We start from the raw sequence: 139,284 nt of genomic DNA on the forward strand, positions 1-139,284 counted from the left end.
ACGGGGCTTTACTTCCTATTCTCCATACTAATGTGGATGAGAAGCTTCTGCACACTCTAGTGCAATTCTATGATCCGGGGTATCGGTGCTTCACTTTTCCAGACTTTCAGTTGGTGCCTACTCTAGAGGCTTATTCTTCCTTGACAGGTCTATCTATTGCTAAGGGGATACCTTTCTCAGGACCTGAAAATCCTCCTCCTCCATTGGTTATTGCTAAAGATCTCTATCTCAAGACCACCGATGTCTCCAAGAATCTTGTCACTAAGGCACATATTCGAGGGTTCACTTCAGAGTATCTTCTTGGGAAAGCCAACCTCAATACCACTTGTCAGGACACTCTTGAGGCTATTCTTGCACTTCTCATCTATGGGCTTATTCTCTTTCCGAATCTTGATGGCTTCGTGGACATGAATGCTATTATGATCTTCCACTCCAAGAATCCGGTTCCTACTTTGCTAGCTGACACATACCATGCTATTCACGATCGTTCCAGCAAAGGTCGTGGATACATTCTTTGTTGTGTGCCTCTCCTCTATAGGTGGTTTATTTCGCACCTTCCGCAGTCTTTCCACGACAATCCGAGGAATTGGTCTATTTCACAGAGGATTATGGCTCTCACTCCTAATGAAGTGGTTTGGCTCACTCCCGCTTCTAGGGTCAAGGAAATCATCTTTGGTGGTGGAAAGTTTCTTAATGTACCTCTTCTCGGTACCCGGGGTGGAATCAACTATAACCCGGAGCTTGCTTTGCGACAATTCGGTTTCCCGATGAAGGATAAACCCATCAATCTTGCTACAGCTCCTTACTTCTTTCACTACTCCAATGCTCCCACCGGAATTAGAGAAGATTTCATGCAAGCTTGGACCAAGCTTCGGAAGAAAGAGGTAAAGCATATGGGTGTGAGGTCCGGTATCGCTCATGAGGTCTATACACAGTGGGTGATAAGCCGAGCTGAGGAGGCTGGTACGCCTTACCCCTCTATGAGATACGTGTCTGCAACTGTTCCTACCATGCCTTTGCCTCTACTCCCACCTACCCAGGAGATGTATCAGGAGCATCTAGCTATGGAGAGTCGGGAGAAGCATCAGTGGAGAGCTAGATACTATGAGGCTGAGAACTTGATCATGACTTTGGATGGAAAAGGTGAGCAGCAGACTCATGAAGTCTTGACACTGAAGAAAGAGTTAGCTAAGGCTAAGAGAGAGATTGAGGAGAAAGATAGGTTGCTTATGAGGGACTCCAAGAGGGCTAGGAGTGCCCGTGACTTCTACGCACGATATTGCAACTATGAGTCCGACTCTGAGGACGACGCTTCCACTTCCTATGCTTGAGGATTACCATTTCCTGTTGTTATTTCCTTTTGTTTATGTTAAAATTGTCTTGTAAAACTACATGTTGTTGTTTGTTTCCCGTTTACGTTAATTGTTGCTTGGTAATGTTTACAAGTTCATAATTTGTCTAAAACCCTTCGATAACCTAAAAAGAGTCTTTTTTGCATATACATCAACACATTTCATGCATCATATGCATTCATTGACCACAAAAAAACTTCTCTCGTGCTCACTGCCTCCTGGTTTTGTCCGCCGCAGTCTGAAAAGTGGCTCGTGTTCGCAAAGTCTACCAACCAGATAGAATTCATCAAACAAGATTTCACAAGAGAAGGATAATGGCTAACTTTGAAGAAGAAAATGCTCAGCTCCGTGCCGAATTGGCTGCTATAAAAGAAGACTTGGCTAAGGCTCATGACGCTATGTCCGCTATGATGGCTGCACAAGAACAGCCAGCCACTTCTATTCCAGTCACTACTGAGGTGGTTCCCTCTATCCCACTATCTACTGTGGCTACTGATGCTCGTTTTGTTATGCCCAACGGCCGTCCTTATGGCCTCCCACCTTTCTACTCTCCTAATACTGCTGCTGGCGTCTCTGGTTTTGCTGGTCAAGGACAGATTCCTGTGTCTACTGCTATGCCTCAAGTAACTACTGTTGTTACCGACCCTATTGTACACACTGTGCAACAGGTGATTGATGTTGACACTCCGCGTGGACAAGATCCCGCAATGGAAGCTATGAAGAGACAGTTAAGGGAGTTGGCTGGAGAACTCCGTGAGGTCAAGGCTAGCCGGGGAAACAATGGTGCTCCTGCTAAAGCTCGTGATCTATGCTTGGTATCCCGATTTGAGGTTCCTAAGAAATTCAAAGAGCCAGAATTTGACAAGTACAATGGGACTTCTTGCCCACATAACCATGTTATCCGGTATGTCAGAAAGATGGCTAACTATGCCGACAATGACGCACTGATGATCCACTGCTTTCAGAGTAGCTTGACAGATGATGCAGCAGATTGGTACACTAGTCTGAGCAAAGATAACATTCATACCTTTGAGGAACTCGCTGCTGATTTTGAAGGTCAATATGAGTTCAACACCCGTCTGAGGCCAAACAGGGACTCTCTCAAAGCCCTATCTCAGAAATCAGATGAAACATTCCGTGAATATGCTCAAAGGTGGAAAGGGGCAGCTGCCCGTGTTTCTCCTCGACTTGATGAAGAAGAGTTGACACAGACATTCCTAAAGACTCTGAAGAAGGAATATAAGGAGAGAATGATAGTCTCTGCTCCGAACAACTTCTCTGATATGGTTACAATGGGAACCCGTCTAGAAGAGGCTGTCCGAGATGGTATTATTGTCCTCGAGAAAGGTGAATCTTCAAACAGTGCACCAAAGAAGTATGGTAATGGTCACCACAAGAGGAAAGAATCTGACGTAGGGATGGTGTCTGGTAACCTGTCTGCAGCAGCCACACAATTATCCCTGCCTTATCACTACATGCAATACTCTCAGCATCCTTTTTTCCCACCATTCTACCAGCAATATCCTCTGCCACCGGGTCAACCACCAATGCCCGTCAATGCTATCCCCCAGCAAGCACAACAACAGCCTCCCGCTCAACAGCAACGGCAGCAACAACAGGGTCCCCGACCCAAACCTTCTTTTCCAACAATACCAATGCGGTATGGTGAGCTGCTCCCAACTCTATTGGCTAAGGGACACTGTGTCACTAGACCAGGCAAGCCTCCGCCTAATCCATTGCCTCCCAGGTTCCGTCAGGACCTAACATGTGAATTCCATCAGGGTGCTCAAGGCCATGATGTTGAAGGTTGTTTTGCTCTGAAATATATTGTGAAGGATCTGATAGAAAAGGGACGGTTGACTTTTGAGAACAGTGTTCCTCATGTCCTTGATAATCCGCTTCCGAACCATGCTGCTGTTAATATGATTGAGGCCTTTGAAAGGGCTCCCGTTCCTCAAGAGGATCCCATGTTGGATGTCCGCAATGTCGTTACTCCCTTGGTGCCATTACATGTCAAGCTTTGCCAGGCTTCTCTGTTCAAACATGACCATGATTCTTGTTCAGAATGTCTGCAGAATCCTATGGGCTGTTGTGTTGTGCAAAATGATATCCAGAGCCTGATGGATGACAAGTACTTGATTGCCAGTGATGTATGTGTGATTGTGCCAGTGTTTCATGACTCTCCTGTTGAAAGTGCAAAGAATGTCGAGCCTTTGGTGATCAGGTTACCTGGTCCGGTATCTTATACCTCTACCAAAGCAATTCCCTACAAGTACAATGCAACCATGATTGAGAATGGAGTAGAGGTGCCTCTCGTATCCCCAGCTACAGTTGATAATGTTGCTAGTGAAGTTACAACTCTGAGAAGTGGAAAAGTCCGTCCACCGTTGTTTCAAAAGAAGGTAGTGACACCCATTGCTACGGTAACTCCACCAGTTGTCCCTCCTGTTGACAAGAACACCGGCCCAGCAGGCCAATCTATTGAAGAGTCCAATCTGGACGAAATCCTGAGACTTATCAAGAAAAGTGACTATAAGATTGTTGACCAGCTGCTACAGACTCCTTCAAAGATATCCATCCTGTCTCTGCTCATGAGCTCTGAGGCTCATAGGAAAGTGTTAATGAAGATACTCGAGCAAGCTTATGTTGACCACGAGGTCTCTGTGGATCAGTTTGATGGGATAGTGAGTAATATTACTGCCTGCAACAACTTGGGGTTCGGTGACGATGAGCTCCCCGAAGCAGGGAAACGCCACAACTTGGCTCTACATATTTCAGTACATTGTGGATCTGACCTGATATCCAACGTATTGGTAGACACTGGATCGTCTCTGAATGTAATGCCCGAATCCACGCTAAGGCAATTGAGCCATCATGGAATTTCTCTGAGGGGTAGCAGTTATCTGGTTAAAGCTTTTGATGGATCCCACAAGGATGTTCTCGGGGAAGTGGACTTGCCAATTACCGTTGGACCCGAGACATTCCAAATAACCTTCCAAGTCATGGATATCAATGCCTCTTACAGCTGTCTCCTCGGAAGACCATGGATCCACGACGCTGGAGCAGTCACATCCACTTTGCATCAGAAGCTCAAGTTCATGAGAAACGGTAAGGTTGTCACCGTATATGGTGAGGAGGCATTTCTGGTTAGCCAAATATCATCGTTCTCTTGTGTTGAAGCAGGGTCCGCAGAAGGGACGTCATTCCAAGGCTTGACTGTTGAGGGTGCAGAGCCCCGGAGGGCTGGTGCTAGCATGGCTTCACTGAAAGATGCCCAGAAGGCTGTTCAAGCAGGGCAAGCTGCTGGCTGGGGCAAGGTGATTCAGATCTTGGAAAACAAGCGTAAAGAGGGCCTTGGATTCTCCCCGACATCTGCTGTTTCAAAGGGAACCTTCTACAGTGCTGGGTTCATCAATGCTATTACTGAAGATGCTGCTGAAGGTGGTTATGTGCCTGCCTTTGTTATACCAGGAGGCACTGTGAGGAATTGGGAAGCCATTGATGTTCCTTTAGTCATGCATGCTTCCATGTAATGTGTTTTGTTGCTCGTGTCTTTTGTTTTCAAAATAACAATCCTTTCGCTCTGCCCAAGGCAAAAGTGATATCTAAATAAGGGCATGTTTGTTTCAGCATTGCCGTTAATCAATAAAAAGTTGTCGTCTTTCCCACGACTCTTTGTTTTTTACTTTTTAGTGCCTTTTTCTTGGAAATAATGGTAATGCCAGAAAAAACCAAAACATCTGTATTTTCTTATTAATTTCAAAAATCTGCATAGAAAAACTTTTTTCTAAAATCATCCCAATCATACTATGCAGATTGAACCATAATGAACCCGTTGAACACAGTGACCCTATGGTTCCTCCAAATTTTGAATTCCCTGTATATGAAGCTGAAGATGAGGATGATGATTATGAAGAGATACCGTATGAGATCACTCGACTGCTTGAGCAAGAAAGAAGAGCCATTCAGCCTCACCAGGAAGAGATTGAGCTTATCAACCTGGGTACTGAAGAGAACAAGCGAGAGATCAAGATTGGTGCTGCACTTGAGCCAGAAGTGAAAAGGAGGATCATTCAGCTTCTCCATGACTATCCAGATGTCTTTGCATGGTCCTATGAAGATATGCCGGGTCTAGATCCCAAGATTGTGGAACATCGGATACCGACAAGACCTGAATGTCCTCCTGTCAAACAGAAATTGAGAAGGTCCCGTCCAGACATGGCTCTTAAGATCAAGGCTGAGGTGCAGAAGCAAATTGATGCGGGTTTCCTCATGACAGCTGAATATCCTGAGTGGATTGCCAACATCGTACCAGTACCAAAGAAAGATGGGAAAGTTCGAATGTGCGTGGATTACAGAGATTTGAATAAAGCTAGTCCAAAAGATAACTTCCCATTGCCTCATATTGATGTGCTTGTTGACAGTACTGCTCAATCTAAAGTGTTCTCTTTCATGGATGGTTTCTCTGGTTATAATCAGATACGAATGTCTCCTGAAGATAGAGAAAAGACGTCCTTCATCACTCCGTGGGGAACGTTCTGTTATAAAGTAATGCCGTTTGGCTTGATAAATGCTGGTGCTACCTATCAAAGAGGTATGACAACTCTGTTTCATGATATGATTCACAAAGAAATTGAAGTATATGTTGATGATATGATTGTGAAGTCAAGTGATGAAGAGCAGCATGTCGTGTATTTGAAGAAGATGTTTGAAAGATTGAGAAAGTACAAGCTGCGGTTGAATCCCAACAAGTGCACATTTGGTGTACGATCTGGAAAGTTGCTAGGCTTCATTGTCAGTCAGAGAGGCATTGAAGTTGACCTTGACAAAGTCCGAGCCATCAGAGAGATGCCGGCCCCTCAAACTGAGAAGCAAGTCAGAGGTTTCCTCGGACGTCTAAACTATATTTCAAGATTCATATCTCACATGACTACTACCTGTGGACCAATTTTCAAAGTGCTCAGAAAGAATCAGCCTGTTGTATGGAATGATGAATATCAGGAAGCTTTTGATAGCATTAAAGAATACCTGTTGGAGCCACCTATCCTTGTCCCGCCAGTGGAAGGAAGGCCTTTGATTATGTATCTGTCAGTGTTAGATGATTCAGTGGGCTGTGTTCTCGGTCAACAAGATGAGACTGGTAAGAAAGAGCATGCTATCTACTATCTGAGCAAGAAGTTCACCGACTGTGAGACTCGGTATACAATGCTTGAAAAGACCTGTTGTGCCTTAGCCTGGGCTGCCAAACGCCTGCGTCATTATATGGTGAATCATACGACTTGGTTGATATCCCGAATGGATCCAATCAAGTACATCTTTGAAAAGCCTGCTGTTACTGGAAAGATTGCACGTTGGCAAATGTTGTGGTCTGAATATGATATTGTGTATAAAGCTCGGAAAGCAATCAAGGGAAGCATCCTTGCTGAGCATCTTGCTTGTCAGCCTCTTGATGATTACCAGCCAATTAAGTTTGATTTCCCTGATGAAGAGATTATGTATCTGAAAGCAAAAGACTGTGAAGAGCCACTGATCAATGAAGGGCCAGATCCCAATAGCAAGTGGGGATTGGTGTTTGATGGTGCTGTTAATGCTTACGGTAAAGGAATTGGAGCCATCATTGTGACTCCGCAGGGGCACCACATTCCTTTCACTGCTCGAATAACTTTTGAATGCACAAACAACATAGCTGAATATGAAGCATGCATCTTGGGCATTGAAGAAGCCCTCGATCTGAGAATTAAGCACCTTGACATCTATGGAGATTCTGCACTTGTTATTAATCAGATAAAAGGTGAATGGGAGACTCATCATGAGAAGCTGATCCCTTACCGTGACTATGCAAGACGTCTGTTGACATACTTTACCAAGGTTGAGCTGCACCACATCCCTCGGGATGAAAATCAAATGGCTGACGCTCTTGCTACTCTGTCTTCCATGTTTCGTGTCAATTACTGGAATGATGTGCCCGTAATCAAAGTGCAGCGTCTTGATAGACCCGCTCATGTGTTTACCATTGAAAATATGCCAGATCAAGCTGATAGAGATGTGAATAATAAAAAGCCTTGGTATTACAACATCAAACAATTCTTGCAGAATCGTGAATATCCACCTGGTGCTTCCAACAGGGATAAAAAGACTTTGAGACGATGGGCTAGCAGATTCCTTCTGGACGGAGAAGTCCTATACAAGAGGAACTATGACATGGTCTTGTTGAGATGTGTTGATAAACAAGAAGCTGAGAAGTTGATGCATGATGTACATGACGGTACCTTTGGGACCCACGCTTCGGGTCACACCATGTCAAGAAAGCTGTTAAGAGCCGGCTATTACTGGATAACTATGGAGCGTGACTGCCACAAACATGCTAAAAGATGCCACAAATGTCAAATTTATGCTGACAAGATTCATGTGCCTCCACACGCCCTCAATGTTATATCTTCCCCATGGCCTTTCTCTATGTGGGGCATTGACATGATCGGAAGAATTGAACCAAAGGCTTCCAATGGACATCGTTTCATTCTAGTGGCAATTGACTACTTCACCAAGTGGGTTGAAGCTGCTTCCTATGCAAATGTGACCAAACAAGTGGTTGTCAAGTTTATCAAGAATAACATTATCTGTCGATATGGTGTCCCCAACAAAATTATCACTGACAATGGTTCCAATCTGAACAATAGCATGATGCAGGCTTTATGTGAAGAATTCAAAATTGAACATCACAACTCTTCTCCTTATAGACCTCAGATGAATGGTGCAGTTGAGGCCGCTAACAAGAACATCAAGAAGATTGTTCAGAAGATGGTCACTACTTACAAAGACTGGCATGAAATGCTACCTTTTGCCCTGCATGGTTACCGTACTACAGTGCGCAGTTCAACCGGGGCAACTCCTTTCTCTCTTGTATATGGTATGGAAGCAGTTCTCCCTCTGGAAGTGGAGATTCCATCTCTTCGAGTAATCATGGAAGCAAAGTTAACTGAGGCTGAATGGTGTCAAAGTCGGTATGATCAATTGAATCTGATTGAAGAGAAGCGTATGGATGCCATGACTCATGGACAGTTGTATCAAGTGCGAATGAAGAATGCTTTCGACAAGAAAGTCCGACCTCGAGAATTCAAGGAAGGCGAACTTGTATTGAAAAGAAGGATAAGTCAGCAACCCGACCCAAAGGGCAAGTGGACACCTAACTATGAAGGTCCATATGTTGTCAAGAAGGCTTTCTCTGGTGGTGCTTTGATTCTTACACACATGGATGGTGTTGAGCTTCCAAATCCTGTTAATGCCGATATAGTCAAGAAATACTTTGTCTAGAAAGAAAAGAACAGCGTGGTAGGTCGAAAACCCGAAAGGGCGGCCTAGGCAAAAATGCGCTTCCCGGTGGATCGAAAACCCGAAAGGGCGATCCAGGCAAAAGTTAGGGACAAAAAAATGAATATGAAAGAGCTCGCTGAGATTGTACGCAACTCAGGCAAGAATGAGCGCCTCGATGAGCCGAAAACCCGAAAGGGCGGTTCATGCAAAAATGAGGTTGATAAAAGACAAGTAACTATATCTGGCAAATCACCATCACCCCTTGGGGCATCTGCAACTGTCAATGATCATCTTCATCAGAGGCTTCTGTACTTGTGAATTCAAAATTTCTATGAAATGTAGCGGTCATCGTGTTCAATGTATCACCAACCAATAAAATTACCATTTTCCAAGCTTTGTAAATCCGTGGAGTCATGTCCTTGGCTGACTTTCACTCTTCTACATCAATTTGAGCCTTTCTACTGTTTGAAACTCTATTTTTCTTTCTACTTTCAAATGCTATGTACAAAATATTTTCTTTCTATTTGATAATATCAATGTCTGAAACAAACATTTTTGAAAATTGAAAAATCTTTTCCTGTCTATTTTGAAAGCAAACCTGAGCAACAGGGTACATTTCAATGAAACATGCATAAATAAACGAGTGTCAATGTCTATTTCAATACATGTTGCAAGCAGGTTACTCCCCGGGATGATCTGTGGTCAATGGCAAGAATGAAAAAACAGAATGAAAGTGAAAAAAAAATGAAAAATGAAAATAAAGAGCTCGCTAAGTTGAAAACCCGAAAGGGCGGCTTAGACAAAATGAGCACCCCGCTGATTGACAACCTATGAAGGCAATTCAGGCAAAAATGGGGCAATGAAAAGAATCTTTACTCCCCGGTGAATCGAAAACCCGAAAGGGCGGTTCAGGCAAAAGTGGGGTTTGAAAATGAAAAATGAAAGAATGGAATATTGAAAAAGCATTGACCACAGATGCGAACATCCAATATTTACCCAGCACTGACATGCCTAGCAACGGCGACCTGTATCCAAGGACTTTCCAAGGGCCCCTCCTTTACAAGTTTTATTGCCCTCAGCCATGGTTTCGATACGTCTCCCAACGACGGTCTCTCCAAAAGAGGTTTTTCCCCTGTGAATATGTTGTAGCACGAGCCACTACGTGCCCAATCTTCCAATGTTTCGTCTGCCTTTGTGAAACTTCTCTGTCAAACTGCCAATCAATCATGCATTTCAAGCATTCATACATGCATAATCATGCATTTTATGTGCTCATACATCCATACATCCAATAATCTTGCTATACCATACATACATGTTGCATATCCAACTTTCAACTGCCAAATTCAATGCAATTTTCCACTCTCCAACTTCAATTCCAATCATGTCGACTGTCAAATTCGAAGCAATTTCCAATCTCCAATGTCAATCCTAACCTCAATTTCAATGTCAAACTGTCAAATTCAACTCAATGTCAATTGTCAAATTCGATGCAATCTCAACCTTCCAATCTCAATTCCAAACCATGTCAAATGTCGAATTCGAAGCAATCTCAACTCCAATAACAATGTCAATGTTGACATCCAATGACAATGTCAATGTCAATCTCCAGTTCCAATGTTGACATCCAGTGACAATGTCAATGTCAATCTCCAATTCCAATTCCAATGCTAATCTCTAATTCCAATTCCAATGCCAATTTCCAATTCCAATGTCAATTTCAATGTCAATTTCCAATTTCAATCCAATCCCAATGTCAAAATTCCAATTTCAATCCAATTCCAATGTCAATTTCCAATTTCAAATCCAATGTCAATGTCAACGTCAATATCCAATGTCAACGTCAATTTTCAATCCAATTTCAATGTCAATTGCAATTCTCCAATCCAATGTCAATGTCTATGTCTCAATCCAATTCCAATTTCCAATCTCAACTTTCAATCTCAACTTTCAATGTCAATTTTCAACTCAAATCAATGTCAATTTACTCTCAATTTACTCTTGGGCCAACAAAAATGGTCATGTCTATTTCCAAATCAAGTCAATGACAATTTACCCTCAATTGGTATCTTGTTAAACCAGACTCTCAATTTGTATCTTGTTACTGATCAAGCGCCAGGTTCGATCCAAAAAAGAACCACTTGTACTTGCTTATATACCTATGCTTCCGGACAAACGGCGAGTTCGATTTGAAGAACAGTTTGTACCCAGCTTATGCTTTGTTATCAGTCAGACAGCAAGTTCAATCTGAAGAACAGTTTGTACCCAGCTTATGCTTTGTTATCGGTCAAACGACAAGTTCGTTCTAAGAGAACAGTCTGCACTCTCCCACATGATGTGGTGATAATCCAACAAGCAAGTTCGATCCAAAGAAACAGCTTGTATCAACCCTTTTGTCTATGTCTCCAGCCAAACAGCCAGTTCAATCCAAAAGAACAGTTTGTGTCTGCCTATCTGTTTGTACCTTCAACCAAGTGTCAAGTTCGATCCAAAAGAACCGCTTGTATCTGCCTATATGTCTATGTTTCCGGTCAAGTGCCAAGTTCAGTCCCAAGAACAGCTTGCACCTATCTCTTGTTTTGTATTTCTTGGTCAAGTGACTAGTTCGACCCAAAGAACAACTTGCACCTTATTATTCTACTCCCTGGTTTGTCTACCCTGTCAATGTCCACCTGAATCCCCGGTGACATCACAGGTTCCATAGACTCCAGTTGTCTGTCTTGCATTCATAATCTAAGTATTGCATAACATTCATGTTTTTGAAAATCTGAAAGCGTATTTTTACGTCCAAAAGCAGTGCAAATGTTAATATTTAAGTATCTTCGTCCCGTCAACTCTGAGACTTCGTCTCTCGACTCTCCGGACAAAGAAACTTAAATAGGGGCAGCTGTTATACCCTAATTTTGGACCTAAAAATACTAACTCAATTCCTCTTTTCTTGCATTATAAGTCATTTGAACTATCTCTGATCAATTGTGTCTTTCTCTGCATTTTGTTTCAATGTTATTTGCAAAAGTTACATGCAAGGGTATTTTAGTCATTTCCTATGTCAAATTTCTCCCAGTCTTTCAAAATTTTGTTTAAATCTTTTCAAATAGTGTGAATAAGCCTCTGTTTCATTCTATGTCAAAATCCATTCCAAAAGTTGCATTTGAGGTCATTTTGAGTCAGTTTTGCCCCTAGGGGGATTTTGGTCGTTTCAAGTGTCAAGTCACTGTTTAAATCCTAAAAAATGCCCCTGAGTCTTTTTAATTTCGCCTGTGAGAGTCTTTGATTCAATTTCTGTCAAAAATCCATTTTTTAATTGCATCTGAGTCGTTTTAGTCGTTTTCAGCCCCAGGGGCATTTTAGTCATTTCACACGAAATTTCGGCAGAGAGGTACTTTAAAGTACCTCATTTAGGCCATTGGTTCGTTTTAGTCCGTTTTGTCAAATTTTAATCGTCTCACTTTACGTTTTTTCCAATTTACCAATTTTATTCCAATTTTTATTGTTATTTTCATTTTAGTCCCTAAACTTTTAGAAATTGCACTTTGGTCCTTTTATGCCATCTTATTTTCTTTTTAGGTTTTTATCTTTTTTTTTTTTTTTTTTTTTTAAGTCCTTTAAGTCAATTTTCGTTTTGAGTCCCTCTTAAGTCAAATTACAGTCCAGTCCTCTAAGTTCCCTAAATTGCATATTGGTCCAGTTCTCTTATATTGCAGGAAGGTCCCCCAAGGTCTTAAAATTTGCAAGAAGGCCCTCAGGCCCAAACTGGCCCAAGGCCGAGCCATTTTTCAGTCCAGCACAGGTGTCAAATGCTCATTGGATCAGAAGTCACAAGCTGGCCTATAAAGCATTGCCAACTCAGAAATTTTCAGAAGAAGAATCAATCACTCAGTGACACATCACCAAAAAGTCTAACAGAATTTTTTCTCTCTCCCAAGTCACCACCGTAACAAACTCGGTCACCACCGCAACAAACTCAGAAACCACCGCAACAAACTCAGAAACCACCACACAAACACAAATTCGTACCAATTTTCGCAAAATTCATCATCAAACATTCAAAACCAACATGAATTTCGAGAGAATCAAAAACTGAAGTATTCAATTCAATAAAATCCTTTTGAATTGGGATTGTTCTCAGAGATTTTCCACGAAAATCATCATCATCGAACTATTTTCCTTCGTATTCTTGCAATTCAAGTCTAAAGACGATCACAAGAAGATTTGAGAGAGAGAAGAAGAGAAATTGAAGCCAGTTCAAACCAGTTCGAAGAAGAAGAAGATTGAAGACCGATTTATTTTCGGTTTTGAAGCTTACCAGAAAAGTCCAAAGCTCGCAAGGATCCATTTGTTCGAATCTCCAAGCACATTCAGGTAAAAATACGAAAAATCTCCTCATAGTCATCATTGAAGCTTCGTATTAAAAATAAATGGTGAATCCGATTGAAAAACTTGAAAGATTCGAACGAATTGAAAAAACTGAAACCCTAGGACACAAAAATCATGAAGATACACCGTTTACTTTTTAATTCAGAGCGTAAATTCATCATTAGCATAAGAAACGAATCAGATTAGGGTTTCAATTCCAAGAAAGCCTCAAAATCCAAAACGTTTTGAACTTGTGAAGGATCAGGCAAGAATCCGTTCGATTTGGTGTAGTTCGAAACATTTCGATTCGATTTTCCCCAAAAAAATATCAAGTTTAAAAGGATTCAAACAACTTTTCTTCGAAAGATCTGGATTGAAACGTTTTAAACGGTGTTCTTCAGAAAACATCAAGTTTAAAACACTTCGAATAATTTTCTTCAGAAAAACATCCAAATCGAAGCGTTTCAAACAAAAAGTATCCAGATCGAATCATTTCAAACAACTTTCGTCAAAAAGTAGTCAAATCGAAACGTTTCGACTGATTCCATGGAGAAGTGCTTAGATCGAACCATCTCAAATGGTTTCCTTCAAAAAGCCACAATATCGAAACATTTCGAACGGACTCTTTTCGAAAAAGTACCAAGATCCAAAACGTTTTGCCCAAACTGTGTTGATGTGTGGTTTATTTGTGGTATGTGGTTTGAATCCATGAGCGTGGTAAGGAGAACGAGGGAGGAGAACGGCGGAGAGGTTAAGAGATTAGGGTTAGAAATGAGCTTCTGTGCGTTGGTTTGTTTATATACCCCTCCCCAATCTAGTGCATGCGCGTCTCTGAAGCTCATCGTGTGCCCTCCTTGTGCGCCGTTAGATCTTTGATCTAACGGCTACTGCTGATCCTCACTTCAATGGGAGCGTATGCACCGTTTGATCCAAGGATCCATCGTGTGGCTCACGTGGCTCCCTGAGACCCAGATCCGTTTGGTGCTTGGGCCTGGACTTTAGGTCTGGTGGTTTCCTTTAGTTCCTTAAGGTTTTTTCGCTTTTTACTACTCTGCTTTAATTTTTACACCCCTGGCTCATTTGAAAGCTTTAATAAGCTTCCTAAAAAATTTTTGCATATACATTTCTTGACAATTTTGTGACCTTTTAGTGTTGATTTTACATGAAAAATTGGTAAACATAATGTGGTTGATTTTCCTAATATTTTGTGGTGTTTTGTGCTAAAAATGAATGAAGTTTTGTTTGATTTTAATTCCAAATTGCTTGGTGAATGATTGTGGCCTATTCTTTTGATTCCATAGAGTTTAGCCACTGTTTGAGACTGATTTTGATGCTTGTGTGTGAAATTTAGATGGTTGCTTAGCTTACAAGTTAGTTGGGTAGTTAATAATGCAAATATGCTTAAAGTTTGTTTTAAAATGCCAAGTAAATCGTGTTGCCTTAATTCCCATTCCAAGACCTGATTCTAAACCTTTAAAAAAATATTGGAATGTGAGAATTATAGGTCATATGGTTCTTGCATTCTATGAACAAATTTTAGCCATGTTTGCACTCATTTTCTATCCTTTATGTTCTAGTGTTCCTCTTGCTTTATTTCCTTTGATATTGTCATGTGCTACTAACTCCTTTCATTTTATGTTTCATCATTTCATAAGCATTTCCATTTCATCCCATATTCATCTCCATTTCTTTCTTGCAATTTAATTTGTACCAAAATTAGAATGTAAACATTTAGGAGCTTTTTGTAATATTTTACTTTCATGCTTTTAATTTCTTGGCAAAGAGGCCATAGAATGTATTTAGGGTATGATGTAAAGGACAATGGACTCTAATGATGTACACCGACACAAGCACCGACACATGCACACACATCGCTATATAGCTAGAATATGCATGTTTAGATGTATGTTTAGGATTGTATGTTTAGATGAATGCCTAGGACTTATGCTTAGAAAAAACCAATTTTCCAAACAAATGTGAACAACTTCACACAAATCTTTTCCAAATAAACCTTGGGATCCAATATCCCATTGTATTTTCTTTTCCATTTTCTTAATCAAATTTCAATGAAAATAATCAAACTTTGACCTCTTTTGCAATTCACTAATCCAACCTCACTATTTCCTAATCTCATGCCCTTGAGGCCTCTTTCTATTCTTCAAACCCCATTTTTCAAACTTAAAATCAATCAACAAAAACAAAAACATTTTTTTTGAGAGAGAACTACGGTGGATTTGATCCCTTAAGCGGGTACGTAGGCAAGGAACAAAATTCCTTCAATTCAACTAAAATAAAAATTCAAACACATTCTTCTCCCTCCAATTCTTCATTTAGCAAATTTTAGGTGTAAATAACATTTCAAAATAGCATTTAAAAATAAAGCGCGCGCGTAGAAATTAAAGACGGTTCCTATAGGTTACTATAGTCGTTATGGGTGCCTAACACCTTCCCGTAGCGAAAACAACTCCCGGACCTCGATTCTCAAGGGTTTTGCTTACTTTTTCCCTTCCCAAGAAAAAAATAAGATATCACCGGTTAAAAAGGTTCAAACGTAATCAATGTTTGACACCCGAAAAACCAAGATAAAACATATCAAGACGCTGCACCATGATCACAGGCACATCATTCCAGTGATTCACACGAAACATGGAAGACAAAGTAGCGAGAGCATCAGCCATCTGGTTTTCATCCCGAGGGATGTGGTGCAGTTCAACCTTTGTAAAGTATGTCAACAGACGTCTTGCATAGTCACGGTATTGGATCAGCTTCTCATGATGAGTCTCCCATTCACCCTTTATCTGGTTAATAACAAGTGCAGAATCTCCATAGATGTCAAGGTGCTTAATTCTCAGATCGAGGGCTTCTTCAATGCCCAAGATGCATGCTTCATATTCAGCTATGTTGTTTGTGCAGTCAAAGGTTATTCGAGCGGTGAAAGGAATGTGGTGCCCCTGCGGAGTTACAATGATGGCCCCAATTCCTTTACCATAAGCATTAACAGCACCATCAAACACCAATCCCCATTTGCTATTGGGGTCCGGCCCTTCATTGATCAGTGGCTCTTCACAGTCTTTTGCTTTCAAATACATGATCTCTTCATCAGGGAAATCAAACTTAATTGGCTGGTAATCATTAAGAGGTTGACAAGCAAGATGCTCAGCAAGGACGCTTCCTTTGATTGCTTTCTGAGCTTTGTACACAATATCATATTCAGACAACAACATTTGCCAACGCGCGATCTTTCCAGTAACAGCAGGCTTTTCGAAGATGTACTTGATTGGATCCATTCGGGATATCAACCAAGTTGTATGATTCACCATATAATGACGCAGGCGTTTGGCAGCCCAAGCTAAGGCACAACAAGTCTTTTCAAGCATTGTATACCGAGTCTCACAGTCGGTGAACTTCTTGCTCAGATAGTAGATAGCATGCTCTTTCTTACCAGTCTCGTCTTGCTGACCGAGAACACAGCCCACTGAATCATCTAACACTGACAGATACATAATCAAAGGCCTTCCTTCCACTGGTGGGACAAGGATAGGTGGCTCTAACAGGTATTCTTTAATGCTATCAAAAGCTTCCTGGCATTCATCATTCCATACAACAGGCTGATTCTTTCTGAGCAATTTGAAAATTGGACCACAAGTAGTAGTCATGTGAGATATGAATCTTGAAATGTAATTCAGACGTCCGAGGAAACCTCTGACTTGCTTCTCAGTTTGAGGGGCCGGCATCTCTCTGATGGCTCGGACTTTGTCAGGATCAACTTCAATGCCTCTTTGACTGACAATGAAGCCTAGCAACTTTCCGGATCTTACACCAAATGTGCACTTGTTAGGATTCAACCGCAGCTTGTACTTTCTTAGTCTTTCGAACATCTTTTTCAAATACACGACATGCTGCTCTTCATCACTTGACTTCACAATCATATCATCAACATATACTTCAATCTCTTTGTGAATCATATCATGAAACAGAGTGGTCATACCCCTTTGATAGGTAGCACCCGCATTTATCAAGCCAAACGGCATCACTTTATAACAGAACGTTCCCCACGGAGTGATGAAGGACGTCTTTTCTCTATCTTCAGGAGACATTCGTATCTGATTATAACCAGAGAAACCATCCATGAAGGAGAACACTTTGGATTGAGCAGTACTGTCAACGAGCACATCAATATGAGGTAATGGGAAGTTATCTTTCGGACTGGCTTTGTTCAGATCCCTGTAATCAACACACATTCGAACTTTCCCATCTTTCTTTGGTACTGGTACGATATTGGCAATCCACTCAGGGTACTCAGCTGTCATGAGGAAACCCGCATCAATTTGCTTTTGCACTTCAGCCTTGATCTTAAGAGCCATGTCTGGACGAGACCTTCTCAATTTCTGTTTGACAGGAGGACATTCAGGTCTTGTCGGTATCCGATGTTCCACAATCTGGGGATCCAGACCCGGCATATCTTCATAAGACCATGCAAAGACATCTGGATAATCATGGAGAAGCTGAGTAATCTTCCTTTTCACTTCTGGCTCAAGTGCAGCACCAATCTTGATCTCTCGCTTGTTCTCTTCAGTACCCAGGTTAATGAGTTCAATCTCTTCCTGGTGAGGCTGAATGGCTCTTCTTTCTTGCTCAAACAGTCGAGTGATCTCATATGGTATCCCTTCATCATCATCATCCTCATCTTCAGCTTCATATACAGGGAATTCAAAATTTGGAGGAACCATAGGGTCACTGTGTTCAACGGGTTTATTATGGTTCAATCTGCATAATATGATTGGGATGATTTTAGAAAAAGTTTTTCGTGCAGATTTTTGAAATTAATAAGAAAAATACAGATGTTTTGGTTTTTTCTGGCATTACCATTATTTCCAAGAAAAAGGCACTAAAAAGTAAAAAAAAACAAGGAGTCGTGAGAAAAACGACAACTTTTATTGATAACGGCAATGCCGACACAAACACGCCCTTACAATGATATCACTTTCGCCTTGGGCAGAGCGAAAGGATTGTTATTTTGAAAACAAAAAAAACATGAGCAACAAGACACATTACATGGAAGCATGCATGACTAAGGGAACATCAATGGCTTCCCAATTTCTCACGGTGCCTCCTGGTATAACAAATGTAGGCACATGGCTTCTTTCAGCAGCATCTTCAGCAATAGCATTGATGAACCCAGCACTGTAGAAAGTTCCCTTTGAAACAGCAGATGTCGAGGAGAATCCAAGGCCCTCTTTACGCTTGTTTTCCAGAATCTGAATCACTTTGCCCCAGCCAGCGGCTTGCCCTGCCTGGACAGCCTTCTGGGCGTCTTTCAGTGAAGCCATAGCAGTACCAGCCCTCCGGGGTTCTGCGCCCTCAACGGTCAAGCCTTGAAACGACGTCCCTTCAGCGGACCCTGCTTCAACACAAGAGAAAGATGATACTTGGCTAACCAGAAATGCCTCTTCACCATGTACAGTGACAATCTTACCGTTTCTCATGAACTTGAGCTTCTGATGCAAAGTAGAAGTGACTGCTCCAGCGTCATGAATCCATGGTCTTCCGAGGAGACAGCTGTAAGAAGCATTGATGTCCATGACTTGGAAAGTAATTTGGAATGTCTCAGGACCAATGGTAATTGGCAAGTCTACTTCCCCAAGAACATCCTTGCGGGATCCATCGAAAGCCTTAACCAGATAGCTGCTACCCCTCAGGGAAATTCCATGATGGCTTAATTGCCTTAGTGTGGATTTAGGCATTACATTCAACGATGATCCAGTGTCCACCAAAACGTTGGATATCATATCAGACCCACAGTGCACCGAGATATGTAGAGCCAAGTTGTGATGTTTCCCTGCTTCGGGGAGTTCATCATCACCGAATCCCAAACTGTTGCAAGCAGTGATATTACCCACTATTCCATTGAATTGCTCCACAGAGACTTCGTGATCAACGTAAGCTTGCTCCAGTATCTTCATCAACACCCTCCTATGAGCTTCTGAGCTCATGAGCAGAGACAAGATGGATATCTTTGATGGGGTTTGCAGCAGCTGGTCAACAATCTTATAGTCACTTTTCTTGATAAGCCTCAGGATTTCGTCCAGATTGGATTCTTCGATAGATTGGCCTGCTGGGCCGGTATTCTTGTCAACAGGAGGAGCAACTGGTGGTGTTATTGTGGCAATGGGTGTCACCACCTTCTTTTGAAACAAGGGTGGACGGACTTTCCCGCTTCTGAGAGCTGTAACTTCACTGGCAACATTGTCAACTGTAGCTGGGGATACCAGAGGCACTTCTACTCCATTCTCAATCATGGTTGCACTGTACTTGTAAGGAATTGCTTTGGTAGAGGTATAAGATACCGGACCAGGTAACCTGATCACCAAAGGCTCAACATTTCTCGTCTGAGATACACCTTCAACAGGAGAGTCGTGGAACACTGGCACAATCACACATACGTCGCTGGCAATCAAGTACTTGTCATCCATCAGACCCTGGATATCATCTTGCACAACACAACAGCCCATAGGATTCCGAAGACATTCTGAACAAGAAGTATGGTCATGTTTGAACAGAGAAGCCTGGCAAAGTTTGACATGTAATGGCACCAAGGGAGTAACAACATTGTGGACATCCAACATGGGATCCTCTTGAGGAGCGGGAATCCTTTCAAAAGCCTCAATCATATTGACAGCAGCATGGTTTGGAAGTGGATTGCCGAGGACATGAGGAGCATTATTCTCAAAAGTCAACCGTCCCTTTTCTATTAGGTCTTTCACAATATACTTCAGAGCAAGGCAACCCTCAACATCATGGCCTTGAGCACCCTGATGAAATTCACATGTTAGATCCTGTCGGAACCTGGGAGGCAATGGATTAGGCGGAGGCCTGCCTGGTCTAGTGACACAGTGTCCCTTGGCCAGTAGAGTTGGGAGCAGCTCACCATACCGCATTGGTATTGGTGGAAAAGAAGGTTTGGGTCGGGGACCCTGTTGTTGCTGCTGTTGCTGTTGAGCAGGAGGCTGTTGTTGCACTTGCTGGGCGATGGCATTAACGGGCACTGGTGGTTGGCCCGGTGGCAGAGGATATTGCTGGTAGAATGGCGGGAAGAAAGGATGCTGAGAGTACTGCATGTAATGATAAGGCATAGGTAATTGTGTGGCAGCTGCAGATGGGTTACCAGACACCATCCCCACATCAGATTCTTTCTTCTTATGATGACCATTACCATACTTCTTTGATGCACTGTTTGAAGATTCACCTTTCTCTAGGACAATAATACCATCTCGGACGGCCTCCTCTAGACGCGTTCCCATTGTAACCATATCAGAGAAGTTGTTTGGGGCAGAGACTATCATTCTCTCCTTATATTCCTTCTTCAGAGTCTTCAGGAACGTCTGTGTTAACTCTTCCTCATCAAGTCGAGGAGAAACACGGGCAGCTGCCCCTCTCCACCTCTGAGCATATTCTCGAAAGGTTTCATCTGATTTCTGAGACAAGGCTTTAAGAGAGTCTCTATTTGGCCTCAGACGGGTATTGAATTCATATTGACTCTCAAAAGCGGCAGCCAGATCCTCAAAAGTATGGATGTTGTCTTTGCTCAAACTAGTGTACCAATCTGCTGCATCATCTGTCAAGCTACTCTGAAAGCAGTGGATCATTAGTGCATCATTGTCGGCGTAGTTAGCCATCTTTCGGACATACCGGATAACATGGTTGTGTGGACAAGAAGTCCCATTGTATTTGTCAAATTCTGGCTCTTTGAATTTCTTAGGAACCTCAAATCGGGATACCAAGCATAGATCACGAGCTTTAGCAGGAGCACCATTGTTTCCTCGGCTAGCCTTGACCTCACGGAGTTCTCCAGCCAACTCCATCAACTGTCTTCTCATAGCTTCCATTGCGGGATCTTGTCCACGCGGAGTGTCAACATCAATCACCTGTTGTACAGTGTGTACAACAGGGTCGGTAACAACAGTAGTCACCTGAGGCATAGCAGTAGATACAGGAATCTGTCCTTGACCAGCAAAACCAGAGACACCAGCAGCAGTATTAGGAGAATAGTAAGCTGGGAGACCATAAGGACGCCCATTGGGCATAACAAAATGAGCGTCAGTAGCCACAGTAGATAGTGGGATAGACGGAATTGCTTCAGTAGAAACTGGGACAGATGTGGCTGGTTGTTCTTGTGCAGCCAGCAAAGCAGACATAGTGTCATGAGCCTTAGCCAAGTCTTCTTTCATAGCAGCCAATTCGGCACGGAGCCGAGCATTTTCTTCTTCAAAGTTAGCCATGATCCTTCTCTTGTGAAATCTTGTTTGATGCACTCTATCTGGTTGGTAAATCTTGCAACCACGAGCCACTTTTCAGACTGCGGCGGACAAAACCAGGAGGCAATGAGCACGAGAGAAGTTTTTTGTGACCAATGAATGCATATGATGCATGAAATGTGTAAATGCATATGCAAAAAGATTCTTTTTACGTGTTATCGAAGTGTTTTTAGACAAATTAGAAACTTGTAAACATTACTAAACAACGATTAACATGAACGGGAAACAAATAACCAACATATAGTTTTTACAAGACGATTCCCTTTGAAATGCTAAGCCAAGGGATAGACTTGGAAATGTAAATCAACACAAAATGGAAATAACAACAGGAAATGGAGATCCTCAAGCATAGGAAGTGGAAGCATCATCCTCAGACTCAGACTCATAGCTGCAGTATCGTGCATAGAAGTCACGGGCACCCCTAGCCCGCTTGGAGTCTCTCATAAGCAACCTATCTTTCTCTTCAATCTCCCTCTTAGCCTTAGCTAACTCTTTCTTCAGTGTCAAGACCTCATGAGTCTTCTGCTCATCCTTTCCATCCAAAGTCATGATCAAGTTCTCAGCCTCATAGTATCTAGCTCTCCACTGATGCTTCTCCCGACTCTCCATAGCTAGATGCTCCTGATACATCTCCTGGGTAGGTGGGAGTAGAGGCAAAGGCATGGTAGGAACAGTTGCAGACACATATCTCATAGAGGGGTAAGGCATACCAATCTCCTCAGCTTGATTTATCACCCATTGTGTATAGGCCTCATGAGCGATACCGGACCTTACACCCATATGCTTCACCTTTTTCTTCCGAAGTTTAGTCCAAGCTTCCTTGAAATCCTCTCTTATGCCTATGGGAGCATTGGAGTAGTGAAAGAAGTAAGGAGCTGTAGCAAGATTGATGGGCTTATCTTTCATCGGAAAACCAAATTGTCGCAAAGCAAGCTCCGGGTTATAGTTGATTCCACCCCGGGTACCAAGAAGAGGTACATTAAGAAACTTACCACCACCAAAGATAATTTCCTTAACCCTAGAAGCGGGAGTGAGCCAAACCACCTCATTAGGAGTGAGAGCCATAATCCTCTGTGAAATAGACCAATTCCTCGGATTGTCGTGGAAAGACTCCAGAAGGTGCGAAATAAACCACCTATAGAGGAGAGGCACACAACAAAGAATGTATCCGCGACCTTTGTCGGAACGATCGTGAATAGCATGGTATGTGTAAGCTAGCAAAGTAGGAACCGGATTCTTGGAGTGGAAGATCATAATAGCATTCATGTCCACGAAGCCATCAAGATTTGGAAAGAGAATAAGCCCATAGATGAGAAGTGCAAGAATAGCCTCGAGAGTGTCCTGACAAGTGGTATTGAGGTTGGCTTTCCCAAGAAGATACTCTGAAGTGAACCCTCGGATGCGTGCCTTAGTGATAAGATTCTTGGAGACATCGGTGGTCTTGAGATAGAGATCCTTAGCAATAACCAATGGAGTAGGAGGATTTTCAGGTCCTGAGAAAGGTACCCCCTTAGCAATAGACAGATCCATCAAGGAAGAATAAGCCTCTAGAGTAGGCACCAGCTGAAAGTCCGGAAAAGTGAAGCACCGATAGTCCCGATCATAGAATTGCACTAGAGTGTGCACAAGCTTCTCATCCACATTAGTCTGGAGAATAGTAAGTAAAGCCCCGTAACGATGTCGGAAACCAGTCGGATCCTCAATCTTGAGTGCCAAATCTCTCAAACTAGCCAAATCCACTTCCTTGAACTTGTAGGACTTAGTCATCTTCATCCCTACAATGTTTACAAATTCAACTTGTCTAAGCCCTTCGATAACAATGCATGGAAAAAGTTTATGCATGTATGCATGTATGCATGAATGCATGATTATGTTCAAGTTCGGAGAAAACATGGTGGGTTTGAAGTTCAAAGTCGAGGAGTCATGGGTGGACACGGTGTCCGGTGAAACTAGGGCTTTAGGAAATCGTAACCGGGTTCTAAAAAGGTTCCCAAGTTGCAACCTCTCCGACGTATATCATGGTGTCACGAGACAACACTCGCTCCATGATTATCCGCGGAAGGTCTAACTTGAGTGTAGTATCGCGTGACGACTAAAACTCGAGACAACACTCGGTTTAGCCTCCGCACTACGTCCTAGAAAATGGCCATGGATGGGTTTGGTTATCTACGGTTCATAGCGTCATAGAACAATTAGAAGTAAAGTGCCTAAACGCGACAACACGCGCCGACAACATCACCCCCAAAATGCCTCAGCTATGTGGGATTGATCGCATAATCCAAAACACGAGGCAACCCCCGGAATGAATTGTCGATTATATCCCTCCTAAATCCTAAGTTTACTCAGCCCGGGTGCAGGACTTTTGATATTCTCACCCCACACGTTTGCAAGAATTTAAACATTTATTCACATAGGAAAGCAAGTAAAAGAAGCAAGTAAACATACAAGCGCAAGCGTGGAAATAAAGACTAGGCGTAACTCTCGAATCCCCCCAGCGGAGTCGCCAGCTGTTTTATCTTGGTTTTCGGGTGTCAAACATTGATTACGTTTGAACCTTTTTAACCGGTGATATCTTATTTTTTTCTTGGGAAGGGAAAAAGTAAGCAAAACCCTTGAGAATCGAGGTCCGGGAGTTGTTTTCGCTACGGGAAGGTGTTAGGCACCCATAACGACTATAGTAACCTATAGGAACCGTCTTTAATTTCTACGCGCGCGCTTTATTTTTAAATGCTATTTTGAAAGTGTTTATTAAACCTAAGAATATTCTAAGTGAAGAATTGGAGGGAGAAGAATGTTTTTGAATTTTTATTTTATTTGAATTGAAGGAATTTTGTTCCTTGCCTACGTACCCGTTTAAGGGATCAAATCCACCGTAGTTCTCTTCCAAAAATATTTTTGTTTTTGTTGGTTGATTTTAAGTTTGAAAATGGAGTTTTGAAGAATAAGAGAGAGGCCTCAAGGGCATGAGATTTAGAAATGGTGAGGTGGAATTAGTTATTTGCAAAATATGGTCTAAGTATGATTAAAAGTTCATTGAAATTTTGATTAAGAAAATAAAGGGAAAATTCAATGGGGTTTTGGACCCCAAGGTTTATTGAGAAAATAGTTTGAGTGATATTGTTTCTATTTTTTTGGAAAATTGATTTTTCTAAGTATAAAGCCTAAACATTCATCTAAACATACAATCCTAGACATACATCTAAACATGCATATTCTAGCTATATCTAAAGTGATGTGTGTGCATGTGTCGGTGCTTGTGTCGGTGTACATCATTAGAGTCCATTGTCCTTTACATCATACCCTAGATACATTCTATGGCCTCTTTGCCAAGAAATTAAAAGCATGAAAGTAAAATTTTACAAGAATTCCTAAATCTTTACATTCTAATTTTTGTATGGAATTGAAACTTAAAATGCAAGAAATGAAAGTGGAGAAAGAGATGAGATATGGAATGCTTATGATGTATGAAACATAAAACAAAAAAGTTAGTAGCACAAGATATAAAGCAAGTCAAAGCTATCATAACAAAAGTAAGAAAATTAACATAAGAAAAACAAGCAAAAACAAATGTGAAATAGGCCTAAAAAAAATCATCACCAATGCAAGGCTTGAATATGACCTATAATCCTCATACTTCAAAGGGTTTCCAAAGAATTTCAATTCAATTTTCACAAAGAGGATTAAAGGAATATGCACTACCAAGCATTTAAGACAAAAATTAGGCAAATTTCACATTATTTATTCACAAACAAAACTTGGAATACAAAGCACTAATGAAATATTCACAAACAGCACCAATTTCATGGATTCAAAGTCACAATTTTCATAAAATTCATATAACAAAGGTTCCATATCAAATACTCAAGATCAAGGGCCAAGATTATGCAAAATTTTCACAAGAAATTATCAAAAAGTAACACAAAGCCACAAGAAATCTCCCTATGTATTTTTATCAATTTTCAACATACCAAAATATCATGAGAAACCAATTTCAAGCGTCAAAAATAATTGCAAGAGAGTTCACAATTTTTGAAAGTTTTTAACAAGATTTTTAAGAAAAATGAAAAAAGAAATGAATTAACAAAGAGCAAATTGTTTCCTCATAGCTTTGATCAATGTTTAACATGTGAACACATCAAGATTCATCAAAGATATCAAGAAAATCATTGAACAATTTTTAAGAATTTTTCTAAAAGCTTTTGGCATCACAGGGGGTATAATTATCAAGCAGCAGTGTGTGAAACAGCAAGAACAAGTAAAAAAGAACAAAAACTGCAAGCAAAACCCCAAGCCCAGGCCCAGTCCAACGAAAATGGGTAGGGTTAGAGAGTTGGAGCGGGTTGGACCCATGGGTTATGGGTATGGATCAAACCCATGGGTCACAGATGCAATATAAAAGGGTTTGGGCTTGGTTTCTTTCTCACTTTCACTCATTGTTTCTCTCTCTTAAGCCTATCTCTCTCTAACACTTCCTCTGCAAGGGCGCTGGAGAATGAAGAATGATCTTCATCTTCTCCGGCGAGGTCGCATTTTCCGGCACGGTGGCCGGTGGTGGCGCCGCCGTGTCGGAGTTCCAAAAATTCTCCGAATTCAAAAAATTTCGCATGCTTATAACAGATTTCCTCTCCTCTACTCGAATCCACTCTTAGAATTTTCGAAAACCAAACATATACAACTAGATCTAACAATGAATATTCAAACATTTTTGGAAACGAAGATGAACTAAAAAGAATGGAAACGTACCTTCTGCCTTGATTTCGTGCGTGTTCCTTTCCTTTTTCCCTCAGCTGAAATTCACGTTTTCTTGAGTTATGGACCAGAAAAAGATTGTTGTTGCTGATTCCGTTTCTTCTGCTTCGACGAGAACGCCGTAGCATCTATTTGATGATGAGATGCTCGAACTCGAATTGCTTTAGGCTGGAATAGCGTTCTGGAATTTGCAAATACGTACGAAGAATTGAGATTTCTCAGCGAGCATTCGAACTTGAACACCTTGGTCGTTCATTTCCATGGTACTTCGAAAGGATGAAGAGGCAGATTTGCGAAACTTCCTCAGAGAAGAGAGACAGATTTTCGTTTGGGTGGTGACAATGGTGGAATTGGTGGAAAATAGTGGTGAACTTTGGTAGTGAATATTGATGATGATGATGGCGGTTTGGAGCAGGTGGTGGTGATTGGAGGTAGTTTTTAGTGGTGGTTTAGGTTGGTTAGGGTGGTTTGAATGGTTGTTAGGGAGGTGGAAGGTGGTTTGTTAGGGTGGTGATGGAGGTGGTTGAAGATTGGTTATGGTGGTGGAAAACAGTTACGTGGTGGTTAGAATTTGTTGAGGAGAGAGAAAGTGGGAAAGAAAAAATGAGAAGGAAGAAAACTTTGTGATTTTTGTGGAATTTTGTGAAAAATGATTAGTTATCAAAAATTGACCAAGACTTTGACTTATATAGGTGATGAAGGGGATGCTTGGACCAACGAGGAAATGCCACATGGACTTGGACTCTAACAAACTCTTAAGAACCAATAACATTTGGACACATGGCACTTGGACTCTAACAAACTTAAAAGGGATTAAAACGTAAATAACAAAAGTGCGCGGACTAAAATGAAAATTAAAACTAAAATTGAATTGAAAAAGTAAATTGAAAATTAACGTAAAATGAGACGATTAAAAACAACAAAGCAGATTAAAACGAATCAGAAATATTATGTGAAATGACCAAAATGCCCCTAGGGGCTTAAAACGACTAAAAATGACTCAGATGAAATTTTAAAATGGATTTTTAACAGGAAATTAAAGCAAGAACTTATACAAGACTCAGAGACAATTTTAAGAGATTTAACAGGGTTTTGACACTTGAAAAGACTAAAATGCCCCTAGGGGCAAAACTGACTCAAAATGACTTCAAATGCAATTTTTGAGATAGATTTTGACATAGAATGAAACAGAGACTTATTCTAACCAAATGAAAAGACTCAAACAAAATTTTAAAAGACTGAAAGAACTTTTGACATAGGAAATGACTAAAATGCTCTTTTTCATGAATTTTGCAAATAACATTGAAATAAAATGCAGAGAAAGATGCAATTGATCAGAGACATATCAAATGACTTATAATGCAAGAAAAGAAGAATTGAATAAGTATTTTTAGGTCCAAAATTAGGGTGTAACACACGCGAGACAAACACTTACTAACCTGTCATGGGATAGAAAGTACGCATGCGGTAGAAGGGCTATATGGGGAAGAAGCTCTTGAATTGTTAAGGTTGATGGCTTTTAAAAATGGCAACGTTCCTTGCAGTTATAATGACATTTTAATTCGTGCACTTACTTATTCTTCTGGCCTTCCATTATCTATAGTAACAATAAGCTCCAACTTGTTTGGAAGGAGCGTAGAAGATTGGAAGCGTACATTGGATGAGTATGAAAAGATTCCCAATAAAGAGATCCAAAGGATACTTAGAGTAAGTTATGATGCTTTGGAGGAAAAGGATAAAAGTGTCTTTCTAGACATTGCTTGTTGCTTCAAATGGCGTAAATGGATAAAGGTCAAAGAAATACTTCATGCTCGTTATGGCCATTGCATAAAACATCATATTGGAGTGTTGGCTGAAAAATCTCTCATAGACCATTGGGAATATGAGGGTGTTGTGACATTACACGACTTGATAGAGGACATGTCTAAAGAAGTCGTCCGACAAGAATCACCCAAGAATCCTGGAGAACGCAGTAGGTTGTGGTTTCACGATGATATAGTTCAAGTTTTAAAAGAAAATATGGTGAGTAAAACAATTTGTTAGTTTAGATTTAACCATGACTTTGATCATTCTAGACTTGTATATGAGCATCTCACACTAGTTGATTTCCTTCACTTAATTACCTATTTATTATTTTTATTGTGGTTTATTATTTTTATTTTTTTGTTGAAAGGGAAGTAGGAACATTGAAATGATATATTTGAATTGTCCCTCAATGGAAAACTTAATAGAGTGGGATGGAAAGGCCTTCAAGAAAATGACAAATCTCAAAACACTTATCATTGAGAATGTTCAGTTTTCTAGAAGTCCTGACTATCTTCCACGTAGTTTGAGATTTTGGAAATGGAAAGGATGTCCTTTGAAGTCTCTATCATTTTTTTTGAACAAGGCAAGTGAAATAATTTCATTTTACATTTGTGTATATTTTTATAAATTTACAATGAGCATATTGTCTTAGTTTTATTTATTTGTTTGTTTCTTCTTTTTTGTTTATGCAGAAGTTTGAGGATATGAAAGTCTTGAAATTGGACGATTGTCAATATTTAACGGATATATATATACCCAATGTCTCAAATCTTCCAAATTTAGAAGAGTTTTCCTTTCAAAATTGTAAAAATTTAATTACAATTCACAATTCTATTGGGCACTTGAATAAACTTGAAATCATAAGAGGATACGGTTGCTGCAAGCTCGAGTGTTTTCCGCCCTTACTGCTGCCCTCTCTTAAGAAATTGGAACTCTCTTTTTGTGAAAGTCTCAAGAGTTTTCCAGAATTGTTATGCAAGATGACAAATATAAAAGATATTGTGTTATCTTATACTTCCATAGAAGAATTGCCATTTTCATTTCAAAATCTCAGTGAACTTCGAGTCTTCCAAGTAATTCTAGTTCGAAAGCTGAGGTTCCCAAAACATAATGATAAAATGTATTCTATAGTGTTTTCAAATGTGAAAGAACTGATTCTCTCCTACTGCAACCTCTCAGAAGAATGTCTCCAAACAGTTCTCAAGTGGTGTGCTAATGTGAAAAATCTAAACTTATCGGGTAGCAATTTCAAAACTATTCCTGAGTGCCTTAGTGAATGTCACCTTCTTAGGAACCTAAATGTTGACTGCTGCTTGTATCTTGAGGATATTAGAGGGATTCCACCGAATCTAAATTACTTTTCTGCATTGGGATGCAAATCATTGAGTTCCTCAAGTAGAAGAATGTTATTGAGTCAGGTTTGTTGTTTTAACTTGCACTATTATTTGATATATAATATTTCATGTAATCTATATTCTAATATATCATATGCTAAACTAACAGAAACTACATGAGGCTGGAGGCACCAATTTTCGTTTCCCAAACGGAATAGAGGGGATTCCAGATTGGTTCGAGCTCCAAATCAAGGGAGACACAATTTCTTTCTAGTTTCGTAAAAACATCCCTTCTATAACTTCGATTCTTCTTTTTCTGAGATCTATGCAGATTCCAAGAATCAATATGTTTGTCAATGGTTATAAATTGGAAATAAATGACAGATTAAATAATGGAGAAACAGATTATTTACAGTGTGGTTCTGGCATGATGGCGAGTTTGGAGTCGGAACATGCATTTTTGTTTCATCTGAAATTGGAAGAACAGATTAAATTCGAGTTGGAAATGGACAAAGCACCTCTAAAAAATGAATGGATTCATGTAAAGCTGATTGTGGATGATTTAAGTTACACGATGGTGGATGCTTTTAGAGAGGATGAGATTCAAATATTAAGGAGTGCACAAATGGGAATCCACGTGTTGAAGGAAGAATGCAACACAGAGGAGAATGTGATATTCACTAATCCTTATAGAAAATATAGCAATACTTCATTATCACAATTAGAGCCTTCTCGGAAAAAGCAAAGATTGATGGAAGTTGGAGTTTCAGAGACAGAAATTTTGCATCAGCAACATCTAGCAGCTTTATTGACAGGAATGCAGAATTTGGTGCTTACTGAAACAAAAGAAAAGTAACACCAAGGCTAAATTCCTTGTTCCAGGTACATCATTATCATAAATATATAAACTGATTAATTGTTTCTATTTGCAGAAGTTTTTCAAATGATCGAGATGTGTTTTGTCTCTGACATGTGTTTCCATCCAACACCGATACATGTGATTACATTCAAATATGTTATTTTCTCAAATTACTATCGGTATATACGAAACAGTGTCTAGTCCATTGTCCTCTATGTCAGTGCGGGAGATTTTTATCCCTCTTGACTGATAGAAATTTTAGAAATTACAAATGAAAACATTTTACACATAAAGCTTACTTTTAGTGAGTATATACGTTTCATGGACCTCTATTAATCTAATTAGTTATGATTCAGATTTAACTTTGATGTGAAGTATATAATGTGATTGCAATCTTTTCTGTTGAAGCTACAACATAAGGATGCTTCAAAGTCATTAAAAGCAATCAGTTCTTGTAAACGGATGTCAATCCCTTCTATTCCTTCAATCCGGGTGTAGTGGAAGTTGGCGACTTTCACACTACTTCAAATAAAATGCATCGAATCCTAGATGAATGTTGATACCATTTCAAAACAAGTATGGTCACACCCTATAGAGGGCGATTTCCACATCCTAGATGAATGTTGATGCAATTCATATTTACTTGTGTAGTTAATGTTTTTCTTTTTTCTAATTTATTCAGTCAATGTTTTTTCTTTTTTATATTTAACGCACTTTTAAATTTTCTTTATCACGTTATTCACAATTTTTACAGCATAACTTATGTTACTTGGGGTTAAGTTCTATATTAATTCTATTGATAGATGCCATACAAGGACTCCAATAGTATAGATTTTAAATTCAGAGGCAATTTTTTTGTAAATGGCCATGCATGTAGTTTCGTTAACAATGTCAATCATTTCTATCTCGCGATAGTACAAGATGACCTGAATTTGGTTAGAAAAAGCTGTAGGAGGAAACTCAATTCTATACTAGTCAAAATATCTATCTATCTATTTTCTAGTCTATTTCAATCTATCTATTTTCTAGTTATGAAACTTAATGTCTACCAAAAATACAATCTTACCCCTTCATAATATTTTGACACTTCATCAATATTATATATTTTTGTGTCTTTTGCTTCAATCTTCCCCTATTTTTTTCATCTTAAAAATAAATTAAAACAAACTCACTCGATAAAATACACTAACTTAATCTTTTTTTAAAAGAATAAACAAACTTAATCTTAATTCCAATAAGAACAAATTTTCTTATAATTCAACTTCTAAATTTCTATACTATATATAAAGAAAACTACCCCTTTTAACACTTTTGGGTTGGACTTTTCCTTCCAAAAATACCCTTAATTTTAAATTTTAAATTTTAAATACAAATAACATAACAAATAGATAAGAATAAATTTAATTTAAGGAGAAAACTTACACACAATTCCTTATGAACTTTTCTTACTATTAACCAATTATAAAATAACACGTGGATTACTAATTCATGTCACTAATCATCCCCGTTAACCCTCTTTTACCCCTGTGACATTGCCCATGGTGGCTGAGGAAGTTTTTAAGGTTTTTTGCTTTTAATTTTTGTATTAAGGATTTTGATTTCTATTCTACTTTACCATGGAAAGTTCTCTGTTCTTTTTGAATTTCAATTTGTATTTATTATTTTTGGATTTAAAGGATTTCAAGTTCACAGGTCACCACATCCACTATTTTTTTACTGTGGACATCGATTCTTCTTAAATATCATATTTTTCCACTGTCAAGCAATTTAAAGTGAAAAAGTTCTAACAAATACACATTTGAGGATTGAAAAGATCGGCCTCTTATCAGAGAGAGAACAAAAAAGAGGCGAGATGTACAGAGAAGAAGAAGAGAAGGAAAATGGTAGTGAAAAAGGGACATGGAAGCACGACTATCCTTGAATACGTTGTTTAATATATGATAATTTTATACGTCATTTAATATATAATAATTTTGTCCAAGACATATTAAGAAAAAGTAAACCGACATTAAACAAAAACATATTGTTTATGAGTTATATATGTTAGCGCAGTAGAAAAAGCGGACAGACGGGCCCGTCTGGACGCTAATTAAAGATTATGTTATTTCTTTCTTTCCAAATTATTCAAACGCGCGAAAACTAGATTTTGTTTTGTAATGACACTAAAACTAGATTAGCCGCAAACAACACTTTCTCCAAACTTTTTAATTATTGAATATTTATTTAAGGGTTAACATTTGGTTCTGAGATGATTTTCAATAAAGAAAAAGTTGAACAATAATTGAACAATGACCGACAGTGGAAGGCAATGGGAGGAAGAGGTGGTCAATAATTGTGTGACTGGTTCACATGGATAAGATTTCACAATTATTATTATCATACATAAGATAAGATCAGATTTCTCCTTTTATTAATAATAGTGTTCTAATAAATTTCTTAAAAAAATGTTTTAATAAAGGAAAATGTTAACGAGCGTCTCCAGAGTACTCTTTAAATATTTTTAATACTAAATTTTTATGAAAAATTGTGTAATCAATGCATTGAAATTTGTAACATTTGACTTTTTTAAAAAATATTTTTTAAATTTGGGATCCTTAAAGAGTATCTCGGAGGCATTCATTAACAACACCCTTTAATAAATGATATTAATTTGATCATTAAACCAATCAACTATTTATTTTCTTATGAATCGTGCACAACTCATAAACGACAATTAAAATGAAACGGATGAAGTATCATTTATCATCCTAACAAAGAGATTGAAGATATTCTTTTCATAGTGGGAAGCTGGTAGGCCCAGTTTCAATTGCTTACTCACTTTATTATTTTTTTTTTTATTTTTTTTTTTTTGCTTGTTTTAAGTATCTTTCTTTATTTCCTAAAGGGTTACAATTTTTGGGTCATGCTACTTGGTGTTTTCGGGGTACTTGTTAAGGATACAAAAAAAGGAAGTTATTATTAAAAAAAGAAACATTTTTAACTTTTTATAGATTAATTACACAATTTTCAATGCAAGCTTGTCACAAAAATAAATATATTATAAATTAAATGGAAGCTTCAATGGAAGGAGGATTAATAAGAAAGAGGTGGTCCACCGTTTCTGTCACCACCCAAAGTGTTAAATGGACTCTTGTTTTTGTTAAAAAATGAATAGGAGCAATCTCAATGATATTACCAAGAAGTCACATGGTCCTGTCCTACTAGCAACTAGGAAGTTTCGTGACAATTGTTAAATGGACACTTATAATCGTAAAATTCATTTATGTTCATCTCTTGCTACTCTTGCTACCACTTATTCTCATGGCTTTGCAATTACCATCTTCCTCCTCGTCCTCCACCCTCTCTAATGATTTCATCTACGACGTGTTCATTAGTTTCAGGGGTACCGACACTCGATTCGGTTTTACCGGTAATCTCTATAAAGCTCTTTTTGACAAAGGAATCCACACCTTCATTGATGACAAGGAGCTTCAGAGAGGTGATGAAATCACACCTTCGCTCCTCAAGAGCATTGAAAACTCAAGAATTGCGATTGTTGTCTTCTCTAAAGACTATGCTTCGTCTTCATTTTGCTTAGACGAACTTGTCCACATCATTCACAGCTTCAAGGCAAAAGGTGGCCTTGTTCTGCCAGTTTTCTATGATGTGGAACCTTCTCAAGTACGACATCACAATAACAGGTATGGTGAAGCACTTGCTAAATTTGAAGAAAGGTTCCAAAATAACAAGGTTAAGATGGAGCGGTTGCAGAAATGGAAGATAGCTCTTAACCAAGCTGCAAACTTATCTGGCCACCATTTCAATCAAGGGTAACCATCTTTATTTAAATCTTGTTTTACCCCACACACAATATACATAGTAAATGCTACGATACACCCACTATATTTTATGAAGGTGTATTTTAACATTCAAGTGACAGAGATTTAAATGTGAAATAGATGAAAGAATTCAATAACAGTTCTTAGATTAAAATAAAAATTATAGATCATATCTTTATTGAATTTGAGTTTATTCAATAATCATCCATTAAAAATTTGTTTGGTAGCTTCTATTAAAAATCTTGTTAATAGTTTGTAATTTTTCTAACCGACCTTACAATTTTAATCTTTATTGTTTTATTCTTATCAATAGTAAACAAAGGACCAACGTTACCAAAATCCAAAAACATGGTGTTTATGGTTCTCTTGGGTTGTTTTCCTCCAAGCAAAAAAAAAAAAAAAATTGGATCTCTTGAATATTTGATAAACTTATGAACCAAAACTGCTATAGGAGTTGTATGAGTATCCGATGAATTGTAGAGAAAGTCGAATTAAAAAACTAAAGGTACCGTCATAATTGGGAATGACCTTAACACTTTTTATAGTGAAGGATATGAAGTTATGTGTGGAATATGCAATCGATTGGTCAACTGACTCAGAAATTAAGTGTTTATTGCTTTGGTTTTGTTTATTGTTCATCGCTTTCAGAAAGATTTTTAATTAATTATTTAAATCTGAAAAGCTTTTAGAGACAAAAGGGTTAATGGAATGTCTTTGTCTGGGATTTGGAGGCAAAGGGGAATTGAGGACTTTGTGGGTGGAAAATATAGAAAAAAAGTTTTTATTTTATTTTAAATAATGATGAATTAATATTTATGATTTATATTTTAATTTTAAGAATACTATAATAATATAGATTATATTTCAAGAATTCATATAAATCCTTCCAACCTTACTTCAATAGTGTCCGTCTTGAGCTTAACTCAGTTGGTAAGGACAATGCATAGTATATGCAACTCAAAATTTGGAGTTTTGTGTTTGTGTGAAATCGTGACACGATTTTTAGGTGGAACCTAGAGGAAGTTAATTGAACGATTTGGAAAATCGTGACACAATTTTGGGATAAGGGTGCAGTGTACGAGCTTAATCGTCGCGCAATTTAGGTTAATCGTGACATGATTTTGCATGGATTTGAACACTATATAAGCATCCTTTGGCTCATTTGTTGAGTAAGCTTGATGAATCTCATGGAAACCAAAGAAGGAAACTTTTAGGGTATTTAGATACAAAGAGTTTAGGTTATTTGTGTGAGGTTCAAAGCTTTAATATGTGAATCTTGGAGAACCGAAAGAGGGGTCTCTTGGGGGAGGGTTGGTGACTTTTGGGGAGAGATTCATGGGGTTGAAAAACACATTGATACAAATTTAGCAAGTGTACTAACTTATATCGAAGTAATAAAATTTATAAGATTAGTGTCCACAAGGATTGTTTCAACTTCTACTCGATAATGTCATTATTATTAAGGATTTTTGTAAAATGGGGATGCACTAAGGCAATTGGTTTGGTTTCAATTATGAATAACAATGGAAAATTTAAGTTTGGTTTTCGAAATAATATGGAGAAATGATTAGGTCCTTCGATTCATTCGTTCTTCACTCATTAGTAACTTGTTTCTTAATTACAGTGATGCAATCTAGTTTATGATAAATTAACAAAATAGCTCAGGTCAATCCCTTGACTCAGAGCCCTCTTTTCTGAATATAATTCCCTAATTTCCTCCGGTGAACATATATTCATCAAAGGTTCTAAATACGTTAATTTTAATATCACAACTTAACAACGCTCCATCCCTAGATTGTTCGTTAAGTTGAACAGTATAAATATGTCCGAGTTACATGCTAGTGTCAATAGTCATATAGAATCTATAATCAGTTATATTTGGCTAGAATCATAAAAGCGTTAAGAATAATTCGTATTGAATAATCTAGAATGGCATTCATAAAAATTAAGAGTCACACGCGTTACATTGCAATGAGCTAGAACAGAATCATCTAGTGACCTAATCACAAAGGACTTAACTACTCATGGCTAAAACACAAATAACTAATGTAAAAGAGGGATTCATTGCATGAAATTGGTAACTGGATATGAGTTTTGATGGTCTCTCACCTTCTCTCCAGATCTCCAGCTCTAAAAGTCAGTTTCCTTCTCCAAAATTTCGAACCCTTTCCTCAAAAACAAGTCTGGCTTTTATAGGAACATATTCTGTTACGCAAAATCGAGGCTCAATTTCAATAAATTGTGGCTCGATTTCACCATTAAATTCAAATTAACTTCAGATGCTCTAGAAATCATGGCTCGATTTGCATAAATCGTGCCCCGATTTTTCTAGAATCAAATTGTCTTCAAAATTGTCTTCAAAGGAGAGTCTTTGCGAGAAATTTGGGTGAGTCTTGGGAAACCAAAAGAAAAGATCCTTAGGAAATTAAAGGCTAACGGTTGGTTCTCTTTTGGTGTGACTCTAGAGTTAGGAAACAATTGGGAAACACTTTAGGTGAGTGAAATCATCGAGTCTCTTGTTCATGGGAGAATATTGGGAAAAGGGTAGAAATTAGGTTTGTTCTTGGAGAGATTGTTGAAGCTAATTTCTTGTACCCTTTTATATATCTATGTAAAGAACCCATTTATATTGGATTGGAGAAATCAAGCTCTCCCTCAGAGCTGGTTATTGTTGGACCGAACTGGGTAAATATTTCTGTGTGTTGTTCTCTTTTCTCTACTCTCTTTACCTTGTTTATTATTTGGTTCGATCGTGGTTTTGCTATACACTTGGTTTCTAGATTGTTGTTGTTGATTGTGGTTATTTTGGTTATTGGTTACCGTTGGTACTTGCCTCATTAATTTAAATTCATTGATGTGAGATTTGTTGTTATCCAATTCACAAAAAAAATTTATTACGAAAAATGAACCGCCAAAGTCCTCCCTTCTCAAATTTTTCTTACACTTGTTTCTTTATTTAATTTTTTCCAATACCCTCCCCTTCCTTTCTCTTTAAACTCACAAACAAAGTCTAAGAGAACTCTTATCAGTAGTTTCCACTTTCCATAAAGTAGATCGTCAAAGGCGTGGTCAGAAGCGCATGAGTGAAAAATTGAATGCATATTCTTTTTAATTAGATCTATACGGTTTATTTTAATCTAAATGCTATTTTTAAATGCTTTCATCTCTTAGATTAAAAGGAACCTTTTTTTGCAAAAAGTTTTAAAATAGAGACTATTCTTACCAACTACAATATTATAGAGGACTAAAATTAACATTGAAATTTTAACAACTCGAGATTTTGTAGGGAACCTATTTATATATCAAGACATAGATGATTGTTATTCTGATGCATGTATATAAATATGTATGATCGGACAGAAATGAATATGAACGTGATTTTAAGTGAACATTCGATATTATAGAATATTCTTACCATTGTTATATATTAATATTATAGATCATATCAAGGCATCCTATTATATAACAAGACATATCGATTGTTATTCTGATGCATGTATTTAAATATTTATGATTGGACAGAAATGAATATGAACGTGATTTTATTGAAAAAATAGTTACAGACGTCTCCAACAAGATTAACCGTGTTCCTTCATATGTTGATGATTGCCTTGTTGGTCTCCAATCTCGAATATCAGAAGTGAATTCACTTCTAGACTTGGGATATAACGGAGTGTGCATAGTAGGAATCCTTGGAACTGGTGGAATGGGTAAGACAACTCTTGCTCAAGCAGTTTATAATTCTATTGTTGATCAATTTGAATGTAAGTGTTTCCTTCACAATGTGAGAGAAAATTCAGTTCAACATGGCTTAGAGTATCTTCAAGAGCAGCTTCTCTCTAAATCAGTCGGATTTGAAATTAAATTTGGACATATTAATGAAGGAATTCCAATCATAAAGCGAAGACTATGTCAAAAGAAAGTTTTGTTGATTCTCGATGACATTGACAAACTAAAGCAATTGGAGGTTTTGGTCGGAGATCCTGGTTGGCTCGGTCATGGCAGTAGAGTCATCATTACAACTCGAGACAAACAATTGTTATCATCTCATGGGATTCAAAAAATATACGAAGCATATGGTTTAAATAAGGAACAAGCTCTTGAATTGTTAAGAACAAAGGCTTTTAAAAGTAAGAAAAATGATTCAAGCTATGATTACATTTTAAACCGTGCAGTTAAATATGCTTGTGGCCTTCCATTGGCTTTGGAGGTAGTGGGTTCCAACTTGTTTGGAAAGAGTATAGAAGAATGTGAGTCTACATTAGATAAGTATGAAAGAATTCCACATGAAGATATCCAAAAAATACTTAAAGTAAGCTTTGACACTTTGGACGAAGAACAACAGAGCGTCTTTTTGGATATTGCTTGTTTCTTTAAAGGGTGTGGATTGTCATATGTCAAAGAGATACTTCAATGTCATTATGGTCATTGCATAAAAAGCCACCTCAGAGTGTTGGTTGATAAATCTCTCATAAAGATTAATCCTCCATACCATCGGAGGAGATATGATGTTGTGACATTACATGACTTGATAGAGGACATGGGTAAGGAAATTGTCCGACATGAATCAATTAAAGAGCCTGGAGAACGTAGTAGGTTGTGGTATCACGATGATATATTTGAAGTTTTACAGAACAACAAAGTAAGATTGATATTTATGAACAATTTGTTATTTTAGCTTAAGCCATTTCTTTGCTATTTTTGGACTTATATGACCAACTCAACTAGTTTTCTTTACATTTAATTATATGTACATTTTCTTTATATCTTATTTGTATTGTGGCTGATTCATGTATTTTTTTTTAAAGGGAACTAATAAAATTGAAAAGATATTTCTGAATTGTCCCTCCATGGAACTCACAAGAGACAATGGAAAGGCCTTTAAGAAGATGACCAATATCAAAACACTTATCATAAGAAACGGTAAATTCCCCATAAAGTATCTTCCAAGTACTTTGAAAGTATTGGTATGGGAAAGATATCCTTTGCAGTCTCTATCATCTAGTATATTTAGCCAGGTAAGTGAAATAAGTTCGTTTTTCAATTGTTTATATTTATAATTTCTCTATTAGGTTATAATATCTTTTTTTTTTTTTTTGGTATGCAGACATTCAACTATTTGAAAGTCTTGATATTGAACAGTTTTCAATATTTAACCCATATACCCGATGTCTCCGGTCTTTCAAATTTAGAAAAGTTCTCGTTTGAAAAGTGTAATAATTTAATTACAATTCACAATTCAATGGGGTGTCTAAGTAAACTTGAAATCATAAATGCAAGGAAATGCAACAAGCTGAAAAGTTTTCCACCCTTACGTGTACCCTCTCTTAAGGAATTGGAAATTGCTAAGTGTAAAAGTCTCAAGAGTTTTCCAGAATTATTATGCAAGATGACAAATATGAAAAAGATTTTGCTGTACAAAACTTCCATAGAAGAATTGCCATTTTCATTTCAGAATCTCAGTGAACTTTGTGACTTAGAAATAACTAGTAGTAGAAAGCTCAGGTTCCCCACTTCTTCAAAAAATTCAAAAAAAAGAATGCTTTGGTTCTCTAAAAATGATGATAACATGAATTCTGTAGTATTATCAAATGTGAAACATCTTAATCTCAACAATAACGCCCTTTCAGATGAATGTCTTCCAGTACTTCTCAAGTGGTTTGTTAATGTAAAATATCTAGACTTGTCCTGGAACTATGGTTTGAATATTCTTCCCGAGTGCCTTAGTGAATGTCACCATCTTAGGAACCTAAGTGTTGAGCACTGCCAGTATCTTGAGGAAATTAGAGGGATTCCACCAAATCTAAAAAAACTTTCTGCAAAGGAATGCAGATTATTAAGTTCCTCAAGTAGAAGAATGCTATTGAGTCAGGTTTGTTGTTCTTTCTTGATTTATTATTTTTTCTTAGGCTTAATTGCATGTTTGATCCCTTAAGTTTATTTTAGGTTTCAAGTTGGTTCATTATGTTTTAAAAGTTTCATGTTGGTCCTTTAGGTTTTAAAAGTTTCAAGTTGGTCCTACATGTTAGTCACATTGAAATAAGTTAGTCTCTTCCGTCACATGATCGTATAGAGATGTGGGTTGAGAATATCGATGTTGGAGTTTAACTTATTTACAAAGTCAGTTTTAAAACATCTTTTAATTTTTTTTATTAACGTATAGAGATTTGCCTTATTTAAGTCGTAGTGTAATATTATATCTTTCTGGTTTAAATTAACAGCAACTACATGAGGTTAGACGCCCAGAGATTTGTTTGCATAACGGAAGTAAGGGGATTCCAAATTGGTTCGAGCACCAAAGCAAGGGACCCACGATTTCTTTCTGGTTTCGTAAAAAAATCCCTTCTATTACTTCTATTATTCTTTTTCCAAATAGAAGTTGGGCTTTACTACAAGTCAATTATTTTGTGAATGGCTATGATTGTACTCTTTCTAATGAAATTGGGCTAAATAAATCCTTTAGCACTGCGTACCCAGAACATACACATATATTTGATCTGAAATTGGAAGAACAGATTAAATGGTCAAATTTCGTGTCAGATGAAATGGACAATGCACTTTTAAAAAATGAATGGATCCATGTGGAGCTTAAGTTGACGATTGAGGATAATGATATTAGTGATAACATTAATATTTTAAGGAGGTCGCAAATGGGAATCCACGTGTTAAAGGACAAAAGCAATACAGAGGAGAATGTGATATTCACCGGTCCTTATGCAGAGTACAACAATACTTCATTATCACAATTTCACATGAATCTCGTGTCTCAAATGGACAAATCTCGTGCGGATGAGACTAATTTGGGGAGTTATCCAAAAACCGGATGTAGTGAACAAATGAGCATCCACGAGGGGTAAAGGAGTAAAGCAACACAGAGTAAGGAATGACGTGGGGTACATTCCTTGGTCTATGTCCATCATAAAGTTAACCGTGATCTTCTTGTTATTCTCTCAATCTCAACATTGCAGGTTTGTTGTTTATACTTTATATAAATGTTGATTAATTTCTGAATATAGTCAATTAAATAAAAAAAATGCTAACAAGTTCCCCTAAGACATTAGTTAAGGAAACAAAATTGTGTGGTCAAAGTTTTTAAAGTGTAAAATATCTAAGCATTAAATATTCATTGTTTCTAGGTTGGAGAAGTTTTTGAAATCATGAGACATGATGTAAGATTATATGGATGAGTTAGTGCACTCTAAAATATTGTTGCAATTTAATGTGGAAGATGCTATGTGTTACAGTCACTGCTAATCATAGGTGTGTCCTTTGATCTAAGTAATTATGATTCATATTGGAACTTGTATCTCTCCTAATAGAAAGAAAATCCTTTTTACTGAAATATTGATTTACTTCTATATTATAGTCCTTATCCTTTTTCTTTCATTTCTTTTGAAATTCGGACAAAAATTGGTTCACCATTTCTCTTCAATATTTCCTTGATTTCTCATTTTATCTGCACATTCCCTGTTTTCTGTAATACATTTTCTTTTCAGAATGTCTTGTCGGTATTCATTCTCCTTTGACTGTACTTTGTCAGGAAACCATCTGTCGTTGTCTAACTTTTTGCGTTGTCATACACGATGTGTAGAGATGGCTCACACCACAGAATCTGTGGCTTGTTCAAAAGGTCATTGGGTGATGATATACTTTGCATCTCTGTTTTGTCGCGAATTGGGTATGAATTGAACATTGCGCACGATGCTTCTGCAGCATGACGTATCTTGATTCGTGTAACCCGCCTGCCCCTGGTGAGTACTTGTGTTTTAGATTACTTCTATAGTGCTAAAAATCATTCTATCTCCCCTAAAACATGGACAAAACAACATAGATATTTGGTAGAACTAGAAAGGACTATAGTGATATCTCTCCATGGTTTCTAAGCTATAAGGGAGGAACAGATATGTTATTTTGCTAAATGGGATGAGTTGTTATACACGAAATATTTTAGAATGAAATGTGCCTACTTTTTTGTCGCTTTATTGCAAGTTATTATTATTAGTTGATTTATGTATATGCGTATACCAGGTTGAAACGACTATGGTTGGACGTGTTTCTCAAACTAAACTGTTTTTATTGGAAAAGAAGTTTCTGATCTGCAAAAAGTAATGTGGGAAAAAGAACTGAACCTGAGAAGCAACACTTATCAGGTCCTTTTGCAAGAGTCGTGACTTTTGTTCTCCGGAATACAAGTGTAATGAATGTTCTTGGTATATCTCAATGCACTGCTCTGGTCTTGATATGGTGAGACCTGTTGTACGTTGTTACGGAGGATGTTTGTGCTGCAGAATTGTTTGAATTTGATGCTTTAATTACTGTACGTTTACAAAGATGCATTAGCTTGTAGAATGAATAGCATGGTAGAAATACATGTAGTTTCTGTAGACCTGAGTGCTTGTAAATATGTACTGAACTTTTCGTTTATCAGGAACTTTGCTGTTGCTAACTTTTGTTGTTCAATGACTGTTGATTTTCTGAATATATAAATGATGTTGCTACAATCTTTTAATAAATCTTTAGCTTTTGACATCTATACCAGCTTTATTGGCTGGCCTAACTGATTTTTAAAATTAAGATTTGGCTATTGCAAGGGTGCATGGAAGAATAGAGAATAGAGAGGGTAGGCAAAAATAGTGTCATATTTAAAAGCCTTATACAACTTATACCCTAATTCGTAGTGTAATATTTCTGATGCTAAACTAACAGAACCTACAGGAGGCTGTATGCACCAATATTTGTTTGCCAAACAGAACAGAGGGGATTCCAGATTGGTTCGAGCACCAAATCAAGAGACACACTATTTCTTACTGCTACAATAGTCAATTTGCTGACAATGGCTATGAAAAAGTATTTTAGATTCCAACGAATCAAATATATCTATTTGATATGACATCTGAGATTGGATGAAAGGATTAAACTCATGTCTAACCTTAATGAAGAATTTTTAAAAAATGAATGGATCCATGTTGAGCTTAAATTGTTAAAAGAGTATAGCTCAAATTTCAACTATCATGACGAACAAGCGCAAATGAGAATCCACTTGTGCAGGGGGGAAGAAACATGGAGGTCCTTTGAGTTATTTAATTGTGCAAGGAAGAAGTATTCTCGTTGGAATTCCATTTTGATGAGGTCAGTTAACACATGTACTTTGATGAACTATCCCATTTTTCATAAAAAAATTCCCAAAATTGTGTTAAAATATCCAGTTATGTAAACTTGTATAGTTGAATATAAAATTCTTGACAATTTGTGCTACCATTTTTCTTATAATAACTTCTTGACAACAAGAAGTTTTCTCTCTGCAATTCCATTTTGATGAGGTGAGTTAACACATGTACTTTGATGAACTATCCCATTTTCCATAAAAAAATTCCCGAAATAGTGTTAAAAAATATTTTTCTTTTAATAAGATTTCTTGACAATTTTAATAAGATTTCTTGACAATTTGTGCTACCTCTAATTTTTATTTAATAAATATACTCCAACCAAGTCAAGTATAACAAACCAGTTTGTAAGGTGAGGTGTGCATACTCTTAATAAACTTTTATCAAGAGTCCTAGGTAACTGATGTGGGACTAAATCCACCCCCTCAAAGCCAACAAAGGCAAGCCAACACAACACAACTCAAATGTCGCAATTTGGAGACTAGGGGCAGATCAGAATAAAGATGTAATTTCGAACACACCCTCTCACACTCAGACCCAATGGGAAGCGTGGCAATGCGGAATCCCAACGATAAATCTTGATAGACTCTGATACCGTGTAGAAATTAATTTATAACTTGATTAGTACTAATCAACTCCTAATTTTAGGAGTGACATAATGAAAAATAAACAGCTATTAAAATAGAATAATAATAATAATAATAAAAGAAAATGATATATATTTCAACATTAACTTATTTTATTTTTGTTGCCTAGTCTCTGCCTCCATTATGATGCTGCTCTCAACTCAACCTTTCGTATTCAAACATTTATATCTGTAAAATTTTCAGTGAAAAATATGACATAGTATTAGGGGAAATTATTATTCGAAATAAAAAAAAATAATTGATGTTAAATATAGTGTCATTTGGTTTTTGTGTATTTTTAAAATGCAAATATACAGTGATGTTAAAATAACACAACTACTATACTTTATTAACAGTTCATTACTATTATTCTTCATTTTAAATTTGTTATTCCTGTCTGTTTTGAGTCCACAAAAGAACTTCTTTATTTTCATTTCATATACTATTATTTTACTCTAATGAAATAACAAGGATCGCAGAAGTAAAAAGGAAAAAGTTTAAGAAGTGTAATTAATAACGTGGCACGAGGGCAACAAAAATAACAGGTTCTGCAATGATTTTTCCTAAAGAAAAAGTTGAACAATAATTTGATGATTTTAGCAAAAAAGTGACGGTGGGAGAAAAAAGGAGGTTGTACAATAATTGTGTGACTGGTCGAATGAGAAGAATGTTTCGCTACTAATTTAACTGCACACTCGTAAATAACTCAAGTGAAACTAGCTTTCCATTTTTATAGGTCTTGTGCACATAAAACTTATGGAAAAATCTAGCATTTCATGCATGGTAGTACATTTCATGCAAAAATCGGTTTTATGTATTATGCAGAGATAGTTAGGAAAACACAAACAGAATGGCATTTAGCATGGAATATTTAGCTTGCTTTTTTCCTAATATCATATCTATAATCTATCAGTGTGTGCTATTCCTTCTCTTGTTAAGAAACTAGTTTACCGGGGAATTAAAATATCACAACTTTTTGGTCCCTTTATTTAGTGTTTTTAAGCCATATGATTTTTTATGATAATGCTTCCCGCAAGCTTTTACCTTTTTTCTTTTTCTTCTTTAAGACGTTCACACTGCTTTATAAAAAATTATATGGAAAGAGGAAGTTGGAAAGTGATAATTATTTTAGTAGAAGATATATAGGAAATGTGACGGAAATTTCTCATTTCTAGCGGCAAAGTGTAGAGCCAAACTAGAGACAAAAAAATGGGAGAGAGAATTAAGGGGAGATTAATATATGCAATCTCACTCTATATTTTGTTGTATATTTTTTTATAAAAATTAAGGGGAAATTAATATTAATAATTGTGATAATAAGGACCATTTTACAATTGTCTAATATAAAATTTCAACTTCGGTTTTTTGAATTATATAGTCAATATCTTACCACTTGAGCTGACATCATATAAGATACTAATTTTTAAAAAACACGAATGATGAAGGAAGTGGCATACTACTGTTACTGTTATTCCACAGACCAACATCATTTATTTTTATTTAATCTGCTATATTATTATTTTACTCTCAAGAAGTAACAAACAAAGATTGCAGTAGTAAAAATGTAAAATTTTAAGTGTAATTAATAACGTGCCACGAGGGCAACAAAATTATTGTTCTGCAATGATTTTCACTAAAGAAAAAGTTGAACAATAATTGATCATTTTATCAAGAACCGACAGTGGAAGGATATTGGAGGAAGAGGCGGTACAATAATTGTGTGACTGTTCTTGTAATTTTTACAGATCTGATAGTAAACAATACTCCAGACCAAACTCTCATGGCTATGCAATCACCTTCTTCCTCCTCTTCTTCCTTCTCATATGGTTTCAGCTTCGATGTGTTCATTAGTTTCAGGGGTACCGACACTCGATCCGGCTTCACTGGTAGTCACTATAAAGCACTTTGTGACAAGGGAATCCGAACCTTCATGGATGACAAGGAGCTTCAGAAAGGTGACGAAATCACACCTTCGCTCCTCAAGAGCATTGAAGACTCGAGGATTGCTGTTATTGTATTCTCGAAGAACTATGCTACTTCATCATTTTGTCTGGATGAACTTGTCCACATCATTAACTACTTCAAGGAAAAGAGTCGCCTTGTTCTTCAAGTTTTCTATGATGTGGAACCTTCTGACGTACGACATCACAATAACAGGTATGGTGATGTAATATCCACACTAAACGTATCTAGAAAGTTTAGCGTGTGCATTAGTTTAGTACTGGATACATTAAAATTTACAACATAAAACTTCGAATGAATATCTTATACAACAATATGCGTTCGTACAATAATAATACAACTCAACTTTGCTAAAACATAGTAAATGCGTCCTTGCATATCCATATCATCCTGCAGCGGGTACGAACGAACACTTGCTGAAACATCCATTCGGCTACTAGCTTGCTAAACCAACCTGTTTATCTGAAACAAATAAGGATTGGGATGAGACATAATGTCTCAGTCAGTTCTACCTAATCCTAGGCTATAGGTAACCTTGGGGGAAACGTACGGTCACCACGTGTCTACAATACAACCTGCCAGTTGATTATACGTGTGTGGGGACTTGCATTCTTAGAAGGTCGTGCATGCTAGGGCCGTCATAAGATTCATAACTTGTTATAGGTCTTGCTTACTTATATAAGTGTCATGGCGGTTAAGGGGAATCTAAGACCGCTATGCCAAGATACGCTCTACGTATCGAGGCCTAAGCACAACATCATCCTGACACGATTCTAGATCGGACGATTAGGGAAACCTAAGATCGTAACCGGTATAACTTTCTTTACTTGCTTCTACTTGCATGAATATGTTGTGTCTAACAACATATCATGTCTTGCCACACTTAGAGATTCTTGCTATCATTCTAGTTCCTGACGATCTACGTCGAGGCGTTACTAGTTCTTGACGATCTACGTCAAGGCTCTATGACATAACATATAAATGTCTAATCAATTATATGCATAGTCAGATCCATTCATTAGGTTAGCGTTGAACAAACAAACATTATCTGAGTTCAATTTTACGGATTAGTCCCGGGTGGAGTAACCCCAGAAGTTAATCCCTTGCTACCGGTGAAAAACTTAGCTAAGGCACACCGGACTCCCTTAGTGACGTGCGGGTCCCTTTCGGCTTACCCCATTCCCCCTTGGAGAACCTTTTATATCCAACCTTGGAAGGAATACAAAAGACACGACACCTTTACTTTGATTACTTAGTGACATGCGGCTCCCTTGCAGCTTAACCGTTCCCCTCAAACAACCCCTTGTATCCAACCTAGTGCGGATAACAAGAGACATGACACTTTCATCTTAAAAAGTCTTGGTCTTATGCATGCATGAAAATTAAATCTATACATGCTATCTCTTTTACCTCGGATCCTTAATCGATCCTTCTAGAGGTAAACTATATGCTTTCTTAACTTCCTTTGTGAATAGATTAGCTAATCGCTTCACATCTTAGCATAAATAAATTCATGCATATCTATCTAGTTTTCGACAAGCTATGTCGAGGCTCTACATTCTTTCCCTTTCTTAGTTCATCGCTACCCCAGCGTAATACTTGTCATCTTATCCTCATGTGTCATGCCTCACCAATCTATCTTAATACTTGCTTCCTAATTCCTTATAAAATGGCTTGAAACATTGACAAGGAACCATTGGATTGGAGGGATTTATATCTATAAATAATCCTTGAAAATGAAACAGAATTCTGTCGTTGTTTACTCGGAACACTACAATTTTCACGTCTCTGTTCTGTTACTGTCGCCGTGGCGACACATTTCCCGCCGTGGCGACAGAAAGGCAGAAGAAAGTCATGCTTTCTGTTTTTCAGCTTGTCGCCGTTGTAACGCCCTCCTTTTTATTTAATTATTTTAATTCGTTTTAGAATATATTTATATATTTATATGATGTATATGAGGGATATATGATTTGTTGAGATTAGATGTCTTTTTATAATTTAGTTAATATATTTTGTTGAGTGATATTTTGTTATGTTATATGTTGGTATTTACTAGCATAATATATTTGATAATTGTTATAGATGTATATTTGTTATTTGGTGTATTATTATATATTTAGTAGAGAAATATTATTTATTAGAATATGAGGATTATTAGTGTGAGTGGATTTGGGGGTTAGAACAGAAAGAAGAATAAGTTGTTGGGCCTAAATAGATTTGGGAAGAATATTTTAGTATTATAAATAGAGAAGCTTAGGTTGGAAAGAGTTTACCTTAAACCGCTTTTTGGAAAAGAGGAGAACAAGAAAGAAGAGAAGAGAAGAGAAAAGTCAAGAGAAGAGGAGAATACTTTAGGAAAGAAGAACGCTGCTGCTGATTCAGGAATTAATCTAAGGTGAGGGTGAGACTATCTTGCATTAATATTAAGTTGTTAAATCATTAGATTACATCTAACAAGTTGGGGAGAGTTTGTGAGAATTTGAGAATTAGGGTTTTAAGAGAGATTTGATGATTGGACGATGAAAACTTGTTGAATTGATGTAGAAATTGTATACAGACCTTAGATAATCCATATGATGATTATTGGAAGTAGTTTTGAGGTTAGCACCATGAGATTAGGTGAAACTTGAAGAAAATCTGCATTCTGCCCGAATTTTGATATTAAAACAGGTATTGATCAGTGCGGAATTGGTCTTAGGTGTAAACACAAAAGTTGTAGGTATGGATGTTAGCTTTCTAATGCCGTTGGTCTCACGTCAAAATGATTTATAGAACTTGAGTTATGGTCAAATTACTGCACGAAGGTCACAGTGAATTTTTATGGACTTTCAGCACAACTTTTCCGCATTTAAAATGAAAACTGGTATTGATCAGTATAGAATTGGTCTTAGGCGTAAACATGAAAGTTTTAGATAATTTTGTTAGCTTTCCAGTGGCTTTAGTTTGACGTGAAAATGATGTTTGGTCTTTGAGTTATGATGAAAATACTACAGGGAGGTCTTAGTGAAATTGTACGTGACAGCATTCTCTGTTTCATGTTTTTGCGTTTTGTTCATATGTTTCTGTTTTGAATTGATCTTTGTTGTAAACATGAAAGTTGTTGATATTTGTGATATCTTTCCAGTAGCTTTGGTTTGACATGAAAATATGTTGTGGATAATTTATTATGTTTTTACAAAGATACATAGTGAATTATTGTTGATGTTTAAATACGATGTTATATGAAATTGTTTATGATTGATGAATATGATGTTTTAAGATGTTGTTTATTATCATTTGATATTGTTATATTATGATATGACATGAATTATTTATGTGATCCATATGTTGTCAAGATGTTAAGACGTTAAGATGATAAGAGTTGTTAAGTCGTCGAGTCGTTATGAAGTCATCAAGTTGTTAAGATGTTATGTTGTCAAGATGTCAAGATGCTAGGATGTCATAGATGTTCATGAAGTTGTCTAAGTGGTACGAAAGTTATGTCGTTGCATTAGAGTTGTGTCGTTGCATAGTCAGAGATGGGGGCTTAATGCCCGACAGGTCCTTTATGACCTTAGAGATGGGGGCTCAATGCCCGACAGGTCCTTTATGACCTTAGAGAAGAGGGCTTAATGCGCTGGTGGTTCCGCATGCATAATGAAGATGTCTAAGATGATTTAAGATGATTTGAGAAGTAGAAGTTGCATAGTCGAGTCGAAGTTGTTAAGATGTTGAGATGTCAAGTTGTCAAGTTGTTAAGATGTCAAGTTGATAAGTTATTAATGAAGTGCTATGAATGAAGACGAATGATTTATGATAAGATGTTACGTGAGTTATAATTATGTTAATATATGAAGTTGATTACGAATTTGATTATGAAGTTGTTTTCGGTAATGCTATGTTTTGATAATGATACTTATGTGAATTACATGATGATGCTTATGATTATATTTGATGTTAGATGTTGATGCTTATGATTATTATTGATGTTAGATGTCATGTGATTTATGGTAAGATGTTATGTGATTTATGATAAGGTGTTTGTGACTATTATTTGATGACATGTGATGATGTTTTATGATTAATAATTGAGGTTATTTGATGAAGTATATGACTAATATAAGAAGATTAATGACACTAGTTAAGGAAATTTAAGTTGTTAGATATGATTAATGAATTATAAGATGTTTAAGTTGTTGAATGTACTTTATATGTTTAATATTATTGTTTGAGAAATCTCACCCCTCAGCTTGGAAATGTTGCTCTTCGTATGGGTAACTTGCAGGTAATCAAGATTAGCTGCAGTTGTGGGTGGCTATCTCTCACAGTGTCTTTAGGTGCTCTAATACGTAACGGGATGAGATTGTGTCTTCTATTTCTATTCCTTACGTATTACTTATGGATTTTTATGAGTAAATGTTGAACAAGACTGATGAGATTTTTATGATGAGGCCTGCGTGCCAAAGATTATTTTTATTGTTGAACTAATTTCCGCTGCGAAGTTTTGAATTACTTATGTTAAATGATTTTGAAAAATAAATTGTTATTCATTCAGTTTATGAATTTTTAAGAAGTGTAGCATTCCGTTTAAAGTTGAATTACTCTGATTTTTAATTTTGTAATTTTTACGTTAGGAAAACGGGGTGTTACAGCCGTGGCGACACATTTCCCGCCATGGCGACAAAATGGCAGAAAGCTATGTTTTCTATTTTCAGCTTGTCACCGTGGCGACAAATGGCGTGCCCGACAGGCCATGACAGAAAAAAATGTGTAAAACAGCCATTTTCTTCAAAAACCTCCAATTTCAATGACCCAATGCATATTTCAACTCTAAAAATCACATAGACATTTAAAATAACATTAAGGAGGCAAGGATTAACAAGATTAGTGGACATGGCATGAGGAAGGGGAGAAATCATAAACTAAAATCTCATGTTTCCTTTCATCGATAAACACATAGTCCCAAGGATGGGAAAACTATCTATAGAACTCACCAAAACAAGTTTCTTGATTCCCAAGCCTTCAAGCATCAATTCCATTTCCATCAACAAACCCTAGCTTGCTTCAACAATCCTCCCAAGCTTTAGCTCGTCAATCCAACTTCAAATCATCTTTCTCTTTGGTTCTTGACCATGAAGAAACCATAACTTGTGTCATCCATCAATTTACCTAGTACCAAACCCTAACCTTGAATCTCTTCTTGAGAGGAGAAGTAGAGAAATCAAACTTAAACCAAGCTTCTAAAAGCTTAAGAGATCAAGAGGGAGCAAAATGAATTAAATTGTCATGGAAGGAAGAAGATTTGGAAGATTTGGTGGAGAGAAAGAGAGAAGGGGCGTGGGCTTTCTAGAGATAGGGAGGAGAAAATCTTTGCCAAAAACATAGAGAGAGAAGGAAGATGGGAAGTGAAATATTTTGGGGCCAAAACCATATAAATATCCTTTTGCTTGCAATTACCATTATGCCCTTACCTCAAACGTGTTTAATACGACACTGATACTTAACTCGTATTAAGCTGACATCACATAATGAACTTTCTCCATTACACTTTCCTTCCATAAACTTTTGTCCTCTGGCACGCTTGTCTAGTAATATTCCGATACTAACAAGCGGGATATTACACTCTACCCCCCCATAAAGAAATTTCGTCCTCGAAATTTAGAGATCATCTACCAATCACCGCGACTAAGACCTTCCTTCTTTAGTTTCAGTTATATAAAGTCTGATCATACCCACTCCAAAGAGTTCAAAGCATATTTTCCTTATCAAAACATGTAATTCATCTTCTTTCTTAATCTGCATAAAATCGAATGTAGTCTCTTCAGCCTTACTCTCTTTCTAAAAATCACTGAACTATCTTAGAACATCGTGTTTGAAACACACCTTTGCTACCTATGGATTGGTTGTCTTGGATCCATTCCTTCTCTGCTTAGCATGAACCATTCATACATGTAACCTTACATTAACTAGAACACTCAGGATTTTCCTTTAAATTGGGGTCCTACTGAAATTCGGGTTTGCCCTGTTGTGCTTACTTGCATCTAAAACATCTTATCTTGCATACATAATCTTTCTTACCGCACCTTGCGACTTATGCCTCTTACTTATGTTACTTATCTTGATGATTCTACAAATCTCTTATCTCTTTTTAGAGTCTTAAGAAACCTTTCCATCTCTTCACAATCTCATTGCACCCGAATTCATGGGTAACTCACATAACTTGACTTGGAGAAACGAAATCAATTACGCTGATTCACTTGACAATCTATTAACCAGTTTTGTGGATCTATGCTCTTAAAACTTTCTACTAAGTCCATTTGCACTTGCACTTGAATACTCTTACCAAAAATCCGTGCATCCCGTATGCTATTGGTATCACACGGACATTGTCGTTTTCTCATAAAACCTTATTTTCCATAGTATTTACATACTTTCAAATACCGCTTCTTGTTAGTTAATAACGATACTCGTTCAAGCATTTTGCTTGAAGAAATTTCTAAACATTGGTACATAGGTTCTTGGAACGAATAGATTCATGACTAAAAAAAAATATCATTTTAAAACTGAATCTGTAATGGTACCGCAGAACCACAGGACGAGTCTCTATATTTTGGAAAAAGTTTTACAACTCGCCCCAACTTGCCTATAACAAGTTGGTGCTGAAATATGTACGTCTTAAGTGAGCGTAATTGCTTATGACGTGACTCATCATTTTGAACAATATACAAGATCATGCTTTTGAAACAATATCGTTCCCAAGTTCCTTAATATCAATCTTAACTTTAAAAGTTATAAATCATGGCGTAACATTATTCTAGCAAGTATCGTTATAGTATGGTATAAGAGGGTATGTACTTCATCGTGCATATCTCATGAACCATATTCCCTTGTCTTAGCACATACTCTTCCTGACTAACCAACAACTTTTCTACGCATTCGACATCACCAATTAGGCAACCCGATTACTTCATTTCTGGTAACTCTAGTCTTTCTCATCTTACTTAAGTGAAGATACATCCTTTATACTTTTACCTTAATCATCACTGACTGTATGAGCATCAATACTTACTTATCATATTGAGAACTCCTCGATCGTCTCAAAATGCTTCTTACTAAAACTGTATTACTACGCCGAACATTCTTCACGAAGATTCTTACTACCAAATTCCATGTTCCATGGTTACAGTCCACAACTTTACCGATTAACTTCCTTTGCGCTACTCTGATTCCCACCGGTTGGTTTTAACCAATACTCTAATCCGTTGAGACGAGTGAAACTTCACACTCCTTTTATCATTTCATAAATATCTTCTTGAACTCTTCTCAAGACTTTCCATGTTGCAATCAACTTTGCAACCTTGCTCTACCCTTTGCTTGTAAGATTAAATCTCAAGGTAGACTTACCTCTTGACATATCAATGTCATACTTACACTATTTCCATGAATCGTTCTTACGACTTTCCATGGTAGACTCATCTTGCACCCGGACCTACTTTCCTTAAGCATCTAACATTGTATCTTTGTATTCTCGCATACTATATTTTGCTTAATCATACCAATGCTTGCTCGTTGGTTTTTCTTTTACAGAAAACTTCATAAATTAGAACACGGGTCATTGACATTGATGATTTCCACTATATATATATTTATCATAATATACTAAACCTAGGTCCCAGTCGTTACTCCAAAATCACGAAACGAGTTGACAACACATATGTGCTATCAGACCTTGTTCCAGGTGAATTTAGCTTACTCTATACGAGTTGTGACCGACCGGTGCCTACCGAATTCCATTTTAACTCCAAAAATGTCAACTTCAATCACCCATATGCGTATATCTTTCTAAACTCAGGTAAACTTTATATTTTAACATCTTAACGAGCCTTAGCAAGTCAATCAAGCAAAACATAGGTTTGAGGGATACTCATAACTCCACAAAATTCGAGTAACTTGTGACTTCATATAACTCTTCACCACTTTAACTTCTTACTTCATGCCTTCACATCCGTGACTTCCATTTTAAATACCAGAACCTCTAAACTCTTGGTCTAAGCTCCTTCTTGACTCTTGACACATTAACTTCCAAAGTTACCTTGAACCGAATCGATTTCGTTAATGGTTGCCTATGCTTTTTTCTTTGGAAACCTTAGGATGTGATATGCATTCGTTACTTGATGTTATAAAAGGTTTTCGTCTCAAAAAAAAATTGTGAAGACAACTCCCCAATAGTCTCTGCAGACCTTAGAGACGAATTGACAATTTCTTTTGAAAAACTAAAAATTTTGCCCCGGGTTCGCTATCAGCGAATACTTCTGGAGCACTTTCGCTATTAGCGAAATTTTCGATACGGGCGAGTTTCTTCAGCTCCACTATTATAGAAAACATGCATTGCATAAAAATCTCATTCCTCAAGTAACCCAATGCACATTAATTATTCCCAACATCCTAAAATATTCTATAATATATGCATGACAACATCAGCCTATTTCGATACAATTCTCGGCACGTAAAAATTAACGCCGTAGTCCTGATAACATAAAACTTTCACTTAAATCCTAAACTTCTTCCACCACGAATAGCTTACCTCATTACGTTGCCGCTTAACGCAACTTCACAAACACTAGAACCTTGTCCACTCTGAACCTATAAGTCCCTAGCTTCGACCACATAACGCTATTCCTGAGAGCCTACTGATTCCGTCAACCTACATCGACTTCTCTCTATCTTGTAGTCTTGCACTTACGTTCCATAATACAATTCCTTTCTATACAAAATACTTGTTCCAACAACGACTCTTATCGAAGATTCAGGCCATACTTAGACATCCCCAAATTCTTCACTTACGAGCATACAAAGTATCATTAACATCTTACCCAATGATGTCGGGACGTTCCTTCATAACATTGCCTTACTTTCCTGGAGGATTCGCACTTCTACTTTCTTAGTTCACCGGCCACCATCTGACACGATCCAACTCTTACTATAACTCGCTCTGAGTTCTCACTTCTCAGTTCATCTTCATCACATACTCCATTCCTCCTGGGTCCTATTCAGCTCTCAGGCATCTGTTCTAATCGTCGAATGCTAAATTGAGTTGATCAGGCTCAACTAACAACAACAACTAGAACATTTGCCCGGAACCCAATGGCCCACTACCTTAGTTGTAACTTAATGACCCAAGGCACGATCTGAATCGACCTGCTCTGATACCAAATGTAATACCCACACTAAACATATCTAGAAAGTTTAGCGTGTGCATTAGTTTAGTATTGGATACATTAAAATTTATAACATAAAACTTTGAATGAATATCTTATACAACAACATGCGTTCGTTCAATAATAATTCAACTCAACTTTGCTAATTGCATATCCATATCATCCTGCAGCGGGTACAAACGAACACTTGCTGAAACATCCATTCGGCTACTAGCTTGCTAAACCAACCTGTTTATCTGAAACAAATATGGATTGGGATGAGACATAATGTCTCAGTGAGTTCTACCTAATCCTAGGATATAGGTAACCTCGGGGAAAACCTACTGTCACCTCGTGTCTACAATACACCCTGCCGGTTGATTATACATGTGCGGGGACTTGCATTCTTAGATGGTCGTGCATGCTAGGGCCGTCATAAGATTCTTAACTTGTTATAGGTCTTGCTTACTTATATATGTGTCATGGCAGTTAAGGGGAATCTAAGACCGCTATGCCAAGATACGCTCTACGTATCGAGGCCTAAGAACAACATCATCGTGACACGATTCTAAACCGGACGATGAGGGAAACCTAAGATCGTCACCGACATAAATTTCTTTACTTGCTTCTACTTGCATGAATATGTTGTGTCTAACAACATATCATGTCTTGCCACACTTAGAGATTCTTGCTATCATTCTAGTTCTTGACGATCTACGTCGAGGCTTTACTAGTTCTTGATGATATACGTCAAGGCTCTATGACATAACATATAAATGCCTAATGAATATTCATAGTCAGATTCATTAATTAGGTTAGCATTGAACAAACAAACATTATCTGAGTTCAATTTTACGGATTAGTCCCGTGTGGAGTAACCCCGAAAGTTAATCCCTTACCACACGATGAAAAACCTAGCTAAGGCACACCAGACTCCCTTAGTGACGTGCGGGTCCCTTACAGATTACCCCATTCCCTCTTGGAGAACCTTTTATATCCAACCTTGGAAGGAATACAAAAGACACGACACCTTTACTTTGATTACTTAGTGACATGCGGCTCCCTTGCGGCTTAACCGTTCCCCTCGGAGAACCCCTTGTATCCAACCTAGTGTGGATAACAAGAGACATGACATTTTCATCTTAAAAAGTCTTGGTCTTGTGCATGCATGAAAATTAAATCTATACATGCTATCTCTTTTACCTCGGATCCTTAATCGATCCTTCTAGAGGTAAACTATATGCTTGCTTAACTTCCTTTGTGAATAGATTAGCTAATCGCTTCACATCTTAGCATAAATAAATTCATGCATATCTATCTAGTTCTCGACAAGCTATGTCGAGGCTTTACATTCTTTCCCTTTCTTAGTTCATCGCTACCCCAACGTAATACTTGTCATCTTATCCTCATGTGTCATGCCTCACCAATCTATCTTAATACTTGCTTCCTAATTCCTTATAAAATGGCTTGAAACATTGACAAGGAACCATTGGATTGGAGGGATTTATATCTATAAATAATCCTTGAAAATGAAACAGAATTCTGCCGTTGTTTACTCGGAACAATACAATTTTCACGTCTCTTTTCTGTTACTGTCGTCGTGGCGACAGAAAGGCAGAAAGTCATGCTTTCTATTTTTCAGCTTGTTGCCGTGGCGACACATTTCCCACCATGGCGACAAAATGGCAGAAAGGTATGTTTTCTATTTTCAGCTTGTCGCCGTGGCGACAAATGGTGTGCCCGGCAGGCCATGACAGAACGTGTAAAATAACCATTATCTTCAAAAACCTCCAATTTCAATGTCCCAATGCATATTTCAACTCTAAAAATCACATAGATACTTAAAATAACATTAAGGAGGCAAAGGATTAACAAGATTAGTGGACATGGCATGAGGAAGGGGAGAAATCATAAACTAAAATCTCATGTTTCCTTTTATGGATAAACACATAGTCCCAAGGATGAGAAAACTATCTATAGAACTCACCAAAACAAGTTTCTTGATTCCCAAGCCTTCAAGCATCACTTCCATTTCCATCAACAAACCCTAGCTTGCTTCAACAATCCTCCCAAGCTTTAGCTCATCAATCCAACTTCAAATCATCTTTCTCTTTGGTTCTTGACCATGAAAAAACCATAACTTGCGTCATCCATCAATTTACCTAGGACCAAACCCTAACCATGAATCTCTTCTTGAAAGGAGAAGTAGAGAAATCAAACTTAAACCAAGCTTCTAAAAGCTTAAGAGATCAAGAGGGAGCAAAATGAATTCACTTGTCATGAAAGGAAGAAGATTTGGAAGATTTGGTGGAGAGAAAGAGAGAAGGGGCGTGGGCTTTCTAGAGAGAGGGAGGAGAAAATCTTTGCCAAAAACATAGAGAGAGAGAAGGAAGATGGGAAATGAAATATTTTGGGGCCAAAACCATATAAATATCCTTTTGCTTGCAATTACCATTATGCCCTTACCTCAAACGTGTTTAATACGACACTGATACTTAACTCGTATTAAGCTGACATCACATAATGAACTTTCTCCATTACACTTTCTTTCCATAAACTTTCGTCCTCTGGCACGCTTGTCTGGTAATATTCCGATACTAACAAGCGGGATATTACAGGTGAAGCACCAATACTTGACAAAGACACTCAAAACCATTTTTATTTCTCTTTCATTTATATACTTTTCTTAATTTATGTGAAATGGTCAACTGGCTGAGTTAAATTGGGACGGAGGGAGTATCATTTAGTTTTTGCGTATTTTAAAAATATGTCGTAAATATACAAAATAAAAAGTTAATAAAGGGTGAAGATCCCGTGAGCTTAGCTCAGTTGGTAGGGATATTGCATGTTATATGCAGGGGCCGGGGTTCGAACTCCGGACACCCCACTTCTCCACATTTAATTTTGTGAGCTCTAGCCACTAGACTACTTGACAAAAAAAAAAGATGAAGATAAATATATGCAATGTCTCTGTATTTTATTTTAACGTTTATTTTTTACTAAAAATTAACTGAGAATTAACATTAATAATCATGACAATAATGATCATTTTACCACCGTCCAATATAAAATTCAAACTTTGTCCTTTAAACTTGTATAAATCAAACTCTTACCATAAACTAACATCACATGAGATTTTAATGTTTAAATAACACAAATGATGGAGAAAGTAGGATACTAAACATGGAAAATTCTATGGTGAAGTCATGAGAATGACTTTTCTGGTGAAGTTAACACTATATCATCAAAAATATAGTGAGTAACATCCCACTGTTTGTACAGTGGCATCAAAAGTTCAGTCCCCATAATATCATCAATTCATCATGATTAACAAGAGTACACTTAATCTAAGTTTATCCAACATTGTTTTAAGTGCAACACCCCACAAAGTGTAACACTTAAGACTATCACATAATATCAACTCTGTTTGCATGTTAAAGATGTCAACGATAAAATAGTACCTGTAAGTCCAAGATATTGCAAGTATTACTAGATGAATTACTATTGATCATTAATCAGTAATCAACAATTTAAAAATGAATTAAACATTAAGATCAAAATTAACTTTTACAAAAAAGTCAGTTTCCTGACTGCACCATAGAAGCTCCCAAATTTGTATTATAATATTACTATTAGTATGCTTCTTAAATTTCCTATTCTTGTCTGATTTTGAAGTCGATAGAACAACTACATTTATTTTCATTTCATATACTGTTATTTTACTCTCATGATGTAACGAAAACGAAGAAAGATTGCAGTAGTAAAAATGAAAAACGTTAAGAAGTCTAATAAATAACGTGCCACGAGGGCAAAAAAAAAAATGGTTCTTCAATGATTTTCACTAAAAGTTGAACAATAATTGATCATTTAAGCAAGAAGTAATTGTGAAAGGAATTGAGAAAAGAGGATGTACAATTATTGTGACTGGTCCACACGGCTATAGAAAAAGGATAAGGAAGTGTCATATATATAACAGTTACTCCCTTTCAAGTTTATTGATCATAAAATGCACATTCATGAAATTGTACCGTCGTATATATAAAAGTTATTAAGTTATTTAGACAAAAATTTCCGATGCTAAAAATAATGTTATAAATTTTATAATATTTCTTTAAATGATAAAGCATAATAATACGGGAAGTAATAATTATTTTAGAGTCTAAAACACTGTTATAAATATTAAAATTTTCTGTCATTTTTTTGTTTGTAATGGAAAGGGAAGTATCCTTAGCCTATTTTTTAGTGTTTTGCATGGATTTGATATGGAAATGGATTCCCAAAAAATAACAGCACCGATCTAGTCCGTCTGGTTTAAATCCACGGTTGATATGGTTGAAAACTAAATTAATTATCATTAAAACTTAGTGAAGAGGTGCGTCAAACTCCAAATATAATAGAAAAATGTTACTAATACACAAAAAATTGTGTTAAAAAGTCTGTTAAAAATGATGCTTTAGTTTTAGCATTCAACTAGATAGACTACTTATAGGTTATAGCATTCTAAGTTCTAACCAATATAAGGGGAGACATAAATTCTTACCTTTCCTCTCAAAAAAAAAAAATAATTCTTACCTTTTTTTCTTTCTTCATTTTCTTCACATTCACATTGCTTTAAAGAAATTACATGGAAGAAGGATGAGATGGTTACTTTACAGAAGATAGGAAATGGGAAGGAAGTTTCCCACTCGGTAAAAGTGTGACATAAAATTGGGGAGAGAATATTAAGCTTATTTTATGAGTTAACTAAATAGCTAGCAAATTTAACAGGGATATTAAGCTGTACATTGTTATGTTAGTACAGTTGGATAGCTAATTAAACATATAATAATTGTGTGTGCATTGTTAATTAACCATTTGGTTCTTGTGGTAATATTTTCAAGGCATGGTTGGTTGTCAATGACATGCAAATCCACATGGAAGATGAGAAGGAATTTCAGATTTGGTGGTAAAATGTAGAGCCAAAACTTGAGAAGATAATTGGAAACGAGAACATTGCATATCTATGCTAAGTAACTTAATCTTGTTGTTAACTAACTAACTAGTTAGTTTAAAGAGTAAATTACACTCCCCTCTCCTCAAAGATGTTTGAATTACACTTCCCTCCTCTCTTATGTTAAAATATACACTCCCCACCCCTCTTATTCAAAACATATTAGAAAAAATTTCACTCCCCTCCCCTAAGAGAAGTTTGAATTACATTCCCCTCCCCCCTTTTGTTAAAATCTACTCTTTACTCTAGGGAGGGGATTGTAATTCAATCATCTTATAAGGGAGGGGAGTGTATATTTTAACATAGGAGGGGTGGGGAGTGTAATTGAAGTATCTTTGAGGGGAGGGGAGTGCAATTTACTCTAGTTTAAAATGAAAATACGATCAGAACTTTCTTATGTATTCATTACCAACTTTCTTTAATTAGATGTTTGAATGGAATAGCTTGCATTTATTTTAATTTCATGTAATATAACACACTGATTAATTAAGTAACAAAGAGAAAAATTACATGCAACAGAAGAATAAAAGCAGTTGAAAACTAAAACATGTCAACAGTCTTGTACTACAACGATGTTATAAAGTTACTCATCAAAGACTTCACATCATTCATCACAAACCACAAAAACTTACTCAGTCATATTCTGCATTCTCAAACTGATCTTTTTTCATCCTATTTCTCACAGTTTTCATGGCTATGCAGTCACCTTCCTCATCCTCTTCATTTTCCTATGGATTCACTTACCAAGTGTTCCTCAGTTTTAGGGGAACTGACACTCGGTACGGTTTTACGGGCAATCTCTACATGGCTCTTATTGACAAGGGAATCCATACCTTCATTGATGACAATGATCTTCAAAGAGGAGATGAAATCACACCATCACTCATCAAGGCCATTGAAGAATCTAGGATTTCTATTCCTGTGTTTTCTATCAACTATGCCTCTTCAAAATTTTGTTTGGACGAACTTGTTCACATTATTCATTGCTACAAGACAAAGGGTCGCCTCGTCTTGCCTGTTTTCTTTGGTGTGGATCCTACTAATGTGCGCCATCATACAGGTAGCTATGGTGAAGCATTGGCTAAGCATGAAAAAAGGTTTCAAAATGATAAGGATAACATGGAGAGGTTGGAGCGATGGAAAGTGGCTCTGAGCCAGGCTGCTAACTTGTCCGGCTACCATGATAGTGCTCCTCGGTACCCAACTTTACTTAAATCCTATTTTTCCCTTTTATATTCTATTTCTTCAACTTCAATACAATAATCTCATCTTAGAGGTTAAATGGGAAATACCATTTTTATATACGTTTTTAAACAAGTATTAGTTATTTATATGTCGAAATAGTTAGAAATGTATAATGTATTATGAGTACATGGATGTGATTGTTATGTTGTTACATACTAACTTATCGTATTGGACATGAATAGATACGAATACAAGTTGATTGGAGAGATAGTCAAATACATCTCCAACAAGATCAGTCGTCAGCCCTTACATGTTGCCAATTACCCTATTGGATTGCAGTCTCGAGTACAACAAGTGAAATTGCTTCTTGATAAGGGATCTAAGGATGAGGTCCACATGGTAGGACTTTATGGTACTGGAGGCATGGGTAAATCAACACTTGCAAGAGCAATCTATAATTTTGTTGCTGATCAATTTGAAGGTTTATGTTTTCTTCATGATGTGAGAGAGAATTCAGCTCAAAATGACTTGAAACATCTCCAAGAGAAGCTTCTTCTAAAAACAACTGGATCGAAAATCAAGTTAGATCATGTTTGTGAGGGGATTCCAATCATAAAGGAAAGGCTGTGTAGAAAGAAGATTCTTTTGATTCTCGATGATGTTGACGATATGGAGCAACTACATGCTTTGGCTGGAGGACCTGATTGGTTTGGCCGTGGAAGCAGGGTTATCATTACCACTCGAGACAAACATTTACTGACCAGTCATGATATAGAAAGAACATATCTAGTAGAAGGGTTGTATGGGACAGAAGCTCTTGAATTGTTGAGGTGGATGGCTTTTAAAAATAACAAAGTACCTTCAAGTTATGAAGATGTTTTAAATCGCGCAGTTTCATATGCTTCGGGCCATCCCTTAGTTTTAGAAATAGTGGGTTCCAACTTGTTTGGAAAGAGCATAAAAGAATGGAAGGGTACATTAGATGGATATGAAAAGATTCCCAATAAAAAGATCCATGAGATACTTAAAGTAAGCTATGCTGCTTTGGAGGAAGAGCAGCAGAGTGTCTTTCTAGACATTGCTTGTTGCTTCAAAGGATGTGGATGGGAGGAGTTTGAAGATATACTTCGTGTTCACTATGGCCATTGCATAACACATCATCTAGGAGTGTTGGCTGAAAAATCTCTCGTTAAGATTAGTACTTGTTACCATTCGGGATCTATTAATGCTGTGAGATTACATGACTTGATAAAGGACATGGGTAAAGAAGTCGTCCGACAAGAATCACCTAGAGAGCCTGAAAAACGAAGTAGGTTATGGCGTCAAGAAGATATAGTTCAAGTTTTACATGAAAACACTGTGAGTAAGATTGATATTTATGTTCAATTTGTTATTTAGTTTTAATACGACTTTGCATTTTTTGGACTAAATATGACCATCTCATACTAGTATTTTTTTCACTTAATTACATTTAAATTTCTCTATATCTTATTGTTATTGTGGTTGATTCATGTTTTTTTTTTTTTTGTGTTAAAAGGGAACTAGTAAAATTGAAATGATAAATATGAATTTCCACTCCATGGAATCTGTAATAGACCAGAAAGGAAAGGCCTTCAAAAAGATGACAAAACTGAAAACACTTATCATTGAAAATGGACATTTTTCTGAAGGTCTCAAGTATCTTCCAAGCAGTTTGATAGTATTGAAATGGAAAGGATGTTTATCGGAGTCTCTATCATCTAGTATTTTAAGCAAGGCAAGTGAAATAACTTCATTTTATAAAAGTATATATTTATAAATTTACAATGATTTTGTTTCCGTCAACAACAAAAAATTACTATGAGAGTATTGTGTTTGGTTTTAAATTTATTTATTTGTTTCTTCCTTGTGTTTATGCAGAAGTTCCAGAATATGAAAGTCTTGACATTGGACGATAATGAATATTTAACACATATACCCGATGTCTCAGGCCTTTCAAATTTAGAAAAGTTCTCATTTGAAAGATGTGATAGTTTAATTACAATTCACAATTCAATTGGACATCTAAATAAACTTGAAAGGTTAAGTGCATTTGGTTGCAGCAAGCTCAAACGTTTTCCACCTTTAGGGTTGGCATCTCTTAAAGAATTGAATCTCTCTCATTGTGTGAGTCTCAAGAGTTTTCCAAAATTGTTATGCAAGATGACAAATATAGACAATATTTGGTTGAGTAATACTTCCATAGGAGAATTGCCATCGTCATTTCAAAATCTCAGTGAACTTCATGAGTTATATCTGCGGGAATGTGGAATGCTGAGGTTCCCAAAACAGAATGACAAAATGTATTCTATAGTGTTTTCAAATGTGACACATCTTATTCTCAGAGAATGCAACCTCTCAGATGAATGTCTCCAAATATTTCTTAAGTGGTGTGTTAATGTGACATATCTCAACTTATTGAATAACAATTTCAAAATTCTTCCCGAGTGCCTTAGTGAATGTCACCATCTTAAGGATCTTGATTTGTCTTACTGCACATCTCTTGAGGAAATTAGAGGGATTCCACCAAATCTTGAAGAGCTTTCTGCTTATGAATGCAACTCATTGAGTTCCTCAAGTAGAAAAATGTTAATGAGTCAGGTTTGTTGTTGTTTTTCATTGCACTATAGTATTTGACATCTTTTATAGTATTTCATATATATATATATATATATTTGATAATGTGTAATATATATTTGTATTTCATATAAACTAACAGCAACTACATGAGGCGGCTCGATGCACCTATTTTTATTTTCCAAATGGAACAGAGCCGAGGATACCAGAATGGTTTGAGCACCAAAGCAGGGGACCCACAATTTCTTTCTGGTTTCGTAAAGAAATCCCTTCTATGACTTGTATTTTTATTCTTCCGGAAGGTAATAATCGGACGTCTCACATAGGAGTCAATTATTTTGTGAATGGATGTGAAATTGAGTTAGATGGTTATTTTTATCGCTTTAGCTTTGTGTACTTGAAGCATACAAATTTGTTTCATACCCTGAAGTTGAATGAACTCAGTACAAGACAATATGAGTGTGATATAATGGACAAAGTACTTTCAAAAAATGAATGGATCCATGTGGAGCTTAAGTTGGATGATTGGAGTTATAATATAATTTTTGAGGAAGATCTGAATAAAATATTTAGAAGTGCTCAAATGGGAATCCACGTGTTAATGGATAAAAGCAACACGGAGGAGAATGTGGTATTCACCGATCCTTATATTAGAAAGACAAAATCAGATGAATATCTCAATGCTTCATTATGATTATCACAAGAGAAAATGAAACGAAAGAAATTTCCAATCCGTATAAATCTTTAGAGAAAGATTTGGGTGCTTCGTAAATTCAGGGCTAGGTTCAGAAAACAAAAAGAGCACTGGAGCTAGATTTTCTCAATGGATTGCAGGTTTGTCGTTTGCTGTTTACACTTTTCATTATTACCATTAATATAAACGTTGATTGATTTATGTATTTGTGCAGTCTATAATATTGTTTGAATTTAATGTTGAGGATGTTTTGTAGCACAAACCCTTCTCATAGAAGCATGTCTGGTGCCCAACATGTGTTTGTGTTCAACACTAACATGCACCAACACATGCGATTACATGTAAGTGTCGAGTCCGGTGTCGTGCTTCATAGGGAGGATGGTTTTTCATACTTGATTGGTGGAAATTATGAAAAAAACATTTTTACGCATAAATCTACCACCTTTTATTTCTTTTATTTTCTCTCTGTTCATATGGTTCAAAATGTCGAATTTTATTCAGAGTTTGCAAGTGCATTAGTTCAATTAGTAGACTGTCTAATTGTAAATTTTAGCCACTTTCCTATTGATTTTTTTTTTTGGAGTTATTGTAATGGTTAAGAAAGCTTAGGATTGAATTAGTAGACTGTACAATACATTCATATAGGAATTTGTTTAGTCCCTTTTCACAGGGGATTCTGCTAGGAAGGGACATCTATTGTGTCTTAATGTACTAAGTCATGCATCTCACCCAAGGTCCTGTGATTTCATTTACGGAAAAATTAATAACACATTCATTTTTAACTTTGATATGAAGTATATCATGATTACAATTGAAACATTGCTGATAAATATTTGATGATCTTGATGGTCCAAAATTGTCTCCACATATAGAACAAAATGAGTTTATACCTTTATCAGATGTTGGTACATCTCACAGAGCTGTTGACAGTGAATCTGACTCTAAAATTTCACCACCAAACTAACAATACAGTCGGATTTTATTTTCAAGTCATCTTGTTAGAAGTCATGAAGTTGACATATTGAAAAGTTTTCACTTAATTTCTTTTTTCATGTAAATATTTCAGAAGATCCTCTAATAGGTTGAAAATGGAATATATTTTTTTTAGCAGGCTCATCAAATTGGCGATTCTTCACATGTTCCTGCAATTGTTTAGCAAGAATCTGACAATGATTTGGTTATGGAGGATAATCAAGATGATACTGAATATTTGCTAAACTGCTGGGAATTGATATTAATGCTGGGGATGGTGGCAAGGTTAATGATGACTTAGTACAGATACAACCTCTTCTACTAGTGAATCACTCAAAATAGAAGAGGATGAGCAGTTCTCGAGAATCATATTGTATGAAGATGTAAATGAATACCTTTTCACCCTGAATGATGACACTCTGTCATTACACTTTTAGTAGGCATTTTTTTATGTAATTTTAGGTGATATTCATTGTAATTCATGGAGCTGCAAACCACAAAAGCACAAAAATTGAAGAATTTGGATTTCCAGCAAAGTTCAATTCGGGCGCCGAATCCAAGCATTCGGGCACCGAATTCCAGCCACCAGAAGAGCAGTTTGATTCGTAAAAAATCTGGCCCCGAACAGAAGAGTTTGGGCGCAGATTTTGACAGACTTGGGGAACGCGTTTTTGACTTCGGGCACCGAATTTCTGGGCTCGGGGGCCAATTTTCACAGGCCTATATATAGAAAAGTCCGTTTTTGACATAAGGGTTCACGATTTTAGAGAGAAAAGGCATATTTTGGAGCGGAGGCTTTGCAGATCTGGTGGGAGACCATCAAAACACATAGTCAATCATCCAATACTCGTATGAATCCTTGTTTCTATGGTAGTTATCTTGTACTTTAGCTATGAGTAACTAATCTCAACCCTTTGTTGGTCACAACCCCCTAATATATTAGATGAGTTTCTGCTCATTGAAGGTTTGATCGTACATTATAGATTTAGATTGAATAGTTAGTTTAGGTCGAGTCCCAAAAGCCCGGGTTAATAATCATTCATAGATATCAGTAGACATACGAAAAACTTTAAGAACAATTATGAACTGAATGAAAATTAAGCATTGCAATTTTATTCACAGGTGCTAAACAAATTACAATGTTCAAGGAATTACATAGAAGATCCTCTACTTGACTAAATCTAGGAAATCTAGCTACTCAAATTCACATGGAAAGAAAATTAAAAAATTAAACCAGAATAAATGATGAAGAGGTTGATGGAATCTTGTTTCCAAGTTGTTTCCATAGCATCCACCACGTGAAAAACAAGTTTCTGAATCTCTTATATGTAAAATTTGACTCATGTGTATTTTTTAAATTTACCATATATATCAACTCATGATCAACAACTTCTGCAACGAATGAGATAAAGGAAATTAAGAATGATTTTGTGCAAGGTAAAAAGGGAAAAATTGAAAATGATTCAAGATGCTTCATTTGATTATTCAATACAAGATCTTGCTCAAGGGTCACCATCCCACAGCTCTTCCAAGGATTTGTAAGGTCCATTTTCAGATAAAAACATTTATGCCTTGTAAAGTCTGCATTGTGGAATCTTATTGATTTTGTCCAATTCTTCTTGGGTAAGTTTCCAATCAAATATTTCAAGGTTTTGTTTCATCCTCTCTTTGTTGAAGCTTTTCACAATTACACTTGTCCCTTGCTCATGTATCCATCTTAGTGCTATCTGCAAGATAAACAAGTTAGACATTGACTTTAAGCATAACACTCATCACAATTAATTAGTGTGCATATGATGTTTATCCTAAAATTACTTATGTATAAGCTATTTTTATAACAAAAGTTAAAATAAAGTCAAACTTTTTTCTTATAAATTATTTGCATAAACGACAGTGAAGAGCTTACGGAAATAAGCTGAAAAGAGCTTATGACCATGTCATTAGCTGTTTCCAATCCATGAGCTCTGATAAGTCATAATCTGCCTTACAAGTATTTATGTTCGTAGATAAGCTGCACTAAGAAATCTAAAGAGGCAATTTATCTAACATTTTAAGGTTTTAGAACAGTTTGTTTAGGACAAGATTGTTCAAAGTTGTAATTGAAATTAGTTTGAAATATAAAATCAATTCCACCTGAGCTACACTCTTCTTTCTAGCCTCAGCAATTTCCTGAAGAATAGGATTCTCCATAACAGCATTAGAACCCCAAAAAACTTTGTATGCTCCCAATGGTGACCATTCACACACATGAATTCCTTTCTTCATGCAGAATTCCCTGAGTTTTCCTTGCTGCCATGATGGATTCATTTCTACCTAAATCGAAATAATCGACATGCAACCAATTGAGTGAATTTCATCTCTATGCAAGAATGGATTAACTAATACTAACTTCATAACAAGTTATATTGGTATTAATGTAATATTGATTGGTTAATGACTCGGACAAATACTCGGTTAATTCATTTGATTACTTCTTATACCTGATTAACTGCCGGTGAAATGGTTGCACTTTCCAAGAGTAGCGAAAGCTTTTTGATTCATTTGATGCCACCAATTGAGTGAATTTCATAACATGTTATATCAGTATTAACGTAATATTGATTGGTTAATGACTCGGACAAATTCTCGGTTAATTCATTTGATTACTTCTTATACCTGATTAACTGCGGGGGAAATGGTTGCATTTTCCAAGAGTAGGGAAAGCTTTTTGATACCAAAGTTGCTAACACCAATTGACTTGGCTAAGCCTAATCTGTAACAATCTTCCATAGCTTTCCATGTTCCTTTTATGTCAAAGGGAATCACATCCTTACCTGTGAAGTTAAAGCCTTCAACATCTTCTTTCAATCTCACTGGCCAGTGAATCAAATAGAGATCCACATACTCCAACCTCAGATTCCTAAAAAATTGCAACAAAAAATATAAAAAAATAAAAATTAGAGAATGAAAAAATGCAAACTGAAAAAAAGAGGGTAGAGAATGATGCTTGCTTTAGGGTGGTTTTGAGAGCATTGAGAACAAGGTCTTGGTGAGCATCCGTGCACCATAACTTGGAAGTAACGAAAACTTCATCGCGATTTTTTATAAGTCCGAGCTCTAAAGCTTTTGACACAGCTTGGCCTAGAGGTTCTTCGGTACCATAGATAGAAGCTGTATCAAAACTTCTGTAGCCAATGTCAATAGCATCAACCAAAATTGAAGTGAGATCTTCATTTGATGGAAGCGGAGATGTAGCAGTTCCGAGTCCTATTATTGGCATCTTTCCCCCTGAATTTAGTATCACCTCATGGAGTTTAGTTGCTTCCATCTTTTTTAGTGTTAGTTCAATTCACCATTGATTCTTAGATATGATGGATGTTAACTTTGAGTTTGGTTGATTGAGGTGTGGCTATATTGTGTCCACATCTTAATGTGTTGCATAAATAAAAGTTCAGAAGACACATTTCAAGCCTTAGGTTGCATAAAAGACAGTCCAATACGCAACCAAGCTTTTATTATGGTTTTATTGACTATTTGGCCCCAGATGATAAATGCATGGTCCCTGATATATGAACAATGTAAGGTAGTGAATGTTTCAAGTGTTTTGTTGTTGGTCACTTGATTTTTTATTAAGGTTGGTGGGTTTTGTTAAAAACATGACAAAATTCCACATCATGTAGAAGATTAATGCTGTTATATGATATTTATTTACCAAGTATTATACACAAATCATAGAAGGTGTTGGGCCAGTAGGAAGAGTTTGGCATTGTGACTTCACTGAATGCTGTTTAAATCTTTTTAGGTATGATTGTAAAATTACGATTAATGTCACTTTAATTAATAAGTGTTATTTTGTCAAATCACAAAGCAATCCGGCACGAGGCATTAGTCTTTGCAGTTGCGTTTAGAGGATACCCAGTTCATACCAATAAACACAAAGCAATCATCATATCATATATGGCTCGAGAATAAAAACTTTTCTTTATTTGAAGTTGGAACAAATTATGCAGAGCCACATTAACTAAGGCTACACATATGAATGTCACACTCACATTCTTGCTCAACTCAAGGTCTCAAACAAATACACTTGTGAAGTAGGAGAAGCTAATACATAATAGTTTTCAAATCATGAACTTTATTTTCCAACAACATAGTTAGGACTTTGAGAGAATTTTCAAACATCTCCATCCCAAAGTTCTTCTAAGGTCTTGCATGATCCATTTTCAGATAGCCACATGTCTCCTAAGTATTGCCGGCGCTGTGGAATCTGCTTAATCTTCTCTAAATCATCTTCACTCAACTCAAAATCAAATATTTCAAGGTTTTGTGTCATCCTCTCCTTGTTAAAGCTTTTAGCCATTGCACTTGACCCTATTTGGTACACCCATCTAAGTGCAACCTGCAAATGAAATCATAATGTGAGTATCATGACATGAATTAATATAGCAACACTATATGTTCGCTATAGCAGAAATGTCGTAACTCGTAGGGTTGAACAAAATAACAACCACTTTTATCATATACATGACCATTTATAAACATGTTTTATAATGTTAAATTACCTGAGCTGTAGTCTTCCCTTTAGCAGCTGCTATGTCTTGAAGAATTTGATTCTCCACGACAGCGCCTGAACCCCAAGTTACCTTATAAGCTCCAAGAGCTGACCAGGCACTAACATGAATTCCCTTCTCCTTGCAAAATTCCCTCAATTTCCCTTGCTGCCAAGAAGGATTCATCTCCACCTGAAAAAAAAAAAACCAAACATTATAATCATTAGTACGAGTGTTCATTTATGGTTCAGAAAATGAGAAAAACTGAACCATCATAACAGTTCGATATAATTGAACTGAACTTTAAATGGTTCGTACCAAACTGGTATAAATGTTCAGTGTACTGGTTTAGTGGTTCCGAAACGGAACCATCTTTACAAAAAAACAGAACTGTATTTTCCGAACCAAAGTTATTCTTTGTGAACCGAATTGTATCAAATTGTTATTTTCCTAGGCAATACCAAATTGCTATTATTAACTGATAATTAGGACTATTGAAAACAAAAACTATAAATTGAACCAAATCGAATATTAGAATTATTTTAAAAAACAAAAAACCGAACTGAACATCACAGTAATGAATAGTTCACGAACTGAGTTGAACCGGACTGATTCAGTTTAGTTCGTCAATTCTGTCAGTCACGGCTCAACTTTTTTCTATTTAATTCAACGGTTCATTCTATTTTTAGTTTTTTCTAACAACCCTAATCATGTACAAAAATAGGCGATCTCATTATAATACATACCTGATTCACTGCAGGGGTGATGGTAGCAGTTTCCAAGAGTTTAGTCAATTTTTTGGTACCATAATTGCATATGCCAATAGACTTTGCTAAGCCTAACTTATAACACTCTTCCATTGCTTTCCATGTCCCTTCTATATCAAAGGGAAGTAAATCTTCTTTGGTAAATATGACAGGGTTTTCAAGATCATGTCTCAGTCTTACTGGCCAATGAATCAGATAAAGATCCACATACTCCGTTCCCAGTTTTCTAAACAACATTGTACATAGAAGTTACACAAGGATTTAAGGAACAATAATGGTAAGAAAATAAATGTGTAAAACAAACCCTTCAATTTATTTTTTTTGAGTTAATCCTCCAATTGTAGGGTAAAAAACCTTGGTAATTTGGATTTCCATCAAGGGATAAGTAAATTCTAACCAAAGACTTTTCCTAAGAAGCTTGAACTCTGATTCGCCCATACAATTCGTCTGATACTCATTAACCAATTGAGTTCAATCACATAGTTACAAATCTTTTAACTTTGACGCAATATTATATGTTTCTACATTTATTTACAAAGTTATCCAATTGTTTTCAATTTTTTCCCCTTTTTAAAGATTTGTAAAAGAAAACATCGAATGAAAATAACTTTCTTATACAAAATCCACGTGAGTTGGTATGGTGGTGTTGGGTCGGACCTTAGAGTGTGCTCCTCTAACTAAAGTTTAAATATGTTTTTGACCCTCATAGATAAACCACATTTCACTCTTAGTTAATTTAAAATAAAAAAGAATTTGATTATTATGTTCTGTTACTATACAATTATTTTACACATGCATTCAATGTTGTGTTTCCACGTCAATTAATAAATATGACAACTTATGCATAAAAGATAGAGAATGAAAACAGAAAAGCTAATTAAAAGATAAAGTAAAGCTAATTACCATTAGCTTGAACAAAAAAAACTAAAGAATGAGTTTATGGATTTAATTTATAGCTTACTTTAATGTGGTCTTGAGAGCTGGAACAATAAGATCATAATCTGCATCAGTGTTCCATGGCTTGGAAGTGATGAAAAGTTCATCTCTACTCTTAATAAGACCTTGTTCTAAAGCTTTTGCCACAGCCATGCCTATAGCCTCTTCTGTTCCATAGACAGAAGCAGAATCGAAATGGCGATAACCAACTTTGATTGCATCAACAAAGATAGAAGCAAGAACATCATTTGATGGACGATTGTCTACTGAAGTTCCCATTCCTATGACTGGCATTTTGTGTCCTGAGTTTAACAACACTTCTGGAATTTTGTTTCCTGCCATGTTTTTCTTTCTTCTTGTTTTTTTTCTTCTTTTAGCTTTACAAAACATGCATGATTGGCAATTGGTGGCACTTCATCTATATAAAGTGGTTTGTGGTGATATGTGGTGGTGGGAAAAGTGAACAATATTATTTTAAAGGATAAAAGTAGTTTGGGTGTGAAAGGTAAGTCATTTTAACTATCTATGAAAAACTGACACTTTGGATTGAAGACATGTTCGACGCGGCATCGAAACATATAATTATATTCAATATTTCTATCTTTTCAAATTATTATCGTTATTAACGTGTTAATATCGTAACACTTTATAATTTACTATTCATAAGAAAATAAATGATTGGTTTTACATATTTATAACATTTTAGAATTGGGTTGGATATAATTCAACTTTTGAAAGATAATATGTAAAAAAATATTCAATCATTTATGTAAACGTCTATAGCATTTGTTGGCATCTATGGTGATAGTTTGTCCTATAATTGCTTTTTTGTTTATTATGAAGCTGCTTTAATTTAAAACAATGAAACAAAAAGTTGATAATGGCTCTTGAGGCACCTTTGAGATATTATGTTGTGTCTTAGGACATTTGGTATGTCGTTATTGGTCCACGTTCCTGGTTATATTGCTTGGGGTAACTATCAAACAAAACTCGAAATTGACATTACAAATAGACCAGTTATTGTACTTTTAAATTTGACGTTTTTTTTTTTTATTTTATTTGAAGAATTTAAATATGAGGCTCTGCATTATTTTTTGTATACCATCACGTGCATAAAAACTGATTACATATGTAATATATAATTTTAAGGCATGTAATATCTTGTCAATAAAAAAAAATTAAGGCATGTAATATTATAATTTTAAGGCATACAAAAGCGTCCATTTGCATTATGTAATTTACTAATTTTTAAATTATTAAAATAATAAAAATAAATTATATATATGCAGGATATATTATTATTTGTAACCAAAAAAAAAGTTAAAGTAACAAAAAAAAAAGGATATATTAGTATTTGTAGCCATTGTTTGCAATAATAAAAATTACAAAAAGGAAAAATGATAACGTAAAAAGGTTGTCCTCCTTTCAAAAAAAAAAACGTAAAAAGGTTGTCCTGATGGGTTCACTTAAATACCATTTTGTGTCCACTCGTTGAGATATTATTTGAGATCATTGGTTCTTGTTTAAAATCCAAGTCTATTTTGGATTAATTTCTAGTTTACATATTTTATTAAAAGAAATTTATAATTCTTTCTTCACTTGCAAAAAAAAAAATTTATCGTTTAATCAATTTATAACGAGATACTTCATCCGGTGAAAGAAATAAACGAGATACTTCAAATAGTCTAATTTTAAGAAATTAATATTTTAAAATGAATAAGTGGAGAATTTGTTGTTTGAAACCAGATACTTGCATCACAAATTCACAATATCTCGTTATTGTCAATTGAGTCATGTTCAGGAGAACAATACTATTTAATTTAATCTCTAAAAAATATAGACAAATTTTATTTGAAAGAGAATATATACGCATAGCCAAAATAAATTCTTAAAAGATTAAAAAATTTCAAAAATGATTTATAATAATAAGATCTATATATGTTGTACCTAAAAAAGAACATTACCATATGTACATATTAACTTTATGCACAATTTATGAATCTAAAACTAATAGTTATAAAAATGCTTAGCATTGACAATTCAAAAACTTATAATTAATTTTATTTAAACAGAAATACATAGAAAAATAATTTGTAAGATATTATGTATTCAAGAAAAACGTCAAAGTTGTTGGTTTGTCAAGTGTGAGTAAAAATTTTATATTAAAAGAAAAAGTGGGTATGTTGAGCATCATATAAGTGAAATGACATATGTGTTCAATGTCTTAATTAGGTTGTAGATGAAGATGTGGTATTCAAGCCGCTTATGTGGTTACTCTTAGTTATATGTGGGTATCCATCATTCTCTTCTCAAGATCCAACATATTGGTTACTCTTAGTTATGTGTGGTTACTCTGGTATCAAAAGTCTTATTGACAATATTAGTGAGAGGGCATGCTCCATTAATGTTGTGAGGCAATGGGTGTTCAAGTATATATGGATTGAAAAACTACTGCTTGAGGAAAGATTGTTTCCTAGTGTAAAGACCTCACACTAGATGAAAAGAAAAAAGATTAATGTTGAAAATCATATAAATGAAAAAATATGTATACTTCGTACCTTCCCTAAAAAAAATGTATCCTTAGTACCTTAGGGTTTGTTTGAATTTGGGGTATATGATAGGATAGAATGGAATATAACAAGCTACATAGTTTAAAAACATGATTTTATATATTTTTTTCATACAATTTCACTTTATTTTATCATAAAATCATGAATTCAAACATGTCCTAAATGTTTGGATGAGTCAGATATGGTGTCTACGCTATATAGTGTAATAACAATAGATTGATCAAAGTTTTATGTTATTTTGATTTCTTAAGCAAATGATCAAATATTTGATCAGTGGAAACTTTATACCTAAAACTTAAAAAGAAAATAAATAAATATAAATCTTGATAATTCTATAAGTTTAATTTCTCTTGCAAAATAGACTAATATGTGGGCCTGGAATAGATAAAATACAAACCACAAAAGGTTGGAATAGTGCTGACAAAAAAAGGGTCTCGGCATATCACTTGGAGTGCAATAACTTCAAAAAGCAAACAGACATTGGCACAATATAATGGAGGGGTAGAAGCACGTGAAATGTTATGATTTTACAGAGAAAATTATTGTATACACTTCTAACAAGACTGAAACATAGTAAAAAAAAGGCGTAAATGTCCATCGACAGTTAACTGTCGTCGGTTAAAATTCATCGACAATTAACGGTCGATGAGGTTATATTGATAAATTATTGATGTTACATTATTTTTTTACAGACCGGGTGGGCGAGGGTGGAGATGGGTAAAAGAGGGAAGGGTGACTTGATTTATGTTTCTTTTAAGGACAAGCAATGGAATGTTCAAACTTCAAACCTCTCAATAATGCGAGGTTAAAGGAAGTGATGACTTAATGGTCTAAAGTTCAAGAGTTTAATTTATATGTACTAGTACAAAAGTTTTACATATCTAATATGTGTTGGCATATAAATTAATGAAGCATGAGAAACCAAGTATTTTTAACTTGATAAATGAAACTTGATAAATGAAACACATTAGTAGATACATGAATAAAACTTTTGTAGGTACGGTTACAATATATATAAATTAAACTAAAAAAAACTAGGATTGAGCATTAGAACCGAACCCGCCCATAACCCGTCTAAACCGTCACATGTTTTAATTAAACGGGCGGTTCGGGTCGGTTGTCGGGTTTAGAAACTGAAGAAACTCGAGTATACACGGTTTCCCATGGTCGGCTGCGGTTCTTGAACTTGAAAACCATCGGTAGTTGTAACCGACCGAGCAGGAGGCAAACATAAACGTTTTGAGACTCTCAAAAGTCTTATGCACACAAACCAACCACACTCAGTGACACAATAATTTAATATTGTGTTTTAATCTGTGAGGCCCAGATACGAGATACGATACGGATACGATACTGCACCGATACGTCGATACGGGAAAATTTCAAAAATCAAGATACGATACGGCTGGGATACGTTAATAAAAAAATTATATAATTAAATGTACAATATAATTATAACCATTTTTTAAATATATAAATATATTAACAAACCAGTCATAGGCTCGTAGCACATCAACATAAAAATAAATAATATTGACGATTAAGAGAGTGATGATTAGTCAATTACATGCACAATATATCCCAAAAAGAGCACCATAAGTGCTATACTATATTCAAAAGGAACATTGTTAGTGTTATACTTTATCGATCCAAAAAAGAAGCACTATACTCAAGAGTTAAGTTATTTTAGTTAACATTAATTGGAAAGTATTAGGGCAGGTATCGGTGCATGATAATTATCAGATACTCTCCTGATATGTATCGGGAAGTATCGGATAATTATTTTTTAAAAAAATAAAATTTAATATTCGGATACTCTCCTGATACGTATCGGGAAGTATCGGGCAGGTATCGGTGCAGGATACGCAGGGGATATGATATGTCATCCATTTTGAAGTATCGAGGCTTCACATGTTTTAATACTCACAAAAAATGAGAGGTATGCAAAGAAGACAGTCCACGTGACTTGAAAGTAGAATGATAATAATAAATATTGCTACTATAATTTTTTATTATTGTTATTATCCAAAACTAGGTAACATGTTTGGATCTTTCAATTTCCAGTAAGAAGAACAAGTTTATCTTCTCCAAAGTAATGGCTAATAAAACCACGATGTCTCCATCACCACCTATATGGAGAGAATCACTCTACTACATGTCTTGGGTCCTCGCTCGTAATCACTCTAGCTGGCTTGGAGAAAATCACTCTAATTGAGAATCAAAGAGTTGCTTTAGATCATACCCATTCTCACTTTCTGTTTTCTTTTTCTTTGATGCAATCCGTCCACCTCTTTCGTCTGGTGCTTCTTCTCTGTTTCTCTGTATGTTTCATTGTTCAGGTTCACAACCGAACCAACCCACCCGTCGGACCCGTCCAACCGAAGAACCCGGACCCGACGAAACCGAGTACATGAACGGTCGAATTTGGGTCTGAAGATTGAGTGATCGGTTTCATCTGGCATGCCTCTTTCGGGCCCGAACCCGTCCGATGCTCTACCCTAAAAAAAAACCTAGCAAACTAGAAAAAAATGCTAACATAGCAATTAAACATTTGTCTTTAAAAAAAATGTGTTGGAAAATACTTATTCAACTTTTTTTTTAAGTACGAATCACAGTATAAAACTCAATACAAAAAGTGGAAGATCTGGGGACCAAACAATTGAGCTCAAGTGGTTAAAGAGTTCAGGAAAATTTGAGTTTGACTCTAAGATGAAACAATTTTTGGTCAGATTTTACTTACCTCTTGATGGAACTCCAAATTACCAGGGCATCTTCCCCTTGAGAACCGGAGAGTTAACACCAAAAAAACGTGGAAGATCCCGAAAGACACCACAAAAGATATTCGATCTAATAATGTTGGTATTATCGGTTGTGTTACACCTTTGCGGATAAATATTTATTCAACTTTATAGAGGTTAGAAAATTGTTTTTCCAAATTCAATAAAAAAAATTAATTTTTGTCTTTCTTACGAGTAGTGATATTTGTAAAGCAATATATGACATCTTTAATGACAACTTTCATTTGCTCTCTTCTTATTGGTCCAAAATAATAGAGAGAGAAAAAAGGAAGAGAGAGAATAAAAATATAATGTGAGTATAAGTGAGAAAGTTGTAAAAAAGTTGTCATAAAGTGGTTGTACAAATATCATTTCTCCTTTTTTATCAAGTACTCTAGTATCACATGTCAGGATTGTTTGCTTGAAATCAAACATACTCGTTTTACAATATGAATTTAGAGAATAAAGAATAGAAATCTGCTCTTTAACCAACAAAATTGCTCGCTCCCAAATGAATTGCCCATTTTGCAACTGTGTGAGTTAAGTCACGCTGCGTTCTTTTTTCGAACAAAACCCAGCAGTCCATATTCACACTCCATTTTTCTTTCCCTCCACCTCCAAAAATCCAAAAGTGTGAATTTTTAGGTCAAAATATTCATTCCAAATCATTGCAAATCGTCAGGAAGCAAGTTTCTACGCTCATCAAGCATCAAAGAACAGGTAATGTATCCTCAAAACTCATCCGATTTTACTGGTTTTATTGATTGGTTCGTCAGTTTTTTGAAGTAGATGATAGGCCTTAGTGTGAGTTAACTCACGCTAGTTGTAAGGGCTACGTGAGTTAACTCACGCAGGAAGTTAACACTAGCGTGACTTAAGTCACGCTACTGTGATGCCCAAATTTTGAATTTTTGCGCCACTTTTTCTCCTTGCTTTGCTTGCTGCACAAGTTATTTATTTACTTATTTATTCCTTGTTATTTTTTTATTCAATAGACATAGAGCGATATGGTTGAAAATGTGACGGATGATGGCGTTGAACTGAAACCAGCCAAAATTGAAGCTTCCGGCGTAGGCATAGGTTACAGTGTACCATCCGGCGATGTCAAACCAACTAAAAATGTGGCGTTTAGAGTGAAAATTCCTTTTCAAGCTCACATTGTTCACAACCAAGTAAAACCAAAATCGGTACCTGCCGGTAACTTTGAAGAAAAACCTAAACAGGTACCTACCGGTGTTCGTGTGTTATACCCTAATTTTGGACCTAAAAATACTAATCAATTTCCCCTTTTCTTGCATTTCAAGTCATTTGATATGTCTCTGATCAATTGCATCTTTCCCTGCATTTTATTTCAACATTATTTGCAAAATTCACATACAAGGGTATTTTAGTCATTTCCTGTGTCAAATTTCTCTCCGTCTTTCAAAATTTTGTTTGAGTCCTTTCAAATAGTTTGAATAAGTCTTCATTTCAATTCTATGTCAAAATCCATTTCAAAAACTACATTTGAAGTCATTTTGAGTCAGTTTTGCCCCTAGGGGCATTTTGGTCATTTCAAGTGTCAAGTCACTGTTTAAATCTCAAAAATTGTCTCTGAGTCTTTTAATTTTGCTTGTATAAGTCTTTGTCTCATTTCTCTGTTAAAAACCCATTTTAAATTTGCATCTGAGTCATTTTTAGTCGTTTTCAGCCCCAGGGGCATTTTGGTCATTTCACACGAAATTTCGGCAGAGAGGTTACTTTAAAGTACCTCATTTAAGCCATTGGTTCGTTTTAGTCCGTTTTGTGTTTTTTATTGGTCTCACTTTACGTTTATTTCAAATTACATTTTTTACTCAATTTTATTAATTTTTCTTACTTTAGTCCTAAGGTTCCAAAAATTACATGTTAGTCCTTTGAGTCATTTTATTTTAAGTCCTTTGCTTCTTTTTGGTTCGTTTTTAGTCAAAAAAATTTTAAGTCTTTTTTGGCCAAAGTACATTTCAGTCCACTTAGAGTCCAAAATTGCATATTTGTCCAATTCTCTTATATTGCAGGAAGGTCCCCAAGGTTTTAAAATTTGCAAGAAGGCCCTCAGGCCCAAACTGGCCCAAGGCCGAGCCTTTTTTCAGTCCAGCACAGGTGTCAATCGCTCATTGGATCAGAGGTCACAAGCTGGCCTATAAAGCATTGCCAACTCAGAAATGCTCAGAAGAAGAATCAATCACTCAGTGACACATCACCAAAAAAGTCTAACAGAATCTTTTCTCTCTCCCAAGTCACCACCGTAACCAATTCGGCCACCACCACAACAAACTCAGAAACCACCACAACAAACTCAGAAACCACCGCAACAAACTCAAATTCGTACCAGTTTTCGCAAATTTACCATCAAACATTCAAAATCAACAGGAATTTCGAGAGAATCAGAACTGAAAACATCCAATTCAATAAAATCTTTTTGGATTAGAATTGTTCTCAGAGATTTTCCACGAAAATCTTCATCATCGAACTATTTCCCTTTGTGTTCTTGCAATTCAAGTCTAAGGACGATCACAAGAAAGTTCGAGAGAGAGAAGAAGAGAAATCGAAGCCAGTTCAAGCCAGTTCGAAGAAGAAGAAGATTGAATACCGATTTATTTTCGGTTTTGAAGCTTACCAGAAAGGTCCAAGGCTCGCAAGGATCCATTTGTTCGAATCTCCAAGTACATTCAGGTAAACATACGAAAAATCTTCTCATAAGTCATCATTGAAGCTTCGTATTAAAAATAAATGGTGAATCCGATTGAAAAACTTGAAAATTCGAACGAATTGAAAAAACGAAACCCTAGAACACAAAAATCATGAAGATTCACCGTTTACTTTTTAATTCAGAGTGTAAACTCATCATTAGCATAAGAAACGAATCAGATTAGGGTTCACATTCAAGAAAACCTCAAAATCCAAAACGTTTTGAACTTGTGAAGGATTAGGCTAGAATCCGTTCGTTTTGGTGTGGCTTGAAACATTTCAATTCGATCTTCCTCAAAAAAATATCAAGTTTAAAGGGATTCAAACTACTTTTCTTCGAAAATCTGGATTAAAACGTTTTTAAACGGTGTTCTTCAAAAAACATCAAGTTTGAAACACTTCGAATAAATTTTCTTCAAAAAGTATCCAAATCGAAGCGTTTCAAACAAAAAGTATCCAGATCGAATCATTTCAAACAACTTTCGTCAAAAAGTAGTTAAAATTGAAACGTTTCGACTGATTCCATGGAGAAATGTTCAGATCGAATCACCTCAAACGGTTTCCTTCAAAAAGCCACAATAACAAAACATTTCGAACAGATTCTTTGCGAAAAGTACCAAGATCCAAAACGTTTTGCCCAAACTGTATTGATATGTGATTTATTTGTGATGTGTGGTTTGAATCCATGAGTGTGGTAGGAGGAAAACGAATGGAGGATGCGAGGACGAGGGAGGAGAACGGCGGAGAGATTAGAAAGCTAGGGTTAGAAATGAGTGTCTGTGTGTTAGTTTGTTTATATACCCCTCCCCAATCCAATGCGTGCGCGTCTCTGAAGCTCATCGTACGCCCTCCTTGTGAGCCGTTAGATCTTTGATCTAACGGCTACTGCTAATCCTCACTTCGCTGGGAGCGTTTGTGCCGTTTGATCCAAGGGTTTGGGTCTCTGGATCCATCGTGTGGCTCACATGGCTTCCTGAGACCCAAATCCGTTTGGTGTTTGGGCCTGGACCTTAGGTCTGGTAATCTCCTTTGGTTCCTTAGGGTTTCTTGCTATTTTACCACTTTGCTTTAATTTTTACACCCCTGGCTCATTTGAAAACTTTATTAAGCTTCCTAAAAAATTTCATGGGTATTTCTCGATAATTTTGTGACTTTTTAGTGTTAATTTTACATGATAAAAATTGGTAAAAAATGGTGTGGTGTTTCCCTTACTATTTTGAGGTATTTTGTGTTAGAAATGATTGAAAAGTTGCTTGATTTTAGTCCAAATTGCTTGATAAATGTTGGTGTTTTAGCTACTTGAGTTCATAGGATTTTTAGCTACTGTTTGTGTTTAATTTTGTTACATAATTGTGAATTTTGGTAGGTTGCTTAGCTTACAAGTCATTAAGTAGTTAAATAATGCAAATATGCTTCAAACTTGTTTTAAAATGTCAAGTAAACCATGTAGCCTTAATTCCCATTCCAATACTTGTTTCTAAACCTTTAAAATGTGATTGGAATGTGAGAATTATAGGTCACTTGGTTCTTGCATCTTATGAACAAATTTTAAGCCATGTTTGCACTTATTTTCTACCTTTTACATTCTAATATTTCCCTTACTTCACTTCTTTGATATTGCCTTATGCTACTAACCTTTTCCTTTCATATTTCATACCCACCATAAGCATCATCATTGCATCCCATTTTCATCTCTATTTTCTTTCTTGCAACTTAATTTGTACCAAAAGTTAGAATGTAAACACTTAGGAAATTTTGTAATATTCTTTCATGCTTTTAATTTCTTGGCAAAGAGGCCATAGAATGTATCTAGGGTATGATGTAAAGGACAATGGACTCTAAAAATGTACACCGACACAAGCACCGACACATGCACACACATCACTAAGTAGCTAGAATATGCATGTTTAGATGTATGTTTAGGATTGTATGTTTAGATGAATGCCTAGGACTTATACTTAGAAAAAACCAATTTTCCAAACAAATGTGAACAACTCCACTCAAATCTTTTCCAAATAAACCTTGGGATCCAACATCCCATTGAATTTTCCTTTTATTTTCTTAATCAAAAATCCAATGAAAATAATCATACTTTGACTTGTTTTTGCAAATGACTAATCCAACCTCACAATTTTCCAATCTCATGCCCTTGAGGCCTCTTTCTATTCTTCAAAATCCATTTTCAAACTTAAAATCAACCAACAAAAACAAAAACATTTTTTGAGAGAGAACTACGGTGGATTTGATCCCTTAATCGGGTACGTAGGCAAGGAACAAAATTCCTTCAATTCAAATAAAATAAAAAATCCAAAAACATTCTTCTCCCTCCAATTCTTCACTTAGAAACTCTTAGGCTTAATATTTTCTTTCAAAATAGCATTTAAAAATAAAGCGCGCGCGTAGAAATTAAAGACGGTTCCTATAGGTTACTATAGTCGTTATGGGTGCCTAACACCTTCCCGTAGCGAAAACAACTCCCGGACCTCGATTCTCAAGGGTTTTGCTTACTTTTTCCCTTCCCAAGAAAAAATAAGATATCACCGGTTTAAAAGGTTCAAACGTAATCAATGTTTGACACCCGAAAACCAAGATAAAACAGCTGGCGACTTCACTGGGGAGATTCGAGAGTTACGCCTAGTCTTTATTTCCACGCTCGCGCTTGTATTTTTACTTGCTTCCTTTACTTGTTTTCCTATGTGAATAAATGTTTAATTTCTTACGTGTGGGGTGAGAATATCAAAAGTCCTGCACCCGGGCTGAGTGAACTTAGGATTTAGGAGGGATATAATCGACAATTCATTCCGGGGGTTGCCTCGTGTTTTGGATTATGCGATCAATCCCACATAGCTGAGGCATTTTGGGGGTGATGTTGTCGGCGCGTGTACGTCGCGTTTAGGCACTTTGCTTCTAATTGTTCTATGACGCTATGAACCGTAGATAACCAAACCCATCCATGGCCATTTTCTAGGATGTAGTGCGGAGGCTAAACCGGGTGTTGTCTCGAGTTTTAGTCGTCACGCGATACTACACTCAAGTTAGACCTTCCACGTATAATCATGGAGCGAGAGTTGTCTCGTGGCACCATGAGATACGTCGGAGAGGTTGCAACTTGGGAACCTTTGTAGAACCCGGTTACTATTATCCTAAAACCCTAGTTTCACCGGACACCGTGTCCACCCATGACTCCTCGACTTTGAACTTCAAACCCACCATGTTTTCTCCGAACTTGAACATAATCATGCATTCATGCATACATGCATACATGCATAAACCTTTTGTCATGCATTGTTATCGAAGGGCTTAGACAAGTTGAATTTGTAAACATTGTAGGCATGAAGATGACTAAGTCCTACAAGTTCAAGGAAGTGGATTTGGCTAGTTTGAGGGATTTGGCACTCAAGATTGAGGATCCGACTGGTTTCCGACACCGTTACGGGGCTTTACTTCCTATTCTCCATACTAATGTGGATGAGAAACTTGTGCACACTCTAGTGCAATTCTATGATCCGGGGTGTCGGTGCTTCACTTTTCCAGACTTTCAGTTGGTGCCTACTCTAGAGGCTTATTCTTCCTTGACGGGTTTATCTATTGCTAAGGGGATACCTTTCTCAGGACCTGAAAATCCTCTTCCTCCGTTGGTTATTGCTAAGGATCTCTATCTCAAGACCACCGATGTCTCCAAGAATCTTGTCACTAAGGCACATATCCGAGGGTTCACTTCAGAGTATCTTCTTGGGAAAGCCAACCTCAATACCACTCGTCAGGACATTCTCGAGGCTATTCTTGCACTGCTCATCTACGGGCTTATTCTCTTTCCGAATCTCGATGGCTTCGTGGACATGAATGCTATTATGATCTTCCACTCCAAGAATCCGGTTCCTACTTTGCTAGCTGACACATACCATGCTATTCACGATCGTTCCAGCAAAGGTCGTGGATACATTTTTTGTTGTGTGCCTCTCCTCTATAGGTGGTTTATTTCGCACCTTCCGCAGTCTTTCCACGACAATCCGAGGAATTGGTCTATTTCACAGAGGATTATGGCTCTCACTCCTAATGAAGTGGTTTGGCTCACTCCCGCTTCTAGGGTCAAGGAAATCATCTTCGGTGGTGGAAAGTTTCTTAATGTACCTCTTCTTGGTACCCGGGGTGGAATCAACTATAACCCGGAGCTTGCTTTGCGACAGTTTGGTTTCCCGATGAAAGATAAACCCATCAATCTTGCTACGGCTCCTTATTTCTTTCACTACCCCAGTGCTCCCACCGGAATTAGAGAAGATTTCATGCATGCTTGGACCAAGCTTCGGAAGAAAGAGGTGAAGCATATGGGTGTAAGGTCCGGTATTGCTCATGAGGCCTATACACAGTGGGTGATAAGCCGAGCTGAGGAGATTGGTATGCCTTACCCTTCTATGAGATATGTGTCTGCAACTGTTCCTACCATGCCTTTGCCTCTACTCCCACCTACCCAGGAGATGTATCGGGAGCATCTAGCTATGGAGAGTCGGGAGAAGCATCAGTGGAGAGCTAGATACTATGAGGCTGAGAACTTGATCATGACTTTAGATGGAAAGGGTGAGCAGCAGACTCATGAGGTCTTGACACTGAAGAAAGAGTTAGCTAAGGCTAAGAGAGAGATTGAGGAGAAAGATAGACTGCTTATGAGGGACTCCAAGAGAGCTAGGGGTGCCCGTGACTTCTATGCACGATACTGCAGCTATGAGTCCGACTCTGAGGACGACGCTTCCACTTCCTATGCTTGAGGATCTCCATTTCCTGTTGTTATTTCCATTTGTTTATGTTGGATTTGTCTTGTAAGACTATATGTTAGTTGTTTGATTCCCGTTTACGTTAATTGTTGTTTAGTAATGTTTACGAGTTCATAATTTGTCTAAAACCCTTCGATAACGTAAAAAGAGTCTTTTTTGCATGCATTTACACATTTCATGCATCATATGCATTCATTGACCACAAAAAACTTCTCTCGTGCTCATTGCCTCCTGGTTTTGTTCGCCGCAGTCTGAAAGGTGGCTCGTGTTCGCAAAGTCTACCAACCAGATAGAATTCATCAGACAAGATTTCACAAGAGAAGGATAATGGCTAACTTTGAAGAAGAGAATGCTCAGCTCCGTGCCGAATTGGCTGCTATGAAAGAAGACTTGGCCAAGGCTCATGACGCTATGTCTGCTATGATGGCTTCACAGGAACAACCGGCCACTTCTGTTCCAGTTACTGCTGAGGTGATTCCCTCTATCCCACTATCTACTGTGGCTACTGATGCTCGGTTTGTTATGCCCAACGGCCGTCCTTATGGACTCCCGCCTTTCTATTCTCCTAATACTGCTGCTGGTATCTCTGGTTTTGCTGGTCAAGGACAGATTCCTGTGTCTACTGCTATGCCTCAAGTAACCACTGTTGTTACCGACCCTATTGTACACACTGTGCAACAGGTGATTGATGTTGATACTCCGCGTGGACAAGATCCCGCGATGGAAGCTATGAAAAGACAGTTGAAGGAGTTGGCTGGAGAACTCCGTGAAGTCAAGGCTAGCCGGGGAAGCAATGGTGCTCCTACTAAGGCTCGTGATCTATGCTTGGTATCCCGATTCGAGGTTCCTAAGAAATTCAAAGAGCCAGAATTTGACAAGTACAATGGGACTTCTTGCCCACACAACCATGTTATCCGGTATGTACGAAAGATGGCTAACTACGCCGACAATGATGCACTGATGATCCACTGTTTTCAGAGTAGCTTGACAGATGATGCAGCAGATTGGTACACTAGTCTGAGCAAAGATAACATCCATACTTTTGAGGAACTCGCTGCTGCTTTTGAAGGTCAATATGAGTTCAACACTCGTCTAAGGCCAAACAGGGACTCTCTCAAAGCCCTATCTCAGAAATCAGATGAAACATTCCGTGAATACGCTCAAAGGTGGAGAGGGGCAGCTGCCCGTGTTTCTCCTCGCTTGATGAGGAAGAGTTAACACAAACATTCCTGAAGACTCTGAAGAAGGAATATAAGGAGAGAATGATAGTCTCTGCCCCAAACAACTTCTCTAATATGGTTACAATGGGCACTCGACTAGAGGAGGCTGTCCGAGATGGCATTATTGTCCTTGAGAAGGGTGAATCTTCAAACAGTGCACCAAAGAAGTACGGTAACGGTCATCACAAAAGGAAAGAATCTAACGTAGGGATGGTGTCTGGTAACCCATCTGCGGCCATGCAACTACCTCCGCCTTATCACTACATGCAATACTCTCAGCACCCATTCTTCCCACCATTCTACCAACAATATCCTCTGCCGCCGGGTCAACCACCAATGCCCGTCAATGCCATTCCTCAGCTAGCACAACAACAGCCTCCTGCCCAACAACAACGGCAGCAACAACAGGGTCCCCGATCCAAGCCTTCTTTTCCACCAATACCAATGTCGTATGGTGAGCTGCTCCCAACTCTGCTGGCCAAGGGGCACTGTGTCACCAGACCAGGCAAGCCTCCGCCTAATCCATTGCCTCCCAGGTTCCGACAGGACCTAACATGTGAATTTCATCAGGGTGCTCAAGGCCATGATATTGAAAATTGCTTTGCTCTGAAGTATATTGTGAAAGATCTGATAGAAAAGGGACGGTTGACTTTTGAGAACAGTGTTCCTCATGTCCTTGACAATCCGCTTCCAAACCATGCTGCTGTCAATATGATTGAGGCCTTTGAAAGGGTTCCTGTCCCTCAAGAGGATCCCATGTTGGATGTCCGCAATGTCGTTACTCCCTTGGTGCCATTACATGTCAAACTTGGCCAGGCTTCTCTGTTCAATCATGACCATGGTTCTTGTTCAGAATGTCTGCAGAATCCTATGGGCTGCCGTGTTGTGCAAAATGATATTCAGAGTCTGATGGATGACAAGTACTTGATTGTCAGTGATGTATGTGTGATCGTGCCAGTGTTCCATGATTCTCCTGTTGAAAGTGCAAAGAATGTTGAGCCTTTGGTGATCAGGCTACCTGGTCCTGTATCTTATACCTCTACCAAGGCAATTCCCTACAAATACAATGCAACCATGATTGAAAACGGGGTGGAGGTGCCTCTCGTATCCCCAGCTACAGTTGATAATGTTGCTAGTGAAGTTACAACTCTGAGAAGCGGGAAAGTCCGTCCGCCCTTGTTTCAAAGGCAGGTGGTCACACCCATTGCTACGGTAACTCCACCAGTTGCTTCCCCTGTTGACAAGAACACCGGCCCAGCAGGCCAATCTATTGAAGAGTCCAATCTGGACGAAATCCTGAGGCTTATCAAGAAAAGTGACTATAAGATTGTTGACCAGCTGCTACAAACCCCATCGAAGATATCCATCTTGTCTCTGCTCATGAGCTCAGAAGCTCACAGGAAGGTGTTAATGAAGATACTGGAGCAAGCTTATGTCGACCACGAAGTCTCTGTGGATCAGTTTGATGGGATAGTGAGCAATATTACTGCCTGCAACAACTTGGGGTTTGGTGATGATGAGCTCCCCGAGGCAGGGAAACGTCACAACTTGGCTCTACATATCTCAGTACATTATGGATCTGACATGATATCCAACGTATTGGTGGACACTGGATCGTCTCTGAATGTAATGCCTGAATCCACACTAAGGCAATTGAGCCATCATGGAATTTCTCTGAGAGGTAGCAGCTATCTGGTTAAAGCTTTTGATGGATCCCGCAAAGATGTTCTCGGGGAAGTGGACTTGCCAATTACCATTGGTCCCGAGACATTCCAAATAACCTTCCAAGTCATGGATATCAATGCCTCTTACAGCTGTCTCCTCGGAAGACCATGGATCCACGACGCTGGAGCAGTCACATCCACTTTGCATCAGAAGCTCAAGTTCATGAGGAACGGGTCCGCTGAAGGGACGTCGTTTCAAGGATTGACTGTTGAGGGTGCAGAGCCCCGGAGGGCTGGTGCTAGCATGGCCTCACTGAAAGATGCCCAGAAGGCTGTCCAGGCAGGGCAAGCTGCTGGCTGGGGCAAGGTGATTCAGATCTTAGAAAACAAGCGTAAAGAGGGCCTTGGATTCTCCCCGACATCTGCTGTTTCAAAGGGAACCTTTTACAGTGCTGGGTTCATCAATGCTGTTACTGAAGATGCTGCTGAAGGTGATCACGTGCCTGCATTTGTTATACCAGGAGGCACTGTGAGAAATTGGGAAGCCATTGATGTTCCTTTAGTCATGCATGCTTCCATGTAATGTGTTTTGTTGCTCGTGTCTTTTGTTTTCAAAATAACAATCCTTTCGCTCTGCCCAAGGCGAAAGTGATATCTTTGTAAGGGCATGTTTGTTTCGGCATTGCCGTTAATCAATAAAAAGTTGTCGTCTTTCCCACGACTCTTTGTTTTTTTTACTTTTTAGTGCCTTTTTCTTGGAAATAATGGTAATGCCAGAAAAAACCAAAACATTTTGTATTTTCTTATTAATTTCAAAAATCTGCATAGAAAAACTTTTTTTCTAAAATCATCCCAATCATATTATGCAGATTGAACCATAATAAACCCGTTGAACACAGTGACCCTATGGTTCCTCCAAATTTTGAATTCCCTGTATATGAAGCTGAAGATGAGGATGATGATGAAGAGATACCGTATGAGATCACTCGACTGCTTGAGCAAGAAAGAAGAGCCATTCAGCCTCACCAGGAAGAGATTGAACTTATCAACCTGGGTACTGAAGAGAACAAGCGAGAGATCAAGATTGGTGCTACACTTGAACCAGAAGTGAAAAAGAAGATCATTCAGCTTCTCCATGATTATCCAGATGTCTTTGCATGGTCCTATGAAGATATGCCGGGTCTAGATCCCCAGATTGTGGAACATCGGATACCGACAAGGCCTGAATGTCCTCCTGTCAAACAGAAATTGAGAAGGTCTCGTCCAGACATGGCTCTTAAGATCAAGGCTGAGGTGCAAAAGCAAATTGATGCGGGCTTCCTCATGACAGCTGAATATCCTGAGTGGATTGCCAACATCGTACCAGTACCAAAGAAAGATGGGAAAGTTCGAATGTGTGTTGATTACAGAGATCTGAATAAAGCCAGTCCAAAAGATAACTTCCCATTGCCTCATATTGACGTGCTTGTTGACAGTACTGCTCAATCCAAAGTGTTCTCTTTCATGGATGGTTTCTCTGGTTATAATCAGATACGAATGTCTCCTGAAGATAGAGAAAAGACGTCCTTCATCACTCCATGGGGAACGTTCTGTTATAAAGTAATGCCGTTTGGCTTGATAAATGCTGGTGCTACCTATCAAAGAGGTATGACAACTCTGTTTCATGATATGATTCACAAGGAGATTGAAGTATATGTTGATGATATGATTGTGAAATCAAGTGATGAAGAGCAGCATGTTGTATATTTGAAAAAGATGTTCGAAAGACTGAGAAAGTACAAACTGCGGTTGAATCCTAACAAGTGTACATTTGGTGTAAGATCCGGAAAGTTGCTAGGCTTCATTGTCAGTCAAAAAGGCATTGAAGTTGATCCTGACAAAGTCCGAGCCATCAGAGAGATGCCGGCCCCTCAAACTGAGAAGCAAGTCAGAGGTTTCCTCGGACGTTTGAATTACATTTCAAGATTCATATCTCACATGACTACTACTTGTGGTCCAATTTTCAAATTGCTCAGAAAGAATCAGCCTGTTGTATGGAATGATGAATGTCAGGAAGCTTTTGATAGCATCAAAGAATACCTGTTAGAGCCGCCCATCCTTGTCCCGCCAGTGGAAGGAAGGCCTTTGATTATGTATCTGTCAGTGTTGGATGATTCAGTGGGTTGTGTTCTCGGTCAACAAGATGAGACTGGCAAGAAAGAGCATGCGATCTACTATCTGAGCAAGAAGTTCACCGACTGTGAGACTCGGTATACAATGCTTGAAAAGACTTGTTGTGCCTTAGCTTGGGCTGCCAAACGCCTGCGTCATTATATGGTGAATCATACAACTTGGTTGATATCCCGAATGGATCCAATCAAGTACATCTTTGAAAAGCCTGCTGTTACAGGAAAGATCGCACGTTGGCAAATGTTGTTGTCTGAATACGATATTGTGTACAAAGCTCAGAAAGCAATCAAAGGAAGCATCCTTGCTGAGCATCTTGCTTGTCAACCTCTCGATGATTACCAGCCAATTAAGTTTGATTTCCCTGATGAAGAAGTCATGTATCTGAAAGCAAAAGACTGTGAAGAACCACTGATCAATGAAGGGCCAGATCCCAATAGTAAATGGGGCTTAGTGTTTGATGGTGCTGTTAATGTTTATGGTAAAGGAATTGGGGCCATCATTGTAACTCCACAGGGGCACCACATTCCTTTCACCGCTCGAATAACTTTTGAATGCACAAACAACATAGCTGAATATGAAGCATGCATCTTGGGCATTGAAGAAGCCCTTGACCTGAGAATCAAACACCTTGACATCTATGGAGATTCTGCACTTGTTATCAATCAGATAAAGGGTGAATGGGAGACTCATCATGAGAAGCTGATCCCATACCGTGACTATGCAAGACGTCTATTGACATACTTTACCAAGGTTGAGCTTCACCACATCCCTCGGGATGAAAATCAAATGGCTGATGCTCTTGCTACTCTGTCTTCCATGTTTCGAGTCAATCACTGGAATGATGTGCCTGTAATCAAAGTGCAGCGTCTTGATAGACCCGCTCATGTGTTTACTATTGAAAATATGCCAGATCAAGCTGACAAAGATGTGAATGACAAAAAGCCTTGGTACTACAACATCAAACAATTCTTGCAGAATCGTGAATATCCACCTGGTGCTTCCAACAGAGATAAAAAGACCTTGAGACGATGGGCTAGCAGATTCCTTCTGGACGGAGAAATCCTATACAAGAGGAACTATGACATGGTCTTGTTGAGATGTGTTGACAAACAAGAAGCTGAGAAATTGATGCATGACGTACATGATGGTACTTTTGGGACCCATCCTTCGGGTCACACCATGTCAAGGAAATTGTTAAGAGCCGGCTATTACTGGATAACCATGGAGCGTGATTGCCACAAACATGCTAAAAGATGCCACAAATGTCAAATTTATGCTGACAAGATTCATGTGCCTCCACATGCTCTCAATGTTATCTTTTCCCCATGGCCTTTCTCTATGTGGGGCATCGACATGATAGGAAGAATTGAGCCAAAAGCTTCCAATGGACATCGTTTCATTCTAGTGGCAATTGATTACTTCACCAAGTGGGTTGAAGCTGCTTCCTATGCTAATGTAACCAAGCAAGTGGTTGTCAAGTTTATCAAGAATAACATCATCTGTCGATATGGTGTTCCCAACAAAATTATCACTGACAATGGTTCCAATCTGAACAATAGCATGATGCAAGCTTTGTGTGAAGAATTCAAAATTGAACATCACAACTCTTCTCCTTATAGACCTCAGATGAATGGTGCAGTTGAGGCCGCTAACAAGAACATCAAGAAGATTGTTCAGAAGATGGTCACTACTTACAAAGATTGGCATGAAATGCTACCTTTTGCCTTGCATGGTTACCGTACTACGGTGCGTAGTTCAACCGGGGCAACTCCTTTCTCTCTTGTATATGGTATGGAAGCAGTTCTCCCTCTGGAAGTGGAGATTCCATCTCTTCGAGTAATCATGGAAGCAAAGTTAACTGAGGCTGAATGGTGTCAAAGTCGGTATGATCAATTGAGTCTGATTGAAGAGAAACGTATGGATGCTATGGCTCATGGACAGTTGTATCAAGTGCGAATGAAGAATGCTTTTGACAAGAAAGTCCGACCTCGAGAATTCAAGGAAGGCGAACTTGTATTGAAAAGAAGAATAAGTCAGCAACCCGACCCAAGGGGCAAGTGGACACCTAACTATGAAGGTCCTTATGTCGTCAAGAAGGCTTTCTCTGGTGGTGCTTTGATTCTCACACACATGGATGGTGTTGAGCTCCCAAATCCTGTTAATGCCGATATAGTCAAGAAATACTTTGTCTAGAAAGAAAAGAACAGCGTGGTAGGTCGAAAACCCGAAAGGGCGGCCTAGGCAAAAATGCGCTTCCCGGTGGATCGAAAACCCGAAAGGGCGATCCAGGCAAAAGTTAGGGACAAAAAATGAATATGAAAGAGCTCGCTGAGATTGTACGCAACTCAGGCAAGAATGAGCGCCTCGATGAGCCGAAAACCCGAAAGGGCGGTTCATGCAAAAATGAGGTTGATAAAAGACAAGTAACTATATCTAGCAAATCACCATCACCCCTTGGGGCATCTGCAACTGTCGATGATCATCTTCATCAGAGGCTTCTGTACTTGTGAATTCAAAGTTTCTATGAAATGTAGCGGTCATCGTGTTCAATGTATCACCAACCAATAAAATTACCATTTTCCAAGCTTTGTAAATCCGTGAAGCCATGCCTTTGGCTGACTTTCACTCTTCTACATCAATTTGAGCTTTTCTATTGTTTGAAATTCTGTTTTCTTTCTACTTTCAATGCTTTATACAAATATTTTCTTTCCATTTGATAATGTCAGTGTCTGAAACAAACATCTTTTGAAAACTAAACAATCGTTTTTCCGTCTATTTTGAAAGCAAACCTGAGCAACAGGGTACATTTCAATGGAACATGCATGAATGAATGAGCATCAATGTCTATTTCAATACATGTTACAAGCAGGTTACTCCCCAGGATGGTCTGTGGTCAATGGCAAGAATGAAAAAACAGAATGAAAATGAAAAAAAGTGAAAAAATGAAAATGAAAAGCTCGCTAAGTTGAAAACCCGAAAGGGTGGCTTAGGCAAGAATGAGCACCCCGCTGATTGACAACCTATGAAGGCAATTCAGGCAAAAATGGGGCAATGAAAAGAATCTAATTCCCCGGTGAATCGAAAACCCGAAAGGGCGGTTCAGGCAAAAGTGGGGTTTGAAAATGAAAAATGAAAAGAATGAAAAAGCATTGACCACAGATGCGAACATCACCCAGCACTGACACGCCTAGCAACGGCGAACTGTGTCCAAGAACCTTCCAAGGGTCCTCCTTTACAAGTTTTATTGCCCTCAGCCATGGTTTCGATACGTCTCCCAACGACGGTCTCTCCAAAAGAGGTTTTTCCCCTGTGAATATGTTGCAGCACGAGCCACTACGTGCCCAATCTTCCAATGTTTCATCTGCCTTTGTGAAACTTCTCTGTCAAACTGCCAATCAATCATGCATTTCAAGCATCCATACATGCATAATCATGCATTTTATGTGCTCATGCATCCAATGATCTTGCTATACCATACACACATGTTGCACATCCAACTTTCAACTGCCAAATTCAATGCAAGTTTCAACTCTCCAACTTCAATTCCAATCATGTCAACTGTCAAATTCGAAGCAATTTCCAATCTCCAATGTCAATTCCAATCTCAATTTCAATGTCAAACTGTCAAATTCAACTCAATTTCAATTGTCAAATTCAATGCAATCTCAACTTTCCAATCCCAATTTCAATTTCAAATGTCAAAGTCCGAAGCAATCTCAACGTCCATGACAATTCTAATATTGACATCCAATGACAATGTCAATGTCAATCTTTCAATTCCAATGTTGACATCCAATGACAATGTCAATGTCAATCTTTCAATTCCAATGTTGACATCCAATGACAATGTCAATGTCAATCTCATATTCCAGTATTGACATCCAATGACAATGTCAATGTCAATCTCCAATTCCAATATTGACATCCAATGACAATGTCAATGTCAATCTCCAATTCCAATGTTGACATCCAATGACAATGTCAATGTCAATCTCCAATTCCAATGTTGACATCCAATGACAATGTCAATGTCAATCTCCAATTCCAATTCCTATGCCAATTTCCAACTCCAATGTCAATTTCAATGTCAAATTCCAATTTCAATCCAATTCCAATGTCAATTTCCAATTTCAATTCCAATTTCAATGTCAAATGTCAATTTTCAATTCAATTTCAATCCAATTTCAATGTCAATTGCAACTCTCCAATCCAATGTCTATGTCTATGTCTCTGCCAATGTCAATTTTCAATTCAAATCAATGTCAATTTACTCTTGGGCCAACAAAAATGGTCATGTCAATTTTTCAACTCAAATCAATGTCAATTTACTCTCAATTTACTCTTGGGCCAACAAAAATGGTCATGTCTATTTTCAAATCAAGTCAATAACAATTTACCCTCAATTGGTATCTTGTTAAGCCAGACTTTCAATTGGTATCTCATTGCTGGTCAAGTGCCAGGTTCAATCCAAAAAAGAACCACTTGTACCTGCTTATATACCTATGCTTCCGGACAAACGGCAAGTTCGATAGAACAGTTTGTACCCAGCTTATGCTTTGTTATCGGTCAAACGGCAAGTTCGATAAGAACAGTTTGTACCCAGCTTATGCTTTGTTACCAGTCAGACGGCAAGTTCAATCTGAAGAACAGTTTGTACCCAGCTTATGCTTTGTTATCGGTCAAACGACAAGTTCGATCTAAGAGAACAGTCTGCACTCTCCCACATGATGTGTTGATAATCCAACAAGCAAGTTCGATCCGAAGAAACAGCTTGTATCAACCCTTTTGTCTATGTCTCCAGCCAAACAGCCAGTTCAATCCAAAAGAACAGTTTGTGTCTGCCTATCTGTTTGTATCTCCAATCAAGTGTCAAGTTCGATCCAAAGAACCACTTGCATCTGCCTATATGTCTATGTTTCCGGTCAAGTGCCAAGTTCAATCCCAAGAACAGCTTGCACCTATCTCTTGTATTGTATCCCCTGGTCAAGTGACTAGTTCGACCCAAAGAACAACTTGCACCTTACCTTCTACTCCCTGGTTTGTCTACCCTGTCAATGTCTATCTGAATCCCCAGTGACATGACAGGTTCCATAAACTCCAGTTGTTTGTCTTGCATTCATAATCAAATATTGCATAGCATTCATAATTTTGAAAATCTGAAAGCGTATTTTTACGTCCAAAAACAGTGCAAATGTTAATATTTAAGTATCTTCGTCCCGTCAACTCTAAGACTTCGTCTCTTGACTCTCCGGACAAAGAAACTTAAATAGGGGCAGCTGTTATACCCTAATTTTGGACCTAAAAATACTAATCAATTTCCCCTTTTCTTGCATTTCAAGTCATTTGATATGTCTCTGATCAATTGCATCTTTCCCTGCATTTTATTTCAACATTATTTGCAAAATTCACATACAAGGGTATTTTAGTCATTTCCTGTGTCAAATTTCTCTCCGTCTTTCAAAATTTTGTTTGAGTCCTTTCAAATAGTTTGAATAAGTCTTCATTTCAATTCTATGTCAAAATCCATTTCAAAAACTACATTTGAAGTCATTTTGAGTCAGTTTTGCCCCTAGGGGCATTTTGGTCATTTCAAGTGTCAAGTCACTGTTTAAATCTCAAAAATTTTCTCTGAGTCTTTTAATTTTGCTTGTATAAGTCTTTGTCTCATTTCTCTGTTAAAAACCCATTTTAAATTTGCATCTGAGTCATTTTTAGTCGTTTTCAGCCCCAGGGGCATTTTGGTCATTTCACACGAAATTTCGGCAGAGAGGTTACTTTAAAGTACCTCATTTAAGCCATTGGTTCGTTTTAGTCCGTTTTGTGTTTTTTATTGGTCTCACTTTACGTTTATTTCAAATTACATTTTTTACTCAATTTTATTAATTTTTCTTACTTTAGTCCTAAGGTTCCAAAAATTACATGTTAGTCCTTTGAGTCATTTTATTTTAAGTCCTTTGCTTCTTTTTGGTTCGTTTTTAGTCAAAAAATTTTTAAGTCTTTTTTGGCCAAAGTACATTTCAGTCCACTTAGAGTCCAAAATTGCATATTTGTCCAATTCTCTTATATTGCAGGAAGGTCCCCAAGGTTTTAAAATTTGCAAGAAGGCCCTCAGGCCCAAACTGGCCCAAGGCCGAGCCTTTTTTCAGTCCAGCACAGGTGTCAATCGCTCATTGGATCAGAGGTCACAAGCTGGCCTATAAAGCATTGCCAACTCAGAAATGCTCAGAAGAAGAATCAATCACTCAGTGACACATCACCAAAAAAGTCTAACAGAATCTTTTCTCTCTCCCAAGTCACCACCGTAACCAATTCGGCCACCACCACAACAAACTCAGAAACCACCACAACAAACTCAGAAACCACCGCAACAAACTCAAATTCGTACCAGTTTTCGCAAATTTACCATCAAACATTCAAAATCAACAGGAATTTCGAGAGAATCAGAACTGAAAACATCCAATTCAATAAAATCTTTTTGGATTAGAATTGTTCTCAGAGATTTTCCACGAAAATCTTCATCATCGAACTATTTCCCTTTGTGTTCTTGCAATTCAAGTCTAAGGACGATCACAAGAAAGTTCGAGAGAGAGAAGAAGAGAAATCGAAGCCAGTTCAAGCCAGTTCGAAGAAGAAGAAGATTGAATACCGATTTATTTTCGGTTTTGAAGCTTACCAGAAAGGTCCAAGGCTCGCAAGGATCCATTTGTTCGAATCTCCAAGTACATTCAGGTAAACATACGAAAAATCTTCTCATAAGTCATCATTGAAGCTTCGTATTAAAAATAAATGGTGAATCCGATTGAAAAACTTGAAAATTCGAACGAATTGAAAAAACGAAACCCTAGAACACAAAAATCATGAAGATTCACCGTTTACTTTTTAATTCAGAGTGTAAACTCATCATTAGCATAAGAAACGAATCAGATTAGGGTTCACATTCAAGAAAACCTCAAAATCCAAAACGTTTTGAACTTGTGAAGGATTAGGCTAGAATCCGTTCGTTTTGGTGTGGCTTGAAACATTTCAATTCGATCTTCCTCAAAAAAATATCAAGTTTAAAGGGATTCAAACTACTTTTCTTCGAAAATCTGGATTAAAACGTTTTTAAACGGTGTTCTTCAAAAAACATCAAGTTTGAAACACTTCGAATAAATTTTCTTCAAAAAGTATCCAAATCGAAGCGTTTCAAACAAAAAGTATCCAGATCGAATCATTTCAAACAACTTTTGTCAAAAAGTAGTTAAAATTGAAACGTTTCGACTGATTCCATGGAGAAATGTTCAGATCGAATCACCTCAAACGGTTTCCTTCAAAAAGCCACAATAACAAAACATTTCGAACAGATTCTTTGCGAAAAGTACCAAGATCCAAAACGTTTTGCCCAAACTGTATTGATATGTGATTTATTTGTGATGTGTGGTTTGAATCCATGAGTGTGGTAGGAGGAAAACGAATGGAGGATGCGAGGACGAGGGAGGAGAATGGCGGAGAGATTAGAAAGCTAGGGTTAGAAATGAGTGTCTGTGTGTTAGTTTGTTTATATACCCCTCCCCAATCCAATGCGTGCGCGTCTCTGAAGCTCATCGTACGCCCTCCTTGTGAGCCGTTAGATCTTTGATCTAACGGCTACTGCTAATCCTCACTTCGCTGGGAGCGTTTGTGCCGTTTGATCCAAGGGTTTGGGTCTCTGGATCCATCGTGTGGCTCACATGGCTTCCTGAGACCCAAATCCGTTTGGTGTTTGGGCCTGGACCTTAGGTCTGGTAATCTCCTTTGGTTCCTTAGGGTTTCTTGCTATTTTACCACTTTGCTTTAATTTTTACACCCCTGGCTCATTTGAAAACTTTATTAAGCTTCCTAAAAAATTTCATGGGTATTTCTCGATAATTTTGTGACTTTTTAGTGTTAATTTTACATGATAAAAATTGGTAAAAAATGGTGTGGTGTTTCCCTTACTATTTTGAGGTATTTTGTGTTAGAAATGATTGAAAAGTTGCTTGATTTTAGTCCAAATTGCTTGATAAATGTTGGTGTTTTAGCTACTTGAGTTCATAGGATTTTTAGCTACTGTTTGTGTTTAATTTTGTTACATAATTGTGAATTTTGGTAGGTTGCTTAGCTTACAAGTCATTAAGTAGTTAAATAATGCAAATATGCTTCAAACTTGTTTTAAAATGTCAAGTAAACCATGTAGCCTTAATTCCCATTCCAATACTTGTTTCTAAACCTTTAAAATGTGATTGGAATGTGAGAATTATAGGTCACTTGGTTCTTGCATCTTATGAACAAATTTTAAGCCATGTTTGCACTTATTTTCTACCTTTTACATTCTAATATTTCCCTTACTTCACTTCTTTGATATTGCCTTATGCTACTAACCTTTTCCTTTCATATTTCATACCCACCATAAGCATCATCATTGCATCCCATTTTCATCTCTATTTTCTTTCTTGCAACTTAATTTGTACCAAAAGTTAGAATGTAAACACTTAGGAAATTTTGTAATATTCTTTCATGCTTTTAATTTCTTGGCAAAGAGGCCATAGAATGTATCTAGGGTATGATGTAAAGGACAATGGACTCTAAAAATGTACACCGACACAAGCACCGACACATGCACACACATCACTAAGTAGCTAGAATATGCATGTTTAGATGTATGTTTAGGATTGTATGTTTAGATGAATGCCTAGGACTTATACTTAGAAAAAACCAATTTTCCAAACAAATGTGAACAACTCCACTCAAATCTTTTCCAAATAAACCTTGGGATCCAACATCCCATTGAATTTTCCTTTTATTTTCTTAATCAAAAATCCAATGAAAATAATCATACTTTGACTTGTTTTTGCAAATGACTAATCCAACCTCACAATTTTCCAATCTCATGCCCTTGAGGCCTCTTTCTATTCTTCAAAATCCATTTTCAAACTTAAAATCAACCAACAAAAACAAAAACATTTTTTGAGAGAGAACTACGGTGGATTTGATCCCTTAATCGGGTACGTAGGCAAGGAACAAAATTCCTTCAATTCAAATAAAATAAAAAATCCAAAAACATTCTTCTCCCTCCAATTCTTCACTTAGAAACTCTTAGGCTTAATATTTTCTTTCAAAATAGCATTTAAAAATAAAGCGCGCGCGTAGAAATTAAAGACGGTTCCTATAGGTTACTATAGTCGTTATGGGTGCCTAACACCTTCCCGTAGCGAAAACAACTCCCGGACCTCGATTCTCAAGGGTTTTGCTTACTTTTTCCCTTCCCAAGAAAAAATAAGATATCACCGGTTTAAAAGGTTCAAACGTAATCAATGTTTGACACCCGAAAACCAAGATAAAACATCGTGTTATTGAAGTAAACATCGGGTCATTTTTTACAACAAATGAAAGATGGAGAGATAGAGAATATTTACTTGGTTGTGTTCGTCGACAACCGGCAAGCGCCGGATTTACTATTTCTATAGATAAATATAGTTCGATAAGGTCATACATGATGATGCAATGTGAAAGGAGTGGTGAATACAAGCCAGCTAAGACGAGGAAGAAACCGAAGCTTGAAGGCACGGGCTCGAGGAAATGTTAATGTCCGTTTAGGTTGAAATGCTTCTTCGAGAAGAGTACACAAGATTGGTGGAGTGCAAGGCTTTGTGGAATTCACAACCATGAGTTGGCGCCAAAGTTAACCGGCCACCTTCTTGCGGGTCGACTTAAAGCGGAGGAGAAGAAAAGATTTATCGACATGACAAAGAGTTTGGCGCCGCCTAGGAATATTCTCACGGATTAGAAGGAAAAAAACAAAGAAAGTGTGACCATCATCAAGCTAGTGTACAATGCGCGAACTAGATGGCGCAAGGGTCAAAGAGAGGACAAGACGGAGTTGCAATACTTGATTTCAAAGTTGGAGAAGCATCAATACGTCTATTTCATAAGAGCAAATAGTGAGGAAACCACTCTTGAAGACTTATTTTTTGCTCATCCGGAGTCAATTAATATGCTTAACACTTTTCCCTCTGTTTTGGTCATGGACTGTACTTACAAAACTAATACCTACCGAATGCTGTTATTTGAGATTGTTGGTGTTACCTCTACCAAATTGACATATTTAGTTGCGTTTGCCTTTCTTTCCTTTGAACAAGAGAATAACTTTACTTGGGTACTTGAGATGTTGGTTGGTCTTTTGACTTCAAAACTTATCATGCCTAAGGTGATTGTCACCGATAGGGATCCCGCTTTGATGAATGTCATTGCCAAAGTTCTCCCTAAAACAGACCATGTAATTTGCTATTTTCATATTGAGAAGAATGTCAAAGCTAAGTGCATCACAGATTGTAGAGTCAATGCCAAGCCTTCGAAAGAAAATGTTGTTGATAAACATGTGAAGGAAGCTAATGATGAGAAGCATTGTGAGAATCTTAAGAAAATAGTTAGGGCTTGGAGAGATGTGGTTAACTCTCCTACGGAGGATTCATTTGCAATTGCATGGTTGACATTCAAAGAGGAGGTATGCGGACCGTTTCCATTGAGATCGAGAAGACCGCAAGGGCTAATCAGAAAGTTGTCTTGTTGGCGAGATGAGTTGAACCTAGTTCCAGAGCACAATACACTAGTCATATAACCTCTAAACCTGAAACAATTGTTTCTCCTTTGATAACCATGGGAGAACCACCACCTCCAAGGCCGATGATGGGAGACTATGGTTTAGCAGCCAACGGTGGCCATCTTACCCACGTTTTCCAACTAGCAAATCATGCAGCTTTTGACATAAAAACATCTGCCCAAAATGGGCTGAAAGAAAACCAGTATGATGGGAGAGATCCCATGAGCCACCACGAATGCTTAAGCCATTTCTACGAGCCTTGTCATTTTTGTATACCGCCAGCCAACGTGACTGAAGACCAAAATAAACTTAGGTTGTTTGCTTTTACCTTAATCGGGAGGGCTGAAGATTGGTTGTTGTCCATACATAGTGGAACCATTCAAACCTGGGATGAGCTTGAACTTAAGTTCTGAAGGGATTTTAAGAAAGGTTTTTCAAAAATTTATAATCCTCTTAGCGGAACAAATCCCATTGAAACGGATCTTGATTAAATCATTAATCACAAATCAAACAAAACATATGCTTAAACACTTTAAGAATTTGTTTACCTCTTGAAGCGCAGAACCTTTGTAGAAGAAATATCTCTGATCACGAGCAAAGCAAAGCAGCGATGCCTCTACTCAGTCCACACGAACAGAACTTCTCCGATGACCGGTGCTAGCCAATTCCAACGGAGATTCAGAGAGAACAAGGTTTAGAGAGCGGCGGCTAGGGTTTCACAACTTTTGTGAATTAGGTTAAGCGTTTCAACCACAAATGTTTCAGCACAAGTGTTCTATTTATAGAACCACTTGTGTGGTCATCAAGTCAATCACTTAAACACACCGTACCTTTTAGTGGACCGCGTTTCTCTATTTTTTGTAAATTAAATAATAAAGTCATATTTAATTATTTAATTACTAATAAGTCTTACTTATTATTTTATAAATAAATCTCACTTATTTATTTTATAAATAAGTCTTACTTATTTATTTCTCTCATCTATCTGTCCTTTGTGTGTGACCCTATAGGTTCTCATAACGTTGGCAATAATATTAAATCACATATTTAATATTATAAACAGTGAGCGGTATCTAGCAACACATCACTGCTACCCAAGTGACGAGAATGTCATGTGATCTGACGAAACCTTTCTGTGATAATGATCATGTGTATAATTACCCTTTTGCCCTCATGTCTATATTGAACACAAGGCATAGACCGTGTCATCCTTGTCTAGTTCAATATTGGGCCCGCAGACATTTCTCCTGTTATGTAGGAGGGGCAAATTCCATCTAGGTCACTCATGTCCCTCAGCATGATTCAAGGAGTACCCATCAACCAACTTTATAGTCATCCTGTTACGGACAACGTTTGAATGGTGACAAAGCACTCGACTCCAACATCTAGGGTACATAGTGGTTTCAGGTCGAAGGGTGAAATACACCACTATCACTATGAGAATATCTTATGACACTTTTCATAACTTTTACTATGTAGTATTCTCATGGCGGGTCAATCCAATATAAATATTACTCCTAATATTTATATCTATGTGAAGACTTGATAACTCTTTATCCATGATCTGTGAGATGTGATCATCAGTCTACCCACATAATAGTATCTATGCTTTAATGATATCCCACTTCTCAATAAAGCTTGACTACGGATACTTTAAGAATAGTGTCCTTATGTTTAATGGGGTCTCACAATTAAGTTATACTTAATGTTCCATAAAACAGACTAACTATTCTAGGGACTTTATTATTTTGAAACAAACCAAAATCAATAAAGAAATGCCTAGTTATTATATATTCACAATATATACTTATATCAATATCATGATACAAAGCCAAACCCAATCAATATAGATTGGCTATTAGGGCTTACTCCAACAAGTTCGTAGAGAGATTTTTCCTATGTCCAAATATTAGGAGAAAAAAACAAGAGATCACCAAATTTAAACAGAGGGAGAATGATTCATTTTATGATGTCTGGGAGTGTTTAAACTTTTGCTTAAAAGGTGTCCTGCACATGACTTTAGCAAGAATTCATACCTACAAGTTTTCACTGAGGGGTTGACACATAGCCATAAGATGTTCTTAGATGCTTCAGCTGGAGAAATCATGAGAGTTAAGACTGACCATGAAGTTGTGTTTTATCTTGGTTTTCGGGTGTCAAACATTGATTACGTTTGAACCTTTTAAACCGGTGATATCTTATTTTTTCTTGGGAAGGGAAAAAGTAAGCAAAACCCTTGAGAATCGAGGTCAGGGAGTTGTTTTCGCTACGGGAAGGTGTTAGGCACCCATAACGACTATAGTATCTTATAGGAACCGTCTTTAACTTCTACGCGCGCGCTTTATTTTTAAATGCTATTTTGAAATGTTATTTACACCTAAAGTTTGCTAAATGAAGAATGGGAGGGAGAAGAATGTTTTTTGAATTTTTATTTTAGTTGAATTGAAGGAATTTTGTTCCTTGCCTACGTACCCGTTTAAGGGATCAAATCCACCGTAGTTCTCTTCCAAAAAATGTTTTTGTTTTTGTTGATTGATTTTAAGTTTGAAAATGGGGTTTTGAAGAATAGAAAGAGGCCTCAAGGGCATGAGATTTATGAAATTGTGAGGTTGGATTAGTGAATTGCAAAATATGGTCAAAGTATGATTAATTTTCATTGAATTTTTGATTAAGAAAATAAAAGGAAAATTCAATGGGGTTTTGGACCCCAAGGTTTATTTTGAAAATGGTTTGAATGATGTTTGTTCAAGTTTTTTGGAAAATGATTTTTCTAAGTATAAATCCTAAACATTCATCTAAACATACAATCCTAAACATACATCTAAACATGCATATTCTAGCTATATACCTAAAGTGGTGTGTGTGCATGTGTCGGTGCTTGTGTCGGTGTACATCATTAGAGTCCATTGTCCTTTACATCATACCCTAGATACATTCTATGGCCTCTTTGCCAAGGAATTAAAAGCATGAAAGTAAAATATTACAAGAATTCCTAAATCTTTACATTCTAATTTTTGCATGAAATTGAAACTTAAAGTGCAAGAAATTAAAATGGAGAAAGAGATGGGATATGGAATGAGATGGGAATGCTTATGAAACATGAAACAAAGGGTTAGTAGAATAAGATGTGAAATGAAATGGAAACAAGCAAAAGAACATAGTAAAGTAACTAGAATTTAATAAGGAAATAGCCAAGAATTTAACCGAGGAAAGAAAGGTAAAAGGCTTGAATTCAACATAATGCTAGGCAAGATTTAATACCTAGATTCTCATATTTTTGGAAGGCTTCAAAGAGTTTAATCCAATCACAAACATGAGAATCATGGGAAATTAACATGCCAACAATTCTAATGATTTCAAGTCTTCTTATATTTTTATTCATGCAAGAGAAATCCACATTATACACAAAACACAAAGTCCACGAAAATCACTCTTAAAACAGCAAGTAAACACCCAATTTTATGAGGCAAATCATCACAAAAATTACATGCACACTATCACAATCATAGGCCGCATCATCAAGTTCAAGATGCATCAAAGTTTTGCGAGATTTCAATGACAAAGTAGCAAGATAACGAAAAACAAACACACATACTTTTTTGAAGTAAATTTTAATATGTAATTACATTTCACGGAACTAGTATCAAGTGCTAAAAAAATGATCACAACCAACTCCACAAAACTTTAGGAACTTTTATCAAGATTTGAACAAGAAATAACACACGGAATCAACAAAAGACCAAGATATTTTCCACATGTTGTGATCGAGGTTTACCATGCAAAATACACCAAAAATTATCAAAAAAATGCATCAAGAAGGTTACTAGAGTTTTGTGGAATTTTCATGCAATTTTGAATAAACCAGTAGTGTAAGCAACATAAAACGGTGTGTGAATAGCGAAAATCATACAGAAGATAGAGACTCAAAACAGTTAAGGCCCAAGCCCAACCCAGGATTAGAAATGGGTAGGATCCATGGGTTTTTGGGTTAGATCCATGGGTTGAATGAAATGGAAAATGGGAGGCAGCATATTGACGTGTCATTGAATGAAACCAACACAAAGAACTCCTTCTTCTTCTCTAAAATCTGCGCCTACTCCCTCCTTTCTCAACTAACAGAAAAACGAACCACCACCCTCAGCCTCCTTCTCCGGCGATTTCGAGCTTTCCGGCGTCGGAATCACACCACCAACACTCGAATTTCTCTCCTTCTCTCAGATTTGAAACTGATTTCTAAAAGATTCAATCCGCAAAAATCAAACACCAACACATAGAGACATGAAATCGAAAGGATCTTCTTACCTCTCTGATTCACAATTTCGTCCTGAATTTGCTTCTTCTCTCAATGATTGCTCGCAAGAAACGGATTTGTGGCCGGTTGAGTCTCTAAAACGTCGAAACGGCGGTGTTGATCTGAAAAATTCCGGCAGCCACCGCCTGCGTTGGGTCTTGCTTCTTTCCACACTTCTAATCTTCTTTTTTGCAATTTTGATCCGTGATTGATGCTGGATTCGGTTTTGGGACAGTTCCTTTCTTGATGATGATTTGCGGTTTTGTTAGCTACGGTCGTCGTTTCGAATTTGCGAACGCTGCTATGCCGTTGTTGATGCGCCTCTTCTTGTTTCTGTTGCCATTGCTGTTCTTGCCAATTCGATTGTGATTGAATCGGTGTAGCGGAACCTTCGTCGGAATTGGATTCGATTTGCTTGAAAATGGTGCGGTTTTGGTGGTGGAAAGTGGAGGTTTGAGGTGGTTAGAGGTGGAGGAGAAGTTAGTTATGGAGGTTTGGGTGGTGGTTGTAGTTTGTTGTGGTGGTTAGGGTTGTTGAAGGTGGTGGTGGAAGTTGGTTATGGTGGTTAGAGTGGTGGAGAAAGTTTGTTAGGGTGGTGGAGAAAGTTTGTTAGGGTGGTGGAAAGTTGGTTAGAAGAGAGGGAAAAAATTGAGAGGAAATAATTAAAATGATTTTGTGATTTTTTGGAGTTTTTGTGAAAAATGATTGAATGTGAAAAATTGACCAAGACTTTGACTTATATAGGTGATGAAAGGGATGCTTGGACCAATGAGGAAATGCCACATGGACTTGACTTGTAACAAACTTTTAAAGACCAATAACATTTGGACACATGGCACTTGGACTCTAACAAACTTAAAAGGGATTAAAACGTAAATAACAAAAGTGCGCGGACTAAAATGAAAATTAAAACTAAAATTGAATTGAAAAAGTAAATTGAAAATTAACGTAAAATGAGACGATTAAAAACAACAAAGCAGATTAAAACGAATCAGAAATATTATGTGAAATGACCAAAATGCCCCTAGGGGCTTAAAACGACTAAAAATGACTCAGATGAAATTTTAAAATGGATTTTTAACAGGAAATTAAAGCAAGAACTTATACAAGACTCAGAGACAATTTTTAAGACTTGAACAGAGTTTTGACACATGAAAAGACCAAAATGCCCCTAGGGGCAAAAGTGACTCAAAATGACTTCATATGCAATTTTTTGACGAGGGTTTCGACATAGAATGAAACAAAGACTTATTCAAACTATTTGAAAGGACTCAAACAAATTTTTAAAAGACTGAAAGAAATTTTAACATAGGAAATGACTAAAATGCCCCTAGGGGCTAAACTGACTAAAAAATGACTCAACTGATGTTTTCTGAAATGAATTTTGACATGAGATTGAAACAAGGACTTATATAAACCACTTTAAAAGACTCAAGCAATTTTCAAGGATTAAAATGAGTTGAATGCAGGAAATGACTAAAATACCCTTTTTATGAATTTTGCAGATAACATTGAAATAAAATGCAGAGAAAGATGCAATTGATCAGAGACATATCAAATGACTTATAATGCAAGAAAAGAAGAATTGAACAAGTATTTTTAGGTCCAAAATTAGGGTATAACAGCTGCCCCTATTTAAGTTTCTTTGTCCGGGGAGTCAAGAGACGAAGTCTTAGAATTGACGGGACGAAGATACTTAAATATTGACATTTGCACTGCTTTTGGACATAAAAATACGTTTTCAGATTTTCGAAGACATGAATGCCATGCAACATTTCATTTATGAATGCAAGACAATCGAACGGGAATCTACGGGCTGTGTCACACCACCAAGGGATTTATAGACATCAAGGTAGAAAGAACGGGCAACAAATAGACAGGTACAAGCTGTTCTTTGGATCGAACTTGCCACTTGACCGTGAGATACAAACAAGTGATGGGTACAAGCTGTTCTTTGGATCGAACTTGCCACTTGACCGAGAGATACAAACAAGAGACGGGTACAAGCTGTTCTTTGGATCGAACTTGCCACTTGACCGAGGAAATACAAACAAGAAACGGGTACAAGCTGTTCTTTGGATCGAACTTGCCACTTGACCGAGGAAATACAAACAAGAAACGGGTACAAGCTGTTCTTTGGATCGAACTTGCCACTTGACCGGAAATATAGACAAAAGGTAGATACAAGCTGTTCTTTGGATCGAACTTGCCGCTTGATCAATATCACAACATGTAAGTTGGTGCAAACTGTTCTTTGGATCGAACTTGCCGTTTGACCGGAAACAAAACATAAGCAAAGGGTACAAACTGTTCTTTGGATCGAACTTGCCGTTTGACCGGAAACATAGACATATAAGCAGGTACAAGTGGTTCTTTTTGGATTGAACCTTGCACTTGACCAGTAACAAGATACAAATTGAAAGTCTGGTTTAACAAGATACCAATTGAGGGTAAATTGTCATTGACTTGATTTGAAAATAGACATGACCATTTTTGTTGGCCCAAAAGTAAATTGACATTGATTTGAATTGAATTGAAAGTTTGGATTTGACATTGACATTGACATTGGCTTGGAAATTGAAATTGACATTGGCATTTGACATTAATATTGACATTAACATTGACATTGACATTGGCATTTGACATTTGACATTGACATTAACATTGACATTTGACATTTGACATTGACATTAACATCGACATTGACATTGGCATTTGACATTGACATTTGACATTGACATTGACATTAACATTGACATTTGACATTTGACATTGACATTAACATTGACATTGACATTGGCATTTGACATTGACATTTGGATATGCAACATGTATGCATGGTATAGCAAGATTATTGGATGTATGAGCACATAAAATGCATGATTATGCATGTATGAATGCTTGAAATGCATGATTGGTTGGCAATTTGGCAGAGAAGTTTCACAAAGGCAGACAAGACATTGGAAGATTGGGCACGTAGTGGCTCGTGCTGCAACATATTCACAGGGGAAAACCTCTTTGGAGAGACCGTCGTTGAGAGACGTATCAAAACCATGGTTGCTGGCAATAAAACTTGTAAAGAAGGGACCCTTGGAAAGTTCTTGGATACAGGTCGTCGTTGCTAGGCGTGTCAGTGCTGGGTAAACATTGGACATTCGCCTCTGTGGTCAACGCTTTTCAATATTCTTTTCATTTTTCATTTTCAAACCCCATTTTTGCCTGAACCGCCCTTTCAGGTTTTCGATTCACCGGGGAATAAATTCTTTTCATTGCCCCATTTTTTGCCTGAATTGCCTTCATAGGTTGTCAATCAGCGGGGTGCTCATTTTTTTGCCTAAGCCGCCCTTTCGGATTTTCAACTTAGCGAGCTTATCATTTTCATTTTTCAATTTTTTCATTTTTATTCTGTTTTTTCATTCTTGCCATTGACCACAGATCATCCTGGGGAGTAACCTGCTCGTAACATGTATTGAAATGGACATTGACATTCATTTATTCGTGCATGTTTCATTGAAATGTACCTTATTGCTCAGGTTTGCTTTCAAAATAGACAGAAAAAGATTTTTCAGTTTTCAAAAATGTTTGTTTCAGTCATTGACATTATCAAAATAGAAAGAAAATATTTTGTATATAGCATTGAAAGTAGAAAGAAAAAATAGAATTTCAAACAATAGCACAGGCTCAAATTGATGTAGAAGAGTGAGAGTCAGCCGAGGGCATGACTTCACGGATTTACAAAGCTTGGAAAATGGTAATTTTATTGGTTGGTGATACATTGAACACGATGACCGCTACATTTCATAGAAATTTTGAATTCACAAGTACAGAAGCCTCCGATGAAGACGACCATTGACAGTTGCAGATGCCCCAAGGGGTGATGGTGATTTGCCAGATATAGTTACTTGTCTTTCATTGTCAACCTCTTTTTTGCATGAACCGCCCTTTCGGGTTTTCGGCTCATCGAGGCGCTCATTCTTGCCTGAGTTGCGTACAATCTCAGCGAGCTTTTTCATTTTCATTTTTTTGTCCCTAACTTTTGCCTGGATCACCCTTTCGGGTTTTCGATCCACCGGGAAGCGCATTTTTGCCTAGGCCGCCCTTTCGGGTTTTCGACCTACCACGCTGTTCTATTCTTTTTAGACAAAGTATTTCTTGACTATATCGGCATTAACAGGATTTGGTAGTTCAACACCATCCATGTGTGTAAGAATCAAAGCACCACCAGAGAAAGCCTTCTTGACAACATAAGGACCTTCATAGTTAGGTGTCCACTTGCCCCTTGGGTCGGGTTGCTGGCTTATCCTTCTTTTCAATACAAGTTCGCCTTCCTTGAATTCTCGAGGTCGGACTTTCTTGTCAAAAGCATTCTTCATACGCACTTGATGTCATACCCTAATTTTGGACCTAAAAATACTAACTCAATTCTTCTTTCCTTGCATTTTAAGTCATTTGAACTGTCTCTGATCAATTGCATCTTTCTCTGCATTTTATTTCAATGTTATTTGCAAAATTCACATGCAAGGGTATTTGAGTCATTTCCTACGTCAAATTTCCCTCAGTCTTTCAAAATTTTGTTTGAGTCCTTTCAAGTAGTGTGAATAAGTCTCTGTTTCATTCTATGTCAAAACCCATTTTAAAAATTGCATTTGAAGTCATTTTTGAGTCAGTATTGCCCCTAGGGGCATTTTAGTCTTTTCATGTGTTAACGCCCTGTTTAAATCCTAAAAAATTGTCTCTGAGCCTTTTAATTTTGTTTATGTGAGTCTTTGATTCAATCTCTGTCAAAAATCCATTTTTCAACTGCATCTGAGTCATTTTTAGTCGTTTTCAGCCCCAGGGGCATTTTGGTCATTTCACACGAAATTTCGGCAGAAAGGTACTTTAAAGTACCTCATTTAGGCCATTGGTTCGTTTTAGTCCGTTTTGTCAATTTTATTCGTTCCACTTTACGTTTATTTCCAAATTACGTTTTTTTTACCAATTTTATTATTAGTTATTTTTTTTAGTCTCTTTGTCATTTTTGCATATTCAGTCCTTTTTATTAAGTCTTTTGCAGTTTAGTCCAAAAATCAGTTACAAGTCTAGGTCCAGGTGTCGTCGTCCCATTGGTCCAGATGTTACAGTCACCACCTATAAATATCTGCCACATCACAAAAATTTCAAGGGGGCCAATCATTTTTTACACGTTTCCAAAAAAGTCAAGAATCCAGAAACTTCTTCTCTCACTCTCCTCTACCCCACGCGCCACGCGCCACTCTCATCACAGGGTTTCTTTCCCTGTCACTAACTCACAACCACCGTAACAAACACAGAGCCACCGCAAACCACCGCAAGTTCACGGCATTAACAACACAAAACCACCAAATTCATCAACCACAACCGTAACAATATCCACAGATTCATCACCAGTTCGAATATTCATCCAGAAAACGCTTCCAAACAACAAAAATTTCAGAATTCATCAAAAATTACCACAGAGTATAATCCTCAGAGATTCAACCTTTGAATCATCATCATCGGATGTTGAGCTCTGCAATTCAAGCACCGCTTCGTCGCAAGGACTAATTCGGTGCGATCACAGAGGGAGAGCGAGAAGAAGAAGGGACGAAGTAGGAAAACCGGTTCAACAAGATTTGCCAGGGAAGATCCAACAACAAGTTCACAGAATACGAAGAAGAAAAAGAAAAACGATCCACATTCGTTTCGATCTCGCCTGCTAGAAGCAACAAGAACGAACTACGTGAAGCGGTCCTTCCTTCATCTCTCTGCAAATCCAACGAGGTAAATGTCACTTTCTCTGCTTTCATTTCGTATCAGACTTAATCATTTGAAGCTATGAACGTGTTTCGTCCAGAATAGAGCGTGTGAAAGCATAGATTAGTATGGATCCACCAATCTTAGGGTTTGCCTTTCAAAAAAAAAAAAAAACTTTGAAAATAAGAAATCAGTAAAGAATTTCGTAGATCTGCACTAATCCACGCATCTCCTCCGAAAATAGGGTTTGATTTTGAAAAGAGGAGAAGTTTTCAGTTTGAGAAGCATGAAAAAACGTTTTGAATAGGGATGGTTACTGGTACCTTCGTCGGAAAATTCATGAGTTCGCCGGAATATTCATCGGAAAACTCATGAGTTCGCCGTGAAGTTCATACTGTTCCCAGGATCCGACGAGAGGTTGTAGAGAGAGGACGAGAGAACGCGTTCAACTTAGAGAGAGAAGTTAGGGTTAGGAATGGTTCAAGAAACCGGTTCAAGGCCTTATATAGGCCTGTGAACCGGTTCAGCCCGTTGGATCGACCCATAACCCGCCTCTTTGAGGCCCAACTGTCATATTTGTGCATATGTTGCTCTTTGCGCACCCCTATGCTGTATGTTTCTTGCTGTTTTTTGTTATTTGCACCATTACCAGTTCAAATTTCTTCACAAAAACTTCTGAATTTTTCTAATGTGTTCTTAATATTTTTTTTACATTTTAGTGACATTTTTGTGCTAAAACTGGAGAGAAGCACTTGAAGCATTTTTTTCCCCTTATTTTTGTTAGAATTAATAATTTTCTTTTAATTTTTAGTCCAAAGAACCAAAAAATTCCTATGTGTTCTTAACCATTTTCTTGACATTTTTGTGATATATTCATATATTGAATCTTGATTAAAAAGGTGTGTGATATTTTTCTTGACAATTGTTACTATTTTGGGTAAAAATTGGTGGAAATTCTATATGTTTTTGTGTCCAAAATTGCCTTAAAAACTCCAAAAAATTCCATACATATTTCTTGATAGTTTTGTGGTATTTTTTATGATAATTGTTGCATGTTAAAATTGATAAAAATATATGTGGAGTTTTCTTGTGATTTTATGTTACTTTTTGGTAACTTCTTGTGAAAATTTTGCATGATCTTGGCCCTTAATCTTGAGTATTTGATATGGAATCTTGTTACATGAATTTTATGAAAATTGTGATTGTGAATCCATGAAATTGGTGCTGTTTGTGAATATGTCGTTAATGCCTTGTGTTCCAAGTTTTGTTTGTAAATAAATAATGTGAAATTTGCCTAATCTTTGTCTTAAATGCTTGGTAGTGTATATTCCTTTAAATCCTCTTTGTGAAAATTGAATTGAAATTCTTTGGAAACTCTTTGAAGTATGAGGATTATAGGTCATATTCAAGCCTTGCATTTGTGATGATTTTTTTTAGGCCTATTTCACATTGTTTTTGCTTGTCTTTTATGTTAATTTCCATTACTTTTGTTATGATAGCTTTGGACTTGCTTTATTTCTTGTGCTACTAACTCCTTTCATTTCATATTTCATATTCATCATAAGCATCTCCATTTCATCCCATCTTCATTTCTATTCTTCTTGCAATTTAATTTGTACCAAAATTAGAATGTAAAGGTTTAGGAATTCTTGTAATATTTTACTTTCATGCTTTTAATTTCTTGGCAAAGAGGCCATAGAATGTATCTAGGGTGTGATGTAAAGGACAATGGACTCTAATAATGTACACCGACACAAGCACCGACACATGCACACACACCACTATAGATAGAATATGCATGTTAGATGTATGTTTAGATGAATGCCTAGGACTTATACTTAGAAAAAAACCATTTTCCAAACAAATGTGAACAACTTCACTCAAATCTTTTCCAAATAAACCTTGGGACCCAACATCCCATTGTATTTTCTTTCCATTTTCTTAATCAAATTTCAATGAAAATAATCATGTTTAGACCATATTTTGCAAATGACTAATTCAACCTCACAATTTCCTAATCTCATGCCCTTGAGGCCTCTCTCTTATTCTTCAAAATTTCATTTTTCAAACTTAAAATCAACCAACAAAAACAAAAACATTTTTGAGAGAGAACTACGGTGGATTTGATCCCTTAAACGGGTACGTAGGCAAGGAACAAAATTCCTTCAATTCAAATAAAATAAAAATCCAAAAAACATTCTTCTCCCTCCAATTCTTCACTTAGAAACTTTTAGGTCTAACAATATCTTTCAAAATAGCATTTAAAAATAAAGCGCGCGCGTAGAAATTAAAGACGGTTCCTATAGGATACTATAGTCGTTATGGGTGCCTAACACCTTCCCGTAGCGAAAACAACTCCCGGACCTCGATTCTCAAGGGTTTTGCTTACTTTTTCCCTTCCCAAGAAAAAATAAGATATCACCGGTTAAAAAGGTTCAAACGTAATCAATGTTTGACACCCGAAAAACCAAGATAAAACAGCTGGTGACTTCACTGGGGAGATTCGAGAGTTACGCCTAGTCTTTATTTCCACGCTTGCGCTTGTATTTTTACTTGCTTCTTTTACTTGCTTTCCTATGTGAATAAATGTTTAAATTCTTGAAAACGTGTGGGGTGAGAATATCAAAAGTCCTGCACCCGGGCTGAGTGAACTTAGGATTTAGGAGGGATATAATCGACAATTCATTCCGGGGGTTGCCTCGTGTTTTGGATTATGCGATCAATCCCACATAGCTGAGGCATTTTGGGGGTGATGTTGTCGGCGCGTGTTGTCGCGTTTAGGCACTTTGCTTCTAATTGTTCTATGACGCTATGAACCGTAGATAACCAAACCCATCCATGGCCATTTTTCTAGGATGTAGTGCGGAGGCTAAACCGAGTGTTGTCTCGAGTTTAATCGTCACGCGATACTACACTCAAGTTAGATCTTCCGCGGATAATCTTGGAGCGAGTGTTGTCTCGTGACACCATGATATACGTCGAAGAGGTTGCAGCTTGGGAACCTTTTTAGAACCCGGTTACTATTATCCTAAAGCCCTAGATTCATCGGACACCGTGTCCACCCATGACTCCTCGACTTTGAACTTCAACCCACCATGTTTTCTCTGAACTTGAACATAATCATGCATTCATGCATACATGCATACATGCATAAACTTTTGTCATGCATTGTTATCGAAGGGCTTAGACAAGTTGAATTTGTAAACATTGTAGGGATGAAGAGGACTAATTCCTACAAGTTCAAGGAAGTGGATTTGGCTAGTTTGAGAGATTTGGCACTCAAGATTGAGGATCCAACTGGTTTCCGACGTCGTTACGGGGCTTTACTTCCTATTCTTCATACTAATGTGGATGAGAAGCTTGTGCACACTCTAGTGCAATTCTATGACCCGAAGTATCGGTGCTTTACTTTTCCAGACTTTCAGTTGGTGCCTACTCTAGAGGCTTATTCTTCCTTGATGGGTCTGTCTATTGCTAAGGGGGTACCTTTCTCAGGACTTGAGCCTCCTCTTACTCCACTGGTTATTGCTAAGGATCTCTATCTCAAGACCACCGATGTCTCCAAGAATCTTGTCACTAAGGCACGCATCCGAGGGTTCACTTCAGAGTATCTTCTTGGGAAAGCCAATCTCAATACCACTTGCCAGGACATTCTCGAGGCTATTCTTGCACTTCTTATCTATGGGCTTATTCTCTTTCCGAATCTTGATGGCTTCGTGGACATGAATGCTATTATGATCTTCCACTCCAAGAATCCGGTTCCTACTCTGATAGCTGACACATACCATGCTATTCATGATCGTACTGGCAAGGGTCGTGGATATAGTCTTTGTTGTGTGCCTCTCCTCTATAGGTGGTTTATTTCGCACCTTCCGGAGTCTTTCCATGACAATCCGGAGAATTGGTCTATTTCACAGAGGATTATGGCTCTCACTCCTAATGAAGTGGTTTGGCTCACTCCCGCTTCTAAGGTTAAGGAAATTATCTTTGGTGGTGGAAAGTTTCTTAATGTAGCTCTTCTTGGTACCCGGGGTGGAATCAACTATAACCCGGAGCTTGCTTTGCGACAATTTGGTTTCCCGATGAAAGATAAGCCCATCAATCTTGCTACGGCTCCTTACTTCTTTCACTACTCCAATGCTCCCACGGGAATAAGAGAGGATTTCATGGAAGCTTGGACTAAGCTTCGGAAGAAAGAGGTGAAGCACATGGGTGTAAGGTCCGGTATTGTTCATGAGGCCTATACACAGTGGGTGATAAACCAAGCTGAGGAGATTGGTTTGCCTTACCCCTCTATGAGATATGTGTCTGCAACTGTTCCTACCATGCCTTTGCCTCTACCCCCACCTACCCAGGAGATGTATCAGGAGCATCTAGCTATGGAGAGTCGGGAGAAACATCAGTGGAGGGCTAGATACTATGAGGCTGAGAACTTGATCATGACTTTGGATGGAAAGGATGAGCAGAAGACTCATGAGGTCTTGACACTGAAGAAAGAGTTAGCCAAGACTAAGAGAGAGATTGAGGAGAAAGATAGACTGCTTATGAGGGACTCCAAGAGAGCTAGGGGGGCCCATGACTTCTATGCACGATACTGCGACTATGAGTCTGAGTCTGAGGATGATGCTTCCACTTCCTATGCTTGAGGATTTCCATTTCTTGTTGTTATTTCCATTTGTTTATGTTGAAATTGTCTTGTAAAACTATATGGTGGTTGTTTGTTTCCCGTTTATGTTAATCATTGTTTAGTAATGTTTACAAGTTTATAATTTGTCTAAAACCCTTCGACAACACAAAAAGAGTCTTTTTTGCATATGCATTAACACATTTCATACATCATATGCATTCATTGGTCACAAAAAACTTCTCTCGTGCTCATGGCCTCCTGGTTTTGTCCGCCGCAGTCTGAAAAGTGGCTCGTGTTCGCAAAGTCTACCAACCAGATAGAATTCATCAGACAAGATTTCACAAGAGAAGGATGATGGCTAACTTTGAAGAAGAAAATGCTCAGCTCCGTGCCGAATTGGCCGCTATGAAAGAAGACTTGGCCAAGGCTCATGACGCCATGTCCGCTATGATGGCTTCACAAGAACAACCAGCCACTTCTGTTCCAGTTACTGCTGAGGTGATTCCCTCTATCCCACTGTCTACTGTGGCTACTGATGCTCGTTTTGTTATGCCCAACGGCCGTCCTTATGGCCTCTCAGCTTACTACTCTCCTAATACTGCTGCTGGTGTCTCTGGTGTTGCTGGTCAAGGACAGATTCCTGTGTCTACTGCTATGCCTCAAGTAACCACTGTTGTTACCGACCCTATTGTACACACTGTGCAACAGGTGATTGATGTTGATACTCCGCGTGGACAAGATCCCGCAATAGAAGCTATGAAGAGACAGTTAAGGGAGTTGGCTGGAGAACTCCGTGAGGTCAAGGCTAGCCGAGGAAACAACGGTGCTCCTGCTAAAGCTCGTGATCTATGCTTGGTATCCCGATTCGAGGTTCCTAAGAAATTCAAAGAGCCAGAATTTGACAAGTACAATGGGACTTCTTGCCCACATAACCATGTTATCCGGTATGTCCGAAAGATGGCTAACTACGCCGACAATGATGCACTGATGATCCACTGCTTTCAGAGTAGCTTGACAGATGATGCAGCAGATTGGTACACTAGTCTGAGCAAAGATAACATTCATACCTTTGAGGAACTCGCTGCTGCTTTTGAAGGTCAATATGAGTTCAATACCCGTCTGAGGCCAAACAGGGACTCTCTCAAAGCCCTATCTCAGAAATCAGATGAAACCTTCCGTGAGTACGCTCAGAGATGGAGAGGGGCAGCTGCCCGTGTTTCTCCTCGACTTGATGAGGAAGAGTTAACACAAACATTCCTGAAGACTCTAAAGAAGGAATATAAGGAGAGAATGATAGTCTCTGCTCCGAACAACTTCTCTGATATGGTTACAATGGGAACTCGCCTAGAAGAGGCCGTCCGAGATGGTATTATTGTCCTTGAGAAGGGTGAATCTTCAAACAGTGCACCAAAGAAGTACGGTAACGGTCACCACAAGAGGAAAGAATCTGACGTAGGAATGGTGTCTGGTAACCCATCTGCAGCTGCTACACAATTACCTCTGCCTTATCACTACATGCAGTACTCTCAACATCCTTTCTTCCCACCATTCTACCAGCAATATCCTCTACCACTGGGTCAACCACCAATGCCCGTCAATGCCATCCCCCAGCAAGTACAACAACAGCCTCCTGCTCAACAGCAACGGCAGCAACAACAGGGTCCCCGACCCAAGCCTTCTTTTCCAACAATACCAATGCGGTATGGTGAGCTGCTCCCAACTCTACTCGCTAAAGGACACTGTGTCACTAGACCAGGCAAGCCTCCGCCTAATCCATTGCCTCCCAGGTTCCGACAGGATCTGACATGTGAGTTCCATCAGGGTGCTCAAGGCCATGATGTCGAAGGTTGCTTTGCTCTGAAATATATTGTGAAAGATCTGATAGAAAAAGGACGTTTGACTTTTGAGAACAGTGTTCCTCATGTCCTTGACAATCCGCTTTCAAACCATGCTGCTGTTAACATGATTGAGGCCTTTGAAAGGGTTCCCGTTCCTCAAGAGGATCCCATGTTGGATGTCCGCAATGTCGTTACTCCTTTGGTGCCATTACATGTCAGACTTTGCCAGGCTTCTCTGTTCAAACATGATCATGCTTCTTGTCCGGAATGTCTGCAGAATCCTATGGGCTGTTGTGTGGTGCAAAATGATATCCAGAGCCTGATGGATGACAAGTACTTGATTGCCAGTGATGTATGTGTGATTGTGCCAGTGTTCCATGACTCTCCTGTTGAAAGTGTGTCTCAGATGAGAAATGTTGAGCCTCTGGTGATCAGGTTACCTGGTCCGGTATCTTATACCTCTACCAAAGCAATTCCCTACAAGTATAATGCAACCATGATTGAAAACGGGGTGGAGGTGCCTCTGGTATCCCCAGCTACAGTTGACAATGTTGCCGGTGAAGTTACAACTCTCAGAAGCGGGAAAGTCCGTCCACCCTTGTTTCAAAAGAAGGTGGTTACACCTATTGCCGCGATAGCACCACCTGTTGCTCCTCCTGTTGACAAGAACACCGGCCCAGCAGGCCAACCTATTGAAGAGTCCAATCTGGACGAAATCCTGAGGCTTATCAAGAAAAGCGACTATAAGATTGTTGACCAGCTGCTACAAACCCCATCAAAGATATCCATCTTGTCTCTACTTATGAGCTCAGAAGCTCACAGGAAGGTGTTAATGAAGATACTAGAGCAAGCTTATGTTGACCACGAAGTCTCTGTGGATCAATTTGATGGGATAGTAAGTAATATTACTGCCTGCAACAGCTTGGGGTTCGGTGACGATGAGCTCCCCGAAGCAGGGAAACGCCACAACTTGGCTCTACATACACTACTAGAAAAAAGCGATTTAGAGACGGATTTTAGGGAGGGAACACAATCCCTCACTAATAGTGACGGATTTAGGGACGGATTTTTGTATTTTTCATAAAAGTTGAGTTGCCAAACATTAGTAACGGAATTGTCTAAATATCCCTCACAAAAATTCCGTCACAAAAATTCCGTCAATAAATCCCTCACTAAATTCATTAGTTGAATATTTGTTACGAAATTTGTCATGGACTTTATCCCTATCTAATGTATCCCTCACTAAAACCCTCACTAATATCAATTACATATCTCTATCTAAGGTATCCCTCACTAAAAGTCTCACTAAATTCATTAGCCAAAACTAAATTATTTCCCCCCTCATTTCTTTTCACGTTTTGGTTTCCCTCCTCTCATACTGAAATATTCCCCCTCTTTTTTTGGCTCACAAACCCCAAAATAATTATCCCACAAATTTTATACCCACAAACTCAAGATGAACTCAATACTCACAAACCCAAACACTCATCTTCAAAACTTCTCAGTCCCAAAAACTCAAGATGAATCCAAACCCTAAAATAAAATTAACCCAAAATTTTCCCCAAACGTTCATTCACTCTTCTCTCAGATGAACAAATTTTCCCAATCTACTCTCTCAAAACTGAATCACTCTCTTAGAACAAATATCAAGCTCTTTCCAAATATCATATAACTGAATCGACTCAGAGAACAAATTTTCCCAATTGCAAGCTCTTTCCATTCTCAGTTCTGAATCGCAAGCTCTCTCCTTCTCAGTCCAAAATATCATCGGTCAGTTTCAGCGATTTCTTCTCTTTGTTAGGGTTTCAATTTGAAATTTCTCCCCATTCTCATCACTTCTGATTTTGAAGCTAATTTTTCTAATATATATGTTCAATTTGTAGATTCTTCTAAATTTGAAGCTGAATTTGTAGATCTTCACTAAATCTGACTCCCAAAATCATCACGGTAACCTCTCTCTCAATCTTAGAATTTATTTATTTATTTATTATTTTACAATTTTTTTAATATTTTTTTTATAGTTTTTCTCTTCAGTGAAGTTAATGTTTGTGATAATTATTTTTCTGATGTTGTTTTAATTTATATATTCACTGTTATCTTTATCATGGCCATATTTGAAGTAAAGCTTGTTGAAATGAAGGGAAGTGGACCTTACATTTGGATTTTGGGTTCAAATTTTTCTGTTATATGATATGTTGTTGAAAACATTTAGAGTTATAGGGTTTGTAAATTTTAGATTATGTTATATAAATTCAGAACATTTGAGGTCAATAGGATATTTTTACAACCTTTCTTGGATGATGTTGTATGATTTTTTTACTTGTGATATTTGTTTTTATTGTTTTACATGGCTAACATTTGGAGTTATGTACTTTGCTTTTACTGTCTAAGTCATATGAAGACGATGCTCTTGAAATCTATCCTCACATCACATATTAGCATGACTGTCTTTTAGGTGCTGCTAACCGTTTTGTAGTGTTGATAGAAGTCTTGTGCTTTGTTTTTGCAGGTACTGGCTTTGTGTGCTGCTACTTCGGTTGGGGATTTTGTGCTTTTGTTTCCTCACAGTTTCTGTTAGTGTTTTCTGTCAGTTGCGTGGCCTTTTTTATTCAGGTTCTGTTTTTCTGTGGGTGTTGCGGTGCCGCCTATATACGACACCTTGTATCGCAGTTTTGGTCTCCTTCGTTTGTCTTGTGCAGGGAGCCTTAATAATATTTCTGTTTAAAAAAAAAAAAAGATGAATGATAACAAAGTTCTTAAAAAATGGACAATAGAAAAGGAGTATGTATGACTATGTGATATTTTCTGTGATATTTTGTGCAGGGAGCCTTAAAGAGTGATTAATCTTATGTGATATTTTCTATCAATTCAACAGTAAAAATGATATCTTATCTCCTCTGCCCTCTCGTAATTAAAAACCAACGTCGATGGTTTTTCTGTTCATTTCATTTGTTATTGGTATTAATATATCTAATTGTAACATAGGGAGAGTTAGTTTTCTAGGTGTTTTTGTGGGGGTAAGGGTGGAGCTGCTGCCTTCAGCCTGTGCGCATTGGCTAGGCCTGTTTTTTTCGCCTTCTGTTATTGGTATTTTGCTTCTTCTGTTAGCAGCAGTTGACAGTAGTTGTAGGAGTTGCTGTTTGCGTTTTTTTCCCTGCAGTGTTTTCATGTTCAGGGCCTGTGTTATGGTTCAGTTTCGCATGATCTTTCTCTGCTTGAGAGGATTTTTGGCTGTTAATATGATTGCTGTTCAAAATAAAATATCTAATTGTAACATTATCTGTTTTAGAAAGCTATCAAAATGGTTAATTTTGACCCCTTTTCCGTATGTCTTCCGCTTTGATGCTATGAGGTACTAGACTAATGCATTAATTTTGTGATGAAGGCTATTGGAGGTGGAGCATACAAGTATACCAACCTTTTCAAAGAAATACTTGGTGTTAGTCTTGACAACGAAGATTAAAGGAATTTTCTTGTGGCAGGAGCAAATTTCTTTCTTAAGGTAAAGAGCATTAGTCATATTATTGTGTTTTTCTCTCTGACTCTGCTTCTTTTTTAGTCATATCATATTATTTTTACTTTTTCCCTTGTTTTAAAGGTAAAGAGCATTAGTTTGGCTAAACTTGACTACCTTATGTTTACAATTTGGTTCAAGCAATATGCTTAAAATTTTAATATGTAGGATATTTTCTATAGCTATAGCTGAATATTGCTAATTACTTTATTTTCCTTCTTCACCTTTCATGTTTGGTGCTACTAGCCAAGATCTAATTGAAAACTACCTTGGTCCTTTACTATTATCATAAAACAAGCTGTCATTTCGTTTGAAAGTTGTGATCAAAGTTTGAAATTTAGATTTATTTATTATTTCTATTGTAAATGATGCATCAAGTAAATGTTGATTTCTGGATCAAAATACTCATACCGTCATGATAAGAAGCTTACAAATAACAATTGAACTTTCTGACATCCGCGTTGTATGTTTTTTAGATGTGTCCAGATTTTGATGTGTTAATCAAATATGTTTTTTTATATGTATATATAGATGGCAGGAAATGATACTCTGGCGGGTGGAGGAAGAGGTACTGGTAGAGGTATCAGTAGAGGTAGGGGAGTTAGGGGTACCACACTTTCATCTGGGAGAGGTATGGCTGCCACTACTCCATCACACTCTATTGTTGGGCAAGCAACAAATCCTTCCACATCTCATACAACAACAAATACACAAGTTCCCCACTCTACTCCTAGCCCTCCCATTTCTCAATCAACAAGCTTGCCACAAATCCCATCATCTAATGCATCTGCTGCTGATCCACATGTATCATCAAATGATGTGGATTCATCTCCAAACAGTGGGAGTGAGGACCCTCTTGATGATCGTATTTGGATTCGTCCAGGACCAGAGAGCACGTATGCTTTTATTACTTTTTGTCCTTTAACTTTAAATATATCATACTCGTATCTTACAATTTCTTCAATATTGTTTTAATAGGTTTGACCCTCCTATTGCGCCTACACGTGCGATAACAAAAATTATGAAGCAAAAGTTTGATGGATGTTGGACAACGTATGGAGAACTAAAGGCTGAAGAAAAAAAAAACGGGAAACATAGTGTGATTGCAATGTGGTTTAGAGAGTTTAATGTATGAAAGTATTCATGAATATTTACGTATCTTACTAGTTATATTTATTTTTTTCATGTAGATTATTCTCAATATATTGCTTTATTCTATTATTAACCTATATTTTTTATATTGTAGAGGAAGTTTAAGTGGCTACCTGAACTTAATGGAGAGATTAAGAAGTCATTTGACCATAAAGCCTCTCAGTTATACTCAAGTGCAATGTATAGGGTCAGAACAGGGGAAGATGATGGTGATTGGATTCCAGTTGAAATGCGTAAGAAATTGGATGAAAAATGGAGTGAGGATGAATGGAAAAGCAAGGCACAAACTAACAGCAAAAACAGAAAATCTTCTGATGCTCCACTCCACACTGGAGGGTCGATTCCAACATTTGAGATTTCTAAGAGAATAGTAAGTAATTGAATTTGAGTTTAATTGTATTTGTTAGGTTAAGCATTTTAATTTCAATTAAAATTGATTGATCCGTTTTGTTTTTAGAAAACATCTCCAGAAGTGACTCCAACATCTTGGGAAATATTTGAATACACACACAAATTGAAAGGTGATCCAAGCAAGTGGGTTTCCTCAAAATCAAAGGATATTGCTGTAAGTTATTACTTCATGACCTTATTGAACGATGAATATTTAGTCTATTTTGTTGGGATATTGCTGAAATAATTGTTCACTGATGCTAGTTGTTGGGAACTAGTTATACACTGATGCTATTTTTATGGAGGTTCTGCACTGATGCTAATTGTTAAGCAGATATGTAGCAGTCTGTAAGTGTATGTTTTAGAAGCAGATTGAGAAAAATAATTAATTGTCTTGACAAAAAGATATATCATAATGTTAGTTTGTTTGATGCTTCTGCGAAACTGATATAGGCAAGCAGTGAACACAGTATAAGTTTCCAGGATAGCATACCGGGTAAAAATCAGTAGTCTGGGCCGCTGTTAGCTGCTGTTTTCTTGCTGGTATAGCGGTCTGTGCTAGCTATTTGTGAGGCCTTCAGCTGAGTCCCTCCCCTTTTTTCCCTGCTGCCTTCGGTTCTGCCTCTTAGGGAGTTTTTGCTGAGCTAGTTTCTGTGCTGAACTGGCAGCTTCTGTTGTTACAGCACTTTGTTGTTTAGCTGGTGTGGTTCTTGGTGGCCGGTTCGGGTGCGAGGCAGGAGTATGCTGGCAGTTTATGGCTTGTATACGTCGGCCTCACAACATGTTTCTGTGGTTTTTCTTGGGGTTTTATTCTTTGTTTTGATGTCCCGTTTAATCGCGGCATCTTATTGTATTTTTCTCTTTTACCGCGAGTCTTTTAGTGCTTCTTGCACGGACTTGTCGAGAATAATATTTGCCATTTCAAAAAAAAGATAAGGTTTTAGGCCAACATTTCATATAGTTATCAGGTGACAAAGTACTCTGTTTAAGACCAGGGGAGAATAGTTATCAAAATATTTCATATACTTACTTGGAATTATTCATGTATTCAATATTTTTTTTTAAAAAAAAGTTGTTTATGTTGACTGAATGAAGTATGAAATTATTACTTGTTAGTAAAATATTATTAATTTGCAGGATGAGTTTGAAAAAAGAATTATTGAGAGGGATTCACATGAGGAGGCACTAGGGGATGATGTTTCTAGACATGAAAGTGACAACATTATCTTCTTAGATGTTGTTGGAGGAGTAAATAAGAAGGGTCGTATATATGGTTTGGGCCCGGTAGCAGGGAAATATAAGCCGTCTAGATCTTCCAGATCTGACGGCATCTTACAATCTGAATTTGAACAAATGAGGGCTGAAAACGCATCACTTAAAGAGAAATTGAAGGCTCATGAGGAGTTGATTCGTGCATCGCAGGAAGATTCACGTTTTCTTAGGGAGCAAATGACTAAATTGATGGAAATGGTTTCTCAAGGTCATCTACATCCACCTCCACCTCCATCTACTTGATATATAGATATATAATATGTATAATATATGGTTATTTTGATAGCTTGGTTGCAAAATTAGCTAATGTGCTACTTCTAGTACCATTAAAAATGTTTTAAGCATTTATTATGAACCTTATTTTGAGAGTTTCCTTATGACTCTTTATGTATTTTGAGAGTTGAACAATGGTTGTAAACTTATTGACATTTTCCTTGTGACTTTTATGGTGATGAATGTCTGTGATGGGTATGAAGACAATTTATCAAGTGTTTTTTATTGCATATTTATAATTTCCAACATGTTCTATATGGTTTAATATAGTAAATGCAGTTAAAATATTAATATAATTAATTAATGAAATCTGGTAGGAAATTGAACATAAATTTCTGTTTCAATTAGTGAGGGAATTCAGTTTCATCACAATTAGTGATGAAATATGCCTTCACAATCTGAGAGGGAAAACCAATCCGTCATTAATTAGTGACGGAAATAATGCTAAATAATGATGGAATAGTCCCTCACTATTAGAGAGGGAACAAGAATCCCTCACTAATTACTGACGGATTTGTCCAAATTTCAGCTCATTTCTGGTTCATATTTAGTGACGGATTTATATAATTAGTGAGGGATTGTATCCGTATCAATTAGGGACGGAAACCAAAATCCCTCACTAATATTTAGCAAGGCCAATATTCTTAAGGGATTACCGGTCGTCACTAAATCCGTCACTAAATTAGCTTGCGAGGGAATTCTGGTAGTTTAGTGAGGGATTTCTACCCTCTCTAAAATTGATTTTTCTAGTAGTGATATCTCGGTGCACTGTGGGTCTGATATGATATCCAACGTATTGGTGGACACTGGATCGTCTCTGAATGTAATGCCTGAATCCACACTAAGGCAATTGAGCCATCATGGAATTTCTCTGAGGGGTAGCAGCTATCTGGTTAAAGCTTTCGATGGATCCCGCAAGGATGTTCTCGGGGAAGTGGACTTGCCAATTACCATTGGTCCCGAGACATTCCAAATTACTTTCCAAGTCATGGATATCAATGCTTCCTACAGTTGTCTCCTCGGAAGACCATGGATCCATGACGCTGGAGCGGTAACTTCCACTTTGCATCAGAAGCTCAAGTTCATGAGGAATGGTAAGATTGTCACTGTGCATGGTGAGGAAGCATATCTAGTTAGCCAGGTATCATCGTTCTCTTGTGTTGAAGCAGGGTCCGCTGAAGGGACGTCGTTTCAAGGCTTGACTGTCGAGGGTGCGGAGCCCCGGAGGGCTGGTGCTAGCATGGCTTCACTGAAAGATGCCCAGAAGGCTGTTCAAGCAGGGCAAGCTGCTGGCTGGGGCAAAGTGATTCAGATTCTGGAAAACAAGCGTAAAGAGGGCCTTGGATTCTCTCCAACTTCTGGTGTTTCAAAGGGAACCTTCTACAGTGCTGGGTTCATCAATGCTATTGCTGAAGATACTGCTGAAAGAAGCCATGTGCCTACATTTGTTATACCAGGAGGCACTGTGAGAAATTGGGAAGCCATTGATGTTCTTTTAGTCATGCATGCTTCCATGTAATGTGTCTTGTTGCTCATGTTTTTTTTGTTTTCAAAATAACAATCCTTTCGCTCTGCCCAAGGCGAAAGTGATATCATTGTAAGGGCATGTTTGTTTCGGCATTGCCGTTATCAATAAAATTTGTCGTCTTTCTCACGACTCTTTGTTTTTTACTTTTTAGTGCCTTTTTCTTGGAAATAATGGTAATGCCAGAAAGAACCAAAACATCTGTATTTTCTTATTAATTTCAAAAATCTGCATAGAAAACATTTTTCTAAAAATCATCCCAATCATATTATGCAGATTGAACCATAATAAACCCGTTGAACACGGTGACCCTATGGTTCCTCCAAATTTTGAATTCCCTGTATATGAAGCTGAAGATGAGGATGATGATGAAGAGATACCGTATGAGATCACTCGACTGCTTGAGCAAGAAAGAAGAGCCATTCAGCCTCACCAGGAAGAAATTGAGCTTATCAACCTGGGTACTGAAGAGAACAAGCGAGAGATCAAGATTGGTGCTGCACTTGAGCCAGAAGTGAAAAAGAAGATCATTCAGCTTCTACATGATTATCCAGATGTCTTTGCATGGTCCTATGAAGATATGCCGGGTCTGGATCCCAAGATTGTGGAACATCGGATACCGACAAGACCTGAATGTCCTCCCGTCAAACAGAAATTGAGAAGGTCTCGTCCAGACATGGCTCTTAAGATCAAAGCTGAGGTGCAAAAGCAAATTGATGCGGGTTTCCTCATGACAGCTGAATATCCTGAGTGGATTGCCAACATTGTACCAGTTCCGAAGAAAGATGGGAAAGTTCGAATGTGTGTTGATTACAGAGATTTGAATAAAGCCAGTCCAAAAGATAACTTCCCATTGCCTCATATTGATGTGCTTGTTGACAGTACTGCTCAATCCAAAGTGTTCTCCTTTATGGATGGTTTCTCTGGTTATAATCAGATACGGATGTCTCCTGAAGATAGAGAAAAGACGTCCTTCATCACTCCATGGGGAACGTTCTGTTACAAAGTGATGCCATTTGGCTTGATAAATGCTGGTGCTACCTATCAAAGAGGTATGACAACTCTGTTTCATGATATGATTCACAAAGAGATTGAAGTATATGTTGATGATATGATTGTGAAGTCAAGTGATGAAGAGCAACATGTTGTGTATTTGAAAAAGATGTTTGAGAGACTGAGAAAGTACAAGCTGCGGTTGAATCCTAACAAGTGCACATTTGGTGTAAGATCGGGAAAGTTGCTAGGCTTCATTGTCAGTCAAAGAGGCATTGAAGTTGATCCTGAGAAAGTCCGAGCCATCAGAGAGATGCCGGCCCCTCAAACTGAGAAGCAAGTCAGAGGTTTCCTCGGACGCCTGAACTATATTTCAAGATTCATATCCCACATGACTACTACCTGTGGACCAATTTTCAAATTGCTCAGAAAGAATCAGCCTGTCGTATGGAATGATGAATGTCAGGAAGCTTTTGATAGCATTAAAGAATACTTGTTAGAACCACCTATCCTTGTCCCGCCAGTGGAAGGAAGGCCTTTGATTATGTATCTGTCAGTGTTAGATGATTCAGTGGGCTGTGTTCTCGGACAACAAGATGAGACTGGTAAGAAAGAGCATGCCATCTACTATCTGAGCAAGAAGTTCACCGACTGTGAGACTCGGTATACAATGCTTGAAAAGACCTGTTGTGCCTTAGCTTGGGCTGCCAAACGCCTGCGTCATTATATGGTGAATCATACAACTTGGTTGATCTCCCGAATGGATCCAATCAAGTACATCTTTGAAAAGCCTGCTGTTACTGGAAAGATCGCGCGTTGGCAAATGTTGTTGTCTGAATATGATATTGTGTACAAAGCTCAGAAAGCAACCAAGGGAAGCGTCCTGGCTGAGCATCTTGCTTGCCAACCCCTTGATGATTACCAGCCAATTAAGTTTGATTTCCCTGATGAAGAGATTATGTACTTGAAAGCGAAAGACTGTGAAGAACCACTGATCAATGAAGGGCCAGATCCCAATAGCAAATGGGGATTGGATTTTGATGGTGCTGTTAATGCTTATGGTAAAGGGATTGGAGCCATCATTGTAACTCCGCAGGGGCACCACATTCCTTTCACCGCTCGAATAACTTTTGAATGCACAAACAACATAGCTGAATATGAAGCATGCATCTTGGGCATTGAAGAAGCCCTCGATCTGAGAATTAAGCACCTTGACATCTATGGAGATTCTGCACTTGTTATTAATCAGATAAAGGGTGAATGGGAGACTCATCATGAGAAACTGATCCCATACCGTGACTATGCAAGACGTCTGTTGACATACTTTACAAAGGTTGAGCTGCACCATATCCCTCGGGATGAAAATCAGATGGCTGACGCTCTTGCTACTTTGTCTTCCATGTTTCGTGTTAATCATTGGAATGATGTGCCCGTAATTAAAGTGCAGCGTCTTGACAGACCCGCTCATGTGTTTACCATTGAAAATATGCCAGATCAGGCTGATGAAGATGTGAATGATAAAAAGCCGTGGTATCACAACATCAAACAATTCTTGCAGAATCGTGAATATCCACCTGGTGCTTCTAACAGAGATAAAAAGACCTTGAGACGGTGGGCTAGTAGATTCCTTCTGGACGGAGAAATCCTATACAAGAGGAACTATGACATGGTCTTGTTGAGATGTGTTGACAAACAAGAAGCTGAGAAATTGATGCATGATGTACATGACGGTACCTTTGGGACCCATGCTTCGGGCCACACTATGTCGAGGAAACTGTTAAGAGCTGGCTATTACTGGATAACTATGGAGCGTGACTGCCACAAACATGCTAAGAGATGCCACAAATGTCAAATCTATGCTGACAAGATTCATGTGCCTCCACAAGCTCTCAATGTTATATCTTCCCCATGGCCTTTCCCTATGTGGGGCATTGATATGATCGGAAGGATTGAACCAAAAGCTTCCAATGGACATCGTTTCATTCTAGTGGCAATTGATTATTTCACCAAGTGGGTTGAAGCTGCTTCCTATGCAAATGTGATCAAGCAAGTGGTTGTCAAGTTTATCAAGAATAACATCATCTGTCGATATGGTGTTCCCAACAAGATCATCACTGACAATGGTTCCAATCTGAACAATAGTATGATGCAAGCTTTATGTGAAGAATTCAAGATTGAACATCACAACTCTTCTCCTTATAGACCTCAGATGAATGGTGTGGTTGAGGCCGCTAACAAGAACATCAAGAAGATTGTTCAGAAGATGGTCACTACTTACAAAGACTGGCATGAAATGCTACCTTTTGCCTTGCATGGTTACCGTACTACGGTGCGCAGTTCAACTGGGGCAACTCTTTTCTCTCTTGTGTATGGTATGGAAGCAGTTCTCCCTCTGGAAGTGGAGATTCCATTTCTTCGAGTGATCATGGAAGCAAAGTTAACTGAGGCTGAATGGTGTCAAAGTCGGTATGACCAACTGAATTTGATTGAAGAGAAACGTATGGATGCTATGACTCATGGACAGTTGTATCAAGTGCGAATGAAGAATGCTTTTGACAAGAAAGTCCGACCTCGAGAATTCAAGGAAGGCGAACTTGTATTGAAAAGAAGAATAAGTCAGCAACCCGACCCAAGGGGCAAGTGGACACCTAACTATGAAGGTCCTTATGTTGTCAAGAAGGCTTTCTCTGGTGGTGCTTTGATTCTTACACACATGGATGGTGTTGAACTCCCAAATCCTGTTAATGCCGATATAGTCAAGAAATACTTTGTCTAGAAAGAAAAGAACCGCGTGGTAGGTCGAAAACCCGAAAGGGCGGCCTAGGCAAAAATGCGCTTCCCGGTGGATCGAAAACCCGAAAGGGCGATCCAGGCAAAAGTTAGGGACAAAAAAAATGAATATGAAAAAGCTCGCTGAGATTGTACGCAACTCAGGCAAGAATGAGCGCCTCGATGAGCCGAAAACCCGAAAGGGCGGTTCATGCAAAAATGAGGTTGATGAAAGACAAGTAACTATATCTGGCAAATCACCATCACCCCTTGGGGCATCTGCAACTGTCAATGATCTTCTTCATCAGAGGCTTCTGTACTTGTGGATTCAAAATTTCTATGAAATGTAGCGGTCATCGTGTTCAATGTATCACCAACCAATAAAATTACCATTTTCCAAGCTTTGTAAATCCGTGAAGTCATGCCTTTGGCTGACTCTCACTCTTTTACATCAATTTGAGCCTTTCTACTGTTTGAAATTCTATTTTTTCTTTCTACTTTCAACGCTATATACAAAATACTTTCCTTCTATTTTGATAATGGCAATGTCTGAAACAAACATTTTTGAAAATTGAAAAATCTCTTCCTGTCTATTTTGAAAGCAAACCTGAGCAATAGGGTACATTTCAATGAAACATGCATGAATAAATGAGTGTCAATGTCTATTTCAATACATGTTACAAGCAGGTTACTCCCCGGGATGATCTGTGGTCAATGGCAAGAATGAAAAAACAGAATGAAAATGAAAAATGAAAAAAATACAAATAAAAAGCTCACTAAGTTGAAAACCCGAAAGGGCGGCTTAGGCAAAAATGAGAACCCCGCTGATTGACAACCTATGAAGGCAATTTAGGCAAAAATGGGGCAATGAAAAGAATTTATTCCCCGGTGAATCGAAAATCCGAAAGGGCGGTTCAGGCAAAAGTGGGGTTTGAAAATGAAAGATGGAAAGAATTTAAAAGCATTGACCACAAATGCGAACATCCAATGTTTACCCAGCACTGACACGCCTAGCAACGGCAACCTGTATCCAAGAACCTTCCAAGGGTCCTCCTTTACAAGTTTTATTGCCCTCAGCCATGGTTTTGATACGTCTCTCAAACGACGGTCTCTCCAAAGAGGTTTTCCCCTGTGAATATGTCGCAGCACGAGCCACTACGTGCCCAATCTTCCAATGTCTTGTCTGCCTTTGTGAAATTTCTCTGCCAAATTGCCAACCAATCATGCATCTCAAGCATTCATACATGCATAATCATGCATTTTATGTGCTCATACATCCAATAATCTTGCTATACCATACATACATGTCAATATCCAATGTCAATGTCAATGTCAATGTCAATGTTAATGTCAAATGCCAATGTCAATGTCAATGTCAATGCCAATGTCAATGTCAATGTCAATGTCAATGTCAATGTCAATGTTAATGTCAAATGCCAATGTCAATGTCAATGTCAATGTCAATGTCAATGTCAATGTTACTGTCAAATGCCAATGTCAATGTCAATGTCAATTTCAATTTCCAAGCCAGAGTCAATGTCAATGTCAAATTCAACTTTCAATTCAATTCAAATCAATGTCAATTTACTTTTGGGCCAACAAAAATGGTCATGTCTATTTTCAAATCAAGTCAATGACAATTTACCCTCAATTGGTATCTTGTTAAACCAGACTTTCAATTTGTATCTTGTTACTGGCCAAGTGCAAGGTTCAATCCAAAAAGAGCCACTTGTACCTGCTTATATGTCTATGTTTCCGGTCAAACGGCAAGTTCGATCCAAAGAACAGTTTGTACCCTTTGCTTATGTTTTGTTTCCGGTCAAACGGCAAGTTCGATCCAAAGAACAGTTTGCACCTACCTACATGTTGTGGTATTGATCAAGTGGCAGGTTCGATCAGAACAGCTTGTATCTACCCTTCGTTTGTATCTCCGATCAAGTGGCAAGTTCGATCCAAAGAACAGCTTGTATTCATTTCCTGTTTGTATTTCCTTGGTCAAGTGGCAAGTTCGATCCAAAGAACAGCTTGTACCTATCTTTTGTTTGTATTCTCTCGGTCAAGTGGCAAGTTCGATCCAAAGAACAGCTTGTACCCATCTCTTGTTTGTATCTCTCGGTCAAGTGGCAAGTTCGATCCAAAGAACAGCTTGTACCTGTCTATTTGTTGCCCGTTCTTTCTACCTTGATGTCTATAAATCCCTTGGTGGTGTGACACAGCCCGTAGATTCCGGTTCGATTGTCTTGCATTCATAAATGAAATGTTGCATGGCATTCATGTTTTTGAAAATCTGAAAATGTATTTTTTATGTCCAAAAGCAGTGCAAATGTTAATATTTAAGTATCTTCGTCCCGTCAACTCAAAGACTCCGTCTCTTGACCCTCCGGACAAAGAAACTTAAATAGGGGCAGCTGTTATACCCTAATTTTGGACCTAAAAATACTAATCAATTCTTCCTTTCTTGCATTTCAAGCCATTTGATACGTCTCTGATCAATTGCATCTCTCTCTGCATTTTATTTCAATGTTATTTGCAAAATTCACATGTAAGGGTATTTCAGTCATTTCCTATGTCAAGATTTCTTTCAATCTTTTAAAATTTTGTTTGAGTCCTTTCAAGTAGTTTGAATAAGTCTCTGTTCCATTCTACGTCAAAATCCATTTTAAAAATTGCATTTGAAGTCATTTTGAGTCAGTTTTGCCCCTAGGGGGCATTTTAGTCTTTTCATGCGTTAAAACCCTGTTTAAATCCTAAAAATTGTCTCTGAGTCTTTTAATTTTGCTTGTATGAGTCTTTGATTCAATTTCTGTTAAAAATCCATTTTTTAAATTGCATCTGAGTCATTTTTAGTCGTTTTAAGCCCTAGGGGCATTTTGGTCATTTCACACGAAATTTTGGCAGAGAGAGGTTACTTTAAAGCACCTCATTTAAGCCATTGGTTCGTTTTAGTCCGTTTTGTCAATTTTAATCGTTTCACTTTACGTTTGTTTCAAATTTACCTTTTTTTTCAATACTTATTAATTTTTGCATTATAGTCCTTTGTGTTTTTTTTCTTTTCATTTTTGTCCTTATTTTTTTTGCTATTTTGCAATTTAGTCCTCTTTTGTCCAAGTCACTTATTTTGTACACGTGTCAGAGTCCCAGTGGTCCACAGAAGTTTGTTACAAAGATATGCCACATGTCAAATTTCCATTGGTCCAGATATTCCATGTGTCAGCTATAAATAAGCCCAGTCATCACAGTCAAAGTCAGATACCATTCATCCATTGACACATCACCAAAAACGCCATTCACAATTCTCTCTCTTCTTCTCCAAGATCAAAACCGTAACCGTTTTGATCAATTCTCCAGAAAAACTCAAGAACACAAACCCTAACCACATCAAATTCATCACAAATCCACAAATTCATCACTGATTCTTGCCAGATTCATCAACAATTACACAAATTCAGCATGAATATTACAAGAACATAATCAAAACCATTCAATTCGAAGTTTCTTTCAAAAATTTTCGTATCAAGTTCTCAGTGGTTTTTCTGCGAAAAACCTCATCATCGAACGTTTTCTTCTTCCTCTTGCAATTCAAGCCCGTAGGCGATCACAAGACGAAGGTCTGAGAAGAGAAGAAGAAGATCGAAGCAAGATTTGAACCGGCGAAGAAGAAGAAGAGAGTTTCACCGATTTATTTTCGGTTCAACGCTTACCAGAAAGATCAGAAGCTCATTCAAGGATCTTTTGTTCGAATCTCCAAACAAATCCAGGTAAATTCATGTAAACCTTCTCGTTTAGTTCGTAAGTCATCATCGAAGGTTCCAAGTGAAAGATTAAACGGTGAATTGAAGTGGAAATTCGAAAACATTTGAAAAAGATTGAAGACCGAACCCTAAAAACGAAAATCATGAATATTCACCGTTTATTCTTCGAATTAGAGCATAGATTCATCATCAGCATGAAAAATAAGTCAATATAGGGTTTAACTTCGAAGAAATTAGAAGAAAATTTTGAAACCCTAGGTTGTAGATTCAAGCATAGATCTGTTCAAATCCAGGCCAGTTCTCAGAAAATCAGTTTCGAAATCGTAAAGAGGAGACTCAGACGAACACAACGATATGAAATTTTTTTAGAAAAAGTTCAGGTACGGTGGCGCCACCGGCGAACCACCGTACCTCCGCCGTTGTGTTCATCGGAGAAGATAATCGGAGAAGAAGAGAGTTGCAGAGCTTCTCTCACTAGGAGAGATGTTAGAGAGAGAATTGAAAGAGAGAAATGAAATGAACCGGTGTCTTTCTCCTTTTATAAGAACTTTGAACCGTTCGGTTCACTCAGACCAGGCCGGTTCATTTGGTTCATCTCTTTCCTTTCAAATCTGGACCACTCGTTTTGACTGATGATGACGTGTACGGCCATGATGGCGTTTTCCTGTGCGTCTATGTGTTTGTTACGGTGTGCTGCGTGTTTACGAGCGTTGGATCTAGGGTTTGGGGATCCTGGATCAATCCAACGTCCCTGGTACGTTTGGATAATCCAGGATCCATATTCTCTTGGGCCTGGGCTTGATTTCTGCGCAGATTGTTCTCCTGCTTGTTTTTTTGCTATTTCATACATTGTTCTTGCTTCTTGCACCTCTTTCAACTCAAAATCTTTTATGAAAACATCTAAAAAATTCTTGAGTGTTTTTTTAATGTGTTTCTTGATATTTTATGAGTGTTTTACATGTTAAAATTGATAAAAAAAAATATGTGTGACGTGTCTTGTGGATAGCTTGTTTTCTTATTCTATTCTTGCAAGTTTTACTACGTTTTGGTATGATTCCTTTGTCCAATTGAGGCATATGCTTATTGTGTGATCTTGTGATGTGTTGGTAACTAGTTTGCACCTTTGCATTTACTGATTGTGAATAGAAATTGTCAATTTCTTGTCTTGCAAGTAATGAGGGGGTTTTCTTGTGAAAATAAAGTATAAAATGTGCTTGAAGTGTGCTATGAGGCTTGGCATGGCATTGCTTCATATTTCTTGTGTTAGGACTGAATTGAAATACTTGGTGGAGTGTCAAAATAGGAGGGTTATAGGTCATGTGTTTGCCTAGCTATTGTGATGAACTTTTAGGTATATTTAGATACTTGTTTTGTTAAGTTTTTGTGTCATTTCGTTAAGTGCTATCTTTCTTGCTTATGGTCACTATCCTATTATGCCTCATCTTCACTAACATTTTCATTTCATGTTTCTCATAAGCATTCCACGCTTCATCTTCCTCTCCATCTTATTTCTTGCACTTTAAGTTTCGATTCCATGCAAGTTTAGAATGTAAATACTTAGGGGTTCTTGTACTTTACCTCTTATGCAATTTTAATTTCTTGGCAAAGAGGCCATAGAATGTATCTAGGGTATGATGTAAAGGACAATGGACTCTAATAATGTACACCGACACAAGCACCGACACATGCACACACACCACTTTAGGTATATAGTTAGAATATGCATGTTTAGATGTATGTTTAGGATTGCATGTTTAGATGAATGTTTAGGCTTTATACTTAGAAAAATCAACTTTCCAAAAATATGAACAAACTTCACTCAAACCATTTTCCAAATAAACCTTGGGATCCAAAATCCCATTGTATTTTCTTTTTCATTTTCTTAATCAAACTTCAATGAAAATAATCATGTTTAGACCATATTTTGCAAATGACTAATTCAACCTCACAATTTCCTAATCTCATGCCCTTGAGGCCTCTCAATCTCCATTCTTCAAAATCCCATTTTTTTTCAAACTTAAAATCAACCAACAAAAACAAAAAACATTTTTGGAAGAGAACTACGGTGGATTTGATCCCTTAAACGGGTACGTAGGCAAGGAACAAAATTCCTTCAATTCAACTAAAATAAAAATTCAAAAACATTCTTCTCCCTCCAATTCTCCACTTAGAAAACTCTTAGGTTTAAATAAACATTTTCAAATAGCATTTAAAAATAAAGCGCGCGCGTAGAAATTAAAGACGGTTCCTATAGGATACTATAGTCGTTATGGGTGCCTAACACCTTCCCGTAGCGAAAACAACTCCCGGACCTCGATTCTCAAGGGTTTTGCTTACTTTTTCCCTTCCCAAGAAAAAATAAGATATCACCGGTTTAAAAGGTTCAAACGTAATCAATGTTTGACACCCGAAAACCAAGATAAAACAAGGTAGTAGTCATGTGAGATATAAATCTTGAAATATAATTCAGACGTCCGAGGAAACCTCTGACTTGCTTTTCAGTTTGAGGGGCCGGCATCTCTCTGATGGCTCGGACTTTGTCAGGATCAACTTCAATGCCTCTTTGGCTGACAATGAAGCCTAGCAACTTTCCAGATCTTACACCAAATGTACACTTGTTAGGATTCAACCGCAGCTTATACTTTCTCAATCTTTCGAACATCTTTTTCAAGTACACAACGTGCTGCTCTTCACCACTTGATTTCACAATCATGTCATCAACATATACTTCGATCTCTTTGTGAATCATATCATGAAACAGAGTTGTCATACCTCTTTGATAGGTGGCACCAGCATTTATCAAGCCGAACGGCATCACTTTATAACAGAATGTTCCCCACGGAGTAATGAAGGACGTCTTTTCTCTATCTTCAGGAGACATTCGTATCTGATTGTAACCGGAGAAACCATCCATAAAGGAGAACACTTTAGACTGAGCAGTACTGTCAACAAGCACATCAATATGAGGCAATGGGAAGTTATCTTTTGGACTGGCTTTGTTCAGATCTCTGTAATCAACACACATTCGAACCTTCCCATCTTTCTTCGGTACTGATACAATGTTGGCAATCCACTCAGGATATTCAGCTGTAATGAGGAAACCCGCATCAATTTGCTTTTGCACTTCAGCCTTGATCTTAAGAGCCATGTCTAGACGAGACCTTCTCAATTTTTGTTTGACAGGAGGACATTCAGGTCTTGTCGGTATCCGATGTTCCACAATCTTGGGATCTAGACCCGGCATGTCTTCATATGACCATGCAAAGACATCTGGATAATCACGGAGAAGCTGAATATTTTCTTTTTCACTTCTGGCTCAAGTGCAGCACCAATCTTGATCTCTCGCTTGTTCTCTTCAGTACCCAGGTTGATAAGCTCAATCTCTTCTTGGTGAGGCTGAATGGCACTTCTTTCTTGCTCAAGCAGTCGAGTGATCTCATATGGTATCTCTTCATCATCTTCCTCATCTTCAGCTTCATACACAGGGAATTCAAAATTTGGAGGAACCATAGGGTCACTGTGTTCAACGGGTTCATTGTGGTTCAATCTGCATAATATGATTGGGATGATTTTAGAAAAATGTTTTTCATGCAGATTTTTGAAATTAATAAGAAAATACAGTTGTTTTGGTTTTTTCTGGCATTACCATTATTTCCAAGAAAAAGGCACTAAAAAGTAAAAAAACAAGGAGTCGTGAGAAAGACGACAACTTTTATTGATAACGGCAATGCCGAAACAAACATGCCCTTACAATGATATCACTTTCGCCCTGGGCAGAGCGAAAGGATTGTTATTTTGAAAACAAAGAAAAACATGAGCAACAAGACACATTACATGGAAGCATGCATGACTAAAGGAACATCAATGGCCTCCCAATTTCTCACGGTGCCTCCTGGTACAACAAATGTAGGCACATAACTACTCTCAGCAGCATCTTCAGCAATAGCATTGATAAACCCAGCACTGTAGAAAGTTCCTGTTGAAACGCCTGAGGTCGGGGAGAATCCAAGGCCCTCTTTACGCTTGTTTTCCAAAATCTGTATCACTTTGCCCCAGCCAGCAGCTTGCCCTTCTTGAACGGCCTTCTGGGCGTCTTTCAATGAAGCCATACTAGCACCAGCTCTCCGGGGTTCTGCACCTTCAACAGTCAAGCCTTGAAATGACGTCCCTTCAGCGGACCCTGCTTCAACACAAGAGAAAGATGACACTTGGCTAACCAGATATGCTTCTTCGCCATGTACAGTGACAAGCTTACCATTCCTCACAAACTTGAGCTTCTGGTGAAGAGTAGAAGTTACTGCCCCAGCATCATGGATCCATGGTCTTCCAAGGAGACAACTGTAAGAGGCATTGATGTCCATGACCTGGAAAGTAATCTGAAATGTCTCGGGACCAATGGTAATTGGCAAGTCTACTTCCCCAAGAACATCCTTGCGAGATCCGTCGAAAGCCTTAACCAAATAGCTACTTCCCCTTAGGGAGAGTCCATGATGACTCAACTGTCTCAGTGTAGACTCAGGCATTACATTTAAAGATGATCCAGTGTCCACCAACACATTGGATATCATGTCAGACTTACAATGCACTGAGATATGCAGAGCCAAGTTGTGGTGTTTCCCTGCTTCGGGGAGCTCATCATCACCAAACCCCAAGTTGTTACAAGCAATAATGTTACCCACTATTCCATTGAACTGATCCACAGAGACTTCATGATCAACATAAGCATGTTCCAGTACTTTCATTAACACTTTCCTGTGAGCCTCTGAGCTCAAGAGCAGAGACAAGATGGATATTTTCGACGGAGTTTGCAGCAGCTGGTCTACAATCTTATAATCGCTCTTTTTAATAAGCCTCAGAATTTCGTCCAGATTAGACTCTTCAATAGATTGGCCTGTTGGGCCGGGGTTCTTGTCAATAGGAGGAGCAACTGGTGGAGTTATTGTAGCAACAGGTGTAACCACCTTCTTTTGAAACAAGGGTGGGCGGACTTTTCCGCTTCTCAGAGCTTTAATTTCTCCAGCAACATTATCAACCGTAGCTGGGGATACCAGAGGTAATTCCACCCCATTCTCAATCATAGTTGCATCATACTTGTAAGGGATTGCCTTTGTAGAGGCATAAGATACCGGACCAGGTAGCCTAATCACCAAAGGTTCAACATTCCTGGTCTTAGATGCACTTTTAGCAGGAGAATCATGAAACACTGGCACAATCACGCAAACATCACTGGCAATCAAGTGCTTGTCATCCATCAGGCTCTGTATATCATCTCGCACCACACAACAGCCCATAGGGTTTTGAAGACATTCTGAACATGAAGCATGATTGTGATTGAACAAAGAAGCCTGGCAAAGTTTGACATGTAGTGGTACCAAAGGAGTAGCAACATTACGGACATCCAACATGGGAGCCTCTCTAGGAACAGGAACTCTTTCGAAAGCCTCGATCATGTTAACAGCAGCATGGTTTGGAAGTGGATTGTCGAGAACATGAGGAACACTATTTTCAAAAGTCAATCGTCCTCTGTCCATCAGGTCTTTTACAATATACTTCAGAGCATAACAACCTTCAACATCGTGGCCTTGAGTGTCCTGATGGAATTCACATGTGAGATCTTTGTCGGAACCTGGGAGGCAATGGTGTAGGCGGAGGCTTGCCTGGTCTGGTGACGCAGTGGCCCTTAGCAAGCAGAGTTGGGAGCAGATCAGCATACCGCATTGGTATTGGTGGAAAATAAGTCTTGGGTCGAGGACCCTGTTGCTGCTGCTGTTGCTGTTGAGCAGGAGGCTGTTGTTGTACTTGTTGAGCAATGGCATTAACGGGCACTGGTGGTTGACCCAGTGGCAGAGGATATTGCTGGTAGAATGGTGGGAAGAAGGGATGTTGAGAGTACTGCATGTATTGATAGGGCAAAGGTACCTGAGCAGCAGCTGTAGACTGGTTACCAGATACCATCCCTACTTCGGATTCTTTCCTCTTATGGTGGCCATTACCATACTTCTTAGGCGCGCTAGCTAAAGACTCACCCTTTTCAAGAACAATGATACCCTCTCTGACAGCCTCCTCTAGACGAGTTCCCATAGTCACCATGTCGGAGAAGTTATTCGGAGCAGAGACTATCATTCTTTCAACATATTCCTTCTTCAAAGTCTTCAGGAACGTCTGTGTTAATTCCTCCTCATCAAGCCAAGGAGACACACGGGCAGCTGCCCCTCTCCATCTCTAAGCATATTCACGGAAGGTTTCATCTGACTTCTGAGACAAAGATTTAAGAGAATCCCTATTTGGCTTCAAGCGGGTGTTGAACTTATAGTGATTTTCAAAAGCATCAGCTAGTTCCTCAAAAGTATGGATATTGTCTTTGCTCAAACTAGTGTACCAGTCTGCCGCATCTTCCATCAAGCTATCCTGGAAGCAGTGGATCATCAGCGCATCATTATCTGCGTAGTTGGCCATCTTTCGGACGTACCGGATGACATGGCTATGTGGACAAGAAGTTCCATTGTATTTGTCAAAATCTGGCACTTTGAACTTCTTAGGAACCTCAAATCGGGATACCAGGCATAGATCACGAGCCTTAGCAGAAACACCGTTCCCACGGCTAGCCTTGACCTCACGGAGTTCTCCAGCCAACTCTCTTAACTGTCTCCTCATAGCTTCCATTATAGGGTCTTGTCCACGCGGAGTATCAACATCAATTACCTGTTGCACAGTGTGTACAATAGGATCGGTAACAACAGTAGTCACCTGAGGCATGGAAGTAGGTGTGGTAGCAAAAGTTGTCACAGGAATCTGTCCTTGATTGCCAGTACCAGAAATACCAGCCACAGTATTAGGAGCATAGAAAGCTGGGAGTCCATAAGGATGTCCATTGGGCATAACAAACCGAGCATCAGACATCACAGTAGATAGTGGAATAGATGGAATCACTTCAGTAGAAACTGGAACAGATGTGGCTGGTTGTTCTTGTGCAGCCATCATAGTGGACATAGCGTCATGAGCCTTAGCCAAGTCTTCTTTCATAGCAGCCAATTCGGCACGGAGCTGAGCATTTTCTTCTTCAAAGTTAGCCATGTTTCTTCTCTTGTACAATCTTGTTTGATGAACTCTATCTGGTTGGTAAACCTTACGAGCACGAGCCACTTTTCAGACTGCGGCAGAAG

At 37.8% G+C, this 139,284-nt stretch overlaps 5 protein-coding genes, 1 long non-coding RNA gene and 1 pseudogene across 24 annotated transcripts; 5 read left to right on the forward strand and 2 right to left on the reverse strand.

Annotated features, from left to right (window-relative positions):
- Positions 1–28,581: 28,581 nt before the first annotated feature.
- LOC146917356 (uncharacterized) lies at positions 28,582–30,726 on the forward strand. The gene is made up of 3 exons (XR_015015579.1): positions 28,582–29,307; positions 29,393–30,105; positions 30,491–30,726. It is a non-coding gene; the product is annotated as an uncharacterized LOC146917356 (long non-coding RNA).
- Positions 30,727–33,230: 2,504 nt separating this feature from the next.
- Positions 33,231–42,401, forward strand: LOC146917357 (TMV resistance protein N-like). 8 transcript variants are annotated; one of them, XM_085719168.1, is made up of 9 exons: positions 33,231–33,891; positions 37,423–37,610; positions 37,701–38,542; positions 38,709–38,918; positions 39,008–39,772; positions 40,122–40,868; positions 41,037–41,160; positions 41,441–41,651; positions 41,929–42,401. In XM_085719168.1, the coding sequence occupies exons 1-6, from the start codon at positions 33,383–33,385 to the stop codon at positions 40,755–40,757; spliced, it is 3,150 nt and encodes a 1,049-aa protein (XP_085575294.1). In that variant the 5' UTR covers positions 33,231–33,382; the 3' UTR covers positions 40,758–40,868; positions 41,037–41,160; positions 41,441–41,651; positions 41,929–42,401. The 8 variants fall into 8 exon arrangements, with proteins under 8 accessions (XP_085575294.1, XP_085575289.1, XP_085575292.1 ...); XM_085719163.1 differs by having other exon boundaries at positions 37,423–38,542; XM_085719166.1 differs by having other exon boundaries at positions 37,423–38,542; positions 41,492–41,651.
- A 2,966-nt stretch (positions 42,402–45,367) lies between these two features.
- LOC146917358 (disease resistance protein RPV1-like) lies at positions 45,368–66,383 on the forward strand. 9 transcript variants are annotated; one of them, XM_085719184.1, is made up of 8 exons: positions 45,368–45,847; positions 60,504–61,014; positions 61,246–62,362; positions 62,541–62,759; positions 62,903–63,622; positions 63,741–64,432; positions 64,549–64,633; positions 65,404–66,383. In XM_085719184.1, exons 1-6 carry the CDS (start codon positions 45,514–45,516, stop codon positions 64,290–64,292), a joined length of 3,453 nt encoding a protein of 1,150 aa, XP_085575310.1. In that variant the 5' UTR covers positions 45,368–45,513; the 3' UTR covers positions 64,293–64,432; positions 64,549–64,633; positions 65,404–66,383. The 9 variants fall into 9 exon arrangements, with proteins under 9 accessions (XP_085575310.1, XP_085575315.1, XP_085575308.1 ...); XM_085719189.1 differs by having other exon boundaries at positions 63,793–64,432; positions 65,401–66,239; XM_085719182.1 differs by lacking the exon at positions 64,549–64,633.
- LOC146917359 (methylecgonone reductase-like) lies at positions 66,354–68,726 on the reverse strand. Of its 2 annotated transcripts, XM_085719192.1 has the most exons (5): positions 68,255–68,726; positions 67,920–68,163; positions 67,745–67,792; positions 67,398–67,577; positions 66,354–66,991 (listed from the first exon to the last, which is right to left on the reverse strand). In XM_085719192.1, exons 1-5 carry the CDS (start codon positions 68,569–68,571, stop codon positions 66,830–66,832), a joined length of 951 nt encoding a protein of 316 aa, XP_085575318.1. In that variant the 5' UTR covers positions 68,572–68,726; the 3' UTR covers positions 66,354–66,829. The 2 variants fall into 2 exon arrangements, with proteins under 2 accessions (XP_085575318.1, XP_085575319.1); XM_085719193.1 differs by lacking the exon at positions 67,745–67,792.
- Positions 68,727–69,201: 475 nt separating this feature from the next.
- Positions 69,202–71,890, reverse strand: LOC146917360 (rhazimal reductase 1-like). Its single transcript, XM_085719191.1, has 4 exons — positions 71,522–71,890; positions 70,540–70,786; positions 69,806–69,985; positions 69,202–69,642 (listed from the first exon to the last, which is right to left on the reverse strand). Exons 1-4 carry the CDS (start codon positions 71,884–71,886, stop codon positions 69,418–69,420), a joined length of 1,017 nt encoding a protein of 338 aa, XP_085575317.1. The 5' UTR covers positions 71,887–71,890; the 3' UTR covers positions 69,202–69,417.
- A 5,960-nt stretch (positions 71,891–77,850) lies between these two features.
- Positions 77,851–99,217, forward strand: LOC146917361 (uncharacterized; annotated as a pseudogene).
- An 18,625-nt stretch (positions 99,218–117,842) lies between these two features.
- Positions 117,843–123,297, forward strand: LOC146917362 (uncharacterized). Of its 3 annotated transcripts, none has more exons than XM_085719150.1 (9): positions 117,843–118,251; positions 118,365–118,428; positions 118,991–119,094; positions 119,867–119,983; positions 120,527–120,891; positions 120,974–121,124; positions 121,242–121,517; positions 121,605–121,712; positions 122,675–123,297. In XM_085719150.1, exons 5-9 carry the CDS (start codon positions 120,527–120,529, stop codon positions 123,050–123,052), a joined length of 1,278 nt encoding a protein of 425 aa, XP_085575276.1. In that variant the 5' UTR covers positions 117,843–118,251; positions 118,365–118,428; positions 118,991–119,094; positions 119,867–119,983; the 3' UTR covers positions 123,053–123,297. The 3 variants fall into 3 exon arrangements, with proteins under 3 accessions (XP_085575276.1, XP_085575275.1, XP_085575277.1); XM_085719149.1 differs by having other exon boundaries at positions 118,991–119,054; XM_085719151.1 differs by lacking the exon at positions 118,991–119,094.
- The last annotated feature ends 15,987 nt before the right edge of the window (positions 123,298–139,284 follow it).

This window comes from Medicago sativa, chromosome 6 (assembly GCF_051527215.1).
Source record: "Medicago sativa cultivar Bolivia chromosome 6, Bolivia_mono, whole genome shotgun sequence".
NCBI lineage: Eukaryota > Viridiplantae > Streptophyta > Magnoliopsida > Fabales > Fabaceae > Medicago > Medicago sativa.

Bases quoted from the DNA above. Each gene is read 5' to 3' on its own strand.
- LOC146917357 (XM_085719163.1), top strand. From the start codon at position 33,383: ATGGCTTTGCAATTACCATCTTCCTCCTCGTCCTCCACCCTCTCTAAT. The intron at 33,892-37,422 runs GTAACCATCTTT...ATGATTGGACAG, and splicing joins GGCCACCATTTCAATCAAGG to AAATGAATATGAACGTGATT. The intron at 38,919-39,007 runs GTAAGTGAAATA...TTTGGTATGCAG, and splicing joins CATCTAGTATATTTAGCCAG to ACATTCAACTATTTGAAAGT.
- LOC146917358 (XM_085719184.1), top strand. From the start codon at position 45,514: ATGGTTTCAGCTTCGATGTGTTCATTAGTTTCAGGGGTACCGACACTC. The intron at 61,015-61,245 runs GTACCCAACTTT...GGACATGAATAG, and splicing joins TACCATGATAGTGCTCCTCG to ATACGAATACAAGTTGATTG. The intron at 62,363-62,540 runs GTGAGTAAGATT...TTGTGTTAAAAG, and splicing joins AAGTTTTACATGAAAACACT to GGAACTAGTAAAATTGAAAT.
- LOC146917359 (XM_085719192.1), bottom strand. From the start codon at position 68,571: ATGGAAGCAACTAAACTCCATGAGGTGATACTAAATTCAGGGGGAAAG. The intron at 68,164-68,254 runs GCAAGCATCATT...GCAATTTTTTAG, and splicing joins GCTCTCAAAACCACCCTAAA to GAATCTGAGGTTGGAGTATG. The intron at 67,578-67,744 runs GTATAAGAAGTA...ATTTCGATTTAG, and splicing joins TTTCACCGGCAGTTAATCAG to GTAGAAATGAATCCATCATG.
- LOC146917362 (XM_085719150.1), top strand. From the start codon at position 120,527: ATGGCAGGAAATGATACTCTGGCGGGTGGAGGAAGAGGTACTGGTAGA. The intron at 121,125-121,241 runs GTATGAAAGTAT...TTTATATTGTAG, and splicing joins TGTGGTTTAGAGAGTTTAAT to AGGAAGTTTAAGTGGCTACC. The intron at 121,518-121,604 runs GTAAGTAATTGA...TTTTGTTTTTAG, and splicing joins TTGAGATTTCTAAGAGAATA to AAAACATCTCCAGAAGTGAC.
- LOC146917360 (XM_085719191.1), bottom strand. From the start codon at position 71,886: ATGTTTTGTAAAGCTAAAAGAAGAAAAAAAACAAGAAGAAAGAAAAAC. The intron at 70,787-71,521 runs GTAAGCTATAAA...AATGTTGTTTAG, and splicing joins GCTCTCAAGACCACATTAAA to AAAACTGGGAACGGAGTATG. The intron at 69,643-69,805 runs GTAATTTAACAT...TTTCATTTGCAG, and splicing joins AAGGGAAGACTACAGCTCAG to GTTGCACTTAGATGGGTGTA.